This window comes from Hyperolius riggenbachi, chromosome 11, assembly GCF_040937935.1.
Source record: "Hyperolius riggenbachi isolate aHypRig1 chromosome 11, aHypRig1.pri, whole genome shotgun sequence".
Taxonomy (NCBI): Eukaryota; Metazoa; Chordata; class Amphibia; order Anura; family Hyperoliidae; genus Hyperolius; species Hyperolius riggenbachi.
Window position 1 is genome coordinate 204,003,208 of NC_090656.1, and position 144,179 is coordinate 204,147,386.

The 144,179-nt window shown below is 47.0% G+C and overlaps 1 long non-coding RNA gene across 1 annotated transcript; it reads right to left on the reverse strand.

The window, feature by feature from the left end:
- Positions 1–15,343: 15,343 nt before the first annotated feature.
- LOC137538185 (uncharacterized) lies at positions 15,344–87,570 on the reverse strand. The gene is made up of 4 exons (XR_011024705.1): positions 87,515–87,570; positions 62,346–62,425; positions 37,707–37,841; positions 15,344–16,045 (listed from the first exon to the last, which is right to left on the reverse strand). It is a non-coding gene; the product is annotated as an uncharacterized lncRNA (long non-coding RNA).
- Between the last annotated feature and the right edge of the window lie 56,609 nt (positions 87,571–144,179).

Here is a 144,179-nt window from a genome sequence, read left to right on the forward strand (position 1 = left end):
ATCACTGAGGAAGAGCAAGAGGAGATGGATAGTACATCGGCATCCAACTTTGTGCAGATGGCATCTTTCATGCGGTCCAGCCTGTTGAGGGACCCCCGTATAAAAAAACTCAAGGGGAATGACCTGTACTGAGTGGCAACGCTGCTAGATCCTTGGTATAAGCACAAAGTGGCGGAGATGTTTCCAAATCACCAGAAGGCAGAAAGGATGCAGCACTTGCAGAACAAGCTGGCAACTATGCTTTACAGTGCATTTAAGGGTGATGTCACAGCACAACGGAATAAAGGAAAATAAAGGAAAAATAAGTGCGGATGTAGACACTCTGAGCAGCGATGAACCCCTGGACTACTGGGTGCGCAGGCTTGATCTGTGGCCAGAGCTGTCACAATTTGCCATCCAACTTTTGGCTTGCCCTGCCTCAAGCGTCCTGTCAAAAAGGACCTTCAGCGCAGCTGGAGGCATTGTCAGCGAGAAGAGAAGTCGCCTAGGTCAAAAAAGTGTTCAGTACCTCACCTTTATCAAAATCAATGAGGCATGGATCCCGGAGGGCTACTGCCCGCCCGAAGACTAAGTCAGTCCCCACACACAGCATCTCTGCCTGCACGCCGTGCATTGGCCGCTATAATAATTTTTCTGGTGCGTGTACATGCCTGCCTAATTTTTCTGGCTGCACTGCGGCTGCATCAACAAAACAAAAGGCATGTACATGTGTCAATTCCCCTTCGTGATTGTTACCTTGCCGCGGTGAAGGGGCTTGCGTATCACAATGAAGCAATGACCAGCTACAGTGGTGTGAAAAACTATTTGCCCCCTTACTGATTTCTTATTCTTTTGCATGTTTGTCACACTTAAATGTTTCTCCTCATCAAAAACCGTTAAGTATTAGTCACAGATAACATAATTGAAGACTAAATGCAGTTTTAAATGATGGTTTTTATTATTTAGGGAGAAAAATAACTCCAAATCTACATGGCCCTGTGTGAAAAAGTGATTGCCCCCCTTGTTAAAAACATAACTTAACTGTGGTTTATCACACCTGAGTTCAATTTCTGTAGTCACCCCCAGGCCTGATTACTGCCACACCTGTTTCAATCAAGAAATTACTTAAATAGGAGCTATCTGACAAAGAGAAGTAGACCAAAAGCACCTCAAAAGCTAGACATCATGCCAAGATCCAAAGAAATCCAGGAACAAATGAGAACAAAAGTACTGTAATTGAGATCTATCAGTCTGGTAAAGGTTATAAAGCCATTTCTAAAGCTTTGGGACTCCAGCGAAACACAGTGAGAGTCATTATCCACAAATGGCAAAAAACATGGAACAGTGATGAACCTTCCCAGGAGTGGCCGGCCGACCAATATTACCCCAAGAGCCCAGAAAAAACTCATCTGAGAGGCCACAAAAGACCCCAGGACAACATCTAAAGAACTGCAGGCGTCACTTGCCTCAATTAAGGTCAGTGTTCACGACTCCACCATAAGAAAGAGACTGGGCAAAAGCGGCCTGCATGGCAGATATCCAAGGCGCAAACCACTTTTAAGCAAAAAGAACATTAAAGCTCGTCTCAATTTTGCAAAAAAACATCTCAATGATTGCCAAGACTTTTGGGAAAATACCTTATGGACCGACGAGACAAAAGTTGAACTTTTTGGAACGTGCGTGTCCCGCTACATCTGGCGTAGAAGTAACACAGCATTTCAGCAAAAGAACATCATACCAACAGTAAAATAGGACAGTAAAATATGGTGGTGGTAGTGTGTAGTGTTGGGCGAACAGCTAGATGTTCGGGTTCGGGCCGAACAGGCCGAACATGGCCGCGATGTTCGGGTGTTCGAGCCGAACTCCGAACATAATGGAAGTCAATGGGGACCCGAACTTTTGTGCTTTGTAAAGCCTCCTTACATGCTACACACCCCAAATTTACAGGGTATGTGCACCTTGGGAGTGGGTACAAGAGGAAAAAAAAATTAGCAAAAAGAGCTTATAGTTTTTGAGAAAATCGATTTTAAAGTTTCAAAGGGAAAACTGTCTTTTAAATGCGGGAAATGTCTGTTTTCTTTGCACAGGTAACATGCTTTTTGTCGGCATGCAGTCATAAATGTAATACATATAAGAGGTTCCAGGAAAAGGGACCGGTAACGCTAACCCAGCAGCAGCACACGTGATGGAACAGGAGGAGGGTGGCGCAGGAGGAGAAGGCCACGCTTTGAGACACAACAACCCAGGCCTTGCATGAGGACAAGAAGCGTGCGGATAGCAATTTGCGTTTTGTCGCCATGCAGTCATAAATGTAATACAGATGAGAGGTTCAATAAACAGGGACCGGAAACGCTAACCCATCACAGATGTTCATTGTTCATGTTACTTGGTTGGGGTCCGGGAGTGTTGCGTAGTCGTTTCCAACCCAGGATTGATTCATTTTAATTTGAGTCAGACGGTCTGCATTTTCTGTGGAGAGGCGGCAGCACTGAAACAGCGTTCCGACATAACGCTGGCTGCCGGGCAAGCCAGCACCTCTATTGCGTACATTGCCAGTTTGTGCCAGGTGTCTAGCTTCGATACCCAATAGTTGAAGGGTGCAGATGGATTGTTCAACACAGCTATGCCATCTGACATGTAGTCCTTGACCATCTTCTCCAGGCGATCGGTGTTGGAGGTGGATCTGCACGCTTGCTGTTCTGTGTGCTGCTGCATGGGTGTCAGAAAGTTTTCCCACTCCAAGGACACTGCCGATACCATTCCCTTTTGGGCACTAGCTGCGGCTTGTGTTGTTTGCTGCCCTCCTGGTCGTCCTGGGTTTGCGGAAGTCAGTCTGTCGGCGAACAACTGGCTAGAGGAGGGGGAGGATGTCAATCTCCTCTTTAAAGTCTCCACAAGGGCCTGCTGGTATTCTTCCATTTTGACCTGTCGGACTCTTTCTTCAAGCAGTTTTGGAACATTGTGTTTGTACCGTGGATCCAGAAGGGTATAAACCCAGTAATTGGTGTTGTCCAGAATGCGCACAATGCCTGGGTCGCGTTCAATGCAGTCCTAGGCCGAAGAGGTCATAGCCTAGGGGTCACAAAAACCTGTTTATTTGGGCTATTTCAATGGTAGTGATGGTGACGTACATAAATCTCAGCCATGGCCGTTAGCAACGTCTGAATTTCACGAAATGTCTCATGCAGGTAGAAGACATATTGTTAGACTCGGATTCCAAAGATGGGGTCCCTATATCTCTGCAAACCAGAGTTACAGGGGTCCAAAATTGGTAAAATCCCCCATAGACTTTCATTGGGCCTCCTATTTACAGTTCCAAAATCTCACATCTTTTCAAAGGGCAATTGATCAGCAGTGGCAAATTTTCTAGCATTGTAGGGACCCTTAGGGGGAACATGACTGGTGAGTTTCGGGCCCCTAGGCCAAAGAGGTCATAGCCTAGGGTCACAAAAACCTGTTTATTTGGGTTATTTCAATGGTAGTGATGGTGACGTACATAAATCTCAGCCATGGCCGATAGCAACGTCTGAATTTCACGAAATGTCTCATGCAGGTAGAAGACATATTGTTAGACTTGGATTCCAAAGATGGGGTCCCTACATCTCTGCAAACCAGAGTTACAGGGGTCCAAAATTGGTAAAATCCCCCATAGACTTTCATTGCCTCCCTATTTCACTTTCCAAAATCTCACATCTTTTCAAAGGGCAATGGCTCAGCAGTACCAAATTTTCTAGCATTGTAGGGACCCTTAGGGGGAACATGGCTGGTGAGTTTCGGGCCCCTAGGCCAAAGAGGCCATAGCCTAGGGTCACAAAAACCTGTTTATTTGGGCTATTTCAATGGTAGTGATGGTGACGTACATAAATCTCAGCTATGGCCGTTAGCAACGTCTGAATTTCACGAAATGTCTCATGCAGGTAGAAGACATATTGTTAGACTTGGATTCCAAAGATGGGGTCCCTACATCTCTGCAAACCAGAGTTACAGGGGTCCAAAATTGGTAAAAATCCCCCATAGACTTTCATTGCCTCCCTATTTCACTTTCCAAAATCTCACATCTTTTCAAAGGGCAATGGCTCAGCAGTACCAAATTTTCTAGCATTGTAGGGACCCTTAGGGGGAACATGACTGGTGAGTTTCGGGCCCCTAGGCCAAAGAGGTCATAGCCTAGGGTCACAAAAACCTGTTTATTTGGGCTATTTCAATGGTAGTGATGGTGACGTACATAAATCTCAGCTATGGGCGTTAGCAACGTCTGAATTTCACGAAATGTCTCATGCAGGTAGAAGACATATTGTTAGACTTGGATTCCAAAGATGGGGTCCCTACATCTCTGCAAACCAGAGTTACAGGGGTCCAAAATTGGTAAAATCCCCCATAGACTTTCATAGCCTCCCTATTTCACTTTCCAAAATCTCACATCTTTTCAAAGGGCAATGGCTCAGCAGTACCAAATTTTCTAGCATTGTAGGGACCCTTAGGGGGAACATGACTGGTGAGTTTCGGGCCCCTAGGCCAAAGAGGTCATAGCCTAGGGTCACAAAAACCTGTTTATTTGGGCTATTTTAATGGTAGTGATGGGGACGTACATAAATCTCAGCTATGGCCGTTAGCAACGTCTGAATTTCACGAAATGTCTCATGCAGGTAGAAGACCTATTGTTAGACTTGGATTCCAAAGATGGGGTCCCTACATCTCTGCAAACCAGAGTTACAGGGGTCCAAAATTGGTAAAATCCCCCATAGACTTTCATTGCCTCCCTATTTCACTTTCCAAAATCTCACATCTTTTCAAAGGGCAATGGCTCAGCAGTACCAAATTTTCTAGCATTGTAGGGACCCTTAGGGGGATCATGACTGGTGAGTTTTGCCACTGCTGAGCCATTGCCCTTTGAAATGGTGTGAGATTTTGGAACGGTAAATAGTAGTCCCAATGAAAGCCTATGGGGGATTTTACCAATTTTGGACCACTGTAACTCTGGTTTGCAGAGATGTAGGGACCCCATCTTTGGAATCCAAGTCTAACAATATGTCTTCTACCTGCATGAGACATTTCGTGAAATTCAGACGTTGCTAACGGCCATAGCTGAGATTTATGTACGTCACCATCACTACCATTGAAATAGCCCAAATAAACAGGTTTTTGTGACCCTAGGCTATGACCTCTTTGGCCTAGGGGCCCGAAACTCACCAGTCATGTTCCCCCTAAGGGTCCCTACAATGCTAGAAAATTTGGTACTGCTGAGCCATTGCCCTTTGAAAAGATGTGAGATTTTGGAAAGTGAAATAGGGAGGCAATGAAAGTCTATGGGGGATTTTACCAATTTTGGACCCCTGTAACTCTGGTTTGCAGAGATGTAGGAACCCCATCTTTGGAATCCAAGTCTAACAATATGTCTTCTACCTGCATGAGACATTTCGTGAAATTCAGACGTTGCCAACGGCCATGGCTGAGATTTATGTAGGTCACCATCACTACCGTTGAAATAGCCCAAATAAACAGGTTTTTGTGACCCTAGGCTATGACCTCTTCGGCCTAGGACTGCATTGAACGCGACCCAGGCATTGTGCGCATTCTGGACAACACCAATTACTGGGTTTATACCCTTCTGGATCCACGGTACAAACACAATGTTCCAAAACTGCTTGAAGAAAGAGTCCGACAGGTCAAAATGGAAGAATACCAGCAGGCCCTTGTGGAGACTTTAAAGAGGAGATTGACATCCTCCCCCTCCTCTAGCCAGTTGTACGCCGACAGACTGACTTCCGCAAACCCAGGACGACCAGGAGGGCAGCAAACAACACAAGCCGCAGCTAGTGCCCAAAAGGGAATGGTATCGGCAGTGTCCTTGGAGTGGGAAAATTTTCTGACACCCATGCAGCAGCACACAGAACAGCAAGCGTGCAGATCCACCTCCAACACCGATCGCCTGGAGAAGATGGTCAAGGACTACATGTCAGATGGCATAGCTGTGTTAAACAATCCATCTGCACCCTTCAACTATTGGGTATCGAAGCTAGACACCTGGCACAAACTAGCAATGTACGCAATAGAGGTGCTGGATTGCCCGGCAGCCAGCGTTATGTCGGAACGCTGTTTTAGTGCTGCCGAAGGCATCATCACAGATCGGCGTATCCGCCTCTCCACAGAAAATGCAGACCGTCTGACTCAAATTAAAATGAATCAATCCTGGATTGGAAACGACTACGCAACACTCCCGGACCCCAACCAAGTAACATGAACAATGAACATCTGTGATGGGTTAGCGTTTCCGGTCCCTGTTTATTGAACCTCTCATCTGTATTAAATTTATGACTGCATGGCGACAAAACGCAAATTGCTATCCGCACGCTTCTTGTCCTCATGCAAGTCCTGGGTTGTTGTGTCTCAAAGCGTGGCCTTCTCCTCCTGCGCCACCCTCCTCCTGTTCCATCACGTGTGCTGCTGCTGGGTTAGCGTTACCGGTCCCTTTTCCTGGAACCTCTTATATGTATTACATTTATGACTGCATGCCGACAAAAAGCATGTTACCTGTGCAAAGAAAACAGACATTTCCCGCATTTAAAAGACAGTTTTCCCTTTGAAACTTTAAAATCGATTTTCTCAAAAACTATAAGCTCTTTTTGCTAATTTTTTTTCCCTCTTGTACCCACTCCCAAGGTGCACATACCCTGTAAATTTGGGGTGTGTAGCATGTAAGGAGGCTTTACAAAGCACAAAAGTTCGGGTCCCCATTGACTTCCATTATGTTCGGAGTTCGGCTCGAACACCTGAACATCGCGGCCATGTTCGGCCCGAACCCGAACATCTAGATGTTCGCCCAACACTACACGTGACCCGTTCGGCCAATCACAGCGCTAGCCGAACGTTCGGGTAACGTTCGGCCATGCGCTCTTAGTTCGGCCATATGGCCGAACAGTTTGGCCGAACACCATTAGGTGTTCGGCCGAACCCGAACATCACCCGAACAGGGTGATGTTCTGCAGAACCCGAACAGTGGCGAACACTGTTCGCCCAACACTAGTAGTGTGATGGTCTGGGGTTGTTGCTGCTTCAGGACCTGGAAGGCTTGCTGTGATAGATGGAACCATGAATTCTACTATCTACCAAAAAATCCTGAAGGAGAATGTCCGGCCATCTGTTCGTCAACTCAAGCTGAAGCGATCTTGGGTGCTGCAGCAGGACAATGACCCAAAACACACCAGCAAATCCACCTCTGAATGGCTGAAGAAAAACAAAATGAAGACTTTGGAGTGGCCTAGTCAAAGTCCTGACCTGAATCCTATTGAGATGTTGTGGCATGACCTTAAAAAGGCAGTTCATGCTAGAAAACCTTCAAATAAAGCTGAATTACAACAATTCTGCAAAGATGAGTGGGCCAAAATTCCTCCAGAGCGCTGTAAAAGACTCATTGCAAGTTATCGCAAACGCTTGATTGCAGTTATTGCTGCTAAGGGTGGCCCAACCAGTTATTAGGTTCAGGGGGCAATTTCTTTTTCACACTGCTCCATGTAGGTTTTGAGGTTTTTTTCTCACTAAATAATAAAAACCATCATTTAAAACTGCATTTTGTGTTCAATTATGTTATCTTTGACTAATAGTTAATGGTTTTTGATGAGCAGAAACATTTAAGTGTGACAAACATGCAAAAGAATAAGAAATCAGGAGGGGGGCAAATAGTTTTTCACACCACTGTATATGAGTGTGTTTGGGGGGCACACCCAAGAAAATAAGGTTGTTGCTTCACTGTGGACAGACCAAATTCGATCAGCTGGACAGTCACTGTTGTTCTGTCATTGAGCTACCACAGCCCGGCAACCATATGGGCTGGAAAGCCGCCATCACCTGCACTCACGCCAATGTGCGCACCAGCACTTGCCATCTGTTTGTGGTGCGTTACACAGCGCGTTTGGTCTGTCAGTGTGAAGCAATACACTAATTACACCACCTGATAAATGTATACACATGTAAGATGTTTTAACCACCCTGGCGTTCTATTAAGATCGCCAGGGCGGCTGCGGGAGGGTTTTTTTTAAATTTAAAAAAAACTATTTCATGCAGCCAACTGAAAGTTGGCTGCATGAAAGCCCACTAGAGGGCGCTCCGGAGGCGTTCTTCCGATCGCCTCCGGCGCCCAGAATAAACAAGGAAGGCCGCAATGAGCGGCCTTCCTTGTTTTGTTTAGATCGTCGCCATAGCGACGAGCGGAGTGACGTCATGGACGTCAGCCGCCTCCGATCCAGCCCTTAGCGCTGGCCGGAACTTTTTGTTCCGGCTACGCTGGGCTCAGGCGGCTGGGGGGACCCTCTTTCGCCGCTGCTCGCGGCGAATCGCCGCAGAGCGGCGGCGATCGGGCAGCACACGCGGCTGGCAAAGTGCCGGCTGCGTGTGCTGCTCTTTATTTGAACAAAATCGGCCCAGCAGGGCCTGAGCGGCAGCCATCGGCGGTGCTGGACGAGCTGAGCTCGTCCATACCGCTAAGATGGTTAAAGCACTTTATGCCTCCAATTTAACATGCAATGTGATTTCTGCCCTTAAAACCCTGCTCGTAATTTTGCGTTTTTTTGCAGTTTGCAAAGTTTGCGTGAACGTGAAATTTTGCGGAAGTTCGCGTTTGAGGTTCGCGAACCTAAACTCAGAGGTTCCAGCCATCTCTATTTTTAACATAGAGTTACAAACTACCAAGCCATCTCATGGTGAACCAGTACTCATTGGAGTGTGTACGAGGCTACAAAGGACCAAAACAGTCTGTATGCATGTTGAATTCGTGTGGCTCTGTACAATTAAAGAGACTCTGAAGTCTCTTTTTTACCTGTTTTTTTAATTTAGTCCTGTTCAGCATTAAATTTTAAGTGGATTCACCCCATTCTCGTAGGGAGAACGAGTGTTTTATACCGTAGAACTAGACCTGCAAAGTTCCATGACTGCAGGTTGCAGATTCTGCTGCCCAGGGGATGCAGAGCTTTGCGCAGTAGATCTGCCTCCTATCCAGTCAATCTCCACCTCTTCCCGCCCCTCTCAGCAAAAGAAGACTGAGAGGGGCGGGGAGAGGCGGAAATTGACTAGAGTAGAGGCAGTGCTACTGCATACAGCTCTGCCTCTACCCAGAAGGAGGATCTGTAGAGCCCAGGAACTTTGTTGGGCTATTTCTCTGATATAAAGCACTCGTTCTGCCACGGAAATGTGGCGAATCCACTTAGAATTTAAAGAACAAGCGACACCCATGCTAACCTAGAAATAAAAAACACATATATAAGTAGATAAATACTACATCTACTTACATAACAGATGTATTTTACTATCCACGTAATTATTCCTGTGAAGCAGAACTAGGCAGTGGCTATTTTACCAAGCTAATGCTGACATCATATCCTCCCTGACTCTTGTTTTCCCCCCTCCCTTCTCTTGCTCATTGTGTATTCATTAGCTGCCCTCCTCCCAGAGTCTTCAGACACTCCCACTGAGGTGTATACTAGAAACTGCACTGTCTTTTTTTTCTTTTCTCCTCCAATCGCTGAGTCACCTCAGCCTTGCTTGTAAACACAAGTGAGCAGAGGTGTTTCAGATAAGCTAGGCAGGGAAATAAATGGAAGAGCAGGAATATATAATATAGATAAAAAGAACCCCCAGCATTCAACTGTTTGGCACTGACGACTAAAGGGCCAGTGCTCCTAAAGTATGTGATAACTCCAAACCAAACCATAACAGCAGAAAAAGTTTTGCAAGTTTTGAATGCAGGATTAGCATCTTTATCACTTAATGAGACTCTGTAACAAAATGTTCAGCCTTATTTCTTCTATCCTATAAGTTCCTATACCTGTTCTAATGTGGTCTGTCTTACTGCAGCCTTTCCTAGTTGCACAGTGGCTGTATTATCTCTGTTATATAATCTAATCTTCTTTCCTTTGTCAGCTTTGTCGGCTGAGGCAGGAATGTGCTGCTCTGCTTGTGATAGGTAGAAGCTATACCCACACCTTCTCCAAGCCCCCTGCAGGCTCTGTATGAGTCACAGACTGAGCTTCTCTCAGCCTATCACATGCTGGTTAGCAGCCATGTCTTTTGTTTGTAAACACTGCCTAAAACTGGCAATTACAAGCCAGGATTGCAGCAGGGAGTGGATAAAACAGCACAGAAGGGCCCAGGAGAACATAATGAATAGAATGGTATGCTTTTTATTGTAAGAATTTTAGAGTACAGATTCTCTTTAATACACCCAGACCAGTTGCTGTTGAAATTTGATTTTTATGGTGACAATACCGCTTTAATGCTGAACAAGACTAAATTAAAATACAGGTAAAAAAAAGGGACTTCAGAGTCTCTTTAACACGCTGACACATCGTTGCATTCCAGCGGTTCTGGAGGTGTGGCTAGTAATGCATCGTGGGAGACATCATATGCTCACTCCAACCTGAATTATCGCAAATTCCTTCTGTTTTAATTATGCAAACTTTTGTTTTATTTTTTAAAAAAGAATACAACAGTGGCGAGCACTCCACAACACATAACAATTCAGCCACCCCATTCCCCACGCACACACACTTACTCAGTTCCACCACCCTCTGCACCTTAATGCCCCCCCCTTCCCTTCCTCACCCTTACGTGCACCATGTGACCAGCAACCACAACAGAGACCCAATGCTACAGGGTGTCCGTCTACTTCAGCAATCAAGAATACTCCCCTGATGACGCAAGACTGCGAAACCGGTCGGGGAGGTAACAGGCGGCACCACTGTCTATTGATCTACGATTGACCATTACATGCGCGCTAATCTTCTGGGGTTCCCAGTTTATGGGCCCGTATGTGAGTTATTGTTTTACATCTACTGCCTTTTAAAGAAATTTTATCTAAATAAACGGGTTATGCTTAGATATTGACGTTTTTGTTTTCCTATGTAAATTCCTGGAACTTTACCTCCATACGGATGTCCACTGGATCTTCACAATGTCTGATGTTCCCTGGACGTTATCTGTGACCTGAGCTGAGCTTTTACAGCCTTATAATGTGGGTTGTTGGGAGCTGGTAAGCCTTTTCTTGTTTTGATGTTTGGCGCCGCGGATACCTACCTCTGAGCATTTGATATATTGTAATGTCCAGTAGATGTGGCTCTGTGCACAGGAATAGCTATCCGTTATACATACAGAGTGCAAAAGGCCAAAAAGTAGTTGCAACAGTTCATATCAAAAAAAAAAAAAAGGAAAAGAGGCCTTGCACATCAATTAAAACTTCACTTTTAATGGAACCAGTAAAAGGCATACATTACATCTCCTATGAGGTGGAAAGAGAGGTACAGGCAGTGAGGGTAGTCGACAGCCGTTTCGCGCCGGTTATGTACAGTGGCGCATCATCAGGACAACCTACCCCTTTGAAAGTCACCCCTTAAATAAGTGCAACACTCACCCCATACGAGCAGCCGCCATCATCCAGGTTAGAGTGCGCCCTCCGTGCATGGAACGCACGCTGGCAAAAAGCGCCGCCTCTCTGGATGGCTTCCTGGTGGTGGAACGCTAAACCGGAAGGTGACGCCATCCACGCGACGTCTAAAAAGTTACGTCGGGTCAATGCGTCAAATTTGACGCAATGCGTCCACGCATGCGTATCACAGCCGCATATGAGCCAACCACCAGAGAGCGAACGAGAGCCAGAAACCATACACCTTACAAAGTAAAGCCACCCATGCTGGATAAACAGTCGCTCTGCTGCCATCTAGTGTGTAAATCTACTATTACATCCCAAATAGCATCTATAAATATATAGCAGCAGATAGACCAAATTTAACAAAATAAAATACAGATGACTGCTGCTCATATTCTACACCATTATTCAAACTGAGTCACATATCTATGTAACCCACATGTAATTGCTAAATACAGTCCATCCACACTGGGAGGGAGGAGAAAGAAAAAATCAGTTGTTTACATGCACCATTGCATCCAAGTACTACAAGTAATCACCGTTCCAATGGGATGGACTGCGAGGCAAGAACCATGGTGATCCTGTAGGGGCAGAAATTATTAAAATGCAAAAAGAGGCAAAATAGGATACTAATAACAATTAAAACATAAAACAAAGAATCTCAGATGAATACAGCCAAATTGTTTCTTTCATTCAGACCCAAAGGTCCAACCGCATCGAAGTATGAAATCCAGTAACTTTCTCTCTGCAAAAGCCTGCGATGCCAATCACCCCCCCGCTTGTCATGCCTAACTTGTTCTAGCCCTAGAAATCTCAGTTTTGTCACATCACTATTGTGAACCTCCCGCATATGATCTATCACTCTAGGGCAACCCTCTCCGCTATGAACGGACCTGCAATGGGCCTGATATCTATCCTTGAGCATATTCGTGGTTTCACCAACGTAAATACGTCTACAAGGACATACAAGCGCATAGACCAGGCCTCTGGTCCGACAGTTAATAAACTGTCTGATCTTGCAAGTCCGCCCAAAGCGGGTAAAGGTATCACCCACCTCCAAAAAATTGCAGCAGGAGCACCTTTGGCATCTGAAATTTCCTTTAGGGCGGTTGGACCCTAGCCAACAAGAAGTTTGGGGGCTAGTAAACTCACTATGTGAAAGTTTGTCCTTTAAATTAGGAACTCGTTTGTAGGAGACACAGGGAAACAAAGTACTCTTTGATTTTAACATTTTATCCTGTTGAATTATCCACCAGTGTTTTCTGATTGTTTGTTGGATACTCTGGAACATGGGGGAATATGTGAAATGCATGAAAAATCTATCTTGTGAAGCAGATCCTTTAGGCCTTCTGGTTTGCGATAGTAATGAGGTTCTATCTCTGGAGGCGGCTCTAGCAAATGCCTGTTGGATATCCTGTGGATTATACCCCCTTAATTGCAACCTCTCTCCCAAATCTTCTGACTGTTCTATAAAATCTTCCCAACAGCTGGCATTCCTACGCAACCTTAAGAATTGCCCATAAGGGACTCCCCTAAGTGTAGGGTTGGGATGATAGCTGTTTGCATTAAGTAAGGAATTAACAGCCGTTTTCTTCCTAAATGTTTTAGTTACTATCACTCCCTCTTGGATTTTAATATCCAGATCTAAAAAGTCTAAATGTTGATCACCCCAAGTATGGGTGAAAGACATATTCACATCATTGGACCCCAGGTAATCCATGAATAATTTAAATAATTCCTGTGACCCCTCTGTTTGGCGCCGCGGATACCTACCTCTGAGCATTTGATATATTGTGGTGAAGAATTTATCATTCCCTACATACAATGACTTTCTAAACCTGCACTGACCTTTGATGTATGCCTGACTTCTGAACTTTTGGACATTGTTCTTCTCGGCGGCGGTTCCATTGTTCCTTGGCACCGATATACTTGCTATTATACAAGAATACATATTAAATCGTGCCAGGCCCGGTTCTCTCATGAAGCAAGGTGAAACATTTGCATCAGGCGCAGAGATTACAGGGGCAGCATGTTTGTACTGTGCGTTTACCCTAACAGCATGCAGTCAGAATAGGAGGAGAGCTAGGTGAGGAGGTCATCATTGGGGAAAGGCAGCTTGTTGTGCTGTGTGCGGAGTCTGACAGTGAGTGAGAAGGGGGGAGGCACGAGAGCAGCAGTGTTTCATTTGAGTTGCACAGCAGAAGAGAGGAGTTGGCACTGCTGTCCTGTCCTGACTGAGGAGGAATGGAGCAGATGAGGGTGATGGGTGTTGGGTGTTGGGTGCTGAACGATCATTCCAAATCGGGAGGGGGGTGGCGCATTCTCACAAGTTTGCCTCAGAAAAAAGTCTAGAACCGGCTCTGGTCAGATATAGCATTATTGGTAATCAAGTCGCGAAAAGCGGAGTACTCCGATCATTAAGACCATACCTTGTTGAATTTTTGTGGACATTTTCGATTCATGTAAGTCACCTGGTACCATAGCATAGCCTTATTATTTTAACCTGTAGTGCTTTCGATGGAGCTTACTCGGAGAACCATTTGTGGAACAGTTCCTTCCGAACATAAAAATAGTCATAAATATTAGTGTGTAGCAATGATGGTAATGGATGCAGAGAAATTCAGAGGACAGCACAAGCTCCGTGTTTCTGAGAGAGTCTGTGATGGAGAGATGGATGCTGCAACGTGACAAGGATGTACTTGATCCTTGTCCAAGTGGAAGGTAAACATTTTCATCAGCGTCTTTTCCGCTTACGGATGATATTATATTGTCGTTCTTTGTCTGTGTGCTTCACAATCCGGCCCCTCTTCACGTCTTCCAGGAGAATGTGAAATTATAGTCTAGGAAAAGTTTATTCTCTTTTTTTGCTGAATGCCCATGTCTACCTGGCAGGGAAATACTGACTAGACAGAAGAAAACTTTCGTAGACAGTGATTATGGACAACCAGGGGTGAACCACCTTCTCCAACATAGCTAATTCTGTCTGAGAAGGTGGTATGCCCGGCATTGGCATGAATGGCATTAAAGAAGAACTTAAGCGTAAAAAAGAAATCAATACTTTGCAAAATGAGAAGTTAAAAAAATAGAAGAGAGATCAGGAAATGATTGATATTTTCTGTGTAATTTGTTCATATTGTTTGATCCACAATGAGCATGCATGTCATCATCTTTACTACTGGAAGACATGAAAAAAAGTAGACCGCACCAACTGCCATTATCTATAACCACACCCCCAACAATGTGATAGGATAAAAGGTTGTTGTTGTTTTTTTATAGATCTACATGTGCAAAGAGGGAGATACTGGTTGCTTAGCAGTTGGAAACAGATGTTATATCCCAAAATGCAACAAGGCTCCCATACTGTGATGTCAGGACCTAGGTCCTGACATTGCACTGTGGGAGGGGTTTGCCCACAATATTAGCCATACAGACCCCCCTGATGATCTATTTGAAAAAAAAAGGTAACGTTTTCTCATGGGAAAGGGGGTATCAGCTACTGATTGAGATGAAGTTCAATATTTGGGTACAGTTCCTCTTTAACTCAGTCGAAACACCTTTTATGGTGGCCATACATGGTACCATTTTTTCATCCAATCTTACCATTTCCATGTAATATAAGGGAACTGCCTAAATTATCCTTTCAGTATATTCTCTTAATTTACCCTTATACTACATAGAAATGGTAAGATTGTATGAAAAAATTGTACCATGTATGGCCACCATTAAGGGAATACATGTACAGTATAGATATTGATCAGACAATATTAACAGACTTTCACAAAAGGATTTAAAGGAAGCCTGTATTGAAAATAAACATAAGAGACTGGCTGGCACTTTGCCCCTCCCCAATAATCACCTTAAAAAAATGCACAGACTTCCACAGATGGATTATTAAGGCCATACCGGCCCTTTAATTATTGTTAGTATTTAACAGATAACAATGAAAATGGTTCAAAGTAGCAATAAACTTAAGGTTGAGAAAAGGGCTCTGAAGGTCTACAAACAAGAAAAAAAACAGGGCCAAAAAACTGCCCTCCAGATGAAGACACCGACTTGGGGACATCTGTAACACCAACATGGTCCTTCCCCATGTGGACTTCAAACGTAGCCCAAGGAATTCCCACCCATGAGTAGATTGTCATCACAAAAGTGTTGGAAGTATCAGAATTTCCTTGGAAGTATGAACAGAATTATTAGTTAAACTGCAGTATAGTAAAGCAACCACAAGACGTCACTGTCTGTAGAATGATGTGAAGATTTCTGTGGTATTATGATCTCCTGTATTCATTCTGTGTTCATCTCTATTCTAAGTAAGCTGCATTTCCTGATGCTGGTGAATGATTTATCGTTGCATGTTTTCTTCAGTAAAGAGTTCTACCTTGTTATGCTGGATGCCTATCTGCGTGTACAGAACACTCTGCTCCATCAAAAAGAACTGACCATTGTATGTCCTCCACAAACTCTGGCTCCATCTCTGTAATGAGTGTGACGTCTCATGTTTGTGACGCCCGCCACAAACTAAAAGTCAGTTGAATGCCTTCCTGCAGCCCTAATACCTAAAAGTCAATCCCAACAGCGTTTAAATGATCGCCATCCCATCTCAGAGACAGACCAATGTCGGAATCCATGTGCCTGATTGTCACACCACCAATCCTGAAATAAATTTAGTATTCTATTAGTATTTTAGTATAGTATTTTTAGTAAAAAAAAGTATTCCTGGCCACAATATCTGTCCATACTATGACTGTATCTGGAAACTCTGCTTGGAGCTTCAATGCAGGAAGCTTAATACCCTGTATGGTGGACCTAATGGCTAAGTCAATCCCTCCACATAAACAACCAATATCTTCAGTGCCCTATCAAACATAGCATTCTTTTGAATGTCTGGAAACACTCTTAGGCCAGTGTTACCCAACCCTGTCCTCAAGGCCCACCAACAGTGCAGGTTTTGTGGAAATCCGCAGAGGTAGTTAATGAGCTCAGCTGAGACACTGATTACCCCACCTGTGCATGTTTGTGGTTTTCTGCAAAACATGTACTGTTGGTGGGCATTGAGGACAGGATTGGGGATGGGGAACTGTGCCCTAGGCCACAGTATATCTAAGACACCAACATCATGGCTAACATGCCCAATATAATTGTGTGGGGGAGGGGGAGCAAAAATATCACCCTGTCCCCAATCCTAGGCATCGTTCTAAAGTTACTTTCTTAAAGGGGCACTACAGCGAAAGACTGTAAAATTTAAAATATGTGCAAACAGATACAAATAAGAAGTACATTTTTTCCAGAGTAAAATGAGCCATAAATTACTTTTCTTCTATAATGCTGTCACTTACAGTAGGCAGTAGAAATCTGACAGAAGTGACAGGTTTTGGATGAGTCCATCTCTTCATAGGGGATTCTCAGCAAGGCTTTTAGGGTACGTTTCCACTAACGCGAATTCGCATGCGTTCGTCGCATGCAAATTCGCATAACCAATAAAAGTGAAGGAGCCTGTGTCCACTTGTCAGGAAAATGTTGCGTTTTCTTGTGCAGGAAAAATCTGCACAACAGAGTTATTCGAATTCGCACGCCGCACACCCGCACGCGAATCGTCGGTAATGTAACTAAATAGGAAAACCGCAAGCTCTTTAGTCTTGCGGTTTTCCCAGCGTTTCCGCGTGCGATTTCGTCTAAAAACCCATGTCAATGCTTGCCGGCATTGGCATGGTTAAAAATCGCGTCGTTAAAACTGCGGGCGATTCCGCGTGAAAATCCGCATGGACACGTCAACGAATCCGCAACCGTATGCGGATTCGTTGGCGCGGTTTCCGCGAGCAAATCGCGCCGCTCAAGTGGAAACGTACCCTTAGGCAGGGAACACACTTGACTTTCAGTTTTCCGCACGCGTTTTTCTGCATACTTTTTCTGCACACCAAGTGTGTTTCCATGCAGGAAAACGCGCGCGTTTTTTCACAGCAGCTGATGTAAATGATAGAGGAAACTGCCAAAATGTGCAGAGTCATCATGCAGAATGTCAGTTTTTTTTCTGCGTGCGAACAACACAGTAAGTGTGCACTAGCACATTGATTAACATGAGTTCTCAGTTTTTCTGTGCAGAAAACGCGCACGAAAATAGTCAAGTGTGTTCCCTGCCTAATTCTTTAGAAAGATATTCCTGAAAAATGATTTAAACAATGATGCTGGCCAGCTTCCCTGCTCACTACACAGTTTTTTGGCAGTTGGACAGAGCAACTGCCATTCACTAAGTGCTTTTGATATTTTTATATCCCTGTGAATCCTCTATGAAGAGATGGACGACTCCAAAATCTGTCGGTAATGTCAGATTTCTACTACTTACTGTAAGTGACAGCAACATAGGAGAAAAGTAATGTATGGCTCATTTTACTCTGGAAAAAACATACTTCTTATTTGTATATGTTTGCACAGATTTTAAATTTTACAGTTTTTCGCTGTAGTGCCCCACTAAGTATCCTGTTAGATGCTCTGCTGTATTGCTTTGTGTACGAATGCTCAAGAAAGGATCCAAAACAGGCTGGTCCTGTTACATTTTTTTTGCTATAGATCAAAGTCTATGAAACTGTTGTGGACTATGGTTTGGTTGTACCGGAATGAGAAACAGGGCATAGTACTTCATTGTTATATCAAAAACGGATCAATAAAATTGCCCTATTTACTTCATCCACAAGGTGTACCAGATATTCACTGCTGTACCTTCATTACCCAAATCAATCATTTGTGTTCATCTGATTGGTAAAGGTGACAATTTTTGTATTTTTCTGATTAATTGAAACATTAGAAAAATCTGACCAATGCACCACACACATGTTCAGTTTTTCCCCAATTATGAAAAAAATGAAAACTCTGAAAAAATGCTAGGTTCTATACAGTAAGAAATTGACAATCTACCAAACACCATTACATTTTTAATCTATTGCAAAAAAATAAATAAATCAGAAAATGTGATCGATTTTGCTGTACAAACGACTGTTTTTGTCGAATTGCTGTAAAATTGGATCATTTTATTGTATCGTGTGTCGCCACCTTCAAGGGAACCCGAGGTGGTTCTTGGGGGGGCAGGTGGGAAGCAGAGGCATGTTCTCTGCCTAATGACTTGGCTCTGTGTCCCCCAACCGCCGCTCTCTGCCCCCTCCACCACCGCTGCACTATAGTCCCCCGAGATTGGCAACATTATTTGTCGCCATCTTGGAGGTAAACACAGGGGAGAGGGATTCCCTGTTCAAAACGCCCACCAGGAGCATTCCTACAGGGTTTCCAGAGCTACCATTGGGCATCGCTCTCTCCCTGGCCACACCCCCTGCTGCTCCCCTGCATGCTGTGCATGAGAGAGAGTCTCTTATTCCATTGTCATGACCCAGAGGTCACAAAAGTGATAGTGGGCCAGTGTGGCCCACAGGAGCGGTGTTTTTTGCGTTTTTTTATGCTATGAGCCCACCTCAGGCTCTCCAAGTCTAACACCAGTACAGCTGTTGTTTTTTTTAAACACAAGCAAGACACAATCATGCCAGTGTGGATTGTCAGTGTGGCTTGTATTGTTAACATATACATTTCACACCTAAGCATTTGTTCAAAAGTATATAAACCTCTCTTTCTAGACACCAGTATATACAAAGCCTAAGAGTAAATGAACCCAGATAGATACCAGAGCTGAACCATACAGTAAAAACGGGGGGAGCAGGTATGTATATGAAGTAGTCCTCATGCCCACCACTTCCGCTGTTCTCCTCCATCCCCCTTCTTTCTTGCACAAATGCTTCCCGCCCCCGCTACTTCCTCGTTGGCCAGGTTGGACATTAGAACGCCACAACGCTCTGCACATGTCACAACTACATAGTCATGCGCATGCACACAGGGGCTCACGACTGCAGGTGCGCATTCAAGGACATGCACAGCTGGGCCAGTGCCTGCACAATAATGCCAGACCCGGCCGACCAGGAAGTAGCTTGGGGGGGGGGGGGGGGGGCATTTGTGCAAGAAAGAAGGGGGATGGAGGAGAAAGTGGAGAGCATATACATAGGAGTACATATACATGCCTACTCCTTCCATTTTTACTGTATTGTTCAGCTATGGTATCCTTTAACCACTTTACCCCCGCCCGTACGAATTTCTCCATCCCTTTTTCCATCCTTTAACCCCCAGGGACGGAGAAATCCGTACTTTCCGCGCTCCCGCTCGCTCTAGCGTGCATTCCCGCGGGAAAACACGCTGCCGGCCGCTCGCCCGGAGATCAATGAATGGGAAAATCCATTCCCGTTCGTTGATCTAAGCCCCGCAATGATCCGCTGCTTTTCCGCTAAGCAGCGCGATCGTTGTGAAAAAAAAAAACTTACCCAGCCTCCTACTACTTCCTCCAAGCATCCGGAAGGACGCTTGGAGGTCGCATTAAACAAAAAGTTACTGGTGCCATCTTGTGGCCAAATAGTAAAACTACACCCTAAACATTTTTCACATACAAATGAATTAGTTATACACAAAAAATTAACCCATTACCTCCCACACTCCCCATTTTTATTTTTTTTGTAATAAAAAAAAAAATTAAAAAATTTACAATTAAAAAAATACATAAATAGTTACCTTAGGGACTGAACTTTTTAAATATTTATGTCAGGAGGGTACAACACTGTTACTTTATAAACTATGGGCTTGTAATTAGGGATGGATGCAAAGCTGAAAAAAATGCACCTTTATTTCCAAATAAAATATTGGCGCCAAACATTGTGATAGGGACATAATTTAAACAGTTTTATAACCGGGACAAAAGGGCAAATACATTTCATGGGTTTTAATTACAGTAGCATGCATTATTTAAAAACTATAATGGCCGAAAACTGAAAAATTATTTTTTTCCCACATTTTTCCTATTTTCCCATTAAAACACATTTAGAATAAAATAATTAGTGGCATAATGTCCCACCTAAAGAAAGCCTAATTGGTGGTGGAAAAAACAAGATATAGTTCATTTCATTGTGATAAGTAATGATAAAGTTATAGACAAATGAATGGAAGGAGCGCTGAAAGGTGAAAATTGCTCTGGTGGTCAGGGGGTAAAACCGCTCAGTGGTGAAGTGGTTAAGGAGTAATGTTTAATGAAATGATATACTGTGAAGTTAAAGCAAGACTAGCTGTGGTAAACAAGTATTATGCTTCGCAAGGCCAGCTGCAATCAATGGATTGTTGATCAGAAAATGGAAAGCCAAGATAAATGAAGTCATAATAAAAGAAAAGCATTCATTTTGTATAGGGTTAAATGCTGGATTTGAGAGTAAATAAAATGTACTACAAATCTAAGACAGAACTAAGGAGCTATTAAATAAAGTATCACATGGAGAAGAAGGTATAATGCTGAAGTAATCCTCTATAATAATCTCCCTGTGTCCCTGCGTGTGCTGTTTCTGTGTAGCTGGTTTGTGCTTTTTGCCAGGGGCGGCGCCAGGGGGGTGCTTGGGGGTGCTCGAGCACCCCCTAGAATTGTCCAAGCACCCCCAAAGCACCCCCTGGAGTGAACTGACTTCAGGCGTCTAAAAGACGCCAAGTCAGTTCACACAGCGGCAGCACGGAGCAGCAGGCAGGGCTACGGTAAGATGGCCGCCCGGAGCCCTGTTCTGCAGACTTCGAGTCTGCAGTGCATGGCTTCGGGCGGCCATTTTCCCGTAGCCCTGCTCTCTGCATGCAGGCAGGAAGTCTCGTCGTGACGTCGGGAAGGAAGAGGATCGTGGGCGCGCGGGCGCTGCGCGCCACAATGAGGTCGGGACTCGGGACAGGAGGTCGGGAAAGAAGGTCTTCTGGCTGTAGGTGAGTAAATGGGTTTTTCTTTTCTTTTTCAGGTGATGCTGATTGTGCATATTGGGGTCATATCTGCTACGGATTGTGCATATTGGGGTCATATCTGCTAGGGATTGTGCATATTGGGGTCATATCTGCTACGGATTGTGCATATTGGGGTCATTTCTGCTACGGATTGTGCATATTGGGGTCATTTCTGCTACCGATTGTGCATATTGGGGTCATTTCTGCTACCGATTGTGCATATTGGGGTCATTTCTGCTACCGATTGTGCATATTGGGGTCATTTCTGCTACCGATTGTGCATATTGGGGTCATTTCTGCTACCGATTGTGCATATTGGGGTCATATCTGCTACCGATTGTGCATATTGGGGTCATATCTGCTACCGATTGTGCATATTGGGGCCATTTCTGCTCCGGATTGTGCATATTGGGGCCATATCTGCTACCGATTGTGCATATTGGGGCCATATCTGCTACCGATTGTGCATATTGGGGCCATATCTGCTACCGATTGTGCATATTGGGGCCATATCTGCTACCGATTGTGCATATTGGGGCCATATCTGCTACCGATTGTGCATATTGGGGCCATATCTGCTACCGATTGTGCATATTGGGGCCATATCTGCTACCGATTGTGCATATTGGGACCATATCTGCTACCGATTGTGCATATTGGGACCATATCTGCTACCGATTGTGCATATTGGGGCCATATCTGCTACCGATTGTGCATATTGGGGCCATATCTGCTACCGATTGTGCATATTGGGGCCATATCTGCTACCGATTGTGCATATTGGGACCATATCTGCTACCGATTGTGCATATTGGGACCATATCTGCTACCGATTGTGCATATTGGGGCCATATCTGCTACCGATTGTGCATATTGGGACCATATCTGCTACCGATTGTGTATATTGGGGCCATATCTGCTACCGATTGTGCACATTGGGGCCATATCTGCTACCGATTGTGCATATTGGGGCCATATCTGCTACCGATTGTGCACATTGGGGTCATATCTGATAACGATTGTGCATATTGGGGCCATATCTGATAACGATTGTGCATATTGGGGCCATATCTGATAACGATTGTGCATATTGGGGCCATATCTGCTACCGATTGTGCATATTGGGGCCATATCTGCTACAGATTGTGCATATTGGGGCCATATCTGATAACGATTGTGCATATTGGGGCCATATCTGATAACGATTGTGCATATTGGGGCCATATCTGATAACGATTGTGCATATTGGGGCCATATCTGATAACGATTGTGCATATTGGGGTCATATCTGCTACCGATTGTGCATATTGGAGCCATATCTGATAACGATTGTGCATATTGGGGTCATATCTGATAACGATTGTGCATCTTGAGAAAACCTGCACAATTATGTGAATTTTCTGGGAAAAGGGTCACCAAAACTTGGGCCCTCTGTCTTTGCGTTGCACTTTTAAAGGGAACCAGAGGTGAGAATAATATTGAGGCTGCCATATTTATCTCCCTTTAAGCAATACCAGTTGCCTGGCTGCCGTGCTGGTCCTCTGCCTCTTATTCTTTCAACCATAGACCCTGAACAAGCATGCAGCAGGTCAGGGGTTTCTGACAATATTGTCAGAACTGACAAGATTAGCTGCATGGCTTGTTTCTGGTGTAATTCAGTTCACTACTACAGCCAAATAGACCAGCAGGGCTGCCAGGCAACTAGTATTGTTTAAAAGGAAATAAATATGGCAGCCACCATATCACTCTCACCCTGGGTTCACTTTAAATTACAGTTAGCCCCACCCTCATCCGGTCATGACCACGCCCATTTTCCGGTTGTAGCCACACCCATTTTTGCCGTTCGTCAGCTCCCCCGGAAATTGGTCCAGCACCTGCATAGCACCCCCTAAAAAAATTTCCTGGAGCCGCCACTGCTTTTTGCTACTGCGTATGTGCGCAGCACGGACCCAGCCTCACAGAGACAGGAGGACGGGGCCAGGCGGGTGTGTGAACGGGTGGCCGGGTGCGCGTGTGCACGTGTGTGGCGGGTGCCGTAACATGCAGCGGGCAGCAGCGAGAAACAGACCCTAGAGCCTGTTTTTAAACGGGCTTGGGTCTACTAATGGAGCTATATAAGGACAAGGACTAAAGACTAAAGCTGGCAATACATGGGTCAATGTGGCCATCAGATAGATCCATCTCAGATAATTATGAGATCAGAGAGGAATCCATCCACACAATACACACAGATTTTCAATAGATTTTAGCATGCTGTAAATGTATCCTGTAAGGCCAAGCAAAAGGTGATCGATTTAGACCAGGTCACGGTCAGGTTAGTCGATACTGTACCCATTGTAGGCACTTTTACCTGTGCCAAGGCCACCTTCAGAAACCACAAACCACCACCACCAATAAAACAGTGTTTTCCCATAAAAGAAACATGATATTAGTGCTTTATAAATACATAATAATAATAATAATCCTATACAATAAAACCTAACTGTCCCTGCGTCATCATCTTTCCCTGTCTGTCTGCCTGAAGCTTTTTTGTACTGCGCAGTACAGAAAGCCGTTGGGATGGGAGGTGAGGCCAGGGAGCAGGGCGGCCGTGTGTGTATGCCCGACGGGCAGGCGAGTGCGCGCACGGGCGGCCGGGTGCTCGGCGGGCAGGTGGGGGCGCACAGCGGCGCGGTTAAATCACTACCTAAAGCACGTTTTTAAATGGGCTTAGGTAGACTTGTAATGAATAATATGGCAAGACATTAGGCTAGGACTATGATGGGAATTAGATAGTGAGCTCCTCTGAGGACTGTCAGTGACATGACTAGGGGCCTGATTCACAAAGCGGTGCTAACAGTTAGCACGCTGGTGAAAAGCCCTTTATCACGCCTAAACTCAGTTTAGGCATGATAAGTTTAGGTGTGATAAGTTTAGGCATGATAAGTTTAGGTGTGATAAGTTTAGGCATGATAAGTTTAAGCACCAACTGCGTTAACACCGCAGTGCACAGCTGATCAAAAGTTTCGCGCTAGCAAAGTCTGGTGCACTTTGCATAGAATTTAATGGCGCTGCTTTGCGTGCGGGACTTTGCACGCTATCTACATTTATCTAAACTTAGCATGCCTAAACTTATCACACCTAAACTTATCACGCCTAAACTGGCTTTTCACCAGCATGGTGCAATGGTTATCACGCCTAAAGTCTCTAAATGGGTTAGCACCGCTTTGTGAATCGAGCCCTATGTACTCTGTAAAGTGCAGCAGAAGATGTCAGGGTTATGTAAATAAATAAAAATAATATTATAGGACATTAGAGTATTACTATGCTATAGAAATACTTACAATAATTAGGGTGACACACTAATGGAATTCTTTTAGAGAGGGAGATATCAAGAGGAAAGGAAGGAAATATAGGGTGAGAGAGGGAGTGAGGAGTAGAAAATTTAGAGACTGGGGCCATGTGTAATTAACTTCTTCTCCTTATCTTCTCCTGAGTTCATCTTCTTTTTAAACTAACTTTTCAGCATTTTACAATTAAAAAAGAGGCAGATATCCGAGGTAGGGAGCAATGCAGATTAGGTGCAAGCTAGCACGATTGTGGATTCTCTCGTATTAGCTGCTGTTGGAATGCATCTCGGCACATGTGTGTAGAAGGTCTGTAATCTGACCTGTTGCTCAGCTATTATAAAAACAATTAGCACCAATACAAAATCTTCCTTTTATTTACCTAACCTAAACAGCGCTGGATAGCCAGTGAATGAATGAGCTGATAACAGAGGAATTCAGCTCTGTGACTAAAAAAAAAAAAAAAAAAAAAAAAAATTCACGCCTTGAGATGACATTTATTCCACAAGACCTTCCGTTTCTGTATGATACGTCAGTCATTTAGCCTTCACAATTTGACCCTTGTCAAAAGTGCTCACATGCTTCCACTTGTCCATTGTTCCAGCTTCCAATATCACTTGAAGAAATGACTGTTCATTTGCTGCCTTTGCCTAACCCCAAACAACTGACCACTGCCAATTGTAGCAAGATCATCAACATCATTATGTCGCCTGTCAGTGGTTACAACGTTGTGTCTGATTCACATACCTCAGGTTTATGTTACAGGCAGACAGAGTGCCAATGACATTATTGAAACAACTTGACAAAAAGAGGCGTGATGAAGCGCCTGTACACAATCCGCGTTTCATTACCACAAATGGAGGACTTAAGCCTGAGCGCCACAAAAGGTGAAATGGGCGGTGTGGCTTAATGGCAGTCGGTGTGACTGCGCTAAGAGGCAGGTGACATTGAGCACACTTCCAGACAATAAGGTTCTCAGCCTTGTACCGCTCCAGTGCTGTATAGAGCAGGTGTCAAGACTCTATAGAGGGGGGATAATGGCCCTCGCGTAAGTAGAGGCAGGCAAATTGTTCACAACACTTTCTGATGCACTTCAACCTCCGCGACAAGGTACGGAAACAAAGCGCCAGCCGCACAAAGGAAATCGCTCAGTATAATGACCATTTATTTAACTCTCAAACGGCGATAACCTTCTATCGCTGAATATATTCAGAAGATGCTTTTATGCCGCCAATACGTCATCTCCTGCAAGTGGCATAATTGATCTTTTCTCACGTTAAGTGTTTTTCATTGTGTTTTAAGAGAGAATAAAACGGCGATAAGAGACAGCGCCATTCACTGATACCGGAATAATGGGGTAGCGTTAATGTACGGGTGGTGCCGCCGCTCGCGCTGCTGTACGGAGGAAAGGGCATTGATGTTTTCTGTTTCCCAGTTATTTTGTTCTTGAGTATAGCTTAATATTGGCAGCATTTTAATTTTACAGATCTGTCACTCAATACAGAATGGAGGATAAGAATTAAAGCGTAGCTGCACTTCAGTACTAAAATCTGCAACGTGTGATCGCTATTATTTTGTAAGTGAATGACATCAAACAGAATCTTTCCAGTGTATTCTGAAGCTGGTATACTGTAACTTTGTAAAAATAAAAATAAAAAAAACCCCAGGGGTGCTGCTGTTTTTTTTAGCCCCAAGTTTTTTTTGGCACCAGGCGGTACCCGATTTGTGGCCTCACAGTTTGAAGCCCCTTCTCAAACAGGTAGCCAAAGGTCCCCCCACCCAAAAATATGTAGCCCTCTAGTAGCAGTAGGTAGCCAAGGTGTATCTCCAGTATAGGTAGCCATCCCTGTATAGGTAGCCTAGGTGTTCACCAAGTATAGATAGTCACCCCCAGTATAGGTAGCCACCCCCAGTATAGGTGTCCAGGGGAGTAACCGTGTTGCACACCAGTGGCGTGACAATAGGGGCTGCAGCCCCTGCACCCGTGGGGGGCCCAGGAAACCCCTGGGGCCCGCCAAGGGCTGTTTTGTGGGACAGGAGGGGTCGCAGCATGAGGAGAGAGCATTGGCCCCCACATCGGCGGGGAGGGGGGCCACTCCCACCTCCCTCATCTCAGGCTCTCCCCTCAGCACTCCCCCTAGAGAATTTATCAGGAAGTAGCGTGTGGCACTTAGACATTGGACCTTTGCGGTGGAAGCATGGTATGCTTGTGTTCCTGCCCGCCGCTGCTCCTACCGCCAATTAATGCTGGAGAGGAAGCGCTGAGGGGAGAGTCCTACCCCCTCCCCCCCCAAAACGGCCCTGGGCAGGCCCCAGGGGGGGCATCCAAATTTTCACAGGGGGGGGGCAGTGGTTTCTAGTTATGCCCCTGCTGCATACTGTAAATGCAGGAAATGAGCAATCACCTCACTTCCGCATCTGAAGTGTACTCTGTGGTCAGTGTGTTGCTCTCTCCTCTGTTCACTTTGGTGCTGATCTGAGGTCTGTTTGCGTGTGATAGAGAAGTAGTGGTTGCTTATACAAGTCACAGACATGGTGGTCCTGGCAGCATTTGAGAGCCCGGCTGTGGATGAGGTACAAAGCGTCCGCAGACTGACAGAGAAGCTCATGGCCACCTCAGTGCTCAGGGAGGGGAGGTAGGGGTAAATGCCACTAATGAGTGTGTGGGGGCTCTGGGCAAAGGAGGATTAACATGATATGGGGCCCTAGGCAAGCATATTTGTCTCCCCCTGCTGGCCACCTGTCTTCTTTGGTAAGGTAAGATAAGGGATGGGTATCAGAAAAGGTGGCCCCTGGACACCTATCAGTCCCTAGGCACCTGCAGTAGCTTTGTAGATGATCCAGCTCTAGGATGGACCTTTGGTAGAATCTTAGAGACCCCTTTAATAATTAGATGATCTCCACATGTCAGCCCCCCTTATCTTCGTTTCTGTAACTTTCTTTAAGTTTCTGATTGGTTTATTGTACACGGCCCAATATAATTCTGAAGACGGGGACTCCCAGATTCTACCGTAAACCCCCCAGAACCTACTGCTGCATATGGTAGGGATGAGCCCCTTGTACTTGACGTGGAGACAGGGGTTTTGCAATATTTCTGCCCTGTCTTGCAGAGCCCTGTGTCATGGATCATGCAGGCTGGTATTATTCACACAACAGAGCCCCATGCTGGCCAGCTCAGGCATGCTGGCAATACCAGCCTCAAGGGAAGAAAATTGGCTTAAAAAAAGCTTGGAAGAGAGGCTAAGCAGATTTTAAAAAAATTGTATAAAACTAAAAACCAAAAAATTAAAAACATCAATAAAACAAAAATGTTCAGTATTTTGTGTAAAATCACCTGTCAAAAGCCTCCTATACACCTTGGATGGTTCTCGGCCAAGGGTGCCATTTGGGGCTGCCTCTGCTGAGAATCTGGCTTGTGTATGGCAGCCCTCCGCATCCTCCCCCTTCCCCTATGCACTGGCAGGAGATCAAGACTAGTTGGGATATTTGTATTTATTGTTACTTCCGGAAGCCCTTTAGTCTTTTTTTGCTCCCATCAGCAATCTTTATGACAATATGGAGAGTTTGTCATCCATAGACCACAGAAACAAAGAGCGGCCAGCAAATGCTGCGTATCAGAGACATGACGATGCCCAGAGCTCACTAACCGTCACTGAGCAACAGCTGGAAAAGCTACAGGCCCCTGCCGGGTCACAGGAAGAGCAGATTAACAGCTGCCTGTGTCTGCAGAAGATGGAAGGAGAAGGAACAATGATCCATGATAAGAATTTGCTTTGTCACAGCTTTTCCCAGAAACAAAGGAGGGAGCTGGAGTTGTTATTATACATGAAACTAAAACTCCACTTTCACCGAGAATAAAAATAGACCAACAATAATCCCCTCACAGCAACAATTATATTCCATTTAAGGACAACTATTATAAAATTTCAAATACATACATATGCATGGGTAAAATGCACTATAAAGGTTTATTTCCTATGTTGCTGTCACTTACAGTAGGCAGTGAAAATCTGATCTGTCAAGTTTTGGACTAGTCCATCTCCTCATGGGGGATTCTCAGTTATTTCTTTATTTATAAATGCACTTAATGAAGAAGGCCGCGAGGTCCCTCGGCGTCCTCTGGGGTCCCATCCATGGTCCCGCAATCAGCCCCGTAAAACTTCAGGCTGAATTTGCAAGCTACCGAGCCTGCGCGTCCCGTCCGCACACCCCACACTATCACGCGCCCCTTGTCGTAAGCCTCCCTTTGCCATATCGACTTTTGGCACTTTTATTGGCCTGATGAAGCGGGCTTGGACTCGCGAAACGCGTTGCCTGTGCTAAATAAAAATCTTTGGTCATATACAAGGATTTGGTTATTGAGGTAAGCCACCTCATATTATTTCCTCGATTTTAAGCTGTTTTTAGATGCTTTTATTTCAACCAAGGCGCCTCTTTATCTTCAATTGTGACTACAAAGTGGTGTACACGTGAGAAGCGGAACGAAAATCATACCTGATTCCAAAAAATGTTTTTAAAAAAAATAACTGCAAAGTGGGGTGTGTGTAATTATTCAACCTCCTGTGTCAATACTTTGTAGAACCACCTTTTTCTGCAATTACAGCTGCCAGTCTTTTAGGGTATGTCTCTACCAGCTTGGCACATGTAGAGAATGAAATCCTTGCTCATTCTTCTCTGCAAAACAGCTCCAGCTCAGTCAGATTAGATGGACAGCATTTGTGAACAGCAGTTTCCACAGATTCTCGATTGGATTTAGATCTGGACTTTGACCAGGGATGGATCTAGACCAAGTTGCGCCTGGGGCAAGGTCAGGTTTTGGCGCCTAAAGGTCAGTTTTTGGCGCCTAAACTGCCATTCCCCATCCAAATTTTGCCGCCTTTTTAAGAATTCAACAAACTGCGCCTGGGGCAAGAAACTCGCCTGCCCCCTCCTAGATCCATCCCTGACTTTGACTGGGCCATTCAATCTAACACATGGATATGTTTTGTTTTAAACCATTCTATTGTTACCCTGACTTTATGTTTAGGGTCGTTGTCCTGCTGGAACGTGGACCTCTGCCCTAGTCTCAAGTCTTTTGCAGACTCCAAGAGGTTTTCTTCCAAGATTGCCCTGTATTTGGCTCCCTCCATCTTCCCATCAACTCTCCAAGAAGTAAGATAGGTGCAGCAGCGCGTCTGGTATTCCTTCCCAATTTAAGCCAATGAGTTCAAAGACCTAGATCAAAGAAAAACAGGCACATAGCGGGTAATCCTCCAGCGCAAGTACACCCTGTGTCAATCAAGCATACTGTGCAAATAAAATGGCACCGCATGCAGGGTAAGGGTCACACTCCCCCCTTCAATCCCCTGCTCACAGGGCCGGCCCTAGACTTTTTGCCGCCTGAGGCAAAATTAGAAAAAAAATCGCTCCCCCCCCCCCCGTGGGTGGGGGGGGGGGTGGTGCCGCCGAGCTGGAGGGGTAGCTAGCAGAAAGGGGGTATTGGGCCTAGCGGCGGGGAGGGGGGTCGGACCCCCCCCTCCCTCGCCTGGGTCCCCCGATCTGCGCTCCTTCTCCAGCGTAAAGTACCAGCCAACCTGTCCTGCATATGAGAAGAGGCAACGGGCGGGGGAATCACTCACCTTCCGCGTTCCATCGTGCGCTCCACCGACGTCACTTCCTGCAAGGCCGTCCACTTACAATACAGTGGGCGGCGTTGCCGGAAGTGACGTCAGTGGAGCACGCGATGGAACGCGGAAGGTGAGTGATTCCCCCGCCCGTTGCCTCTTCTCATATGCACGCTGGCTGGTACTTTACGCTGGAGGAGGAGCGCAGATCGGGGGACCCAGGCGAGGGAGGGGGGGGTCCGACCCCCCTCCCCGCCGCTAGGCCCAATACCCCCTTTCTGCCCGCTACCCCTCCAGCTCGGCGGGCGGCCCCAGCGTCCATGGACGGGCGGGTGCCGCCCCCCCAGATCTGCCGCCTGAGGCAAATGTTTCACCCCGCCTCATGAGCGGGCCGGCCCTGCCTGCTCACCAAATATATTCTTTAAATCAGGTGCATTAAACACAAGCTGTAGTGAAATATCGTATCCAGATATCAACTCTGACCAGCTTCCCTGTCCCTGCTGAAGAGATGCACCCCCAGAGCATGATGCTGCCACCACCATATTTGACAGTGGGGATGGTGTGTTCAGAGTGATGTGCAGTGTTAGTTTACCGCCACACATAGCGTTTTGCATTTTGGCCAAAAAGTTCAATTTTGGTCTCATCTGACCAGAGCACCTTCTTCCACATGTTTGCTGTGTCCCCCACATAGCTTGTGGCAAACTGCAAACGGAACTTCTTATGCTTTTCTGTTAACAATGGCTTTCTTCTTGCCACTCTTCCATAAAGGCCAACTTTGTACAGTGCACGACTAATAGTTGTCCTATGGACAGATTCCCCCACCTGAGCTGTAGATCTCTGCAGCTCGTTCAGAGTCACCATGGGCTTCTTGACTGCATTTCTGATCAGCGCTCTCCTTGTTACATAGTTACATAGTTATTTTGGTTGAAAAAAGACATACGTCCATCGAGTTCAACCAGTATAAAGTACAACACCAGCCTGCTCCCTCACATATCCCTGTTGATCCAGAGGAAGGCGAAAAAACCCTTACAAGGCATGGTCCAATTAGCCCCTAAAGGGAAAAATTCCTTCCCGACTCCAGATGGCAATCAGATAAAATCCCTGGATCAACATCATTAGGCATTACCTAGTAATTGTAGCCATGGATGTCTTTCAACGCAAGGAAAGCATCTAAGCCCCCTTTAAATGCAGGTATAGAGTTTGCCATAACGACTTCCTGTGGCAATGCATTCCACATCTTAATCACTCTTACTGTAAAGAACCCTTTCCTAAATAAATGGCTAAAACATTTTTCCTCCATGCGCAGATCATGTCCTCTAGTCCTTTGAGAAGGCCTAGGGACAAAAAGCTCATCCGCCAAGGTATTATATTGCCCTCTGATGTATTTATACATGTTAATTAGATCCCCTCTAAGGCGTCTTTTCTCTAGACTAAATAAACCCAGTTTATCTAACCTTTCTCGATAAGTGAGACCTTCCATCCCACGCATCAATTTTGTTGCTCGTCTCTGCACCTGCTCTAAAACTGCAATATCTTTTTTGTAATGTGGTGCCCAGAACTGAATTCCATATTCCAGATGTGGCCTTACTAGAGAGTTAAACAGGGGCAATATTATGCTAGCATCTCGAGTTTTTATTTCCCTTTTAATGCATCCCAAAATTTTGTTAGCTTTAGCTGCAGCTGCTTGGCATTGAGTACGATTATTTAACTTGTTGTCAATGAGTACTCCTAAGTCCTTCTCCAAGTTTGATGTCCCCAACTGTATCCCATTTATTTTGTATGGTGCTAGACCATTAGTACGTCCAAAATGCATGACCTTACATTTGTCAACATTGAATTTCATCTGCCATGTATGTGCCCATATAGCCATCCTATCCAGATCCTGTTGCAATATGACACTATCTTCCTGAGAGTTAATGATTCTGCACAATTTTGTATCATCTGCAAAAATAGCAACATTGCTCACTACTGCATCTACTAGGTCATTAATAAATAAATTGAAGAGCACTGGACCCAGAACAGACCCCTGTGGGACCCCACTGCTAACAGTCTCCCATTTTGAGTATGATCCATTGACCACAACTCTTTGTTTTCTGTCCATTAGCCAGTTCCCTATCCATGAACACAGACTCTTCCCCAGTCCTTGCATCCTCAACTTTTGCACCAGACTTTTGTGGCCTGTGAGTTTAGGTGGATGGTCTTGCCTTGGTAGGTTTACAGTTGTGCCATACTCCTTCCATTTCTGAATGATCGCTTGAACAGTGCTCCGTGGGATGTTCAAGGCTTTGGAAATCTTTTTGTAGCCTAAGCCTGCTTTAAATTTCTTAACTGTATCCCTGAACTGTCTGGTGTGTTCTTTGGACTTCATGGTGTTGTTGCTCCCAATATTCTCTTAGACAACCTCTGAGGCCGTCACAGAGCAGCTGTATTTGTACTGACATTATATTACACACAGATGCACTCTATTTAGTCATTAGCACTCATCAGGCAATGTCTATGGGCAACTGACTGAACGCAGACCAAAGGGGGCTGAATAATTACGCACACCCCACTTTGCAGTTACAGTATTTATTTGTAAAAAATGTTTGGAATCATGTATGATTTTCGTTCTACTTCTCAGGTGTACACCACTTTGTGTTGGTCACATGGAATTCCAATAAAATTGATTCAGGTTTGTGGCAGTAATATGACAAAATGTGGAAATCTTAAAGGGGGCTGAATACTTTTGCAAACCACTGTATATTGCAGCTGATTAGAGGCAGCCCCTCGATTCGTGTCATTGGCTGTCATAGGCTTCAGCCTATGACAGACGATCACTTCCCTGCCTACAGTGGGGACAGCCGTGTGACACGGCTGTCCCCAGTACAGCGATGCCTTAGATCGCAGCGCTGTACAGGGTATTAGACAGCGGTTTCGCTGTGTAACAGTCTCTGAGCGGCGATTAAAGGCTGGGAGATTGAAGGCGGAGCTCCGCCTTCCAACAGCTGATGCGCGCACGATCTCCTGCTAGCCCCATCTAAAGCCATTCACGCCAATCGGTGTGGAGTGGTCCTGGGGCTGCCGCCGCGTTCACGCCAATTGGCGTGGAGCAGTTGGCAGGTAGTTAAAAATTGCATCTGTCACTGAATAGAGGCAGCCACTCACTTCCTGTTACCTCTGCAGGTGGGATTTGCAGCACGTGTCCAGCAAAACTTTCTGCTCACACTTGGGCCAATCATGAAGCCTCTCTTTAAAATGCAGCCAATCATGCTAAGCCACTTGCATCTGTAATGCTAGTGGTTCCAATACCGTTACGGGTAAGACTTAGCACTCTCCTCTCCAATCTCCTTAGTTTTTCAGTGAGATGGACCACTCCAATCTCCACTACAAGTGAATGTAGCCTGTACTGCGCTCCACACGCTACCAGGAGTGTCGTCGCTAACAAGGGAAAAGATACCCGAGAGTGCAAACAGTCATGTGGGAGGACTGTGAGGATACTTTTATCAGTGATTGCTACATGGAAGTGGTAACGCTGCATCCTCTTTTGTTTACATTCACATTATTCTTCATTTTCCCAAGGCTGCTTATTTGTACAGTACTGTACATCCAGTGCTGGTGCCATTCTTCTTGTCTTACAAATGTTATTAGGCATCAACTCACCTGCAACCAGTCTGAAGAGAGCTGCCGACTCAAGTTTATTATAACAAGATTATACTGTAGTTGAAGCCACACTTCCCTACTGAATACTGTATTAGGGGGGTGTGGCTTCAGACTGAATGAGGCCCCCAAAAAAACAACAGCATTTATGTGGAGGTTTTCTAAGGATTTAAAGGACCTCTGTCGCGAAAATCTTAAAATTTAAAACATACATGTAAACACATAGAAATAAGAAGTACATTTATTTAAAAGTAAAATGAGCCATAAATTACTTTTCTCCTATGTTGCTGTCACTTACAGTAAGTAGTAGAAATATGACATTACCGATAGATTTTGGCCTAGCCCATCTTCTCATGGGGAGGGAGGGGGGTCTCAGAGTTTTCTTTATTTTCAAAATGCACTTAGTGAATAGGAGTTGCTCTGTCCAACTGCCAAAAAGTGTGCAGCGAGGCTGGGCTGCAAGCATCTTTGTATAAATCATTTTCAGTGTCTTTATAATAAATAAAGGCCATGCCAAAAATCCCCTATGAAGAGATAGACAAACCCAAAACCCGTCGGTAATTTCAGATTTCTACTACTTACTGTAAATGACAGCAACATAGGAGAAAAGTAATGTAAGGCTCACTTTACTCTGGAAGAAATGTACTTCTTATTTGTATGTGTTTTAAATTTTAAGATTTTCGCGACAGTTCCTCTTTAAGAACTTCCTTGTACAATTGCCTTTTCTATTTTGAAAAGCTGCAATGTATGTTCATAAAACATAATGTGCACAGTTAACTTAACCTTCTTGCCGGTTATCCCAAGCTCAGCTCGGGGTAACCTGCGCAGAAGGATTTCTCTGGCCCCGCTGGGCCGATTTTCAAAAATTTTTTTTACTGCACGCAGCTAGCACTTTGCTAGCTGCGTGCATATTCCGAACGCCGCTGCTTGCCGCCAATTCGCCGCTACCCGCAGCACCGCCCCCCCTCCAGACCCCTTGCGCAGCCTGGCCAATCAGTGCCATGCAGCGCTGAGGGGTGGATCGGGATTCCCTCTGACGTCCATGTCCCATGTTCTGAACGGGATTTCCTGCTTGCAAAAATCGCCGGCGGCGATCGAAGTGGGTAGGGGATGCCGCTTGCCAGCGGCTATCATGTAGCCCTTGGCTCGCTACATGATTTAAAAAAAAAAAATGTAAAAGTGCTGCGCCGCCCCCTTGCCGTCAGAATTGGAGCGGCAAAGGGGTTAATATAATCTCTTATTCAGTGTATATTTTACAGCCAAATCCCTAAGTCTGGCCACTTTGGGAACTGGCTAGCCAATTTGCAAAGTGACCGACTACCACGGCCAATATGCAAACACTGTCACTTTATTGGATTTTGGCTGGTAAAAACCCAAAATGACCACGCTCGGCCGGTCAAGTCCTTAAGAAAGCAAGAGAGCTCAGGGGCATTTGCACATCCACCTTCCCCTTCCACTCACCACCTCTTTTCCCGTCTGCGTTAATTTATGGCGCGGAAAGTAGGAGAGTAGGTGTAGAAGAGTGTAGATGTGCTACAAATGCAATGTCTTCAGGATATTTAAAACTATTTTAAGATACCTGCAAGCCTTATCTTTTAAATGTTCTTAAGAGAGTCTACAGTAACCAGAGGAGAAGATGTGGTCCAGAGAAGACAATGTGCTATTAAATGAAGCTAAACAGAGCTTATACATACTGTAGTCCAAAAATAGTTTTAGTAGCTAAGGACTGATAAAAGATAAGAAGCCCAGAGGGAATATAAATAAAATGATAAAAACCACAGACGTCAAAATAACTTATATATTAAAAAAGCAGGGGTGCTGCTAGGTTTTTGTGGCCCCAAGCGGCATATAATTTGTGATTTCAAAGTCAGATGCCCCTGCTCTCATAATAATAGGTAGCCAAAGGTCCCCCCCCCCCCCCAAAAAAAAATGTAGCCCTCCTCCAGTACAGGTAGCCAAGGTGCATCTCCAGTATAGGTGGCCACACCCAGTATAGGTAGCCAAGGTGTATCTCCAGTATAGGTGGCCACACCCAGTATAGGTAGCCAAGGTGTATCTCCAGTATAGGTGGCCACACCCAGTATAGGTAGCCAAGGTGTATCTCCAGTATAGGTGGCCACACCCAGTATAGGTAGCCAAGGTGTATCTCCAGTATAGGTGGCCACACCCAGTATAGGTAGCCAAGGTGTATCTCCAGTATAGGTGGCCACACCCAGTATAGGTAGCCAAGGTGCAAGACAATTTTGATGCAGACCTGTCCCAAAGATTTAGGCACCGCCATGGGCTGTAATGAGAATTACGGATATATCGGTGCTCATTGACTAATTTAGGTGCAACCGATTGCCAGAACTCACACTACGAAAAAAAAAAAAAAAAAAAAAAAGGTAAATCAGCCGCTGGAATAGCCGGTGCCTGAATGACGTATTCCACCCCGATTTGCGACAACTCGGAGGGGGAAAAGCATTACAGCCACCCGGGAGTTTGCCTGCAGCAGGGTTGGCTTCACCCGGCACCAAAATTTGTCAGTGGCGATTTTGAATGTATGCGCCAAGGTGTCCCCCGAGTATAGATAGCGACCTTCAGTATAGGTATTCATGGGAGTAAACATGCTGCACACTTTAAATACAGGAAATGAGCAATGGACTTACTTCCACATCTGAAGTGTACGCTGCGGTCACTGTGCTGCTGCAAATTTTAAACACAGGAAATGAGCAATGACCTAATTTCCGCACCTGAGGTGTACTCTGTGATCACTATGCCGCTCTCTCCTCTGTTCACTTTTGATGCTGATCTGATACATACCTCCCAACTTTTTGAGATGAGAAAAAGGGACATTTAAGCCACGCCCCTGTCACACCCTTGGCCACGCCCTCACCACGCCTGTAGTCACGCATGCCATAAAGATTTCATAAGAAACATGCTGTTTTATCATTCAAACCACACTGGTCCTTTTTATCCTGGTTCATTTTCCTTCATAGTAACATTTTAAAATTATTAATATATCAATTTAAAGGTTGGGAATAAAGTTTAGAGTCAATCAAACACATTTTTAGTATAGAAATATATATATTTACATAGAAAGAGGGACAAATGAGGAGGAAAGAGGGACAGAGGGACAGGGCTCCCAAAAAGGGACTGTCCCTCCGAAAAAGGGACAGTTGGGAGCTATGCTGATGTCTGTGTGCGAGTGATGGGGAGGTAGTGGTGGCCATACAAGTCATAGACAGGGTGGCCCTGGCAGCATGGGAGGCCCCTGCTGTGGGCGACACCCCAAGCAGCTGCTTGGTTTGCCTGGGCCAAGCTGAACCTCTGTTTAGAAGAAAGAAATTACTGGTATTAACACTGAAACAATGAATTTCTTGCATCTGGCACCATTTGCTCCACATATTGATCCATATCTTGTTAACGTTTCTCTAAGGAAATCATTTTTCATTGTAACAAAAAAATTACTTTTCAGCACTTGGCAACTGAAGACGTACAAATAAGTAGGTAAAAAAAATGTAATCTCAAACTTATTTTGAGTAATTTCTTGTTTAGTGGGAGTGTAGAAAACTCAATCGAAAAGTTACTAGGATATGACCCATAGTGTTAACTATCCCTCAGAGGGGCTCACAATCGAATCGTACTATAGTCATATGTCTATGTATGTATCATGTGGTGTCTAGGACCAATTTAGAGGGAAACCAATCAACTTACCTGTAGGTTTTTGGGATGTGGGCGGAAACCAGAGTTCCCAGAGGACCCCCGTGCAGACACAGGGAGAAAATACAAACTGTCTGAGATTCGAACCAGGGACAAAGAACTGTGAAGCAAGAGTGCTAACCACTACGCCACTGTGCTGCCATCACTGATCAGGTGGAATGCCTGAATGCGCTGCCCGCAAACAAGATCCCCATCCTCCAGCGCTCCTTGTTTACTTACTTCAGTGACACCTTTAAAAAGCCACCGTCAGATCATTCGAAAGAGGAATAAAAGACGCGCTGGCGTTCCAACTTCATCTCATTAACGCCACAAAGCGTCCAACGAAGAGACGGCGTCTCTCTCCGTGTCAATCTGCTGTAATTAAGAACGAGGTTACAAATTTCCGTATGAGACAAAATGCAATCCAATTAAGATGAAAAGGTTATTTGTACGTTTTATTTTACTTTATTTTTTTTTTTTTTTAGGACAAATCGCATCACTTCAGAACACCTTGAAATTAGCAGAATTATTAAAGCGCTGCCGAGTGTTGCCTGACTTTCATGTTAAACTGATTGCTCCCCGGGATGTACATTTTTTATTTTATAAAAAGGATAAAAAAAATGTAAATAAAAATAATAAAGTCAAGGTAAACAAAAAAAAACCGGGAAGAAGAAACGGAATTTGCTGTCGCCCAACAGAAAACTCTTTAATGAACAAAATATTAACGCGGGAGGAGGAGGGGAGGTCACAGCGACAGAATATGATCTAGCTACAAGAAAGAGGGTGATGGAGGCCAGTAAGTCAAGAGCAAAATACTTAATTTGCTATATATTCCTGTTGACAATTACACTTTCCAAAACCAAAAGTCAATAACTACAGCTCTTTATGTGTTAATTATTTTATCACTTCAGGAAACACCGCATTTTTCGGACTATAAGACGCACCTAGGTTTAGAGGACAAAAACAAGGAAAAAATATACTAACCTGGTGCGTCCATTGTCTTATGGAGCTCCTCCTCAAGCAATTCAATCAAATGTACTAGGAGGTCAACAAAATACACTAGGGTAGTCCTGGCAATGTTTTGGCTGATCCAAAAGCTTTAGTATACGTTAGAACAGGGCAAGGCTTGACCTTCCACATCTTGAAGTGGGTATTTGCCCATTTTTCCCCCACCCCTTGCCAAGACCCGAGAAACCATATTGGACCCAACCTAAAACTAAAACCAAGATAAACGACTTGGACTGCTTCAGGTGGATTAAATTGGTTAAAGCAGCCCATTTTATTGAATAATAAAAGGTTAACTATAAACCAAAACAATACCAATAACCATGTAAACATTATACTCATTATAAACCAAAAAAAACATGGGGAGGGGCTAAGGAGGTCAACTGAAACAGCATATGCGACACAGCCCAAGATACAGTCCTACAGCCGTGCTCGTTGGCTCGGGGACAGCTGAGCGCTGCAAAAATCCAAGGTCCTATCTGGCGTCTACCACCAATTACCCAGAGGAAGGCGCCCGAAACATGTTGTGTATCTTGTGACTCCAATACAGCTTGTTGCTACACAGCTCCTGAGTGCAGTGTCCTTCTTTACTATTGTGCACCAATTACCCGGAAGTCGCCATCTGAGAGCGAGTCCCCAAAAATTGAATTGACCGTGTTCTGACCTCCAAAGTCCCCCCCCAGCTGACAAAATAAACAGTGTTAACTTATCAAAACCATCCATATCAGTACTCCAAGTTACCTCAGTTTAATTATAAAGACCCACAACGACTAAAATTTGGGAGGGTAAGAGGGGAAAAAAAACAATACCTTTTCCTGTTCTCCTCGCCAAGTGGTAAACTCCTCCCTATCCTCTCCCTGATCCTGCACAAGGACTTGACCTCATCCTGCCTGTCTCTCATCTCCTATAGAACCCTAGCCTGACTGCGCCTACCCCCACCATCTGTCAATCAAGGCTGCAGCAGCCTTTACCCTTTTTAACCCCACTGCATCATTTAAACTAGAGGGAGAAGGAGGGGGAAGGGTGCCGCAAAACCCCTTAATGGTGGCCTTCTCCCTAGCCCAAGGTCCTGCTCCAGGCCTGACTGAGCATACCACCAGATGTGAGCAGAACTTTCTATTCCATACGGACACACATGAGCACTACAAGGACAAGCCCACAACACGTACAGCTGCCACTCATAACAACCCTCCCCATTGTGATAGATTTAATGGTATTTGTGTGACTGGCGATATCACCGGCACCAGAGACGTCCAGCAAGCCGCTGGCAGCACTGATGTTCACAGTGAGAGCCGCCTGCAATCGGGACTCCTTGACTTTCTGATTTCATGGCGGCAATAGTGAGCAGGTAGAAGAGCTCACATGTGTGCAGAAAGCAATGAGCCCAGCCGTCCCTGCACGCGGCATCCGGCTCTTCCAAAACCATCTAGCGTGCTCAGTTGGCTCTCACCATCAATTGAGCACAGGATGTAATTGGCCAGCTCTCTCCTCTCCGTGCCCCATCCTACTGGCCGCCAACTGAGCACAGACTGTAATTGGCCATGCACATTCTCGTGTTATGTATCCTCTCCGGTGTCTGCTGTCAGCGGCCAATCAGGGTGCATATTGCAGGGGCCAGAAGCGGAATCGTGTTAGGTGTGGCGCGGTAGGGTACACTAATGAGGAAAATATCCACTGCAATCTGTACAGTGTAGTTCAAATAGAGTACATTTAGAGTATAAGACACACTCCCCCCCCCCCTCCCCCACACACACAATTTTTGGAGAAAAAGTGTGTATTACAGTCTGAAAAATACGGTATCTAAGTCCACCAAGATCACCTCAGCCAAACGCAATAGGCTTTTTACAGTGCTAAAGCTGAGACTGCAGCCTCTTGTCACATGATGCTGTGCCTTGTAGCCTGTTAGCTCCAGTTTCAGTTGTTGGGGCAGTAAAAGGTCAGTCATACAAAGGAGGATAACGGAAGCCAGAGGCATTTTACCAGCAGTCAGATTCAAGAGATTAATCCTATAAAGACAATCACAGGTGTCATCTCTGAAGTCAGGTTAAAATTCACATTTTCCTATTTGGTTAAAGTGTTTCTTTAAAACAAAGGATTTATGGGGGCTCAACATTCAGCTGCCAGTGGGGAGGATCCTTGCTACATGTGGCAGTCTGGATGTACAGTACACATGTATGTACTTATAACGTTGGTGATAGCCACACACCAATAAAATACCACAGTTATTTGATATCCATGCTTTTGGAGCTATATAAAGGTACTATGTAGCAATAGCGCAATTTTGGACAAGCTGCCAGGGAAATCAGAGTCAGTCCCAAGACTCGGCAGAAGCAAGGGTGGTTAAATAATAAGAAAAGGCCTGGTGCTGTGGATAGGGCAATTTACCCAACGGCCTTTCCACCTCAGGTCAGGTGGGAGAGTGGAAAGTATATCTGCCTTTCTCTCACAGAAATAATGATTTTCACTGTCCTCCAAAGTTTGCAATCCACCCATCAGTAGTGTGCTGGATTCTGGCCAGGCCCGGCCCTAGACTTTTTGCCGCCTGAGGCAAACTTTGAGGAAATCGCTGCCGCCGCCGCCCCCCAAGCCGTGGGTGTAAGGGGCTGCCGAGCTGGAGGGGATAGCGGGCAGGAAGGGGGTATTGGCCTAGCGGCGGGGAGGGGGGTTCGACCCCCCTCCCTCACATGAGTCCCCCGTCCTCCGTTTTCCTCCAGCTTTAAAGAGTTAAGTTGCCGCTGCTATTGTAAGAGGCACGGGCGGGGATCACTCACCTTTTCCGCGTTCCAACGTGCGCTCCACTGACGTCACTTTCTGTAGCGCCGTCCACTTACAATACAGTGGGCGTCGTAGCAGGAAGTGACGTCAGTGGAGCGCACGCTGGAACGCGGAAAAGGTGAGTGATCCCTGACGTGCCTCTTACAATAGTGGCGGCAATTTAACTCTTTAAAGCTGGAGGGGAGTGGAGGACAGGGGGTCCCAGGTGAGGGAGGGGGGGGTCCGACCCCCCTCCCCGCCGCTAGACCCAATACCCCCTTCCTGCCCGCTATCCCCTCCAGCTCGGGCGGCCCCCCACACCCACGGACGGGCAGGTGCCGCCCCCCCCAGAAGTGCCGCCTGAGGCAAAAGTTTCATCCCGCCTCATGGGCAGGCCGGGCCTGATTCTGGCATTCAAGCACTCAACATGGTCCTCATCTGATTAAGGCGTCCAACCGAAACCCTGGGTCAGGGTTTTGTATACTCACTGCCAGGGGCGTAACTAGAAATCACTGGGCCCCCCTGCAAAACTATGGATGGGGCCCTCCCCCCTTACTACAGAACCAGGGCTGTGTAGTCGGACCAAAATCCACCGACTCCAACTCCTCAGGTTAGGATTCCACCGACTCCGACTCCTCTAACTTGCATATTACAATTGATTGAAAGTATGTAACATGAAATGCATCTCTTAACTCCAATGCTTAGGAATGTTTAAAGACAACTGAAGTAAGAGGGATATGGAGGCTGCCATATTTATTCCCTTTTTGAACAATACTTGTTACCTGGATATCCAGCTGATCTTCTGCCTCTAATACTTTTATTCATAGACTAAAACTAGTTCTAGGCACTAGCGTCGTGAGGGGGGTGCGACCCGCACCAGGTGGGGTGAGATAGTGGCAGGGCAGGGGTGATGTGGGGCTTCCCTGAGGGCTGAGGCTGAGCGCTTAGGGAGGGGGGCGCTGCAATGGAGGGGGGAGTCAGGCGCAGGGAGGGCAGCCCGACCTCTTCCTCCCTTCCTCTCCCCGGGCTGCCCTCCGTGCTCCCCCCTCTGACTGCAGAGTTAGCCAGGGAAGCGCTGTATACTGTCAGCAACTCACCTCCCTGGTTCCAATCGCCGCTGGTCTTCTCCTCTGCATAGACGCTGATACACACGCTGCTTCCTGTTTAACAGAAAGCAGTGTGTGTATCAGCGTGTATCCAGAGGAGAATACCGGTGGCTAGTGAGCGGCGATTGGAACCAGGGAGGTGAGTTGCTGACAGTATACAGCGCTTCCCTGGCTAACTCTGCAGTCAGAGGGGGGAGCACGGAGGGCAGCCCGGGGAGAGGAAGGGAGAAAGAGGTCGGGCTGCCCTCCCCGCGGCTGACCTCCCCCCTCCATTATGGGGGGGGGGGCAGCTACCTTATCTAACCTATACTGGGGGGCAGCTACCTATCTAACCTATACTGGGGGGCAGCTACCTAATCTAACCTATACTGGGGGCAGCTACCTTATCTAACCTATACTGGGGGCAGCTACCTTATCTAACCTATACTGGGTTGCACCTACCTAATCTAACCTATACTGGGGGGGGGGGGGGCAGCTACCTATCTAATCTATACTGGGGGGCACCTACCTAATCTAACCTATACTGGGGGAGGGGCAGCTACCTAATCTAACCTATACTGGGGGGCAGCTACCTAATCTAACCTATACTGGGGGGCAGCTACCTTATCTAACCTATACTGGGGGGGGAGCTACCTATCTAACCTATACTGGGGGCAGCTACCAATCTAACCTATACTGGGGGGCACCTACCTAATCTAACCTATACTGGGGGGCAGCTACCTATCTAACCTATGCTGCAGGGAACCTACCTAATATAACCTATACAGGGGGGCACCTACTTGTCTAACCTGTATTGGGGGCACCTACCTACCTAGCTAGCCTATACTGGTGGAAAGTATACTGGCTACCTATATTGGAGGCACCTACCTAACTAACCTATATTGGGGGCACCTACCTCTCTAACCTGTGCAGGGGCAACTATTCCGGCTACCTATATTAGTCACTGCCTTACTGCTACAGTTGCATTACAGTCAGCCCCGCCCATGTGATGACATGGCCACACCCATTTTTTGCCGCGGCGCGCTTCGGTTTTTTTTTGGGGGGGAGGGGGGGGGGGGGTTCGGTAAATTATCCGCACCGGGTGTCAAATACCCTAGCTACGCCACTGGTCCTAGGTAAGAATAGTTGTAGAAGGTACAGACAGGAACAAAGAACATCTATCAGGCCCTAAGCAAATTAACTGTGTGGGTACATGTAAGAGTGATTTGCAGGTACTCTGCAGGAGAATAAGGGGATTCTTCCTCCATTACACATTCTTCATGTACACTCTGTGTTCAATGTGCACAACATTCTCAGTGGATTCCCTGCAGCTCTGTGGAGAGTGCATATGTAGAGTATAGTACTACTGTGTAACAAAGTAAACCTGAGACAAATGAAAACAAAAGTTTTATACACACCTGGGGCTTCCTCCAGCCCCCTTCAGGCTAACCAGTCCCTCTGTAACGATATGTGTCAGCAAGTAACAGAGATCTGATTAGGTGATCTGCAGTATCACCTATAATACAGATATATACCTGATCATATGATGATCTGCAGAATCACCAATAATACAAGTATACCAGACCAGACAGCTAATGATAGCAAAGTATAGTGCTAGGTTCAACAGTAGTACTGATAGATTTAGCTATACCTCACCAGAGGAGCTGGTGGGCACTAACAGTACAGCGCCTCTCACCAGAGACAAGGGCCCTCTGGTGAGAGTAGAGTGGTCAGACTAATCGGGTTGGCAACAGACAGACAGATACAGTACAAAATCAGAAGGCAAGGCAAGAAGGTTTAAGCAGGCAGAGTCGGCAGCAGAACCAGATGGGCAGAAGTACAGAATCACTGAGCGGAAGAGTAGTCAGAACTAGCAAGAGTCATACACAGATAATATACAGTAATTCAATTATAATTATAGCTATCAACAATTCCTATCTCTGTGTGAAATCCCCGGTTTCTTCCCGGATCAAAGCACAGCGGATCTATCTAAGGTCTGAGCGTTAACACGCAGTATTCACAACAGCAGACAAGTTGTGAGTGATTCAGCTTGGCTTATGAAGCAGAGGAGACCCCTCCATCACGCCCACTCCTCTCAGCCAATGAGGAGCGGCGACCGGCCGGTCAGCTGACGTGCCTCCTCCACGCATAAAAGGTCCTGTCTGGGCAAGCGCGCACGCGATAAGGCAACCTTATGTGCAACTGACAAACCCGTCCTTGGTGTGCTAGACGCCCGAGGCACGGATAGATTGCTAGGCAGAGAGCTGGAGGCAGCCGCGGTGGTATCGTTGTTCACCGCAACTGCCTCTCCAACGTTTGTTACAGTACCCCCCTCGAGGCGTTGACTCCGAACACGTCCCACATGGCTTTTCAGGATGCAACTCATGAAACTTTTTCCTAAGTTCCTCAGCATGCAAGCGATAAGTCGGCACCCAAGACCTCTCCGCAGGCCCATACCCCTTCCAATGCACAAGATACTGTACTGAGTTACGCACCGGACGGGAATCCAACATTTGCTCAATCTCATACTCAGGTTCACATGGAATGACCTGACACCTCTCATACTGGATGGCAGTGAAATGACATGAGTGACCTCATTGATCTTTTTAGAAACAGGGTATGGACCTATAAATCTGGGACCCAATTTTGCTGATGGCTGCTTCAGGGCCAGGTGCCGGGTTGAAACCCACACCATGTCCCCTGGTACAAATTCCCATTCCACTGACCGCTTTTTATCTGCCTGCTTTTTCTGGGTCTGAAAGGCCTTTTCCAAATTCCTTTTAACCATAATCCAAAACTCCTTTAATGCACCCTGCCAATCCTCCAGAGCAGGAAAAGGAGAAGAAACCACTGACAACGGAAAAAATTTGGGAGATCTCCCCGTTACCACCTGAAAGGGTGAAAAGCCTGAGGAAGAACTTTTCAAGTTGTTATGCGCGAATTCTGCGAATGGCGCCCATTCCAATTGCGCATCAGCCACATAGCATCTGAGGAACTGCTCTAATGGACTGGTTAACCCTTTCAGTTTGCCCATTGGTTTGTGGGTGGTAGCCAGAGGAAAATGACAGGTCCACCCCCAGATGATGACAAAAGGCTCTCCAGAATCTGGACACGAACTGAACTCCCCTATCTGACACTACATTCTCCGGGATGCCATGCAACCGGAAAATGTGCTGAATGAAGAGATCCGCCAATTCTTGGGCAGAGGGGAATCTGTCCAGAGGAATGAAATGAGCCATCTTGCGGAACCTGTCGACTACCACCCAGATGACCGTTTTACCCTCAGACCTGGGGAGCTCCCCCACAAAGTCCATGGACAAATGGGTCCATGGTTCCTTAGGCACTGGCAATGATTGCAGAGTGCCCACAGGAGCCTGACGGGATGGCTTGTTTCTGGCACAAATGGAACAATCCTTCACAAATTCCTTACAATCTAGAGCCAAGGATTGCCACCAGACACATCTGGAAAGTAGCTCCTGTGTCCGAGCAGCCCCGGGGTGCCCTGCATTCTTATGTGCATGAAATAACTGCAAGATCTGCAGGCGAAAGGGAAGTGGTACAAATAGAACTCCCTCAGGTTTCCCCTCGGGAACATCTTGTTGATAGGGGCCTAGAGTGGTGGACCAATCTTCCCAAGTCTCAGTGGCAGCCAAGACCACCTTCTCTGGAAGATTGCTCTCAGGGGTTGGTGACTGAACTGTCTCAGGCTCAAAACATCTAGACAGAGCATCTGCTTTAACATTTTTACTACCTGGCTTGTAGGTAATGACGAACCTGAATCTCGAGAAAAACAGGGACCAGCGAGCCTATTGGGGAGTAAGTCTCTTACCCCCCTCGATGTATTCCAAATTATTATGGTCCGTATAGACCGTGATCACATGTTCTGCCCCCTCGAGCCAATGACGCCATTCCTCAAATGCGAGTTTGATGGCCAAAAGCTCCCTGTTTCCGATATCATAATTTCTCTTAGCGGGGGAGAACTTACGTGAGAAAAATGCAAAGGAGTGCAACCTGCCTTGATAACCAGAATGTTGTGACAGTAAAGCCCCAACCTCAATCTCTGATTGTAACGATCGGGGTCAGCACGCAGAGAGAATCTGATTATTAGTGATCTTCAGTATCACCAAGAATACAGATATATACCTGATTATTGATGATCTGCAGAATCACCGATAAGACAGATATATTGCTAACCTCTGGACACCTGAAGTGTGTGAGTGTTTGGTGTAACAGTAGAAATTGGACCACAGGGGTAGCAAGTGGTCCAATATGTAGAGACAGACTCTACTGCAGTCAAGGACTCCAGGAGAAGGAGACCCTGACTGGTTTAGCAGCAGTGCCCCCTCTGAGAAGCAGAGGGCCCCTGCAGGGAGGCTGAGCACCCAAGGGGTGGGTGACAGCCAGAAAGGTCGGGCAGGCCGGGTCGGCAACACACTGACAGATAAAGTACACAAACGGTAAGCTAATTCGGGCAGGGTTTGGCAACGAAATATCAGAAGTGCAAGGTACCGAATCAGAGATCAGAGGAGTGGTCAGAAAAGCAATACGTCATAACAGATAACAAACAATGCCTAGTCTGGGTGTGAGGTCTGTGGTCTCTACACCCTGGAACTAGTCTGATGTATAACAGGATGATAACACAAGTTCCCTAGTCTGGGGTGTGAGGTCCGTGGTCTCTACACCCTGGAACTGGTCTAATGAATAACACAGATGATACACAGTATTCCCAGTCTGGGGTGTGAGGTCCGTGGTCTCTACACCCTGGAACTGGTCTAAGGAATAACACAGATGATACACAGTATTCCTAGTCTGGGGTGTGAGGTCCGTTGTCTCTACACCCTGGAACTGGTCGAAGGAATAACACAGATGATACACAGTAAACTGGCTAAGTGTGGATTCCCAGGACCTCCTGGTTCCACCACACTGAAAGATCTGACTAGGTCTGAGCGCTAACACATAGGTATTCGCAACGCCAGACAACCAGCAACTGAACAGCAAGAGATATATATAGTGGAGCGCTCTCCAGGGCCACCCAGCTCCTATCAACCAATCAACCACTGAGCTGGGATCAGTTGACCGCCTCGATCAGCTGATCCTTCTCCTATTGGTATAAACAGCCTGTCTTGCGGCGCGCGCGCGTAGCTCTCCATCTGTGTGCGCTACTGGGTCCAGCCAAACCAGACGCATGTTGCTGCGGGGAAACCGCCGTTTCTCCGCAATCCGTCACACTGATGCATCCACTTCCACAATAAAGGGATGAGTGACATACACATGCCGCAAGATAGGAGCGGAACAAAACAGCTTCTTTAATGATGAAAAAGCAGAGTGTGCTTCTGCTGACCATTTATAAGTATCCGCCCCTTTCTTGGTGAGCTTAGTGAGGGGTGCTACTACTACAGAAGAGAATCCCTTAATAAATCTTCTATAATAGTTGGCGAAGCCTAGGAATCTCTGGAGTGCCTTCAACCCCACAGGTTGTGGCCACTCCAGAACGGCAGAGACTTTCCCCGGGTCCATGGAAAGCCCGGAGATAGAAATGAGGTGAGAAGATCAGTATATCATCCAAATATACCAGGACGAACTTCCCCAGGACCTCTCTGAAGACCTCATTGATAAACTCCTGGAAGACAGCAGGAGCGTTACACAACCCGAAGGGCATGACAAGGTACTCGTAGTGCCCGTCGGGTGTGTTAAATGCCATCTTCAATTCATCACCCTCCCTTATGCGTACCAGGTTGTATGCCCCTCTTAGATCAAGTTTAGAGAAGATACTTGCATTAGTCACCTGAGAGAATAAATCCTCAATTAGAGGGAGTGGGTAACGATTTTTTACGGTAATCTTGTTCAATCCCCGGTAATCAATACAAGGGCAAAGCCCACCATCCTTTTTCTGGACAAAAAAGAACCCTGCTCCGGCCGGAGACTTAGAAGGACGAATAAACCCTTTGGCCAGGTTTTCCTTAATGTAATCCTGCATTGCAAGTTTTTCAGGACTAGAAAGGTTATACAAATGATCTCTAGGGGGCATACAACCTGGCCTTAACTCAATGGGGCAGTCAAAACTTCGGTGTGGAGGAAGTTTGTCTGCCGCCTTGGGACAGAACACATCCGCAAATTCAGCATACTGCCTTGGCACCCCCTCCACCTGAACCTTGGTGGCGCAAACAGCAACTTTCTCCATGCAATGATGATGACAAAAGGATGACCAGCTTAACAACTGGCCGGAACTCCAGTCAATCTGAGGAAAATGCTTTTACAACCACGGCATCCCAAGGATCACAGTGGAGGTTGCCATTTGAAGCACAAAAAACTAACTTTTCTTTATGCAATACCCCTATATGACACAACAGTTCGGGGGTCTGAGAAAGAGGCTGTTTACACTGCAGGGGGGGAATCATCCACTGCTGTCACCAAAATCTGTCTGTCTAATGGGATTAGGGGAATCCCTAATTTCCACGAGTCCACAAATGCCTGAGTGGACGAAATTTGACCTTCCCAGTTGATAGAACAGGGGAGGAGCAAGCGATTATCTGTTAGAGGTAATGCTGGCTCGCCTAGGGTAGTACATCTAACTACACCTAGGCGGCAGCGTTTCCCGACTTCTTAGGGCAGTTCTGTACTAAATGACCTTTCTGACCGTCTTCGGGTCTTCTCTACCTCTGATAATTTGGAATGTCCGATTTGCATCGGTTCATTCATAGGAGAAGAAGAAGACGGAGAAACGTTAGGAACAGACCTCACAGAATATCTCCCACGAGTCTGCCTGTGATAACGAATGCGGCGATCAATCTTTACCACCAATGCAATCGCTTCTTCGACAGTCTTAGGCTCTGGATGAGCTAGCATCACATCAGAGACCGGGTCAGATAATCCTGTTAAAAAAACAATCTAGTAAGGCAAACTGTCCCCATGTAGCCGACACAGCCAACCTTCTAAATTCTGCGGCATAAGTTTCCACCGTGTTTCGTCCCTGTCTGAGGGTCTTTAGCTTCCTTTCAGCAGTGACTGCGATATCAGGATCATCGTATATGATAGCCATGGTCTTAAAAAACGCCTGAACTGAAGATAATGCCTCATGATCACTAGGAAGACTGTATGCCCATGTCTGTGAATCCCCTGATAACAGGGTTTTAATGAGGGTCACCCTCTGACTCTCTGTCCCTGATGAAATAGGTCTCATCTCAAAGTAAGAAAGACAGCGATTTCTGAAATTCTGAAAATCAGATTTGTGCCCTGAAATCTTTTCAGGTAGAGGCATTCTAAGCTCTATAACTGGAGGGGACTGCACTGGTGCGGTTGCAGGCTGGAGGGTCCGCACAACTCCAGACAGCTGGGTGATCTGAGTCTGTTGGGTATTGACCAGCACGGTTAAATTGTTCACCGCTGTGGTCAAGGCCCCAACTTGGCTACACAGTGCGTCCATAGACATTTTGATCTGCTGTTCTGTAACGATATGTGTCAGCAGGTAACAGAGATCTGATTATTAGGTGATCTGCAGTATCACCTATAATACAGATATATACCTGATCATATGATGATCTGCAGAATCACCAATAATACAAGTATACCAGACAGCTAATGATAGCAAAGTATAGTGCTAGGTTCAACAGTAGTACTGATAGATTTAGCTGTACCTCACCAGAGGAGCTGGTGGGCACTAACAGTACAATGTGATAGCAGAATATAGTGCTTGGTGCAACAGTAGTACTGATAGATTTAGCTATACCTCACCAGAGGAGCTGGTGTGCACTAACAGTACAGCGCCTCTCACCAGAGACAAGGGCCCTCTGGTGAGAGTAGAGTGGTCAGACTAATCGGGTTGGCAACAGACAGACAGATAAAGTACAAAATCAGAATGCAAGGCAAGAAGGTTTAAACAGGCAGAGTCGGCAGCAGAATCAGGTGGGCAGAAGTACAGAATCACTGAGCGGAAGAGTAGTCAGAACGAGCAAGAGTCATACACAGATAATTTACAGTAATTCAATTATAATTATAGTTATCAACAATTCTTATCTCTGTGTGAAATCCCCGGTTTCCTCCCGGATCAAAGCACACCGGATCTATCTAAGGTCTGAGCGCTAACACGAAGTATTCGCAACAGCAGACAAGTTGCGAGTGATTCAGCTTGGCTTATGAAGCAGAGGAGACCCCTCCGTCACGCCCACTCCTCTCAGCCAATGAGGAGCGGCGAGTGTCTCCTCTGACGTCAGCCGACCGGCCGGTCAGCTGACGCACCTCCTCCCCGCATGAAGGTCCTGTCTGTGCGCGCGTGCACGCGATAAGGCGACCTTGGCCTCGATTCATAAAAGTGCTGTCGGGAAGGTAACGTCGAGCGGGGAAACACCGCTGTCGGTATTTCCGCCTTCAGGGTGGTAATTCATAAAAATTTTGCTAGTTGTGACAGGCGTGCGGAGATATTCCGCTGTAGGCAGGCGTTAGGCTGTCGGGAGACATGCGGAAACAGGAGAAGCAGGCGGAATCCCTCCGTGCGGTGTTCTCTCTGCAGCTGCTTGGGAGGTCTGTCCCATTCACTGCAATGTATTCCGCACGCTTCTCGCCACATCAGAGGTAGCGGTAATACCCGTCCGCATACCGCTATCTCTAATCTTTATGAATTGACAACTTGTTACTTTTGCTATGATAATCACCGCGCAAGGTGGTGATTGATCACTCTGCTCGCGAATGTCGGCTTTTCATGCGGAAAAAGCCTTTATGAATACAGATTTTGCTGTGTGGTCGGTAAAGTGAGCAGTTTTCAGCATTTCCAAATGCGGGAATGCTTTATGAATCGAGGCCCTTATGTGCAACTGACAAACCCATCCTCGGCGTGCTAGACGCCCGAGGCACGGATAGATTGCTAGGCAGAGAGCTGGAGGCAGCTGCGGTGGTATCGCTGTTCACCGCAACTGCCTCTCCAACGTTTGTTACACCCTCGCTGTCCTCCTCCGCCACTTGGATCTTCTGCTATGGGTCCAGGTAATTGAGCCAGTCTGGCGTAGTGCGCATGCACACACTCTGCCACTGGGAGCGTACTACAACTGCACAGCACTATTGTTTAGGTGCAGAATGCTCCTGGCTGTTGGAGCGGCACGTGGCCGTACTGTGCTGACTGGCTGAATTACCAGGACTTATAGCAGAAGATCCAGGCGGTGGAGGTGGACAGCCTGTAACGAGCACACTCTTGGCATTCTCTTGATGAGCTTCAAGAGGTAGTCACCTGAAAAGGTTTTCACTTCACAGGTGTGCCCTGTCAGGTTTAGTAAGTGGCATTTTTTGGCTTATAAATGGGTATGGGACCATCGGTTGCATTGTGGAGAAGTCAGGTGGATACACAGCTGACAGTCCTACTGAATAGACTGTTAGAATTTGTATTATGGCAAGAAAAAAGCAGCTAAGTAAAGAAAAACGAGTGGCCATCATTACTTTAAGAAATGAAGGTCAGTCAGTCCGAAAAATTGGGAAACTTTGAAAGTGTCCCCAAGTGCAGTCTAAAAAACCATCAAATGCTACAAAGAAACTGGCTCACATGCGGAAAGGAAGACCAAGAGTCACCTCTGCTGCGGAGGATAAGTTCATCCGAGTCACCAGCCTCAGAAATCGCAGGTTAACAGTAGCTCAGATTAGAGACCAGGTCAATGTCACACAGAGTTCTAGCAGAAGACACATCTCTAGAACAACTGTTAAGAGTAGACTGTGTGAATCAAACCTTTATGGTAGAATATCTGCTAGGAAACCACTGCTAATGACAGGCAACAAGCAGAAGAGACTTGTTTGGGCTAAAGAACACAAGGAATGGACATTAGACCAGTGGAAATCTGTGCTTTGGTCTGAGTAGTCCAAATTTGAGATTTTTGGTTCCAACCATCATGTCTTTGTGTGACTTAGAAAAGGTGAACAGATGGTCTCTACATGCCTGGTTCCCACCGTGAAGCATGGAGGAGGAAGTGTGATGGTGTGGGGGTGCTTTGCTGGTTACACTGTTGGGGATTTATTCAAAATTAAAGGCATACTGAACCAGCATGGCCACCACAGCATTTAGCAGTGGCATGCTATTCCATCCGGTTTGCGTTTAGTTGGACCATCATTTATTTTTCAACAGGACAATGACCCCAAACACACATCCAGGCTGTGTAAGGGCTATTTGAGCAGGGTGCTGCGCCAGATGACCTGGCCTCCACAGTCACCAGACCTGAACCCAATTGAGATGGTTTGGGGTGAGCAGAGTGAAGGCAAAAGGGCCAACAAGTTTCTAAGCATCTCTGGGAACTCCTTCAAGACTGTTGGAAGACCATTTCAGGTGAGTACCTTTTGAAGCTCATCAAGAGAATGCCAAGAGTGTGCAAAGCAGTAATCAAAGCAAACGGTGACTACTTTGAAGAACCTAGAATATGACATATTTTCAGTTGTTTCACACTTTTTGGTTATGTACTATACTTCCACACGTGCTAATTCATAGTTTGGATGCCTTCAGTGTGAATATACAATGTTCATAGTCAAGAAAATAAAGAAAACTCTTTGAATGAGAAGGTGTGTCCAAACTTTTGGTCTGTACTGTATATGGACAAGTTACTTGTTATAGTTAGTTTTTCATCTCGGATCCGCTTTAAGGCCAGGTAGTCGGCTACCTGCTGATCCAGGCATTGCCGGAAGCGCTAAGGCGAGGCGTTGGACTAAAGAACGTCCGCATGTCCGACATCACCATGAGATTGCTGGAGCGTCCTGTGGTACTGGCAGTGGTACCTTTATTGCGTTGTGCTGTGACATCACCCTTAAACGCATTGTAAAGCATAGTTGCCAGCTTGTTCTGCAAGTGCTGCATCCTTTCTGCCTTCAGGTGAGTTGGTAACATGTCCGCCACATTGTGACTATACTGAGTGTAGTGTAGCGTGGCCACCCAGTATAGCCCCCTTGAGTTTTTTATGCCGGGGTCCCGCAACAGGCTGGACAGCATGAAAGACGCCATCTGCACAAAGTTGGATCCAGACGTACTATCCATCTCCTCTTGCTCTTCCTCAGTGACGTCAGGTAAGTCCTCCTCCTCCCCCCAGCCACGAACAATACCACGGGAACGTTGAGCAGCACAAGCCCCCTGCGACATCTGCTGCAGTTGATCTTCTGCCACCGCCTCCTCCTCCTCCAAAGAAACACCTTCCTCATTATCTGAGACTGACTCCTCTTCCCCACACGACTCTTCCTCCTCCCCCCCTCAGTGCTGCCGCAGGTGTTGAAGAAACATCTGGTTCTGATAAGAATTTATCCCACAAACGCTTCCTCCCGTAACTGTTCCTCTTCATGCTCATCCACAGCTTGATCCACCACTCTACGCTTGGCACGCTCCAGGAAGTAAGATACGGGATCAAGTCGCTGATGGTGCCTTCACTGCTACTCAGCAGGTTGGTCACCTCCTCAAACGGCCACATGAGCCTGAATGCATTTCGCATCAGTGTCTAGTTGTTGGGCCAGAACATCCCCATCTCCCCAGATTGTGTCCTTCTACTGAAATTGTAGAGGTACTGGGTGACGGATTTCTCCTGCTCTAGCAGGCGAGAGAACATGAGCAGGGTCGAATTCCAGCAAGTTGGGCTATCGCAAATCAGGCGTCTCACTGGCCACTTGTTTCTCCGCTGAATCTCGGCAAAGTGTGCCATAGCCGTGTAAGACCGCCTGAAATGCCCACACAACTTCCTGGTCTGCTTCAGGATGTCCTCTAAGCCTGGGTACTTTGACATAAATCTTTGAATGACTAGATTCAGCACATGTGCCATGCAGGGTACATGTGTCAGCTTTCCCAAATTCAACGCGGAAATGAGATTGCTGCCATTGTTACACACCACGTTGCCGATCTCTAGCTGGTGTGGGGTCAGCCACTGATCCACCTGTTTGTTAAGAGCAGCCAAGAGAGCTGCTCCAGTGTGACTCTACGCTTCGAGGCAAGACATGTCTAAGATGGCGTGACACCGTCGTACCTGGCATGCAGCATAGGCCCTGTGGAGCTGGGGCTGTGTAGCTGGAGAGGAGGTCGCAGCACCAGTAGAGTTGAACTGCCACTCAGCCAAGGAGGAGGAGGATGGCAACAGCGAAGAGGATGTAGCAGGAGGAGAGGAGGTGGCAGGAGGCCTGCCTGCAAGCCGTGGAGGTGTCACAAGTTGGTCCACTGGTTGACCCAATGGGCTGTGTAAGTAATGTACCTGCCCTGACCGTGCTTGGAAGACCAGGCATCCGTGGTCAGGTGGACCCTTGACCCAACGCTGTGTGCCAGAGATGACACCACTTGCCTCTCTACTTTACAGTACAGTTTGGGTATCGTCCTTTTAGAGAAATAATTGCGGCCTGGCATCTTCCACTGCAGTGTCCCAATGGCCGCAAAGTTACGGAAGGCCTCGGAGTCCACCAGCTGGTGCGCTAATAGTTCCGCCAAGCCAGCTGTCAGACACCGGGCACGGGGGTGACTGGCAGAAATTGGCTTCTTCCGCTCAAAGATTTCCTTCACAGACACCTGGCTGCTGTGGGCAGAGGAGCATGAACCGCTCAAGGTCAGAGGCGGAGTGGAAGAGGGTGGCTGTGAAGGTGCAAGGGAGAAAGCAGCTGAAGATGATGCACCTGAAGGAGGAAGAGTAGAAGGAGGGTGGCTTTTCTTTTGTGTGCTGCTTTTGCTCAGGTGCTCTTCCCATTGTAGTTTGTGCCTTTTCTCCATGTGTCTTCGTAAGGCACTTGTCCCGATGTGGGTGTTGCCCTTTCCATGGCTCAATTTTTGTAGGCAGAGAGAACAGATGACATTGCTCTGATCTGAGGCAGACACACTAAAAAATTTCCAAACCGCTGAGCCCCCCCTGGGGTGATGGCACTATGGTGGCATCAGCAGCTGGCGTTGAAGTGCATGTTGGCTGGCTGTCCATAGGTGGCGTCGGACACTGCCATCAGCTGTTTCTGACGACGAGCTCCCCCTGCTTCTTTCAGGAACTTGTCTCCTCCTACTCCTCTCTGACTGCCCTTCTGAACTGTCCCCCTGTTCATCTCCTCTATTGGGAACATACGTGGGATCTGTATCATCGTCATCATCATAATCATCCTGCCCAGCTTCGTTTGCCTCAGACACCTCCAAAAATGCACCAACAGCAGGTACTTCATCATCCCCCTCCGCACACGTAATGTCCATAGTGTCGCCGCCTAACTCAGACATATGAGGTGGTGTAACTTGCTTAGCGCCGTTATCTGGTTGTAACAGTAATGGCTGTGCATCAGTGATTTCCCCACCAAATAACTCCTGCGAACTGTCACATGTAGCGGATGTGGTACTTGGAGTAGCACTGGTGGCTGTGGAAGATGGGTGTTCTGTGTTAAATAGTCAACCACGTCCTGACAATCTTGGGAGTTGATGGGACGTGCCTTCTTCTGAGCACTGTACTCTGGTCCAGGGCCGCACGAAATCACCACGACCTCACACAGACCCAGGGCCGGGCCGAGGCATAGGCTGGAGAGGCTCCAGCCTCAGGGCGCAGAGTAGGAGGGGGCGCACAATTCATTCAGCTGTCATTCCTAATTGTGTTTGAAGCAGAAATAAATAAGAAAAGGGGATACATAGCAGTGACTGCAAGCCAGATAACTAGATATTAAGGTGTTGGGGAGGTTGTGGGCCCTGTGGCCCTCTTAGTCTAATAGCAATCAGTGTGTGACAGCTGGAGTGGGCGGGATGGAGGGGCGCACTTTGGTGTCTCAGCCTTGGGTGCTGGAGGACCTTGTCCCAGCTCTGCACAGACCTGCCGGGTGGCCTTCCTCTGGGTCTGCCTCTACCTCTGCCTCTACCTGTTTTGTATGCACGGAGTGGTATATTACACTGCGTGTGCTCACGTACATGGGTCGGTGCACTAAAGTGAACAACAGGTAGTAGTAGGTATATGCAGTGATGGGTATTACAATGTGCACCTGTCACACACAGACAGGTACCGGACAGACACAGTGACACTGCGTGCGCTCACATAGATGGGTGGGTGTACTGAAGTGAACAACAGGTAGTAGTAGGTATATGCAGTGATAGGTATTACAATGTGCACCTGTCACACACAGACAGGTACCGGACAGGCACAGTGACACTGCGTGCGCTCACGTAGGTAGGTGGGTGCACAGTGAACAACAGGTAGGTATATGCAGTGGGTATTACAATATGCACCTGTCACACACAGACAGGTACCGGACAGACACAGTGACACTGCGTGCGCTCACATAGGTGGGTGGCTGCACTGAAGTGAACAACAGGTAGTAGTAGGTATATGCAGTGATAGGTATTACAATGTGCACCTGTCACACACAGACAGGTACCAGACAGGCACAGTGACACTGCGTGCGCTCACGTAGGTGGGTGGGTGCACTGTGAACAACAGGTAGTAGGTATATGCAGTGAGTATTACAATGTGCACCTGTCACACACACAGGTAGTAGTCACTGAATGTGCAGGGCCTGGCAGTGGCACACACAGTAGGAATTACCAAGGCTGTCTATGCAACACAAGTGTCAGTGGGACACACACACACAAAAAAAATAGGTCACAAGAACAAGATTAGCTCTCAAAAGAGCTGTTGTGGGGTGCTATTTTAGCAATAAGAATCAGCAAGGAGCAACTAAGCTTTCCCTATGAGAGTCTGCAGCAGCTGTCCCTTCACTAATTACTGCAGGCATACGCGTGAGTGAAAAGCCTGACGCTGCCTGCCTTTTATAAGGGGGGGGTGGAGCTCCAGGAGGAAGTGTAGCCTAATTGGCTACAATGTGCCTGCTGACTATACTATAGGGGCGAACCGAATGTCCGGAAAAGCTTTGCGGTTCTCTGCTATCGCGAACCCCGGAAGTTCGCGTGCCATCTCTAGTCATGACACACTTTGTGAGCTGCTGACCCAGAATCAGTATGCTAAACTAAAATTCTGACTCCAACAATTGCATGCTACGGAAACCTATAGATCAACGTGGTCAACTGGCGTTTTTAAAGCGGACCTGAACTCAGAACTTCCTCTCTGCTCTAAAAGACAAGCAACAGCATAATTATCTTTAAAGAAAAACATTTCTTTGTTACAGCTGATACAAATTATCCTGCAATAAATCTGCAGTGTCTACTTCTTGCTTTCATGGAAGCAAACATAGTGGTAACATCCTGTGTTTATGTAATGATCGGTGTAACACAGAGAGGGTCTGATTACCGGTGATCTGCAGTATCACCGAGAATGCAGAATATACCCGATTATTGATGATCTGCAGTATCACCGATAATCAGATATATCTACTAACCTCTGGACACCTGAGAGAGAAGTGAGTGTTTGGGTGTAACAGTAACACTAGTGGACTGTACCTAAGGAGTAGGTACAGAGGCAGTAAAGAATACTGCACAGAAGTATGCTCCTTCCGTAAGCCTAGACTCTCCCGGGGGAGGAGCTAAGCAGAATGTGGGAAGGACAGAGCGTGAGTGACACCAATGAGCGGGCGTCACTAACAGATCTGGGAACTGCCTCTAACAGTAAGGCTAGTTCTCGAGGTCGGCCAAGCCAGGTCGTCAACACACAGACAGATAAAGTACAGAATCAGAAGGCAGATACAGAATCCAATAACAGGCAGGGTCAGGCAACGGAGAATCAGAATAACGAGGTACAGAATCAGGAGGCAGGTACAGAGTCCAGGAACGAGCAGAGATTGGCAACAGGATATCAGAAATAGCAAGGTACAGGATAAGAGTTCAGATGAAGAGTCAGGCAGGCAGAAGGTCATAACAAATAATACAATTCAATATTCCTAATGCTAAGGTGTGAGCTCCTTGATGTCAACACCTTTGGAAACTATGCTAGAACACAGAAACAGACAAGGCCTGAGTGCTACCATGTAGTGATCGCAACGCCAGACGCCAGAGAAATGACCAGCACCCAGTATATATACTATAGCGCTCTCCAGCGCCACCCTTAAGTGCTGGACCAATGAAAAGTGGTGGAAATGTCAGCTGACCAGCTTGGTCAGCTGACCTTCTTCTGGCTGTCATATAAACTCTGCCTCTCAGCGCGCGCGCGTCATTCTGAACCTGTGTGGACTATCAGTCCCAGCCACACCAGTCACGCTTTGCAATGTCTCTGCTGGCCTGCACGCGGGGTGAGACGCACCGCTATCTGCACATGCGGTGGCCTCCCCGCGCCTGGTCAGACTGTCAGTAGCAGGCCTGTGCGCGCAAACCGCCGCGTCGGACGCGGCGGTTTCTCCGCGTTCCGCTATGCCAGCCGCGGAAACAGCCGCCTCATCCTGCGTCCATGCGGCGGCTTTTCCGCGTTTCTTCACAGTTTACTAATTAGCTGCTCTGTTGTTAAAGTCAGCTGACACAGCTGAAGGTTCAAATTACAGTTGTGATTAGTCACAGATGAGGGGGAAGTACACATTTCCCTATGTTTTCCTTCTGTCCTTTGCAAGAGTTCAGGTTTACTTTAAAAGGGAAAAGATTGATAGCCTCTCAGCAAGTTTCCTTCACAAGCTGGAAGCGAATCATCCTTGGGAGACGAGAGATAATTTTCACAAACAGACACGACTAACACAATAACATAAATTCCTGAATAAATCCATAGAAAAAGGTATAGCATTCTATAGAACAGATTCTCTTCATCTCCGCTTCAGTTCACTGGATAATCGGCCGTATAGAAAAACCCACATAATTAAGTCAGTTTATCGAAGATGAATTGAAGAAGTTCATTTCGGAAATATGTTGAAGCATTAAGACAGGAAAATAAAGTGCGGTTGAGATATGATACGTGAATAATTATCATAATAATTGGCTGCTAATAATGGCGATAATCTCCAAGGTGGCGCTAATTGTAGGAAGCCTGTTTGTGGAGAAGGCGCATTGTAAATAATTGTATAGACATCTTGTCGGGGGTGTCCTATGTTATCACGTAATCAGTGGCCATTTTCTCCGGCGGGATAAAGCATCTTCCCTGTTTGTCTTGCCGGACGGAAATAGATGGGGATATATTACAGCAATGTAAAGGCACAAAGGAGCTGTCATCGTATTGTTCCCGATATCATCAAACAGATAATTTTCCCTATTCATGAAGCACTGCGTTTCCTCCAGAGCTGACAGGAAGGCTGCCTCCGCCACTGGCGCATAATGAAAATGAAACCTGCAATAAAGTTTACATTATATACCTGAATTATGTTGGCGGATGTGGGACTTTGTCTGCCTTCTGAGTTCCAATTTTCATCAGTCAGGCAGCCAATTTCATCGACCGCCACAGTGACTGGTGGTAATGGGCAGCAGCTGAAGACATGGGCCGCGGCATCAATCCTCCAAAGATCAGCTGCTGAGGTCTGCTACCGACTTGTTGGTAAATTCCTGCCTAAAACCATGGGTGTTGCTAAGGTTTTTGCACCCCCAAGCTGCACATAATGTGTGCTCCTTCCCCCCCACCGAAAGGAGCGTCGCGTGAAGCAAAAAATGGGTGTGACCTCCCCAACGAAGGGAGCAGCATGGCCATGACATGAGGGCGGAGCCAACTGCATTATGCTATCATATGGAACAAAAATCTCTGAAGAATGCCATGAAGAATTAAGGCAGTTCAAGTGGCAAAAAATGTACTTACTACATAACTAGCAAGAGACATAACTAATAAAGTGACTAGCGAAATACAGGTAGTGCTTAGTTTGTTAACAAACGAGATAGGGGCTGTAGGTCCTTTCCTAACCTGAATCTGTTCTTCAGTCAGAACACTGTCACCTCTGTGCCTTTTGTCCCCCTCTGTTCCCCTTGTGCCTCTTCTATCCCCCTCTGTGTCACCTCATGTCCCCCTGAGCCTTTGTTGTCCCCCTGTGCCAAATCTGTTGCCCCTGTGCCTCTTTTGTCCCCCTCTGTTCCCCCTGAGCCTCTTTTGTCAGCCTCTGTGTCACCTCATATACCGGTGCCACCCCCATGTCACCTCTTATCCCTCTTTTGTGTCACCTCTTGTCCCACATCTGTTTCACCTGGTCCCCCTCCCTGAGTCCCTGTGCTGTGCCGGCCCCCCCTGCTGTAAATCACATGTCCCCCATTCAGCATCTAATCTCACCGCTCTCCTGCTGGACACTTAACTCCAGTCATCATGGTGACAGAACGCTAAGCGTTGGCAGGAGGGCGGTGAGATTCAGCACTGGATTGGGGCCATGTTAGTTACGGCAGAAGGGGTTGGGGGCTGGGAAGTCTACCAGGGACCCCACGGAAGCTAAGCCCCAAGCAGATGCTTGCCTTGCTTGTATCCTGGCGGTGCCCCTGCCTAAACCGGTCCTCTTTGCTAGCCAGCATAGCAAAGATCTATGAAATCGGTATTATAAAGACAGTTGAAGTTTTTGTGATGGCACTCATACATATTATCCATATCACTCCAGCCAGATGAGGGAATTTTTCTGGATTTGATGTTTCATAGATTTAGATGATACTTGTTTTTCTTGGTGGTTTCAAGATTACCATCCTTGAAAAGTAGCTGGTGGGAGAAGGCACCCAAGAATGGGAAATGTTTTACGCATTTCTCAGGTTGGTCCTGCTTCTTCAGGTCAGTGGGAAATGCCCCGGGTGGCTTCTGTGAATCAGAGTCGAGCGCCTCTATCTATTGTGTCTAATTCACAGAAGCCACCCGGTACATTTCTCACTGACCTGAAGAAGCAGGACCAACCTACGGAACGTGTAGTCAAAACCTTGTGCAATAAAGAGCTTTTTCATTTAGTTCAGGAGAGGTAGGCCAACCTTTTCTCTCCTTTTTAGTGTTTTTAAAGCATTATATATTCTTGGGTGCCTTCTCCCACCAGTTATCTACTTACACCTTAATTGGAAGGTTGTAAGATTGGTTTCTTTCCCCCTGTCTGAGAGTTTGTTTTTGTGCTAATTCCATGCATCAAGAAGCCTAATTTCCTGAAGAGCAACCACCAGTCGTGGATACCCCAAATGGAGTGGGAGTGAGAATCTTCCACAAGCTTTGATAGTGGCTGCATTTCCTAGTAACCAGGAAAATGTGAGTATAAATACATTCATTCGGAACAGTGTTATTTATAGTTTGCACTATTGGCTCCTGGTCTTTTTTCTTTTTTCAGCTTCCTGGGAGCTCTGGGAAAACTCACCAAGCCTCACCCTTGAAAAGTAGTTCCATTGGGTTCACAGAGTACCTATTGCATTTTGAAGGTAGATCCATTGTTTTCTGAGACTAAATGCATCATCCAGAGTATGATCATAGCGTTTGAAGAGTAAAACCATTGCACTCGGAGAGTAGATCCATTGCATTTGAAGAGTAGATTAATTGCACTTGAAGAGTAGTGTAGTGGAGGATAGAAATGTGCAACCAGGTGTGTATCTGGGGATAAGTTCAGAGATGTAGGTGGGGCAGGGCAGAGCTTTTAAACACATAGTAAGACCTGGTATTCCAGGAAAGTCCTCTTTAGGATTAGGACTATAGCCACAATTGTTTATCTCAACAGTTTATTTTCACTTCAGGTTTGCTTTAAGATATGTTTTGCAAGACAGATTGTAAATTCTGCAGAACCAAAGGAAATGAGTTCTGAGTTACTATTAAAGGGCATCTGAAGTGAGAGGGCCATATTTATTTCCTTTGAAACCATATCATGTCCCTGGCATTCTGCTGATCAGTCTGGCTGCAGTAGTGTCACACACCTGAAACAAGCATACTGAAATAAATATGGCAGCCTCCATATCCCTCTCATTTCAGTTATCTTTTAAAGGAGAGCAATATGGAGGCTGCCATACTTATTTACTTTTAAACAATACCAGTTGCCTGGCTATTCTGCTGACCATCTGCCTCTAATACTTTTAGCTATAGACCCTGACCAAGCATGCAGCAGATCAGCTGTTTCTGACATTATTGTCAGATCTTTCAAGATTAACTGCATGCTTGTTTTTGGTGTAATTCAGGCACTAAGGCAGCCAAATAGACCAGCAGGGCTGCCAGGCAAATGGTATTGTTGAAAAGGAAGTAAATATGGCAGCCTCCATATCCCTCTTCCTACAGTTGTCCTTTAAGTACATCAGGAAGTCACAGTCTACCTTTTTTCTTCAGATCTAAAAACTTTTCCCACTGTTTTCTCCAATTCTCGCTCCAGATGTCCCGTTGATTTCCTCGCACTCTGTGAAAAAAAAGCGGGAAGGGGGGGGGGGGGGGGGGAGTCAGCACTTTCAATCAGTTGTGACTCAGTTGTGACAGGTAGCAATTACAATATATAGCATCACATGTCCGAGTTTATGAAAACACTGTGCATAAATATTATATTTTAAAGTGATGGATGAGATGTTTGATAAGGGAACCATCCTGCTCATGGCGTTACCGGCGTCATCCACTGACAACATGAAAATGAGCATGGAGTCATCCCTCTGACTGATTAGCAGCTTGTCTTCACAGCTCTACCTCCATATTCTTAAAGTAATATTGACAGGTGTATGTCTGTAAAACCCGATTCCCAAGTTACACATTCTCTTCTTGTTTTGAACACAGACAATAAACCATAGCTCCCAGCCATGCCCCCCCCCCCCCCCCCCCACACACACACACACACACACCCCCCCCTCCCCTCAATAAATGAGAACTAATGATTAAAGAGAGAGGACCAGTGTGGTCTGAATTTTAAAGCGTTATCTTTTGCTCCTGAATTATTTCTGTTATCAGTGACTAGGCGTGTGCTGGGGCTGGGTCTTAAAGTGTCCCTCTTTCTAAAAAAGTTGGGAGGTATGAGTAAACTCTTCCCTTAATCCATCTTTCTATCCCAGCTTCCCTTCTTTACTGTTCATAAAGCAAACAGATACAAGGCTCACAAACCCTACCTTATGAAGTATCTCACCTTACGAGCTCAGATTTACAGTAACTCTCCTTGGGTCTGATGAAGGAAAGGCCGGTAAGGAGAGTACATATTATTTCGGCGCTGCTCAGTTCGGCGCAGGGAAAGCCGAATGACGGCTCTTACCGCTGCCGCTAAACTCACAGGCAGCGTTAAATACTATTACCCCTCCGAGTTGTCACAACTCGGAGGGAGAAGTAATTCGGGGTCAGGCAGCCACAAGAGCCCCAAATTACTGCTACGCAGTGCGCGCATCATAGCATTGCTGCTATGATGGCACCCAGCTTCGGCTCTCAGAGCCGGGCGCCGAAATGAACTGATTCGCGGTAAGGCACGCAGGTAGCACATGGCAATTTTACCGGACCTAACACCAGGGAAGCACTGCTCATTGCTGTATCTACTGGGATAACCAGCACCATGCTAAGGTAATGTACGCCGCAGTATGTGATGCTTTGCGCACTTGTTACCTTGGCGTTAGGTCTGGTAAAATTGTACTGCAATTGTACTGCTTTTTCATGCGTCAGGCTCCTTATCTGACTAAACTCATAATTTATCTCTCTTGCGCCTGATACACTAACTTTTGGCAACGTTTGAGGAGAGGGACACCTCTTGAATTAAAGCTACCATGGCCAGCATCTGAATGGCTAACGCCTACACTGGCATACAAATGGTTTTGGCTCATGTCCACCCATGAGTTTTAAGTTGGTTTTACACCATTGCAAGCCACTTGTTTGTGAGGTGGATGTGCCTGCCAGATTACAGCTCCAAGCACTGGATGGTCAGCAGTAGCACTGGATGGTCAGTAGTGGCAATGGATGGTCAGCAGTGGCACTGGATGGTCAGCAGTGGCACTGGATAGCCAGAAGTGCCACTGGATGGTCAGTAGTGGCACTGGATAGCCAGAAGTGCCACTGGATGGTCAGCAGTGGCACTGGATGCTCAGCAGTGGCACTGGATGCTCAGCAGTGTCAGCAGTGGCACTGGATGGTCAGCAGTGGCACTGGATGGTCAGCAGTGGCACTGGATGCTCAGCAGTGGCACTGGATGCTCAGCAGTGGCACTTGATGGTCAGTAGTGGCTCTGGATGGGCAGTAGTGACACTGGGGTCAAGTAAGGTCACACAGCTGCCCTTACTGACCCAGACTCTAAGGGGCTCTCATTGAAGAGAGTTCTCCACAAAACAGTGTGGTGGAGGGTCTTCACTTCTACAGTAGATTAGATAATATTCATTACTCTGAGGAGCACTGCGAACTGGCTCTTGAGTGACGGTCTTTTGGCTTAAGGCATGTACTTTGTGCCTTGATATTGGCAGAACAACTGCTATTTATATATACTTACAGTAGCACTGCACCAAATTATATCACACCTGACTGAACTTTTCATTTAAAAAGAACGGTTCCATGGGGGGCAGATGGGACACGGAGGCATGTTCTCTACCTCATGACATGCCTGTCTGGCCAAACCGCCGCTCTCTGCCCTCCCCACCACCACCGCGCTGTGGCACCCCGAACCCCCCCGAGATTAGCAATATTTGTTGCTATCTTGAAGGTAAGCATAGTGGAGAGGGATTCCCTGTTTAAAACGCCCACCAGGGGCATTCCTGCAGGGTTTCCAGAGCTGCCATTGGACAGCTCTCTCTTCCTGGCCGCACCCCCTGCCGCTCCCCCACCTCCCTGCACACTGTGAATGAGAGTCCGTCTCTCTTTCCAGCATCGTGACTCAGAGGTCACGAAAGTGAAAGAGGGCCATAGCGGCCCACAGGAGCTGCATTTTTGGCGGCTACCTGATCTGCTCAGCCCCCGTATTAGGTAGTCTACTTTTGTTTTATTTTATGAGCCCACCTTGGGCTTTCTTTAAGACTAGCACAGGTTCCTTTATTGTATTTGATATTGTTTTTATCTATGCAAATAGTGGAAGCCATGTAAAGTGCTCCAGAGGCTTTGTCCGCCCTCCTCCGCCAAGACGTTCCAGCATGAGGCCTCTGAGGCTTGCGGGAGCACGGCCTGTGCAGTAGCACAAACCCAACCCAATCAGGCTTTGGCGGAAACATCTAAAGCCAATCAAGTCTGTGCTACAGATACTAGATACAGATGGCTCCTGTAGTAACAAGGACCACTCAGGCTTTGTCGTAAAACGCTGAGCCTGATCCGGTCTGTGCTAGAGCACATACATAAGCCGTCACCTTTGTCAACGGTCTTTCAGGGCTGCTGGAATGATGCCCAGTGGAAGAGGATGGGAGAAGCCCCTGGTTTATTCAGAGGCTTCCCTCTATTCAGGGGCACTTATTTTCCCTACAGGTAGCCCATAAGGATATAAAGGAGTGATTCACATGTTGCACCCACTGTTCTCTAGTAATGGAGTATAGATGTTGCCTTCTGCTCATGTGACACTTCCAAGTTCCATCTGTATTAATCAGGCAAAACCTTCTGCGTTTAGAGGAAAATGATATTCCCAGTTCCTGAAAAGCAGGTTTGCTCAGCAGGAATTCTCCTGCAAGGTTTGTTACCCCTCCCTATTCCCGAATTCCATGTTTAGCCCCTCCCACCATCCCCGCGCCAGCGTGGTGCCGAGCAAGTGGCGTTTCAGGCACAAATAACGTGACATTATAAACATGGAGAGAGGATGAGTCTGCTTTGATCTTCCACATATTCTAAATATTTACCATCTCTTATCACGGCGTCCTTCGCACAATCCGCGAGAGCCCCACGGGGAGTGAACAGCCAGACGCAAGAGGACAAAAACACTGAAATATATATTCTACATTATAACCATCCCCATCTTCCGTAACTTCAAAGATGGTGTAAAAGCAAGTCCTAAACGGCCCAGCTTTGTAGTGGAAGTATTGCAAGCTTCGTAAATAATTCACTCACACCGCGCCTGAAAATGGAGTGTAATATAATTAATCATTAGGCCCTGTTGCTGGGCAGGGTTGCTGTTCTGTGCTGGGCACTGTTTTTTTATCATTTAGATTAGATGCTTCATTTAAATATATTAAAATCAAATTCTTGGTCTGCTGCATAATGGCAAAATAAAAGTTCTCCTGGAGGGAAACTCAGGCCATGCTGGAAGCCGGAAAGCGAGACATAATGTTATCTATAGAAAAGCAGATTGCTGTTGTCATACTTGATATGCTGTGGAGGGAGGTGCCAGATGGGGGCGCTGCATTTACAAAATATTAGAGAATCTTCTACTGTCTGTCTATCTGCTTGTTTATCTCTAAGATTTAAAATGGACCTGAACACATAACTTCCTCTCTGCTTTAAAAGATAACGCAACATATCTTTGTTACAGCTAACAGAACTCTTGCAGTAAATCTGCAGTGTCTCTACTTCCTGCTTTCATGGAAGCAGACAAAGGGTTAAAGAGAAACTCCAGTGAAAATAATGTAATAAAAAAAGTGCTTAGTTGTCCCAATAATTATGTATAAATGATTTAGTCACTGTTTGCGCATTGTAAAATCTTTTCTCTCCCTGATTCACATTCAGACATTTAGCACATGGTGACATTTTTACTGCTGGCAGGTGATGTCACTGGAAGTAGCTGCTGCTTGATTTTTTGGCAGTTGGAAACAGCTGTTATTTCCCACAATGCAACAAGGCTCCCACAGTGTGATGTCAGGACTTCAGAGCTGTGAGGTGCTGACATCACACTGTGGGAGGGTTTTCAATACATCTCTCATGGGAAAGGGGGTATCAGCTACTGACTGAGGTGATGAAGTTCAATTCTTGGTTACGGTTTCGCTTTTACATCCTGTGTTTACATATTAGTTGTGTCTGCTGAGGACTGACAAAGTTATGTGCTGACACAGCTGAGGGATCAAATTACACTTGTGATTACTTACAGATGAGGGGGAATTAGACATGTTCTTCTCTCTAAATACACTTAAGTTTACTGAATACACCCCCCTCACAGGCACATGGCCCCTGCAGAGGTTGGGGCCCCAGGGCAATTGCCCCCTTTGCCACTATGGCAGCGCCGGCCCTGCACCCCATAATCACCACCGACACACTAAATACATGTACAATTCCTTTACAATAGGATTGTCCCTCTTGTACCAGACCACTGTTGATAATCAGTAGCCAGCGGTGGGATTTGCAGATCAGCCAGATCCTCTTCCGGCAGCAGATCGGCGCCCGGCACCGTGAATCGGCATTAGCGGCTGTTTGAATGATAGTTGCTCTGTTGGGATGTGAGAAGTCTGCTGTTTAATTATTTCTCCAGCATGTGAAAAACCGTAAACAAAGTTCCTTGTAATAAATTTTTAAATCAAGCTTCCATGTTTTATTCAAAGTCCTCCTCCATTTTCCGCTCTCATTCTGTGAACTTTGTATTAATAAGCGACATTACTGCGGTTTTTTATTCTGCCGCACAAAAAAAGAAACATCAATAGTTTGTTTTTTTATATAGTTTTTTTTCTCCCTTCTCCCTCCGACCCCCCCATATTCGGCGCGCTTCCAGCGACGCGCACTGTATGAAAATGAGATCCATCTCACCGATGACAAGAGAAGAAAGGAACGGTGATTAGCGCCGTGCGTTGCCGATCCCTCCGAGATTCTGTCACTTATTCAAATGATATCCTCTCAGAAGTCGACAATGCTGAACAACACAGCCGGCGTTGTAAACGCAAACTTATTGTGATCGTTCCCCATAGTAGATAAAACACAAAGCGAGGCGATTGTACTCTGACATGTAGTTATTAAAACATGCATTATCTCAGCGCATTTCCCTAACAGCGCGCCTTTGCTTTATTTGTTTACAGGATGCGCTTCTATTACAGCGAAACGTTTTTTGCCGCTTTCTTTTATTCCTTTAAAATCCAATTCCGGGACCAAAAATTCTTTGAGTTTTGGATAGTATGGTAAAGTGTGAGAAGGTCTAATTTTATTGCTGTCCGTGTCCCCATGTGATTGAATTTTCATGGTTTCCTTACGTTTTCTCATTAAAGGATACCCAAGGTGACATGTGACATGATGAGATAGACATGTGTATGTGCAGTGCCTAGCACACAAATAACTATGATGTGTTCCTTTTTTTCTTTCTCTGCCTGAAAGAGTTAAAGAGACACTGTAACATCAAAAAGTTCCCCTGGGGGGGTACTCACCTCGGGAGGGGGAAGCCTCAGGGTCCCAATGAGGCTTCCCACGCTGTCCTCTGTCCCACGGGGGTCTCGCTGCAGCCCTCCGAACAGCGGCCCGACAGATCCGACAGCTTGTTCAATATTTACCTTTCCAGGCTCCAGCGGGGGCGCTGTGGCAGCTCTTGGCTCCAAGTATAGGAGGAAATACCCGATCTCGGTCGGGTCCGCTCTACTGCGCAGGCGCCGGAGACTTGCGCCTGTGTAGTAGAGCAGACCCGACGGCGATCGGGTATTTCCGCCTATACTTGGAGCCAAGAGCTGCCACAGCGCCTGCGCAGGAGCCAGGAAGGTAAATATTTACATCGCCACTGTTCGGAGGGCTGCAGCGAGACCCCCGAGGAACAGAGGACAGCGTGGGAAGCCTCATTTGGACCCTGAGGCTTCCCCCTCCTGAGGTGAGTACCCCCCAGGGGAACTTTTTGATGTTACAGGTTTTCTTTAAATACCAGGTATGTAAGTGGCTGACTCAGACAGGAAGTGACTACAGTGTGATCCTCATTGATAAGAAATTCCCCTTTTTATCTCTTTCTTGCTCTCAGAAACCATTTTCTGCTAGAAAAGTGTTTTATAGTTAGAATTTCTTATCAGTTAGGGTCACAGTGTTGTCACTTCCTGTCTGAGTCAGGACTGAGTCAGCCACTTACATACCTGATATTTAACTCTTTCAGACAGAGGAAGAAAAAAAAGGAACACAGCATAGTTATTTGTGTGCTAGGCATTGTACATACACATGTCTATCTCATCATGTCACATGTCACTTCGGGTATCCTTTAAAGAGTAACTGTCAGGCTGCAGAAGCTAATTTAGGGCTGGTTCAGACGGACGTTTGCAGAGCGTTTACAGCCAGCGTTCAGGGCTTGGGGAGCGTTTGTACTAAGCTTTCAAGCGCGTTTACACAAACGCGGCGTTTGGGTCCCGATTTTCCCTGGCGTTCAAGGAGCCCCTGGAAGCTACATGTAGCTTTCAGGGGAGGTTAACCGCGACGGCTAATGTCCCCCTAGGGGAACAAAAAACGCGACCGCATCCAAACGCACACGAACGCTGCTAAACGCGACGCCAACGAACGCAACGCCTCCAAACGTCCATCTGAACCAGCCCTAAAACCTCTATTCTCCTGTGTTAAACAGTTTAGAAGGAAGCCAAAAAGGCATTACCGAAGATAAAAATCTCTCTTACCTTTGATGTGTGCTTATCAGCAAAGCTGTTAGACCCAAGCAGGACGCAAGCTGCATACCATACTGCAAAGCATTCTGGGGCCCTCCCCTCGGCTGCTAATGAGACTACAGGATCGAGTTTCAGCAGCTTGTAATCAGTCCAGCACTCCAGCGCATAGCACTGATAAATCTCCGGGCAGAGTACACTGCAGGAGTCCGCTATTGTTCCTAGCCACATGGCTAATTAATATTCACTGCACACTGTGTTATTCAGTAAGAGCTTTTCTGTGATCAGGAAGCAGGCAGGACATGACAACACATTTGGCTTCATAGGAGACAGACAATCATGGAACCTGCCATGAGCTGTCAGGAGCATCATTCTCTGCATATACTATATAAAAATTCTGTGAAATCCAAACGTGGACAGTGAAATGCATATGTAATGTAAGTACAGCCAATCTTTAGCTACTGATATATGTGTTTATTTTCTCTGAGACCTTATACCTAACAGCTCCTCTTTAAGTTTTCTCCTTGGAGATACTGTTTCATCTTCCGATTAAAATAACTTTTCAACACTCTGCAATTGAAAAAGTACCAAAAAGTAAGTGAAAAAGTAGTCAAAAATCATTCTGAGTATTTATTTTTGCTAGGTGGTGGCTTAAAAAGGCATGTTACATTAGGTGTAACTAGAAATCACTGGACCCCCCTGTGAAAATGTGGATGCCCCCCCCCCCCCCCCCCCGGTTTGGGGGTAGGAGGGGGTCGCAGCATGAGAGGAGAGCATTACCCCCACAACGGCGGGGAGGGGGGGGGGCAACTCCCCCCCTCACCTTGGGCTCTCCCCTCAGCGCGCTCCCCTCCTAATAGGTGGCAGCAGCAGCAGTAGGAAAACAGGCATACCCCTGTGTTTCACCACAGAGGTCCAATCTCTAAGTGCCACACGCTACTTCCTGTTGCAGCACTGTTGTTATGCCACTGGGTGTGACAATATCACCTAGGAGAAAACTTAGGAGAAAAGGTGAATTGAATAAGAGCCACGGTTTTTCTCTACTGCTAGACCTACAAATTTTACGGGTTTGGGATGTGGTAGGAACCCTGTGGAAACCCTACACCAATATGGGGAGAACACGCAATCTCCATGTAGATAATGTCATGACTAGGAGTTGAACCTGGAACCAGTGTCAAGGCCAAATTTTTGGAAAGGATACAAATGCCTGGGCCGAAGGTAGCTGCTCCCCAAAGGAATGACTGGAGATGGAAAAAATATACATTTTCCACCCATAGGCAAAATTTCTTGTGGCTTCCACGGGCAGTCCGCTCTCCCGTGTGTATAGAGCTCCAATTTCCTCCATGTCTTGATTCACCTTTGCAGCCTTCCATATGTAACCACCCCATCGGGTTGTGGCCAGTTGCATGACTAAGGGGATATGAGTTTTACATCCTTCCTCCTCAAGCTCTATACGCCACTATTGATATGGAGCAACCAAACCTGCAAAGGACAGCCGCAAGGTCAGAGAGGTTTAAGCCGTTGGAGAAGGTGATAATCGAGGGTGGCCTGAAAGTGCTGCAGAGTAAGTGAACACCGAGCATCATGTGGGGATAAGGTTTATAAGTGAAGCGTTAGATGGCAGTACTCCTGGAGAAGATACAGGAAGTTAGCAATGCGTGTGGATTGTGGGGGAACAGTGAAGGCACATACATTTTTTTGACTGACAAAATTTCCATTGAACGATCGCGTTAAGAAGCGTTCACAGTCGATTGAGAACATTAATAGTTTATTTACGGCAATCCGTTCAACTAGCTGGTCGCTCAACCAATATTTTGCTAAAAATTGGACCCTTACTGGCCACCTTAAAGTGAACCCGAGGTGAAAATAAACTGATGAGAAACAATTGCATTTATCCTCCTACTCCTAAAAAATGACCCTTTTTTAGATATCCCATGGTTTTATTTTATACTTAAACATTTACAAAGCAGATTGAATGTTTTATTGTTTTTGCTCCATGGCAGTCTATTAAATGTCCCAGAGTTAAAATACAAGAATTATTGAATCTTTCTTTTCGTCTACCCATGCCCTCAGAAGTTGTATACTGCCAGGAAACCTTTTATGTCTGTAAATTGCTTATCTGTGATCTTAACTATATTCCTAACAAAACAGAAGCTGTCACTTGCATGCCTGACAATTAATTATTTCAGGTAGCACAATAAAATAAGAAAAACAGCCTAGTTATTGATATGTTTTGCTCTGTACCTACACGTTTATCTCCACAGGTCACATGTCGCCTCAGATACACTTTAAGATAAATATGTCTGGGGACTCTCTCCCCTGTCTATATACCTGCAGTGCCAGATCCTGTCAGCCAATGGACATTTAGAATCAGCTCATTACCATCCGATGATAAAACGTACTCATCTCATAACGAGACTTTGGTGTTTGTTCACACCGCCAATTAATCCCTCTCATTCTAGGCCGCGGTTCAGCTGTTGGCTAAACATGACATTCAGGAGGCCTCGTTTGCTTTTTTTCTGACTGAAATTAATTTCCCCCCTTCGATCCTCCGTTTTGTAACCTATTCTGACGCCTCAGAATCTCGCGCAGAGACCTAAATGGGGCTCGGCGGTGCAGAATGGTGCCAGCGAAGGCGCTTCAAACAAGCCAGTCATTTTTCAAACGGCACAATGAAGGCCCTTGCCGTGCCACCCTGTAGAATTCTCAGTGGGACGCACTCCGATTTGTCCCTAATTAGGGCTTCTCATATAAATGTCACCGGGAGACAGGGCTTCCTTGAAGCATTAGAGAAAATTAACAATTTGTTTAACTGTGGTATTTTTCAGCCGCGGCCTGTTTTGATGTGTGCGGCTCTAAGTGAATAAACCCATAACACGACTAAATGAATCGCCTGGATGCAGCTCTTAAATTGAATCATATTGGCATAAGTCAACACGCTCTACTCTGATGTAGCCTCAACTTAAGAAGCAGCAACGACCCATTTACATAATATTTCACTGAAAGAAAAAAAAAAACTTTATAAATATTTACACCGGTTCCCTCCTGACAATCGCTGCTTCCTGAGCCAAACAAGTCAAGAGCCGTCAATGACAAGCTGTGAAGCTAAAACAATGGTATAAAGGGTCAACTCTGGGAAAACCAGTGGCAATCGCTACCGGAAGCACTGTGAAATATGCAGATTCCTTTCTGTATATTTATTTATAGTACAGGGACAGCATATAGTGATTTTTTTTTATTTAGTACTAAAAATAAATTATATTTAAAAGTTAACTTTTTTTGTTGGAGCACCAGCTTCTCATTTGACCAGATGACTCCACGTTTTTTTCTAGATGCTCTTATTTACATTTTCCTTTGCATGTTCCACACGCGATTTTGCTGCAAAATACACTAGAACCACAATCGTGCACAATATGCAGAACAAAGCAGAAGGTTGTTCCATTTTTTTTCCGCGCAACCCCCCCCCCCCCCCCCCACGAAATTTAATGTGGACGGACACAAAAAAAAGGCGCTAGTCTACTTTAGGGTACCTAGCAGGAAACCTCATAGGGATCAGTTCTCCAATCAGTACCCTCTTACAGTACAAAGCGTTGTGATTGGGAAAATGGTTTACTACAACCTATTGGAAACCTAGCGGTTCAAGAAGGTGCCGTTCACCCGATCACATTAGTGGAATTTCCCTATGAGGTATCCTGCTGAGTGTCCTAAAGTAGACCAGCACCCCAAAATAACCTCCTGAGTGGCCCATTGGTGTGTATCATGAGTGTGGCGGTGCACTTTTTTCATACGTTGAAAAAAGTATGTGATTCTAACAAGTGTGCTGCCTTCCTCATAAGTACAGAAAAAAACAACAAAAAACCCTTGTTTTAGGGCTGGTGCACACCAAAAGCTGCTTGCAGATCCGCAAACGCTAGCGGTTTTTGAAGAGGTTTTTCAGAGCGATCGTTGGCATGTTTAGAGTGATTTTTTAAACATGCCTAGCATTGTTTGGAGTGTTTTTGTGTAACAGATTTTATATTTTGTTACAGTACAGCTGTTACCAGGGCCGGATTTGTACTTTTTACCGCCCAAGGCCATCTATACCATCTGTATGGTTGTTATCTCTGTGTGCCCCAATGAGAATTCTCCTTACTTTCCATCATTGGATGTCACAGACAATAACTATTTTATTAATACGCGTATAGATTATAAATTATGTTTTCCTTAAGAACCGTTATGTTTACCATCTCGTTAATGATGGACCCATTGTGTCACCATGAGAGTTAGGCTGATAGTACCTGCAGAATAGAGCTTACAGGTCTTGCAGGGACGACACAAGTAAAGGACAGAGAGTTCAAAGGTTATAGCTGTCTTTGTAGATAGGGATGGCTGCATAGAACAGCTTTACTGCCCCTCACTGAGCCGCCCCTAAAATTCTGGTGCCCTAGGCCATGGCCTATGTGGCCTTGCCAGAAATCCGGCCCTGGCTGTTACTGAGCAACTTCTGTAACAAAAACGCTTGGAAAATGGCTCTGATGTAGCGTTTTTCAGAGCGGTTTTCCATTTTCCTATACTTAACATTGAGGCAGAAACGTCTCAGAAAACCCGCAAAAATGCTGCAGGACCCGAGGTTGCGTTTGTGGGTAAACAAACCACTCTGGTGTGCACCATCCCATTGAAATGCATTAGCCAAGCGCTTCCCCCCCCCCCCCCCCCCAGCAAGAGTTTTAAAAACCGCCCAGAACCGCTCTTAGTGTGCACAAGCCCTAAGGGCCCATTCACACTAGAAGCACTTTTCTGAGCGTTTTGCGATTGATTAGCATTTTTTAAAATCGCTCCCATTCACTTTCATTGAAATCGTGGTAATAATTGTAGAAAAAGCGCCACGATTTTCGCGTACGCGATTGCAAAATCGTGGCAATTTTAAGAAACGCTAATCAATAACAAAAATGCTCAGAAAAGCGCTTCTAGTATGAATGGGCCCTTCCTGCTATTTTGTAAAGATGGGATACATGCATAATAAAGGCCAGGCTTAAAGACTGAAATCACACTTGTAACACTGCGCTCATATAGGGGACTACTCAATCCTCAAGGAATTTATGCTATAAATCAATTTAAAATTTCATGCAAAAGTCCATGTACAAGCACCAAATAACCAATAGTGTGCTGCTGTATTCAATATACACCAGTGTTCTCCCCAGGCTCTTTTAGCCGGGTGCTCCACCCGGCTAGATTTGTTGAGCACCCGGCTGTCGTCCGCTCACCTCCTTCACTGCTGTAAGCAGGCTAGTGCAGAGAAGCATCGCCCCTGCATTCTCTCATCTCGTCCCACCCAGCTACTTTTTCATGCCACCCGGCTGGAAAAAAAATTCTGGGGAGAACACTGTACACAATATAGAATAAAATCACACTTGGAAAACTGCACTCGTATAGAGGACTCCTCAATCCTCAAGGAAATTGTACTGCGAGTCAGTTAACATTTTGTGCAAAAGTCCATGTACAAGCTCCACATACACACTACAGATTCCTATATCATGTAACAGACTCATAGACATAAATATAAGATAATAAAGCCATAAGTAGACTTTTACGCGATGAGGAGTCTCCATTTTTATTATATACAGCTGGTGATGAACTTGAGTCCCTGAAGGACCGGACGGGAGGTGCCAAAGAGGCTGTGGGGTGGCCAATACCCCAAACGCGACATCGGGCCCTGAAGGCCGCACCATCCGATGAGTCCCCACCTGACGGGAGGTGGTTTTTTTTACCCGTTGATTGTTTTATACTGGAAGAAACACAAGCACAAACAGAAGCGCAGCTATTCTCTTCTATTTAAGGCTTAAAGTGAACCTTAAGTAAAAACAAAATGACTTTTACTCACCTGGGCCTTCCCTCAGCCCCCTGCAGCTGTACGGTGCCCTCGCAGCCACACACTAATCCTCTGGTCCCCCGCTGCCAGCTAGTTTCGTTTTTGCCATCAGGCCCGTCAGGACTGGCCACGCGTAGCTTTCTCTGCAATCCCGACTGTAATTAGTGCTATTGCGGCCGCAATGCATACAAAGATACGCGTTGCCGCATATCTACGCGTAGGTAATGCGTATCTTTGTACGCCTTGCGGCCCGCAATAGCGCTACTTACCGTCGGGAATGCGGAGAAAGCTACGCGTGGCCAGTCCTGACGGCAAAAAAGAACCTAGTTGACAGCGGGGGACCAGAGGATTAGTGTGTGGCTGCGAGGGCACCGGACAGCTGCAGGGGGCTGAGGGAAGCCCCAGGTGAGTAAAAGTCTTTTTTTTTTTTTTTTGACTTAAGGTTCACTTTAAAGACTGCTTCCAGTGTGAGCTTGAGAGTCTGCATTGTAATTTTCTGTTAAGGGGCCCATACACTGGTCGATTTCAGCCATCGATCGATGTTTCGATTCCATAGAATCAATCAGAAATCGATTCTATCGATGGCCCATAGAGTTGCATTGGTTCTAATGGTCCAAAAATGCATTTAAGGGGCCCATACACTTACCGATTGTGATCGGTTTCATGATGAAATCGATTCACAATCTGTTTGCAGTAAAGGCAGCCATACGATCCCTCTCTGATTAGATTCGATCAGAGAGGGATCTGTTGGTCGATCTGATGGCAAATAGACCAGTGTATGGCCACCTTAATGCTAGGAATACACGGTACATGTCTAATCGGGATTCAATTCGATTTGCCATTTGCCATTGAAAACAATGGCCAATCGAATTGAATCGAATCCCGATCAGACAAGTCATATTTAATCGGATCGTAAATAGAATCGTAATCGAATCGCACAAAGAATCGTATCGTGTAGATTGGGCTTAACAGAAAAATCTAACAGAAAATTGTATGGTGTGTACTAGGAATAAGGTTCTCAGGGTGAATAACTTACCTGATCGTCTGTAATTCATTAGACAGGTGAAGCTCCGCCTCTCCTCGGTAAGTGGCCACAGCCGTGCTCAGACGCTCCTTTGCCGCCGAGTACCACCACCGTGTGTCAGCACTTGACATGCGTGTTGTTGCAATTAGGGATGGTCAGTGATGAGTTGCAACAAATTTCGAGTTGATGCAAGATTATGCAAAGTTTGTATGCAAATATATTCAGCTTGAAAATGGACCAATCTAATTTCACCTCAGTAGGATTTGATTTGGTTTATTTTCAAGCTGCATAAATGTGCATGTAAAAGTTACATAATGCTGCATCAACGCAAAATGATTTGCTTCTCATAGGCCCAGTGCACACCGAGCGGTTTTTGATGCGACCTGCTGGCCGCATCCGCCTGTCAAACCGCTCGGTTAATGTATCTCAATAAGATGGTGCACACCGGTGGTTTGAGGATTGTAGCAAACCGCAAATGTGCCTCCTGCTGCACGTTTGCGGTTTGCAGAAGCGTTTCTGCCTCAATGTAAAGGATAGGAAAACCGCAAGCCGCTCTGAAAAACGCTACATCAGAGCGGTTTGCCAGGCGTTTTTGTTACAGAAGCTGTTCAGTAACAGCTTTTACTGTAACAATTTGTGTAATCTGCTACACAAAAACGCAGCCAAAACCGCTAGGCATGTTTAGAAATTTGCTCTAAACATGCCTAGAATCGCTCTGAAATCTGCTCCCTAAACCACTAGCGTTTTGTAGATTTGCTAGCGGTTTTGGTGTGCACTGGGCCATAGACCATTCCTAGTTGTAACCGATGCAGTTCGACTGCATTTAAATTGCACCCGAATTGCACTGGTAGGCGGCAGACGGGACGCTGAGCTGCACAGCAAACGTGCAGTTCAGTCATCCATCTGAAAGATTCCTAAAAAAAGACATACACAATTCAATCTTTAAAAAAAAATAAAAAAAATAATAATGTTATAAGATTTTGATCTATTACATTATTTTATCAAACCTACCATACACCATTCAATTTTCAAAGCAATCAACGCGATTTTTCCAATACATCCAATCTGATTTTTAGCAAAAAAAAAATAAAATGAAATAATCGATCTTTTATAGATCAAAAAAGAACGATTATTTTCATTTTATTCTCCATTCGATCGTTTTGGTCAAATAAATGGAAAAATCAAACTATTTGATTGTACAGTATAATCTTGTTAAAGTAAACTCTGATATAGTAAACAGTGAGTATCGTAAATAGAGGTGTACCGAACGGTTCGCCGGCGAACGGTTCCAGGCGAACATTGGGGGTTCACGTTCGCCTGCGCCAGGCGAACTTTTCCGGAAGTTCGATTCGCCCCATAATGCACTATGAGGGTCAACTTTGACCCTCTGCATCACAGTCAGCAGGCACATTGTAGCCATTCAGGCTACAGTAAGCCCTGGAGCCCCACCCCCCCTTATATAAGGCAGCCTCCGGCGGCCATTACAGTCACTCGTGTGCCTGCTAGAGAGAGGAAAGGGACAGCTGCTGCAGACTTTTTCTCTTAGGGACAGATTAGTTAGGTTCTAGGCTGCTTTGCTTGTTCCTGACTGATTATTATTGCTTTTAAAGCACCCAGCAACAGCTCTTTTCAGAGCTCAACCTGTACATTTTTTTTTCTGACACTTTTGTTGCATGCACAGCCATGCTAATTGATAGTGTGTGTGCCACTGCCAGCAGCCCAGCACATTCAGTGACTGACTGCCTGTGTGTGTGACAGGGAGCTGCACATTGTACTACCCAGTACTGCATATACCCCAGTACCTGTTGTGTTTACTTAACCCACCTCATCACTGCATATACCTAGCTTTGTGTTGAGTGAACCCAGCTCACTGCATCTAACTACCCAGTACCTGTTGTGTTTACTTAACCCACCTCATCACTGCATATACCTAGCGTTGTGTTGAGTGAACCCAGCTCACTGCATCTAAGTCTAACTACCTGTTGTGTTGAGTGAGAACCCATCTCACTGCATCTTAAGTACCTTTACTGTATACTGTTCAGTGAACCCAGCTCACTGCATCTAACTACCCAGTACCTGTTGTGTTTACTTAACCCACATCATCACTGCATATACCTAGCGTGGTGTTGAGTGAACCCAGCTCACTGCATCTAACTACCTGTTGTGTTGAGTGTGAACCCACCTGGCCACCTCACTGCATCTAACTACCTGTTGTGTTGAGTGAGAACCCACCTCACTGCATCTTAAAGAGAATCTGTATTGTTAAAATCGCACAAAAGTAAACATACCAGTGTGTTAGGGGACATCTCCTATTCCCATCTGTCACAATTTCGCCGCTCCCCGCCGCATTAAAAGTGGTTAAAAACAGCTTTAAAAAGTTTGTTTATAAACAAACAAAATGGCCACCAAAACAGGAAGTAGGTTGATGTACAGTATGTCCACACATAGAAAATACATCCATACACAAGCAGGCTGTATACAGCCTTCCTTTTGAATCTCAAGAAATCATTTGTGTGTTTCTTTCCCCCCTGAGGGGGGAGTGCATAGCAGAACCACAACACTGAAGAACTTGGCAGCCTTCCAGACACAGGCTGACAAGTCTGACAAGGGAAAGATACATTGATTTATTACAGAGACTGTGATAGTACAAAGTGCTGCAGTAAGCCAGAACACATTAGAATAGCTTTTGGAACTTGTAGGATGATAAAAAACAGGATGCAATTTTTGTTACGGAGTCTCTTTAAGTACCTTTACTGTTGAGTGAACCCAGCTCACTGCATCTAACTACCTGTTGTGTTGAGTGTGAACCCACCTGGCCACCTCACTGCATCTAACTACCTGTTGTGTTGAGTGAGAACCCACCTCACTGCATCTTAAGTACCTTTACTGTTGAGTGAACCCAGCTCACTGCATCTAACTACCCAGTACCTGTTGTGTTTACTTAAAGAGAACCCGAGGTGTGTTTAAAGAATGTTATCTGCATACAGAGGCTGGATCTGCCTATACAGCCCAGCCTCTGTTGCTATCCCAAACCCCACTAAGGTCCCCCTGCACTCTGCAATCCCTCATAAATCACAGCCATGCTGTGAGGCTCTGTTTACATCTGTAATGTCAGTCTCAGCTGCTCCCCCGCCTCCTGCATAGCTCCGGTCCCTGCCCCCGTCCCTTCCCTCCAATCAGCAGGGAGGGAAGGGATGCAGGTGGGGACTGGAGTTCTGCAGGAGGCGGGGAGAGCAGCAGACTGACACTATAGAGATAAACACAGCCAGCTCTGACAAGCTGTTTGTCAGCAGCGTGGCTGTGATTTATGAGGGATTGCAGAGTGCAGGGGGACCTTAGGGGGGTTTGGGATAGCAACAGAGGCTGGGCTGTATAGGCAGATCCAGCCTCTGTATGCAGATAACATTCTTTAAACCCACCTCGGGTTCTCTTTAACCCACCTCATCACTGCATATACCTAGCCTTGTGTTGAGTGAACCCACCTCACTGCATCTAATTACCTGTTGTGTTGAGTGTGAACCCACCTGGCCACCTCACTGCATCTAACTACCTGTTGTGTTGAGTGAGAACCCACCTCACTGCATCTTAAGTACCTTTACTGTTGAGTGAACCCAGCTCACTGCATCTAACTACCTGTTGTGTTGAGTGTGAACCCACCTGGCCACCTCACTGCATCTAACTACCTGTTGTGTTGAGTGAGAACCCACCTCACTGCATCTTAAGTACCTTTACTGTTGAGTGAACCCAGCTCACTGCATCTAACTACCCAGTACCTGTTGTGTTTACTTAACCCACCTCATCACTGCATATACCTAGCCTTGTGTTGAGTGAACCCAGCTCACTGCATCTAATTACCTGTTGTGTTGAGTGTGAACCCACCTGGCCACCTCACTGCATCTAACTACCTGTTGTGTTGAGTGAGAACCCACCTCACTGCATCTTAAGTACCTTTACTGTTGAGTGAACCCAGCTCACTGCATCTAACTACCTGTTGTGTTGAGTGAGAACCCACCTCACTGCATATAGCTAGCATACCCCCGAGATGGACAAAATGGACAAACCAGGTAGAGGAAGAGGTAGAGGCAGACCCAGAGGAAGGCCACCAGGCACCGGCAGGTCTGTGGCTGTGCGAGGTGGTGTTGCTGTAATTTCATGCGGACCTGCCCCAAAATACAGTGCTCAGAAGAAGGCACGTGCCATCACTTCCCAAAATCGTGAGGAGGTGATTGAGTATTTAACACAGAACACCTCATCTCCCGCAGCCACCAGCGCTACAACAAGCACCACATCCGCTGCATTTGACACTTCGCAGGAGTTATTTGGTGGTGGTGGTGAAATCACTGATTCCCAGCCACTACTGCAACAACAACAAGAAGGCGCAGGTACACCACCTCATACGTCTGAGTTAGGTGGCGATAGTATGGACGTAACGTGTGTGGATGGGGATGATGGTGGACCACCTGAAGTTGGTGCACTTGAGGAGGTGTCTGAGGAAAGCGCAGCTGGCCAGGAGGATTATTATGACGATTATACGGATACCACATATGTTCCCGGTAGAGGAGATGACCAGGGGGACAGTTCAGAGGAGGAGTCAGAGAGGAGTAGGAGGAGACGACTCCATGATAGAAGCAGAGGGAGCTCGTCCTCAGAATCAGCTTGGGGCAGTGTCCGGTGCCATGTATCGCCAGCTATGGCCAGACAGCCAACATGCCCTTCAACGTCAGCTGCTGATGCCACCGTAGCGCCATCAGCCCAGGGGGGCTCAGCGGTTTGGAAATTTTTTCACGTGTGTGTCTCAGATCGGAGCAAAGCCATCTGCATACCCCCCAACCGTCCCGTCTTCGTCGGGATTCTCCCGATTTGGGGGGGCCCTCCCGCTGTCCCGGGCCCCCCCTCTTGAATCCCGACGCTGGGCTGGCATTTGGAGGCGGAAAAACTGATCGAGGCTCCAGCCGCGGTAATGGAGGGATGCGGGAGCTGCACTACTTCCTCCCTCTCTCTGAATACCCCCCTATTGTATGTCTGTGTCCCCCCCCCTGTAGGCAGAGTGAGCGCAGCGGAGCAGGCAGTCGGGTCCTCTTACCGCTCTGATGCACGCCGTACACTGTCTCTGGCATCCGATCTCCATGTGCTTCCTGTTTACTATGATGTCACAGGAAGCACATGGAGATCGGATGCCAGAGACAGTGTACGGCGTGCATCAGCGGTAAGAGGACCCGACTGCCCGCTCCGCTGCGCTCACTCTGCCTACAGGGGGGGGGACACAGACATACAATAGGGGGGTATTCAGAGCGAGGGAGGAAGCAGTGCAGCTCCCGCATCCCTCCATTACCGCGGCTGGAGCCTCGATCAGTTTTTCCGCCTCCATTATCTGCCCAGGCCCCCCCCCCCCCCATCCCACACACACACACCTAATAGTGGCACCCTCCTCCCCACCCCCTCCACTGACAGCCCCCCTACCCACCAAGAGTCAGTGCACCCTGCCCCTCACCAGGCACCTTGCCCCTCACCAGGCACCCTGTACCTCACCAGGCACCCTGCCCCTCACCAGGCACCCTGCCCCTCACCAGGCACCCTGGCCCCAGGCACCCTGTACCTCACCAGGCACCCTGCCCCAGGCACCCTGCCCCTCACCAGGCACCCTGCCCCAGGCACCCTGCCCCTCACCAGGCACCCTGGCTCCAGGCACCCTGTACCTCACCAGGCACCCTGCCCCTCACCAGGCACCCTGCCCCAGGCACCCTGCCCCTCACCAGGCACCCTGGCCCCAGGCACCCTGTACCTCACCAGGCACCCTGCCCCAGGCACCCTGCCCCTCACCAGGAACCCTGCCCCTCACCAGGCACCCTGGCCCCAGGCACCCTGTACCTCACCAGGCACCCTGCCCCTCACCAGGCACCCTGCCCCTCACCAGGCACCCTGGCCCCAGGCACCCTGTACCTCACCAGGCACCCTGCCCCAGGCACCCTGCCCCTCACCAGGCACCCTGCACCCTTCCCCAGGCACCCTGCCCCTCACCAGGCACCCTGCACCCTTCCCCAGGCACCCTGGCCCCTGCACCCTTCCCCAGGCACCCTGGCCCCTGCACCCTCCTTCCCCAGGCACCCTGCACCCTCCTTCCCCAGGCACCCTTCCCCAGTGTCAGTGTACCCTGCCCCAGGCACCCTGCCCCTGCACCCCCCCTTTCCCAGACACCCTGCTCTTGGCCCCTGTCCCAGGCACCCTGCTCTTGGCCCCTGTCCCAGGCACCCTGCTCTTGGCCCCTGTCCCAGGCACCCTGCTCTTGGCCCCTGTCCCAGGCACCCTGCTCTTGGCCCCTGTCCCAGGCACCCTGCTCTTGGCCCCTGTCCCAGGCACCCTGCTCTTGGCCCCTGCCCCAGGCACCCAATGCCTGGCCCCTGCTCCAGGCACCCAGTCCCTGCACCCTGCTCCAGGCACCCAGTCCCTGCCCCAGGCACCCAGTCCCTGCCCCAGGCACCCTGTCCCTGCACCCAGTCCCTGCACCAGGCAACCTGTCCCTGCACCAGGCACCCAGTCTCTGCACCCTGCTCCAGGCACCCAGTCCCTGCTTCAGGCACCCAGTCCCTGCACCCTGCTCCAGGCACCCTGTCCCTGCTCCAGGCACCCTGTCCCTGCTCCAGGCACCCAGTCCCTGCACCCTGCCCCTGCCCCAAGCACCCTGCTCCAGGCACCCTGTCCCTGCTCCAGGCACCCAGTCCCTGCACCCTGTCCCTGCCCCAAGCATCCTACTCCAGGCACCCTGTCCCTGCCCCAAGCACCCTGCTCCAGGCACCCTGTCCCTGCTCCAGGCACCCAGTCCCTGCACCCTGGCCCCTGCACCCTGTCCCTGCCCCAGGCACCCTGTCGATACCCTCCTCCTACCCACTGGCACCTTCCTCCCCCACCCACTAGCACCCTCATTTCCACCCAGTGTCACCCTCTCCCACCCACTGGCACCCTCCCCGCAAACTCACTTCCATTGTCGCCCTCTTGCAAAAGCAGGGGTGTGGCTTAAGGCCGCACAGGGGGCGTGGCTTAAGTGTCCCTCTTTCACATCTTTCAAAAGTTGGGAGGTATGCATCTGTTGTCTCTGCCAGCAAAAATTGAGCCGTGGAAAGGCCAACTGTCACGTAGGGACAAGTGCTTTACGAAGGCACCTGGAGAGAAGGCACAAACAGCTATGGCAAGAACACCTGAGGAAAAGAAGCACCCCTCAAAAGACAAGCAGCGGAGAACAACCGTGGCAGCCGTCACAGGGGGCTTCTGCTGCTCCACGTTCCCATGGTATTGTTCGTGGCTGGGGGGGGAGGAAGAATGGATACACTTTTAAACAATTTAAAAATACAACCATCTAAACTTTCAAACAATTTAAAAATACAACCATCTAAACTTTCAAACAATTTAAAAATTCAACCATCTATCATTTTCAAAAAAAAAAAAAAAAGGGCAAAAAAACTTGCCCTCCGTAAAACATTCTTGGCAAATGCTTTCGACTTGGTTTGTCTTCCGCTGGCTCAAGGGTCCATCTGACCACAGATGCCTGGTCTGCAAAGCACGGTCAGGGCAGCTACAGCATGGGTCTCAGCAGGCTCCCACTTCGGGCCGCAATCCAACCTTCATTCCCCGCGGTGACAATGGCAGACTTGCCCTCCATAACGGATTCCCGTTAAAGGATTTAAAGTTAATTCATTTCAAATACACAGCAGGGCCTCGAAAGTCCGCCTCCTGTATTGTTATTTTTGATCACTACCTCGGGGCGGGCGTGCATGCCTACCTGCTGCCCTCCTTGGATGTGTAGTGGTAGCCGTTTCTCAGGCTCCACACCGGATTCCATCCCTCATTTCCCGGCCATTACCCGGGGTCACAAATGACAGACTTGCCCGCCTCCATATGATTCTCGTGAAAGGAATGTGGTGTCATCTTTGCCCGCCATAACTGGTTCTCGTTAAAGGATTTAAAGTACATTCATTTCAAATACACAGCAGGGCCTCGAAAGTCCGCCTCCTGTATTGTTATTTTTGGTCACTACCTCGGGGCGGGCGTGCATGCCTACCTGCTGCCCTCCTTGGATGTGTGGTGGTAGCCGTTTCTCAGGCTCCACACCGGATTCCATTCCTCATTCCCCGGCCATTACCCGGGGTCACAAATGACAGACTTGCCCGCCTCCATATGATTCTCGTGAAAGGAATGTGGTGTCATCTTTGCCCGCCATAACTGGTTCTCGTTAAAGGATTTAAAGTACATTCATTTCAAATACACAGCAGGGCCTCGAAAGTCCTCCTCCTGTATTGTTATTTTTGGTCACTACCTCGGGGCGGGCGGGCGTGCATGCCTGCCCGCTGCCCTCCTTGGATGTGTAGTGGTAGCCGTTGCTCAGGCTCCACACCGGATTCAAACCTCTCATTCCCCGGCCATTACCCGGGGTCACAATGGCAGACTTGCCCGCCTCCACAGGATTCTCATTGTAGCGGTACTGAACAAGTACACAGCAAGTAGAAAATGTAAATTAAAAACAAAACGTAAGCTTTTTAACAATGCCATGGAAAGTTGAGAAGGAAGTCACACATTACCTGACATCACTGAGTGAGGAAGAGCAATCACGCCATGTTGCGCAGTAGTCCAGCATGGCCGTCACTACACAAACAGTTGTTTGCGGTGCGTTACACAGTGAGTTTGGTGTGTCAGTGTGAAGCAGTACTCTAATTGCACTCCCTGATTGATGTATACACATGCAAGATGTTTGAAAGCACGTTAGGCCTGCAATTTAGCATTCAATGTGATTTCTGCCCTTAAAACGCTGCTTTGCGTCACATCCAGATTTTTCCCCGGGACTTTGGGCATGTATCCCACTCCGCCATGCCCCCCTCCAGGTGTTAGACCCCTTGAAACATCTTTTCCATCACTTTTGTGGCCAGCATAATTTTTTCTATTTTTCAAAGTTCGCCTCCCCATTGAAGTCTATTGCGGTTCGCAAATTTTTCCGCGAACCGAACCTTCTGCGGAAGTTCGCGAACCCGGTTCGCGAACCGAAAATCGGAGGTTCGCGACATCTCTAATCGTAAACTACCTCTCCAGGTCCCAACCAATCTCCATTATAAGTGTATGGGAGTTACGCCTGGTAGAGTAACCTCTGATATTATAAAACTTCTGTTTTAGTAAACGTTTTTTTGGTAGCAGGAAAAAAGGGCGCCGGCAGCTAGTGGATGAAAAGGGCGCTGCTATAGACTCTAATGCAATTATCGTTAATACAACGAAAAATGCAGAAAAAGGGCGCCCAATAAAGATCGTTCACAACGTTAGAACATTACAGTTTTTGAAGTATGTTATCGTTTTAGAAGCTTGCAATGTTATAGTTTTTGTCCTATTATTTTGTTTGTACATAGAGATTTTACGTTATCAAAGATATTATAGTTTCTATGTGTATGAGGTATGAGGGTGTTTCTGCAGATGGAGTGGTTAGGCACAACCAGGGGCAGTGGTTAGGGTTAGACATCACTCCAGGCGGTGAATCATTTTAGGCACCAACGGGGGGGGGGGGGGGGGGGTTTAAGGTGGGTTGGCTAGGGTGAGGAACCACTAGGGAGGTGGTTAGGCATCACCAGGCGTTAGGGTTAGGCACCACCGGGGGGGGGGGGGGGGGGTGTTTAGGGTTAGGCACCACTAGGGGAGTGGTTAGTTTTAGGCAGCACCAGGGGAGGGTCCTGTGTGAGAGTAGGGTTATGTTAAGCTGTATTGTTGAATTATGTAACAATTTTGAACATTAATATCTTTTTGTTATCTCCCTTCTTTAAAAAAAAAAAAAACGATATGTATCGTTAACCAAGTTTGACAACAATGTTTATCTTTATTAATATTTTGTTATCCACCAGCGCTATTTCGTTATCCAGCCGGGCCTTTTCTTCCTGGTGCCCTTTTTGCTTGCACGCTGTTTTTTGGCCCCTACGTGATGCTGACTCTGGATATAGTAAACAGTGGGCGGTGCATGCATCATATGACAGTGCAAAACTCATGGTCAGCTGCTATTTACAGGCTGGTTGCAAGTGAGTTGATGCCTGATAACATTTGTAAGACAAGAAGAATTGCACCAGTGCTGTACATATAAGCAGCTTGGGGAAAATGAAAAATAATAACAAACACAAACAAAAGAGGATGCAGCATTACCACTTACATTTTCCAATCACAGATAAAAGTATTGTCACTGTCCTGCCACTGGATTGTACGAATCTCCTCCCTTGTTAGCAATGCCGCTCCTGGTAGTGTGCGGAACGCAGTACAGGCTACTTTCACTTGTAGCGCAGATCAGCGAGCCTACTCACTGCAAAAGTGAGAGTGGAGAGAGCTAAGTCCCGCCCACAGAGGTATCCAAGCCACTCGCATTACAGATACAGATACAGGTGGCTTATTATTGTCTGCCAGGGGCGTAGCAATAGGGGGTGCAGAGGTAGCGACCGCATCGGGGCCATCCCTCAACTACATTATTAGCTCTCTATTGGTCCTGTGCTCATAATAATCACTTCTATAGATACTTTGAATAGTGGTAATCACTAACAAACTGTTCCCCATCCCCTTCTTGCACCTCTGACACTGTAGTTGCCATTGGCAGGTTTTGGTGCGCCGTATCAATTGTTATGTATAGAGTGCTTAGGGGGGCCCATTGTAAAACTTGCATCGGGGCCCAAAGCTCCTTAGTTACGCCACTGTTGTCTGCATTTTAAAGAGAGACTTCGTGATTGGCTCAAGTGTGAGCAGAAAGTTTTGCAGGACACCTGCTGAAAGTCCCATCCACAGAGGTATCGGAGCCATTTACAGGAAGTGAATGGCTGCCTTAATTCAGTGACAGATGCAATTTTTAAGGAGCCCTGCATACTGTACTAGTGATTTGTCCAGCCTGGTTATGCAGCCCTAAGGTATACTTAGCCTTGTAGTCCACCAAATGTGCAAGTGCTTGTACTGTACCTCCAATGGGAGGACAGAGTTGCTTCTTTTAGCAGAGACTGTACCAGGGCATGCTGGGCTATTTCTAGGACAATTTCTGATACAAAGCAAGCAGTACTAGTGTTGTGACTAGGATATGAGCAGAGAACAATAAATATTTCCTAAACAATTTTCAGTCAGGGATAACTTTAACTAATCAGTGATTGCAAGGGCCAAATTCCCTATAGAGGATTCATTCTCTCTCTCTACAACTACAGGACAGTTCCTCACAAACATTACCTCTCCTGAAAGATCTTCTAACCAGAGAAGTCACTTCCTCTCCTGCAAGATCTTGTGACCAGTGATGTCACTTCCTGCAAGGCACTGACTGACTCCAATCCAACTAGAGAAGTTACAGGTGACTGTCTTTGTTATCTCAAAAAGTTAAGAGGTATGCTGTTTTTTTACTATTATGTGTGATAATGCTGCACACTGTATTTGCACAGCTATTATATCTAAAGGCCCCTCATACACACGGCAGATGAAACTCGGACAAGGTGGTGGATGACAACCGCCTCTGCTGAGAATCCAGTATGTGCTGATCGGCCAGCTGTCTGTCCTGGTGGATCACTTTGGCTGAGCAACTGGAAATAACATTGTTCTCCCCCACTTTTTTGGAACCTTTTTGTGTAGCAGATTTTATATTTTGTTACAGTAAAGCTGTAACTGAACAGCTTCTGTAACAAAAACGCTTGGAAAATCGCTCTGATCTAGCGCTCTGGTGTGCACCATCCCATTCACACTCATTAGCCAAGCGGGTTTTAAACAACGCTCAGAACCGCTCTTGGTGTGCACCAGCCCTTAAAGGGGCACTACAGTGAAAAAGTGTAAAATGTAAAATATGTGCAAACATAGACAAGAAGTACATTTTTACAGAGTAAAATGAGCCATAAATTACGTTTATCCTATGTTGCTGTCACTTGCAGTAGGTTGTAGAAATCTGACAGAAGTGACAGATTTTGGACTAGTCCATCTCTTCATAGGGGATTTTCAGCAAGGCTTTTATTCCTTATAAAAATACTAGCGGACCCGCGGCGTAGCATATGCCGCATAAGAGGGTAGCGGGCAGGAAGGGGGTAGTGGACACAGCGGCGGTCACCTGGGTCCCCGCTGGGACGCTGAAGCGGTGAGTCATCGACGCTTACTGCCTCTTACTAATAGCAGCGGCTGCTGCTGAACTTAAGCCAGAGAGGGAGCGCAAATGGGGGACTCAGGTGAGGGATATATATATATATTCTATATCCCTGAGAATCCCCTATAAAGAGATGGTCTAGTCCAAAACCTGTCACTTCTGTCAGATTTCTACTACCTACTGTAAGTGACAGCAACATAGGTGAGAAGTAATTTATGGCTCATTTTACTCAGGAAAAAACGTACTTCTTATTTGTATATGTTTGCACATATTTTAAATTTTACACTTTTTCGCTGTAGTGTCCCTTTAATGTCAAAACATTTCTTCATAAATCAGTGGCTGTTACTGCTGCTGGCATAGTGGCAGCTGCTAATCCGTGGCTTTTACTGCTGCTGGCACAGTGGCCACTGCTAATCAGTGGCAGTTACTGCTGCTGGCCCAGTAGTATCTGCTAATCAGTGACTGTTACTGCGGCTGACATAGTGGCGGCTGCTATTCTGTGACTGTTACTGCTGCTTGCATAGTGGCAGCTGCTAATCAGTGTCTGTTACTGCTGCTGGCACAGTGGCAGCTGCTAATCAGTGGCTGTTACTGTGGCTGGCACAAGGGCAGCTGATAATGAGTGGCTGTTACTGTGGCTGGCACAGGGGCAGCTGATAATCAGTGGCTGTTACTGCTGCTGGCATAGTGGCAGCTGCTAATCAGTGGATGTTACTGCTGCTGGCACAGTGGCCGCTGCTAATTAGTGGCAGCTACTGCTGCTGGCCCAGTGGTATCTGCTAATCAGTGGCTGTTACTACTGCTGGCACAGTGGCAACTGATAATCAGTGGCTGTTACTGCTGCTGGCATAGTGGCAGCTGCTAATCCGTGGCTGTTAATGCTGCTGGCACAGTGGTCGCTGCTAATCAGTGGCAGTTACTGCTGCTGGCCCAGTGGTATCTGCTAATCAGTGACTGTCACTGCGGCTGACATAGTGGTGGCTGCTATTCTGTGACTGTTACTGCTGCTTGCATAGTGGCAGCTGCTAATCAGTGGCTGTTACTGCGGCTGGCACAGGGGCAGCTGATAATCAGTGGCTGTTACTGCTGCTGGCATAGTGGCAGCTGCTAATCAGTGGCTGTTACTGTTGCTGACACAGTGGCCGCTGCTAATTAGTGGCAGCTACTGCTGCTGGCCCAGTGGTATGTGCTAATCAGTGGCTGTTACTACTGCTGGCACAGTGGCAACTGATAATCAGTGGCTGTTACTGCTGCTGGTATAGTGGCAGCTGCTAATCAGTGGCTGTTACTGCTGCTGGCACAGTGGCCGCTGCTAATTAGTGGCAGCTACTGCTGCTGGCCCAGTGGTATCTGCTAATCAGTGGCTGTTACTGCTGCTGGCACAGTGGCAGCTGATAATCAGTGGCTGTTACTGCTGCTGGCACAGTGGCAGCTGCTAATCACTGGCTGTTACTGCGGCTGGCACAGTGGCAGCTTATAATCAGTGGATGTTACTGCTGCTGGTATAGAGGCAGCTGCTAACCAGTGGCTGTTAGTCCTTGTTCACATTGCGTTCCGCTCGTGTTAGTGTTCGCGTTGGGCTTTTTTTGACACTTTTTTTTTTATTCCCGGCACTTTGGTGGGCATTTGTTTTTGTTTGTTTTTGTGAATAGTGCTTTTCTAAGTGCTTTTCCAGAGCGTTTTTTTTAATTCACTCCCTGACGCAAATCAGAAAGTGAACTCTTTGACCTGGAAAATAATAAATACAATGTATTTATTCTTAAAAACGCTCACACAATCGCTGCACAAAGCAGTTTTGTGAGCGTTTTGCGGTTTTCCTATACCTTCCATTAAGTGAAATCGCCTCAAAAATGGTACATGCAGCGCTTTTCTGAGCGGATCGGAAACGAAACGCTCAGATGTGAACTCTCTCATAGCAAATCATTGCACAAGCGCTTTAAAATCGCCAGCGCTTAAAAAAAAATCACAAAGCGCCTCTAGTGTGAATGAGCCCTTACTGCTGCGGGCATAATGGCAGCTGCTAATCAGTGGCTGTTACTGCTGCGGGCATAATGGCAGCTGGTAATCAGTGGCTGTTACTGCTGTGGCATAGTGGCAGCTGCTAATTAGTTGGCTGTTACTGCTGCTGGCATAGTGGCATCTGCTAATCAGTGGCTGCTATTACTACAGTGGTTGCTGGTAACCTACAGGTGAGCAAAGGGGTAGGCGGAGTGACATTAACAACTGTAAAGAGTTTTGGGGGCCACCAGAAAAGGCTCGGCAGACCGCATTTGTCCCCCGGGATAGACTTTGGACATGCCTGATTTATAGTGCGTATGGGCCTTAACCTCCTTGTCGGTAACCCCGTGTGTGACACGGGGTAAGCTGCCGGAGGGTGCCGCTCAGGCCCTGCTGGGCCGATTTACATAATTTTTTTTTCAAACACGCAGCTAGCACTTTGCTAGCTGCGCGTTTGGTCTGATCGCCGCCGCCGATGCGCCGCTACCCGCCGCGGAAACAGGCCCCCTCCCCCACATACCCCATGCGCAGCCTGGCCAATCGCCGCCAGGCTGCGCTATGGGGTGGATCGGGACTCCCTGTGACGTCACGACGTCCATGACGTCACTCCGTTCGTCGCCATGGCGATGGGGGAAGCCCTCAAGGAAATCCCGTTCAGAACGGGATTTCCTTATGGGCAAGCGGCGCCGGCGGCGATCAGAGGGGACGGGCGGACGCCACGGGGAGGGGGGGAAGCATGTAGCTAGCGCTAGGCTAGCTACATGCTAAAAAAAAAAAAAAGGTGAAAAAAACCCTCCCGCGGCTGCGCAGCCACGGGAATTATACCGCCAGGGGGGTTAAGTGATGTAATGTTGTTTTATATAAAATGTTATTAGTAGCACTGTCCCCACTTCATTGCAGACTGTTGACCCTAAATAAGCACCTGGCTTTCACCTACACCTGCTGCAATGTAAAGTTTATTGATGACATGGTAAGGCTTGTGTAGGTAGGGAAAAAGGCGACCCAGCTATTTAACCACCTTAGCGGTATGGACGAGCTCAGCTCGTCCATTACCGCCAGAGGGTGCCGCTCAGGCCCTGCTGGGCCGATTTTGATAAAATAAAAAGCAGCACACGCAGCCGGCACTTTTCCAGCCGCGTGTGCTACCTGATCGCTGCCACTTTGAGGCGATCCGCCGCGTGCAGCGGCGAAAGAGGGTCCCCCCAGCCGCCCGAGCCCTGCGCAGCCGGAACAAATACTTCCGGCCAACGCTAAGGGCTGGATCGGAGGCGGCTGACGTCCATGACGTCACTCCGCTCGTCGCCATGCCGATGAGGAAAGCCAAACAAGGAAGGCTGTTCATTGCAGCCTTCCTTGTTACTTCTGATTGCCGGAGGCGATCAGAAGAACGGATTCGAAGCGCCCTCTAGTGGGCTTTCATGCAGCCAACTTTCAGTTGGCTGCATGAAATAGTTTTTTTTTTTATTTAAAAAAAAACCCTCCCGCAGCCGCCCTGACGATCTCAATAGAACGCCAGGGTGGTTAAAGAAAACCTGAAGTAGAAGTATATGGAGTCAGGCATATTTGATTTCCTTTTAAACAATGCACATTGCCGGGCTGTCCTGCTGATCCACTGCCTCTAAAGCCTAGTACACACTAGCAATTTTAATAGGCCAATCATTGGTCAATTTTACCACCTACATGTAGTATGACCATTTACCTATATAATCTGCATAGAATAGAAAATCTGTTTGGCCCTCATACTACATGGAGGTGGTAAAATTGACCAATCATTGGCCAATCAAAATTGCTAGTGTGTACTAGCCTTAATGCTTTTAGCCATAGACCCTGAACAACCATGCATGTTTAACTGAAGTTTGACTTAATTTGCTGCATGCTTTTTTCATATGTGTGATTCAGATGCTACTGCTACATGAAAGATCAGCAGGATAGCCAGGCAATTGGTATTGTTTAACCTTTTGGGGACCGCCTCGGTTAGATCCTATGCCGCATTTGTGGCTGTTTTACCCTGATGCGGCGTAGGATTGACGCCGCACGCCTTTTCCACTCCCGATTGTGCGTACCCGACAGGGGAGATTAAGCTGTCATATGACAGCTGACATCTCCCCTCAGTGATCAGAAACCATCGCGTATGGCTTCTGATCACGTGATCACTACGATCGCCGGCGGATTGTAGTGACCACTGCAAGAGCTGTGGAGGTACGGGGGAAAGAAGAGGATCCACTCCCCTTCCTGGCGGTCCCCCGGTGATCGGCGCCCCCCTCCGCTCTGGCCGGCATCTCCGCTCGCTCTGACGTCAGTGCTGGGTCCCGGCTTGATGACGTCATCAAGCTGCAACCCGGAACTGAGCGGCAGTACAAGCGAGGATGCCGAGAGAGCAGATGGGGCTACTGCGGCTCATCGCTGGAGCCTGGGAGGTGAGTAAAGGCTTCTTGTGAAAGGGGGACATCTGGGTAAATGGGGGACATCTGGCCCAGCACGCCACACTGGGGATCCAGCTGCTCAACCCCGCCCCCAAACGTGCATCCCCCCCCCCAGGTGCAAACAAATTTGCCTGGTCCTTAAGGGGGGTTAGGCAGCCGGTCTCCAATAGTTTAAAAGGAAATAAATAAGGCAGCCTCCATATATCTCTCACTCCAGGTGTCCTTTAAAGGATACCAGAGTTGTAAGTTATTAAAAACGGAGGGCGGATTGCAGGCATGTATTGGATGTAGCCCTCATGTCCATGTTCTCATCCGTCCCCCTCTTTTCTCACCTAAATCACCGCCGCAGCTTAGTCCTGGTCGCCCAGGTTGGGCGGTAGTGCGCACACGCTCATGAGCAGGAGCACTTTGTGTGTACACACGATGGCTCGATGATGTCATTGTGCTGTCATGCGCGCGGGCGCCTGCACACTACTGTCCGACCCGCGTGACCAGGACTGAGCTCCCCCGGCGATTTAGGTGAGAAAAGAAGAGGATGAATGAGAACGGGGGAAACTATGGGCAGGAGGACTGCATCCAATACATTCCTGCTGCCCCTATTTTTAATAACTCTTTCAGCTCTGGGATCCTTTAACCACCTTAGCGGTATGGACAAGCTCAGCTCGTCCATTACCGCCAGAGGGTGCCGCTCAGGCCCTGCTGGGCCGATTTTAATGAAATAAAGTGCAGCACACGCAGCCGGCACTTTGCCAGCCGCGTGTGCTGCCTGATCGCCGCCGCTCTGCGGCGATCCGCCGCGAGCAGCGGCAAAAGAGGGTCCCCCCAGCCGCCTGAGCCCTGCGCAGCCGGAACAAATAGTTCCGGCCAGCGCTAAGGGCTGGATCGGAGGCGACTGACGTCAGGACGTCGGCTGACGTCCATGACGTCACTCCGCTCGTCGCCATGGCGACGAAGTAAGCAATACACGGAAGGCCGCTCATTGCGGCCTTCCGTGTTACTTTTGGCCGCCGGAGGCGATCAGAAGAACGCCTCCTGAGCGCCCTCTAGTGGGCTTTCATGCAGCCAACTTTCAGTTTATTTAATTTATATTTATATTTATTTAAAAAAAACCCTCCCGCAGCCACCCTGGCGATCTTAATAGAACGCCAGGGTGGTTAACCTGCTGGGCGGTCTGGACGAGCTCAGCTCGTCCAGTACCGCCGGAGCCTGCCGCTCAGGCCCTGCTGGGCCGATTTGGCTCAAATAAAAAGCAGCACACGCAGCCGGCACTTTGCCAGCCGCGTGTGCTGCCTGATCGCCGCCGCTCTGCGGCGATCCGCCGCGAGCAGCGGCGAAAGACGGTCCCCCCAGCCGCCTGAGCCCAGCGTAGCCGGAACAAAAAGTTCCGGCCAGCGCTAAGGGCTGGATCGGAGGCGGCTGACGTCAGGACGTCGGCTGACGTCGATGACGTCACTCCGCTCGTCGCTATGGCGACGATGTAAGCAAAACAAGGAAGGCCGCTCATTGCGGCCTTCCTTGTTTATTCTGGGCGCCGGAGGCGATCGGAAGATCGCCTCCGGAGCGCCCTCTGGTGGGCTTTCATGCAGCCAACTTTCAGTTGGCTGCATGAAATAGTTTTTTTTTTATTTAAAAAAAAACCCTCCCGCAGCCTGCCTGGCGATCTTAATAGAACGCCAGGCAGGTTAAACAATGCAAATTTCCCTGTAGTCCTGCTGATCCTCTTCCTTTAATATAGCCCTTGAACATGCATGCACATCAGGTGTTTCTGACTGAAGTATGACTGGATTAGCTGCATGTGTGAGAATAGGGTAACGTTTAGCATTAGTAAAATATTGGTATCATCATTTACTGATAATTTACTATAGAAAATAGAGCCTTCTCCATATCTCCCAACTTGTCCTTCTTTTGGAGGGACAGTCCCTCTTTGGGGACTTTGTCCCTCTTCCTTCCTCATGTGTCCTTCTGTCAAAATTAATTTACAGATCTGTGTAAATATGTGTATTTTTCTACAGAAAAATGTGTTTGACTCTAAACTGTATTCCCATCCTGTAAATGTATATATTTCTTATTTTCAAATGTTAATGTGAAGGAAAATGAACAAGGATAGAAAGGACCAGTGTGGTTTGAATTCTAAAACAACATATTTTTCTTATGAAATCTTTATGGTATGCGTGACTAGGGGTGTGGCATGGGTGTGACTAGGTGTGTGGTGGAGGTGTGGCTTAAGTGTCACTCTTTCTTTTATCAAAAAGTTGGGAGATGTGTTTTCCCTGTTCCCTCTCGTTCCCGGTTCCAGTGCTGTCACCTTCATTGCAGGTATTTAACCAATTGGTCGAATACTCATTTGGGGGTTCTCAGAAGATTTCTGTCGCACTCGTGTCCTCAAGTACTTCCAAAGATTGGGCACTCGCGCATGTGCCGTACAGAGCCGCCTGCCTTTTGGAAGCACCCGGGGCAGCAAATTTGAATCGGGGACAGTGCTGAAATGTGGGGACTGTGAGAGGACAGGGAAGGCTTTGAGATCCAGAATCTTCCCCCTGTATATGGTATGGTAGGGGTGTCTTGACCCCCTGGAGAAAAGACACAGGAATCACAAAAAGGACTGGAGCCCAATAGCGTAATACGTTTTAGTATAAGGTCTATAAGTGGTATAATAAAAACTACTCATGAAGTCGGGTTGCAGAGGGGCAACCAACCACAAGAAGCAGGTGGAGACCATAAACCCGACTTCACTCGGGGTGGTCCAGCCGGTCCTTATGGAGGTCGCTCTCTTAGTAAAATCGACAGTTGTCCCCTGTGGTGTGAACCACATGCAGTCCGTCTGAAGCCCTCCAACAGGAAATGTCGGGGGTTATATAAGCACAAAATGGGTAAAAGAGGCGCCCTGGTGTGTATAAAATTCTTTAAAAATAAAAAACGAAAGAAATGGAGGTAGCTTTGGCACTGTTATTGGCCTAAGGAAGCGGGCTTAGACCCGTGAAGCTCATTGCCTGTGCTTAATAATAAAAATCTTTTGGCGTTACAAAGATTTTGTTATTTGAGGTAAGCTACCTCCCTTTCTTTCGTTTTTATTTGTTTTTAAAGAAACACCCATATTGTGTTCCCTCTGTATAGGCAAGTATCTTTATTATTATTATTATTATTATGCTACAGATTTGCTTTAAAATGAAAGGTATTTGCATCTGACCATTTCCTCATGTCCAAAAGGAAACTCGAATAATGCAGTGTCCTGGAGCAATTTATGAATAGAGATGGCCCGAACGGTTCACCGGCGAATGGTTCCCGGCAAACTTCCAGGGGTTCGCGATCGCGGAGAACCGCAAACTTTTCCGGAAGTTCGGTTCGCCCCCATAGTGCATCATGAGGGTCAACTTTGATCCTCTACATCAGTCAGCAGGCACATCGTAGCCAATCAGGCTACACTCCCTTCTGGAGCCACTCCCCCCACACCTTATAAAAGGCAGGCAGCGTCAGGCTTTTCACTCACTTGTGTGCCTGCATTAATTAGAGAAGGGAGAGCTGTTGTGCAGAGACCTATAGGGAAAGCTTAGTTAGGCTCTTGTAGGCTTGTTAGCTTACTCCTTGCTGATTCTCATTGCTAAAAAAGCACCCCTCAACAGCTCTTTTGAGAGCTAATCTTTTTCTTGTGATCTATTTTTTTTTTCATGTGTGTGTGTGTGGCCCACTTGCATTATATACAGCCTCGTCAGTCAGTCGCAGCTGGCCTTTAGCCCCTTGGTGGTATAATTACTACTGTGCCAGGTACACATTATAATACCCATCACTGCATATACCTACCTGTTGTTCACTTCAGTGCACCCACCTACCTACGTGAGCGCACGCAGTGTCACTGTGCCTGTCCGGTACCTGTCTGTGTGTGACAGGTGCACATTGTAATACCCATCACTGCATATACCTACCTGTTGTGTTCAGTGCACCTACCTACGTGAGCGCACGCAGTGTCACTGTACCTGCTCGGTACCTGTGTGTGTGTGAGACAGGTGCACATTGTAATACCCATCACTGCATATACCTACCTGTTGTTCACAGTGCACCCACCTACCTACGTGAGCGCATGCAGTGTTACTGTGCCTGTCAGTTACCTGTCTGTGTGTGACAGGTGCACAGTGTAATACCCATCCATCACTGCATATACCTACCTGTTGTTCACTTCACTGCACCCACCTACCTATGTGAGTGCACGCAGTGTGATATTTAATACCACCAGTCACTGTACCTGTTCACGGTACGTGTGTGTGAGACAGGTGCACATTTGTAATACCCATCACTGCATATACCTGCCTGTTGTATTCAGTGCACCCACCTACCTACGTGAGTGCACACAGTGTGATATACCACTCCGTGCATACCTGTTAACTGCACCTGTGTGACTGCACATTGTATTAGTCAGTACATACCTTTCACTTCATCCCCCCGATATGGACACAACGGACAAAACAGGTAGAGGCTGAGGTAGAGGCAGACCCAGAGAAAGACCACCCGTCAGGTATGTGCGAGGTCGTGCTGATGTGATTTCATGCGCCCTGGACCAAAGTACAGTGCTTAGAAGAAGGCACGTCCCATCAACTCCCAATATTGTTAGAACGTGGTTGACTATTTAACACAGAACACCTCATCTTCCGCAGCCACCAGCGCTACTTCAAGTACCACATCCACTACATTTGACAGGTCGCAGGAGTTATTTGGTGGGGAAATCACTGATGTACAGCCATTATTGTTACAACCAGATGAATGCGCTAAGCAAGTTATACCACCTCATATGTCTGAGTTAGGCGACACTATGGACATAACGTGTGAGGTGGAGGATGATGAAGTACCTGCCGTTGGTGCAGTTTTTGGAGGTGTCTGAGGCAAGCGAAGCTGGGCAGGATGATTATGATGATGATACGGATGCCACGTATGTTCCCAATAGAGGAGATGAACAGGAGGACAGTTCAGAGGTGGAGTCAGAGAGGAGTAGGAGGAGACAAGTTCCTGAAAGAAGCAGGGGGAGCTTGTTTTCAGAAACAGCTGGTGGCAGTGTCCGGCGCCATGTATCGCCACCTATGGACAGCCAGCCAACATGCCCTTCAACGTCAGCTGCTGATGCCACCATAGTGCCATCGCCCCAGGGGCTCAGCGGTTTGGAAATTTTTTAGTGTGTCTGCCGTAGATCAGAGCAATGCCATCTGTTCTCTCTGTCTCCAAAAATTGAGTCGTGGAAAGGCCAACAGTCACATAAGGACAACTGCCTTACGAAGGCACATGGAGAAAAGGTACAAACTGCAATGGGAAGAGCACCAGAGGAAAAGAAGCACACAAAAGAAAAGCCACTCTCCTTCTCCTCTTCCTCCTTCATGTGCATCATCTTCTTCAGCCGCTTTCTCCCTTGCACCTTCACAGCCACCCTCCTCCACTCTGCCTCTGACCTTGAGCGGTTCTTGCTCCTCTGCCCACAGCAGCCAGGTGTCTGTGAAGGAAATCTTTGAGGTGGAAGAAGCCAATTTCTGCCAGTCACCCCCTTGCCCGGCGTCTGACAGCTGGCTTGGTGGAACTGTTAGCTCGCCAGCTGTTACCATACCAGCTGGTGGACTCTGAGGCCTTCCGTAAATTTGTGGCCATTGGGACATCGCAGTGGAAGATGCCAGGCTGCAATTATTTCTCTAAAAAGGCGATGCCCAAACTGTACCGTGAAGTTGAAAGGCAAGTGGTGCCATCTCTGGCACGCAGCGTTGGGTCAAGGGTCCACCTAACCATGGATGCCTGGTCTGCCAAGCACGGTCAGGGCAGGTACATTACTTACACAGCCCATTGGGTCAACCTTGTGACCGATGGCAAGCAGGGAGTACGTGGCTGTGCAGCGGACCAACTTGTGACATCTCCACAACTTGCTCCCCAGGGCCTATGCTGCATGCCAGGTACGACGGTGTCACGCCATCTTAGACATGTCTTGCCTCAAAGCGGAGCGTCACACTGGAGCAGCTCTCCTGGCTGCTCTTAACTAACAGGTGGATCAGTGGCTGGCAACGAGGTGTGTGCCAGCACCAGCTGGCAACGAGGTGTGTGACAATGGCAGCACTCTCATTTCCACCTTGAATTTGGGAAAGCTGACACATGTACCCTGCATGGCACATGTGCTGAATCTAGTCATTCAAAGATTTTTGTCAAAATACCAAGGCTTAGAGGACGTCCTGAAGCAGGCCAGGAAGTTGTGTGGGCATTTCTGGCAGTCTTACATGGCCATGGCACGCTTTGCGGACATTCAGCGGAGAAACAAGTTGCCAGTGAGACGCCTGATTTGCGATAGCCCAACTCGCTGGAATTCGACTCTCCTTATGTTCTCTCGCCTGCTAGAACAGGAGAAAGCCGTCACCCAGTACCTCTACAACTACAGTAGAAGGACACAGTCTGGGGAGATGGGGATGTTCTGGCCCAACAACTGGACACTCATGCAAAATGCATGCAGGCTCATGCGGCCATTTGAGGAGGTGACCAACCTGGTGAGTCACAGTGAAGGCACAATCAGCTACTTGATCCCGTACGCTTACTTCCTGGAGCGTGCCGTGCGTAGAGTGGTGGATCGAGCTGTGGAGGAGCGTGAACAGGAACCGTTACGGGATGAAGCGTTGTTGGATAAATTCTAATCAGAACAAGATGTTTCCTCAACACCTGCGGCAGCACAGAGGGGGGAGGTGGAAGAGGAGGAAGAGTTGTGTGGGGAAGAGGAGTCAGACTCGGATGATGAGGAAGGTGTTTCTTTGGAGGAGGAGGCGGTGGCAGAAGAACAACCGCAGCAGGCGTCGCAGGGGGCTTGTGCTGCACAACGTTCCCGTGGTATTGTTCGTAGCTGGGGGAGGAGGAGGACTTACCTGACGTCACTGAGGAAAAGCAAGAGGAGATGGATATTACGTCTGGATCCAACTTTGTGCAGATGGCGTCTTTCATGCTGTCCAGCCTGTTGAAGGACCCCCGTATAAAAAAAACTCAAGGGGAATGAGCTGTACTGGGTGGCCACGCTACTAGACCCTCGGTATAAGCACAAAGTGGCGGACATGTTAGCAACTCCCCTGAAGGCGGAAAGGATGCAGCACTTGCAGAACAAGCTGGCAACTATGCTTTACAATGCGTTTAAGGATGATTTCACAGCACAACGCAATAAAGGTACCACTGCCAGTAATCCTTTTCCCATGTCCACGCAGCCAAGGACAGGACACTCCAGCGATCTCATGGTGATGTCGGACATGCGGACATTCTTTAGTCAAACGCCTTGCCTTAGCCCTTCCGGATCCACCCTCCACCAACGCCTGGACTGGCAGGTAGCCGACTACCTGGCCTTAAGTGTGGATGTAGACACTGTGAGCAGTGATGAACCCTTGGACTACTGGGTGCGCAGGCATGACCTGTGGCCAGAGCTGTCAAAATTTGCCATCCAACTTGCCCTGCCTCAAGTGTCCTGTCAGAAAGGACCCTCAGCGCAGCTGGAGGCATTGTCACTGAGAAGAGAAGTCGCCTAAGGCACAAAAGTGTTCAGTACCTCACCTTTATCAAAATGAATGAGGCATGGATCCCAGAGGGCTACTGCCCACCCCAAGACTAAGTCAGTCCCCACACACAGCATCTCTGCCTGCACGCCGTGTGACTGCCTGCCCCAAGACTAAGTCGCTCCCCACACAGCACATCTGCCCGCAGGCCGCTTGACTGCCTTATCTGCCACCACCAACAGGGTCCAGTACTCCAGGCAGATTCCTGAATTTTTAAGGCCGCTGCTAGCAGCGGCCGCTATAATAATTTTTCTGGTGCGTGTACATGCCTGCCTAATTTTTCTAGCTGCACTGCAGCTGCAACAACAAAACAAAAGGCATGTACATGTGCCAATTCCCCTTCGTGATCATTACCTTGCCGCGGTGAAGGGGCTTGCGTATCACAATGAAGCAATGACCGCCAGCTATATGAGTGCCTCGGGGGGAGGGGGCACACCCAAGATAATAAGGTTGTTGCTTCATTGTGGACAGACCAAATTTGATCAGCTGGACAGTCACTGTTCTGTCATTCAGCTACCTCAGCCAGGTGACCATATGGGCTGGAAAGCCACCATCACCTGCACTCTCGCCATGGTGCGCACCAGTCCAGCACGGCCGTCACTACACAAACAGCTGTTTGCAGTCACCGCATACCTTTCACTGCATCTTTGACTGCACATTGTATTATACCTGGCAGTCAGTGCATACCTTTCACTTGAATGGATGGCAGACTTGCTCTCCATAACAGATTCTCATTAAAGGATTTAAAGTTGATTCATCTCATATGCAGCAGGGCCTCGAAAGTCCTCCTGTATTGTTATTTTTGGTCACTTCCTTCGGGACGTGCATGCCATGCCTGCTGCCTACCTTGGATGTGTGGTGGTAGCCGTTCCTGCTCCTTTGCGCACAGCGTGTCTGCTGCCTTTCATGGATGTGTTGTGGTGGTAGGCGTTTCTTAGGCTCCCACTCTGGACCGGAATCGAACCAGGATTCCCCGGCCATCCGTGATCACCATGCTACTGATAAAGTACCATAGAAAGTTTCACACAGTTGAATGAATGGCAGACTTGCCCTCCATAACACATTCTCGTTAAAGGCAAATGGTGTCATCTCTGGCACACAGCGCTGGGTCAAGGGTCCATCTGACCACAGATGCCTGGTCTGCAAAGCACAGTCAGGGCAGGTACATTACTTATACAGCAAATGGATCCTTACTTGGATGTGTGGTGGTGGTAGCCGGTTCTCAGGTTCCCACTCCGGACCGGAATCGAACGCTGATTCCCTGGCCATTACCCGTGGTCACTCACAATGGCAGACTTGCCCTCCATTACAGATTCTCATTACAGGTACTGAACAGCCAGCAGAAAATGTAATTTAAAAAAAAATAGATGTACGCTTTAACAATGGTAGAGAAGGAACCATCGAAAGTTGATAAGGCAGTCAGACATTACCTGATATCACTGAGGAAAAGCAATCTCGCCATGGTGTGCACCAGTCCAGCATGGCCGTCACAACACAAACAGCTGTTTGCGGTGTGTTACACAGTGAGTTTGGTGTGTCAGTGTGAAGCAGTACTCTAATTACACTCCCAGATTGATGTATATGTTACGGCCAGAACCCGAAGTTTGGCCACTTCTAGTTCTGGCCGGCCACTTCGGGTTCTGGCCGGCCAATGTGCGAAGTGGCCGCTGCGCTGCGGCCAATGTGAGGAATGGAATGATTCATGTAACATGAATGTATCTTCTGGCCGCAGCGCAGCGGCCAAATGTATCGCAACCTAGTTCATTTAATGACATGTCCCCACCGGCTGCCCATAGTAAGAGAAGGAGAGAGAGGCAGAGCAAAAGCCGGCAGCTTCATCTGTTTCATTGCCGCCGGCTTAATGTCATTAAATGAACTAGGTTGCGATACATTTGGCCGCTGCGCTGCAGCCAGAAGATGCATTCATGTTACATGAATCATTCCATTCCTCACATTGGCCGCAGCGCAGCGGCCACTTCGCATATTGGCCGGCCAGAACCCGAAGTGGCCGGCCAGAACTAGAAGTGGCCAAACTTCGGGTTCTGGCCGTAACATATACACATGCATATGTTTTAAAGCACTTTAGGCCTGCAATTTAGTATTCAACGTGATTTCTGCCCTTTAAACGCTGCTTTGAGTCAAATCCAGATTTTTAACCGGGACTTTTGGCGTCTATCCCACTCATCCATGCCCCCACCAGGTGTTAGACCCCTTGAAACATCTTTTCCATCACTTTTGTGGCCATCATAAGTGTTTCTAGTTTTCAAAGTTCGCCTCCCCATTGAAGACTATTGCAGTTCGCGAAAGTTTGCGCGAACCGAACTTTAGCGGAAGTTCGTGTTCGCGGTTCGTGAACCAAAATCAGGGGTTCGGGCCATCTCTATTTATGAACAATGTTCCATTTCAGCAGAGGAATCCTACAGTATGTTGTTGCCCAACTGCTTCTGTTTTGAGGAGCCAGCAGAGCCAATCAAGAGTCCCCAAGCGCAGTCATGATTCTGCAGGAGTTGAAATAATATTGTTGTAGAGCATGTAGCTGTACATTGTGCTAAACCACATCAGCCATGTTTTTCAAATTTAAACCAGAAACAAAACTTTATTTAAATCCACCCAATTCTCCAAAGTCCTAATGCTGCGGAGTGATGATGTCATTTTAATGCTTCTGTGGCCAAACCACATCCACCACTGAGCTGCAATATCCTGGACTCATGTACATAAAGATTATTTACAGTCCAGGGTTGTCAGCCATCCACCCCACAATGTTCTAGACTAGACCGACTTAAGGCTGTGAATGTGAACACAGCTCACAACTGTCTCTAATCCCTTTGTCCCTATTTCCTCCATTAATGTCTCTCAGTTTAGCTTGATGTACAGATCTGTATAAAAAACGTTGTAAAAAGAGCTGTGCTGAAAATGCGACTGGAGGTGTGGTGGAGGCATAACTGGAGGTGTACTGGGAGTGTGTCTGGTGGTGTGGTTGGAGATGTAGTGGATTCTGGACTGAAGGTGTGATGAGAGGAATGGAGGTGTGCTGAAGGTGTGATTGGAGGTGGGATAGGGGATGACCTGAGGTGTATTGTGGGTAACTGAGGGTGTGTTAGGGGAGTGACTCGAAGTGTGGTGGAGGCATGACTGTGGTGTAGGTGTGATGAAGGAAGACTCCAGGTGTGGTGGGTATGTGACTGAAGAAGTGGTGGTTGAATTTGAGATTTGGTGGGTGTGACTAAATGTGGCCACACACCATATAGTTTTTAAAATGTATTTTCAATTCAAGAATCAGGGCAACACAGTGGCGTAGTGGTTAGCTTAAAGAGAAACCGTAACCAAGAATTGAACTTCATCCCAGTCAGTAGCTGATACCTCCTTTCCCAGATGAAATCTTTTCCTTTTCACAAACGGATCATCAGGGGGCTCTGTATGGCCAATATTGTGGTAAAAACCCTCCCACAGTGTCATAGCAGGACCATGGTTCTGACATCACACTGTGGGAGCCTTGTTGCATTGTGGGAAATAACAGCTGTTTACAGTTGTTTCCAACTGCAAAAAAGGAAGCAGCATCTCCTTCCAGAGACATCACCTGCTGTCGGGGCGCCCCGAACTGAATACTTTGCCATTTAAGGCACTGTACTCGACCTGAGGAAGTGGCTTATGTCATGAAGTGCGTTGTCTTTTTAAAGTGCCCAATAAATTTCCTTTTATTGTACTACGGCCTACTGAATTCTTTAAGGTAGGACTAAGTTATATTATTTTATACTATAGAGTTAATATTATTGTCAATACATTCTTCATCTATCCGGGCGCCTCCTACCACTCAGCTATTTACCTACCCCATGCCAGGCGTGCCAACCACGGTAGGTGGTGCTTTAAAGGAGCTGCGACCTTCACCCAACATACTCAAAGGATACCCGAGGTGACATGTGACATGATGAGATAGCCATGTGAATGTACAGTGCCTAGCAAACAAATAACTATGCTGTGTTCCTTTTTTTCTTTCTCTGCCTGAAAGAGTTAAATATCAGGTATGTAAGTGGCTGACTCATTCCTGACTCAGACAAGAAGTGATTAAAGTGTGACCCTCACTGATAAGAAATTCCAACTTTAAAACACTTTGCTAACAGAAAATGGCTTGTGGGAGCAGGAAAGAGAGAGAAAATTGTCAATAGTTCATAGATTTTAGGTCTGGCATACTTCAATGAATGTGTCATTGAGCAAAAAAACAATAAAACAGTTAAAACTTAGATGCTTAAAAGTAGATTTAAGCATAAAATAAAACTGTGGATAGGACTGTACATACAGCTCTCTATGCTCTCTTGGTACGCTGGTCACTGCTGAGGGACCACAGAGAGCTAAATGGGTGGGCTAGATAGGACTGTGCATCCAGCTCTCTATGTGGGCTGGTCACTGCTGAGGGAGCATAGAGAGCTGGATGGATGGGCTGGATAGGACTGTACATCCAGCTCTCTGTGCTCTCTTGGTGGGCTGGTCACTGCTGAGGGAGCATAGAGAGCTGGATGGATGGGCTGGATAGGAATGTACATCCAGCTCTCTATGCTCTCTTGGTGGGCTGGTCACTGCTGAGGGAGCATAGAGAGCTGGATGGATGAGCTGGATAGGAATGTACATACAGCTCTCTATGCTCTCTTGGTGGACTGGTCACTGCTGAGGGTGCATAGAGAGCTGGATGGATGGGCTGGATTGGAATGTACATACAGCTCTCTATGCTCTCTTGGTGGGCTGGTCACTGCTGAGGGACCACAGAGAGCTAAATGGGTGGGTTGGATAGGACTGTACATCCAGCTCTCTATGCTCTCTTGGTGGGCTGGTCACTGCTGAGGGAGCATAGAGAGCTGGATGGATGGACTGGATAGGACTGCACATCCAGCTCTCTTGGTGGGCTGGTCACTGCCGAGGGAGCATAGAGAGCTGGATGGATGGGCTGGATAGGACTGTACATCCAGCTCTCTATGCTCTCTTGGTGGGCTGGTCACTGCTGAGGGAGCATAGAGAGCTGGATGGATGGGCTGGATAGGACTGCACATCCAGCTCTCTTGGTGGGCTGGTCACTGCCGAGGGAGCATAGAGAGCTGGATGGATGGGCTGGATAGGACTGTACATCCAGCTCTCTATGCTCTCTTGGTGGGCTGGTCACTGCTGATGGAGCATAGAGAGCTGGGCATAAGGATGGATGGGACTGTACATCCAGCTCTCTATGCACTCTTGGTGGACTGGTCACCGCTGAGGGAGCATTGAGTACTGGCTGGATGGCGGACTAGATGGGCAGTCTACATCAGGATTTGTAGTGTCACGTTTTCGGCAGAGAGCGGAGTTTAGGGTGCCAAAATGTGTGCTTAAAGTGGACCCAAATTAAAAATACAAGATTTCAGAAATAAAATCTATTTTCTAAAGTATAATAATAAATAGCAGCCTTTTTTCAGCTGCATGATGACAAATATAAAATATTTTACATTTATTGGAGCAACCCTTCCCTTCCTTTCAAATTGCCGGGCCAAACTCGGTGAAGTAGGTGGTGTCCGGCAATGGAGGAATTGCTAATGGCTGCCCCCAGTATAATCCTAGTTATGAAAAGAGAAGGGTGAAAAGTATGCACTGAAATGCTCATAGGCTTGAAGGAGTGTTTATTTATCTTTGTATGTGTCAGAGTAGTGCAACTAAATATTTTTAATTAAAAAAAATGTTTGGTTTGGGTCCGCTTTAAAGGAAACCTCAAGCCCCATGCGCATGGATCGCTCCCACGCTGCCATCCTCAGTCTTCTCCCTCTTCGGTACCAGGTCCCGTTACTTTAGCCAGTCGTGGCCAGTCTGCACAAGAAAAGTGTGCCCTCTATGTACCTCTCCGGTGGCTGCTGCTGAAGAGATACACACTTCTCTTATGTCAGACTGGCCGCAACTGACAGAATTGACGGGACCCTTAAAAAGTCATTTTTAGGAGACGGAAGATAGATACAATTATTTATTTCATTCGTTTATTTGCGCTTCGGGTGTCCTTTAAGGCCGAATGGAGACGGTACTTCTCCACATGCTGTCAGAGTAGTTGCCTCCTTGCGCAACCCAGTTTTGTGAGTAAACTTTGTTATATAACACCATACTCAATTACAAACGATATTACACCAGATTGGGCTCCCGGTCTCCTTTTTGTCTTTTTGTGTTTCTGCAAGTTCGTCTGTACAGCTTTGTGGAACATGTCAGAGGTATACATATATACAGTAACATACGCATTCACCATAGTTTCTCTGTTTTCTGGTTTAAGCCACAAATATAATATGCTGGAAATATGAGATTTCTAATAAGGAATCAGATATTATTCCTAGAAGGACAATTTGGCGCTCATCCAGCCGCAGATCTGGAAGGTGCGAATGGGATTCGACAGATTATCTTTGTGGGTGAGTGTGACGACTATCGCCAGCTGTCAATCAGGCGCATCTCATCTTCCCGATCATGTGTGACAGCAGATTTTTCAGGTTTATTTATAGCCGGCGTCACTCCAAGGAGGTAAATAGCAGCGGTGGCGAGAGGCAACAACACAGCTCGTAGTCTTCAATAATAACTGGCGCGGCGAACTTCACCAAATACGAATAGGGGAAAAATAAATATAAATCTGGAATTGCAAATGCATGTAGCATAATCTGTGACAACAGGGAAAATTGTCTTCTTTAATTCTTCATTAGAGATATCCAGAGCAGGATATATATCTTTGGAGCTTAAAGTGAACGTGAGCTGGATTAAGTTAAACGTTTTATACATACCTGGGGCTTCCTCCAGCTCCATGCACATGGATTGCTCCCACGCCACCATCCTCAGTCTTCTCCCTCTTCGGTGCCGGGTCCCATCAATTATGTCAGTTGCGGCCAGTCTGACGTAAGAGAAGTGCGTATCTCTTCAGCAGCAGCCACCGGAGAGGTACATAGAGGGCACACTTCTCTTGTGCAGACTGGCCGCGACTGGCTAAAGTGACGGGACCTGGTACCGAAGAGGGAGAAGACTGAGGATGACAGCGTGGGAGCGATCCATGCGCATGGGGTTAGAGGTTTCCTTTAAGCACACATTTTGGCACCCTAAACTCCGCTCTCTGTCGAAAACGTGACCCTACAAATCCTGATGTAGACTGCCCATCTAGTCCGCCATCCAGCCCGTCCATCCAGTACTCTATGCTCCCTCAGCGGTGACCAGTCCACCAAGAAGGCATAGAGAGCTGGATGTACAGTCCCATCCATCCTTACACCCAGCTCTCTATGCTCCATCAGCAGTGACCAGCCCACCAAGAGAGCATAGAGAGCTGGATGTACAGTCCTATCCAGCCCATCCATCCAGCTCTCTATGCTCCCTCAGCAGTGACCAGCCCACCAAGAGAGCTGGATGTGCAGTCCTATCCAGCCCATCCATCCAGCTCTCTATGCTCCCTTAGCAGTGACCAGCCCACCAAGAGAGCATAGAGAGCTGGATGTACAGTCCTATCCAGCCCACCCATTTAGCTCTCTGTGGTCCCTCAGCAGTGACCAGCCCACGAAGAGAGCATAGAGAGCTGTATGTACATTACTATCCAGCCCATCCATCCAGCTCTCTATGCACCCTCAGCAGTGACCAGCCCACCAAGAGAGCATAGAGAGCTGGATGTACAGTCCTATCCAGCCCACCCATTTAGCTCTCTGTGGTCCCTCAGCAGTGACCAGCCCACGAAGAGAGCATAGAGAGCTGTATGTACATTCCTATCCAGCCCATCCATCCAGCTCTCTATGCTCCCTCAACAGTGACCAGCCCACCAAGAGAGCATAGAGAGCTGGATGTACAGTGCTATCCAGCCCATCCATCCAGCTCTCTATGCTCCCTCAGCAGTGACCAGCCCACGAAGAGAGCATAGAGAGCTGGATGTACATTCCTATCCAGCCCATCCATCCAGCTCTCTATGCTCCCTCAGCAGTGACCAGCCCACCAAGAGAGCATAGAGAGCTGGATATACATTCCTATCCAGCCCATCCATCCAGCTCTCTATGCTCCCTCAACAGTGACCAGCCCACCAAGAGAGCATAGAGAGCTGGATGTACAGTGCTATCCAGCCCATCCATCCAGCTCTCTATGCTCCCTCAACAGTGACCAGCCCACCAAGAGAGCATAGAGAGCTGGATGTACAGTGCTATCCAGCCCATCCATCCAGCTCTCTATGCTCCCTCAGCAGTGACCAGCCCACATAGAGAGCTGGATGTACAGTCCTATCCAGCCCACCCATTTAGCTCTCTGTGGTTCTTCAGCAGTGACCAGCCCACCAAGAGAACATAGAGAGCTGGATGTGCAGTCCCATCCAGCCCATCCATCCAGCTCTCTATGCTCCCTCAGCAGTGACCAGCCCACCAAGAGAGCATAGAGAGCTGGATGTGCAGTCCTATCCAGCCCGCCCATTTAGCTCTCTATGCACATGCATTTTAAATAGCTGCAGTCAAATTTCAGTGCAGGGAGAATCTGAAAGGTGGCTCACCCTGCTGAGGCAAACTCTTAAGTGAGGTTAATGCTATTCCCCTTCCGCAGTGGTGTAGCAATAAGGGATGAAGAGGTTGCATCCGCACCGCACTTGTACCAGAAGGGCCCACTTGTTTTTTGTTGCGCCATCCTTTTATGTATAGAATGCTTGGGGGGACCCAATGTAAAACTTGCACTGTGGCCCAAAGCTCCTTAGCTATGCCACTGCCCCTCTGAGTTGTCACAACTCAGGGAGAATACATAATTTGGACACCGGCTATTGCCGACGACTAAATTGCCTCTTTTTTTTTTTCTAATTTGAGCTCCGGTACCAAAATTAATTATAATAGTTGTAATTCTTATTAGGTCTGTGCCGAAACTAGCTGATTCGCTCTATGCTCCCTCAGCTGTGACCAGTCCATCAATAGAGCACAGAGAGCTGAAGGTTAGTCTCATCCAGCCCGCCCATCGCGTTCTCTATATGCTCAGAGGGGGGAGGAGCAGGGACATCATCGGGGCTCAAGGATCGAAGTGTGGGTAAGCAAACCCATGAAAGCTGGGTCCAATCCCACTGGTATCTGTTGGCAATGCCTAGTGTGATTAGTTCTAAGTCCGACCCTGCCAATATCTGTCTTCTAGGTAAGATAATTGTTCCAGAGAAATGCTTGCAGCCAGCAAAAGCTACCATAAATCTATAAATACGAGCAGGGGTCAGTGGCGTAGCTAGGGAGCTATGAGCCCCAGTGTAAGTTTTACCTAGGGCCCCCCAAGCACCCTATACATAACAATTGATGCGGCGCACCAAAACCTGCCAAGGACAACCACAGTGTCAGAGGTGCAAGAAGAGAATGGGGAACAGCTTGTTAATGATTACAACACAAAATAGGAGAGAAAATAGAGCTACGGGTGATCCCAATAAATACCATGGAGAAAACTAGTATCATTCAAAAATATCACAATAGAGTTATTAAGTTACTGGTAACTAACAGCATAAAATTAAATTAAAAACAACATGAGATGGCCATCCCACCACACATGCAATCACTGAACACTCTCGCCAGCTTATCCCAATAAAGCATATAATGCAAGTTCGTATCAGGCTAGCATAGCTCCCCAAAGCAGCAAGTCACCAAAGGCTGATCCAGCAAAAACAATTGCATGCAAGCCAGTATGCAAAAGGAGGCTGTCAAATGACGGTCGGTCACATAGACTGATAAACAGCAGGCTGTTTGTAGAGTTCTCCCTTCCGTGGTATCTCCACGTCATCCAGGCATTCAGATAGAGTTCTTACCACACAGGCCAATAATGCTGATCTCCAAAGTGTCACAGCGGGAGTTTAAAGATAAGCAGCGATGTTGATTCGGGGCATATGATTCAGCCAGGGAAAGCCGCCGCGTGCAACCATCAGTGCGGTATAGGATCAGGAACACCCACTAGTGAATGTCGTCACCAGTCTGCGTGATGGAAGTACAGCCAGGTATCGGGAAGCAGATCTGGGTGCATAAGCCAGTGAAGACGCGTGGCGGGACGGCGTCTCATGCAAGCACACAGCCTTTACATGTTTCGCCGGACTTCCGGCTTCCTCAGAAGATTGTTAATGATTACTACTATTTAAAGCATTTATAGAAGTGATTATTACCAGCATAGGACCAAATGAGAGCTAATACTGCAGTTGAAGGAGTGCCCTTCGGGGCAGCTCTAGCCCAAGTGCCCCCGATGGAGTTGAAAACTTGACAGAGGCGCTCAGTGTTGTTTTGATGCTGTTAAGCTGTATGCTCCTTTTTCATTGGCCTGATGAAGCGGGATTGAGCCCGTGAAACGCGTTGCCTATTTTTACTGTGGAGTATAAATAAATTGTTGTTTGACTGTTGATGCCACAGTCCTTCCTTTGTTTGCTTTGTCTGCATGGATGGGATAGGCCCACCACTGCCCCATCGGTTTTAAGCTAGTTTAAGTGACTTTTATTCTATTGGCGCCTTTGGAAAGCTTCTACATATTGCTAAGTCCACCCTTGGTGGAGGGTTGTACCCATCTTCTTCCCATCTACAGAGAGCGACTTTTAATCCTGAGTGGGGTCAGGTTAATCTCCCCACCTGCCTTTACAGTGGTTGCCTAATGGTAACCCTGGTTTGTGAGTATTAAATTGTTATATTACTCATTATTAATTATCATCTATACAATATCACACTATTGGGCTCTTGGTGTTCCCCCTCCCTTTACTTTGCAACCCCTATTGTTACACCACTGGCAGGGGCATATTGGGAGTGGAATCTCAAACATGAACAAACAACTGAGGCAAGCCTGGTGTCGCAATTCAATAAGTTCAGTTCAGTTTCATATGCAAATGAAAAGCGGTACTCCGAGACACAGGTCACCTGATAGGCAACCAGCCACAAGGCAGGTGGGGAAAGTGCCCCCGACCCAACAGTCCCACCAAAGCAAGGTACAAGATATTTAACCCCTGACGGCACAACAACCATAATGATGAAAGAAAAAACTGTTAAAAGGAAATAAAGAGGTGGACTTACCTCAATAATAATCAAACAACCATAACAGGTAAAACTTTATTAGCTCAACTGACAATGTGTTCTGTGGGCAACATACCTACTTCCTAACATCAAAACGATTGAGGCTACGTTTCCACTGTAGCGTGACATTTTAGCCTGCAAAAAATCGTATAAGATTTTTCTGATTTCGTGAAAATTCGCATGTACATTTTTATGCGTTTTATGCAAATTTTCCAACATTAGTTAAATATAACATAATCTGCCTAGTAACAGCTTAGTCATGACTGCTGACAACTTCCTGTAACCATGGATGTAGTGCGAATTTTCGGGGGGAAATAACACGAAAATTTGCATTGCCTATACAAAGCATTGTACAATTCTTTGTATAGGCAATACAAAGCATTGTACTTCAGATTTTTTTCACGTGTACGAACGCGTACGAAAATTCGCATTGAATGGAAACAGTCCCATTTCCTACCATTAGTTGCAAAATCAATGTGAATTTTCTGAGAGAAAAATCTGACACAAAACGCACAAGTGGAAACCAGGCCTGAGAGAGGCAGTGACAAAGTACTAAGGCTAAACTGTGACCTGAGGAAGGAGGACTCTGTAGCTGAAACACGTTGATTTAGCTAATAAACTGTTTTTTTAATCGATCTTATAAATGGATCACATTCCGCTTTCCTTACATACATCCAGCAGAACAGTTAGTTCCTCCTGCAGGCCTTAGGCCCCATTCACACTTAAAAGCGCAAAACGCTAGCGATTACTGTCGGCGTTTTGCGGGAGTTATTTTTCCGTGATTAACGCAGAAAAATCACTGGACACTGCAGTGATTTTTCCGCGATTAGCGCTTCTATAGCACTGAACGCAAACGCCGGGAAATTGCCTGAAAATGGTGCAGGCTACACACTTGCGGTTGGCAATTTGCGTTAATCGCCAGCGATTAACTCAAATCGCCAAAGTAAGAATGGGCCCATAGGGTATTTTGCTGAAATCGCCGGCAAAACGCTCTAGTGTGAATGGATAGTAACAGGGGAAAAAAATTAATCAATACATTGCAAAAAAGTTAAAAATAGAAGGTAGATCAAGAAATGATTGATACTCACAGTGTAATTGGTTCATATTGTTTGAGCTTGCAGGTCAGCATCTTTAGAAAACAAACAAACCGTACCAACTGGCCTTACCTATCTAACAAAAGGTGGTGTATATCTGTACACACGCACGCACGCTGCTTGCTTGGCAGTTGGAAACAGGTGTTATCTCCCACAATGCAAAGAGGTTCCAGGACCATGGTCATGTCATCATCCTGTAGGAGGAGTTTCACCACAACATCAGCCATACAGACACTGATGATCTATTCGAGAAAAAGTAAAGATTTCTCATGGGAAAGAGGGTATTAGCTACTGATTATAATGATCAGTTTTGCATTAAATTATGGTTTAAATTGACCTGTAAAGTCTAATTTCTTCATTCCTTGTATCACTCCCCTTTGGGAGGTTGAGTTGATGTCCAGGCCCCGCCCCTCACTCCGCCCAGCAGCGCACCTCAGCACAAGTCCCATGATTAAACAGCGCTTCATCCCTTCTCTGTTGCACAATATTTTTGTCCTCGTAAATCAGTAGAAAACAAGCGTATCAACATGTAAATGAGCCACGGGGCCCGGCTGGCGTTCTGCGAAGCCGCACTATAATTACATTGTAACAAGCTGCCCCCCCCTCCCCAATCCCTTTACAACAGGGCCCAGCGGAGGATTTGAAAATGTGATTCTGCCTGGCAGAGGCCCAAGTCTTCTGCATGTGCTCCAACCTGACATTAATAAGCTAGGGGAGATTAGACGATTTGCAGAGAGGCGCGCTCAGTGTCGGAAAAAATCAAATAATAGAGCTGGAGGCTGTAATTAGGAGAATTGGGACTGAACAATGAACTAATAATAATGCAATTTGGCTGCGAGTGAAGCAGCCGCGCTGTCACATTAGGAGGTGCGATCTCATCTTTCATCGAGCACTGCCTTTAAAGACCTATCGCTGCTCCGTTTAGTCTGCCGCACAGGAACCTGCTGGCACGGGAGCCGAGTCTGCCAGGCACTCATTCTCCGAGAACAGCGTGGCGCGCTGCCACCCGCACCTCGCCTTTTCCGCCTCCGTTTTGGGGCTATTAAGTTAAAACAATAACATGGCTCCTGCGCTAATTAGCAGCCGTCCAACCCAACTTGAAAAGCTGATCTTGCTGGGTTCAGCGTGTAATTATTAATTAAGCCGCCCCAGCCGGCAGGTGTGAGAGGCGCAGCCTTCAATGGGAAGGCGAGGAAGCTGGAGGAGCTGTTGTTGAAGCTGCTGCTGCCTGTTTTTTTGCTCCGCCGGGATCAGAAATTTCACCTGACATTATGGAATTAATTAACTCTCTGTTCGCAATCTGTTTCGTTTCCATGTTTCCATTTCTCTGGCCTAATAAACATAAATCATCGGATGAAGACAGAGCAGTGCCTTCGCCGCTGTTAGCTGAGGGGGGTTATTAATAGAGAAGCTCATTCTGATTGCGCAAAAATGAAACCTTCGCATTTCCAATCAGAATTTTCATTTCGGAAATCTTTTTTTTGCGGAAATACTGCATTACCCCAACTCAGTAATTTTAGCCCAATCATAGAAGTCAGAAGTATTGGACCAATCCGAGAATGTTGAATTCTTCTGCGAAAATCAGATTAACGTGGTAATTTTAGCCCAATCCCAAAACTCGGAAGTATTTGTCCAATCAGAAAATGCAAAAAATGACCCAAGAAAGACGAAACGGAAATTGGATTTCTACAGAAATACTGCATTGCCACAACTCAGTCATTTTAGCCCAATCACAGACTTCGGAAGCATTGAACCAATGGGAGAAAGCAAAGTCAACTGGTAAGTATTTTGCCAATCTGAGGATGCAAAAAATGACCCCTAAAAAATGACTGCAGAATCGGTAATCGGCAATGGTGGAAATCAGAATTCCTGTGAAATCAGTGCTGACTTGAATGAAGACTTCAGTCTCAGATGCTACCTATGAATTTTTGAGTTGCTCTCTAGCCCTGAAAGGGTTAATGTATCTTCTAAGCATGTGCCCGCCCCCCAATTAATTGGGTGTGGTGTGTAAGTCTGATTTTATATATTCATTTGGTTTTGCCAGATTCACTTGAGCACTTGAGAAAGGGCCTCTGCCCGAAACGTTGTGCTTTTCTGTGTGCTGTATCACCGCTATGGATCAATAAATACTTTTTTGCATATTACACGTCGGAGGGTCGAGTCCTATGTGGAAAGTGGAAACTGGAACTTTTGGATGTGTGGGGGGCCCCAAAATTTCTGATGGCGGCCCTGCCTGTACTTACCACTTTGGAGCCAAGCTCACCAACCCCGGAGCATAGAGAGCTGAATGGGTGGCCTAGATGGATTGGAAAAGTTTGGCCAGGAAATTTGGGTGCAGGGTGAAGCCGAAAAATGACTCGCTCTGCTTCTGCAACAGTCCCAGCGGCTTTAATTGCTATTCCCCTCCAGTCCGCCATGGACTGTGGTGTAAGACATAATAGAGCTGCCAGTTATAGCTGGTGTCTGAAATTCATTGTTTTTATCAAAATTTGGACTCATTTTCTTGGGAGTGCCCAAATTACTGCCTGAGCACCGATATAGCCATAATTCCTATTTTGGCCTGTGGCAGTGCCTGGTTCCAGTGCTGGTTTTGCTGGACTCGGGTTGTCCCAGCCCTCTCGTACAGCTCTCTACGCTACATGCACGGAACCATGCTTGCCACCCCCAAAGTAGGAAAGAGAGCTAAATGGGCAGTCCCATCCAGTCCTCCTATGCAGCTTTCTATACTCCAGGGACGAGGAACTTCAGCACCGCTCCAGGATGGAAAGCACAGGCACACTGGGTGGTTGAAGAGGGGGCGTCTGTGGGTTCACCAGAGAACAAAGGCAGCCAGCACATTTTAGATGTGGTTCGGCAGGGGAACCTGCATTTGTGTTGGGATTTGTGGAAATGGTGGGGGATGAAGGTTAGGCCAGAGTGCCAGAACCTCTGTGCCTTTACGCTCCTGAGATGTAAATCTGCCCTTGCTGCCTGGTAATGATGAATGCAGCAAGTGAGCAAATCTGGGAGCTCATGGAGCAACCCAGAGTACCCAAGACTTAGTTAGGGTGACCCAAGTCTGGCCTTGGACACTGTGCATGGAGGTCATACCCTCTGCTGCTTTTACTCAGAGGAATTCAAATTACAATAAGGAGAATAGCAGGACCTTTTCCTTGTCTATCAGCAGCAGTGATGAGAAGATCTGCAGCAGTGAAGGCCTTTCACTTTTTCATCTCTGCTGTGTTGTGTCCAGAAGCCAGCCATACTTACTGTAGCTTTTTGAGAGGAAAAAAAAGAAACTGGTTGGGGTGTAAGTTCCAGAGAATAGTGATATTAGGCATGGATTAGACTGTAAGCTCCTGAGATCAGTGATATGAGGCAGGTATTAGACTTTAAACGCCCGAGATCAGTGAAAAGAGACAATGATTTGACTGTAAGCTCCTGAGGGCAGTTAGTGGCATCAGGCAGGGAGCACCCAATATCCCTGTCAGTTTAGTGGTCCCTGTTGTGTCCCCGTGCTGGGCTCCCCTCCCTCCCTCTGATGGACACACAAAGCCCCAGGTGGGCTCCTCACTCTTCCTACCTCCGATGAACACGATGAACACATATGGCCCTAGGCTCTGCTCCTTCCTTCATCCAATGCAGGCAGATGTATGGTTCTGCAGGCACAGTCTCTCACATAGAAATAAGAAGTACGTTTTGTCAAGATTGAAATGATCCATAAATTAGTTTTCCCCAATATTGCTGTCAGCTACAGTAGGAAGTAGAAATCTGACAAAACCAAAAGATTTTGTGCCAGTCCAACTCTTCATGGGGGATTCTCAGCATGACCTTTATTCCCTATAAAGATACTCACTGAAAAGGATTTATAGAAAGATGCCAGGCAGCCTCCCTGTTCGCATCACACTTTTTTGGCAGTTGAACAGAGCAACTACCATTCACTGAGGCCTTGTTCACATTGCGTTCCGTTCACGTGTCCATTTTTGAGGCATCCTTTTTTTTTCCGATCCCCGGCGCTTAGGTGGGCAATTCGTTTTTTTGTGCTTAGCGGTTTTCTAACCATTTTTTCCGAGTGGTTTTGTAATTCACTCCCTGATGCAAGTGACCCGGAAAAGAATAAACACAATGTATTTATTTTTAAAAACGTGAACGCAATCGCTACACAAAGCGATTTTGTGAACGTTTTGCATTTCTCCTATACTTTCCATTAAGACTGAATCGCCTCAGAAATGGTGCACGCACCGCTTTACTGAACGGACAGCGCAGGGCCCGTGCCGATTTGAACCTTCTCATAGACATTCAATGCACAAGCGTTTGGACGATTTTAAAAATCGCCCGTGTGTAAAACAAAAAAAAACCCTGAAAACACCTGCAGTGTGAACAAGCCCTGAGTACTTTTGAAAATAAAGAAAACTCTGAGAACCCTCCATGAGGAGATGGGTTACTCTAAAACCTGTTGATTCTGCCAGATTTCTGCTACCTGCTGTAAGTGACAGCAGCCTAGGAGAAAAGTAATTTATGGCTCATTTTACTCTGAAAGAAACATACTTCTTATTTGAATGTGTTTTACATTACATTTTTAAATTTTACACACTTTGTGATAGTGGTCCTTTAAAGCAAACTTGAAGCAAGGTGTAACGATCGGTGTCAGCACACAGAGAGAATCTGATTATTGGTGATCTGCAGTATCACCAAGAATACAGATCTATACCCGATTATGGATGATCTGCAGAATCACCAATAATACAGATCTAGTGCTAACCTCTGGACACCTCTAGATATATATGGTGAGTGTTTGGTGTAACAGTTTGACTTTGAGCAACCCATCTGATGAACAGGGTGACCTTAAGCAGTACAGAAGACACTGCTATGGAGAGTACAGAAACCTTCCAGCAGCCTGAGACTCTCCAAAGGGGTGGAGTCAGGCTAAAGTTAGGAAGGGCCAGTGAGTGAGTGACACCAGAAGGTGGATGTCACTAACTGGTCTGGAGACTATCTCCTAAAGGAGAGAGATAGCTCTCGAGGTCGGGCAAGCCAGGTCGGCAACACACGGACAGACAAAGTACAAAGACAGAAGACTGATTCGGCATCCAAGTCAGGCAGGGCCTGGCAATGTGATATCAGATATGCGTGGTAACGAATCAGAAAGCAGAGGGATAGTCAGGAAAGCAACAGGTCATAACAAATATCAAACAATGCCTAGTCTTGGGTGTGAGGTCCGTGGTCTCTACACCCTGGAACTAGTCTGATGTATAACAGAATGATAACACAAGTTCCCTAGTCTTGGGTGTGAGGTCCGTGGTCTCTACACCCTGGAACTAGTCTGATGTATAACAGAATGATAACACAAGTTCCCTAGTCTTGGGTGTGAGGTCCATGGTCTCTACACCCTGGAACTAGTCTGATGTATAACAGAATGATAACACAAGTTCCCTAGTCTTGGGTGTGAGGTCCGTGGTCTCTGCACCCTGGAACTAGTCTGAAGCATAACAGAATAATAACACAAGTAATCTGGCTCAGTGTGAATTCCCAGGTCCTCCTGGTTCAAACACACTGTTGGCTCTGACTAAGGTCTGAGTGCTTTGTGATCGCAACGGCAGACAATTTGAGAGTGGCCAGCAGTAACCATATATAGAGCAGTGCTCTCTGGCGCCACCCTAAAGTGATCAACCAATGGTTACCAGCTCTGAGGTCAGCTGACTGGCCTGGTCAGCTGATCCCCCCCTTGGCCATCATAAAAGTTCTGCCTTTCAGCGCGCGCGCACGTATTCCTAAACCTGTGTGAACTAACAGGCTCAGCCGCACCAGCTGCACGCTGCTGCGTGCAAACCGCCGCGCTGGACGCGGAACCAGCCGCCTTGCTGTCAGAACATGCGGCGGCTTTTCCACGTTCTGTCATGTCACTAGATCGCCGCGTTGGACGCGGAATCAGCCGCCTTGCTGTCAGTACGGGTAACGGCTTTTCCGCGTTCTCTCACACAAGGTAGATACTTACCTGTAGAGAGGGAAAGCTCTGCATCCCGTATCTCTGTATCCTCTCTTTGTCCTCTTGGCGCTGTCCCTAGGTCAAAATTCATGGAGCTGCTCAACTTTGGAAGTACTTGTGGACTTGAGTACTTTTGAAGCCTGTCCAAGGATGGCCAAATGATGTATTCAACCTACAGGTCGAATATCTGTACGGGGGGGGGGGATGGCGGATAGCGCTGACACAAGGATATGGATAGAGGACCAGTAAAACAGTGGCATAATTACCGGAGAGCAGCACCTTTGACTGATGGCAACTAGTAACCTTCCCACCCACTGATACTCCAGAGCAGGTGTTTTCATGTCACTTTCATGTCATTTCATTTCATTTCACACGTTATGAGTTGAAAGATCCTGTTGCCCACACTTGTTTTATGACCCCTATAAGATGGGCCCCCAGGCTGTGAGGGTCACTAAGGTTTGTGGGGGCGGGGGGCCGTGATTTGTAGTTAAGCCTCTGACTGGGAAGACTCGGGACTACGGGATCCATAGCTATGTCCAGATATGGTCATCATCTGGTCTTGAATAGGTTTCTAATCTCTGCTTTCCAGAGCAAACTTATTTAGCCAAATAACATGATTGTGATTCTGATGGTCTTTTTGCCTCGTCAACACACAGTGACAGATCAAACACTGTTGTACAAAGCTGTTCTAGAACCTGGGGTGTAACTAGAGGGGAACAGCCTCTACGACTGCAGGAGGGCCCAGAAAGGGGTGTGGGGGGGGGACTACTAACTTTCTCTTTCTCTGAAATGCCAGATCGGGTGTTTTTGTGGCTCCACGTTATGGGTGTGAAGATCCTGATGGCCACACTTGTTTCATGAGCTTTGTAAGATGGCCCCCAGGCTGTGAGGGTTACCAAGAAGAGGAAAGGGCATGGTTTTGAACATTGAGGCACCCCATCTAAGTTTTGCTGGGGGACCCCATGATTTGTTGTTACACCCCTGCTTGTATCCCCAAATTTGGTCAATAGACTAGATCTCATGGAGTCCGATATCCTTGATCATACCAAGGTTGATGATGACGTTTGTCCCTTTAGCAAAATATAGCTGGTGTTGTGCTGCCCTGCTCTTGTTCCTGTGGCATGATATCTTACAACGTCTTTGTGTCACTTCTGCATTTTTCATGGCAACGACGGAATCTCAGCAATGATGAATCCCGCTGCTCACTTTGTTCCCTGGAAACTTTGTCTCCCCAGCGAGCGACCGTGACTTTATTCGGCAGAAGGTAATGGGGTGAGATTACTCAGAATTACTTCCGCTGGATGCTCACCCTCATCCCTTCTGTTGGGAAATTAGACGTAAACAACTAAACACCTCCAACGCAGGCGGGAATCGCCGCATCACTTCCATCCAACTATTTTGTCTTTACTTACACTCAATTAAGTTGTACAATAATCCAAGCGGTCACACATGACGGGATTCATGACATTAACTTTACATTCTTGGAACTGTTTCTCATCCCGATGTTTGGGCCTCTGTGTGCTCAGCAAGATGAGAGTGTAGGGAGAAGAGGGGGTGTGCGGGGAGAGAGGAGGAGGTGTGCGGGGAGAGAAGAGGGGAATTGCAGGAGAAGAGGGGGTGTGCAGGAGAAGAGAGGGTGTCTTGAGAAAAGAAGGGGTGTGCAGGAGAAGAGAAGGTGTCTTGAGAGAAGAGGGGATTTGCAGGCGAAGAAAGGGGGTCTTGAGAGAAGAGCGGGTTTGTAGGAGAAAGGAGGGGGGGTCTTGAGAGAAGAGGGGGTGTGCAGGAGAAAAAAAGGGAGTCTTTAGAGAAGAGGGTGTGTGCAGGAGAAGAGGTGTTGTGCAGAAGAAGAGGGGGTGTGCAAGAGAAGAGAGGATGTGTGGGAGAAGAGAGGGTGTCTTGATAGAAGAGGGGTGTGCAGAAGAAGAGAGGGTGTCTTGAGAGAAGAGGGGTGTGCTGGAGAAAAGGGAGTGTGCACTAGATGAGCGAGTGTCTTGAGAGAAGAGGGGATTTGTAGGAGAAGAGAGGGTGTCTTGAGAGAAGAGAGGGTGTGCAGGCAAAGAGAGGGTTTCTTTTTAGAGAAGGGGTGTGCAGGAGAAGAGATGGTGTCTTGAGAGAAGATGGTGTGTGTAGGCGAAGAGACGTGGTGTGCAGGAGAAGGGAGGGTGCCTTGAGAGAAGAGGGGGTGTGCTAAGAGAAAATCAGGATGTTCTGGGAGAAGAGAGAGTATGCCAAGAGAAGAGAGGGTGTGCTCAAAGAGTAAAGTGTCCCTCTTCTCATCTCAAAAAAAGTGTTAAGTGTACCTGAGATGGAGAAAATATACATACCTGGGGCTTCCTCCAGCCCCCTCCAGGCTTATCGCCCTCACCATCCTCCTCCGTCTCCTCATTCGTCTGCAACTGGCCTCAGAAAATCCTCCAGTCGGGGCTAGTCGGCACAGGCGCAGTCCAGCCGTGCATACTCCCCCGTCTTGCTCACGTTGCGGGGAGGGCTCTGCGTCTGTGCAGTAGTAACCGCGCATGCACAGTTGGCCCTGGACCTGAGGACTTTCCAGTGCCAATTGCAGAAGAACAAGGGGGCGGTTGAGGATGGCGTGGGATTGATAAGACTGGAGGGGGCTGGAGGAAGCCCCAGGTATGTATATTTATTTCTTAAGTCTCTGTGACGTCAAACTCCAATTCCTGTTCCCTTTGCCGCAGTTTACCATTTAGCCTCAGACTCTGAGGGAATCCTGAAGGCATGCAGCACTGCAGGCAAAGTAACCTTTTGGATTGGTTGGTGAGTCACACACAAAAAATTTTTGATTGTGCATACAATCAATGCAATCTGCAATCTCATGTAGAGATCAGGTTGCTGCCACCAATTCGCATTTTAGCATGCGAATACACAAATCTAACTCTAGCTAATCCTATAGGGAAAAGGGTTAATTCCACATCCTTTCTAGAGATAACAAAATATAACAATATCAATACAACAGTTATGGTAACGTTCTCTTGGGAAACGTGGGACTTTTTGCAGAGATTTCAGAACAAGCACTTAGACAAATGATTTTTATTTATTTATTCTATAGGAAAATAATGCATAATATGAATACAGAAAATGAACAGATTGATGAAGTAAAAATAAATGAAATAAGAGTGAAAAGTACTGGGTGTAATGTCTGAGGCAGTCTGTAGAATGACCTTCTCCTTTGAAATTGAAAAGTCCAAACAGAAGTTAGAAAGTCCTGTGGGTAATAGTCCAACGGTAAATACCCAAATCCTTAATGGTATAATGATTGGCAAAGGAAGGACACTCTGACAGCCTGTGCCCAGCAATTTAACCCTCTCTCTGCTGGAGGGCGGAGATGGTAACCAGAGATGATTCCCCCGCCCCTAGCCATCTGACCTCAGGTTAAGTCCGGCCCCTTGCCTTAGGAAGAGATTTTGACATTTTCTCCAATTATGCCTTTAGACTACTTTCCCACCAAGACGTTGCGTTTAAGGGGACGTTAAGGTCGCATAACGTGCCCCTAACGCAATGCATGGTGATGTTGAAGTTGGACGTCAAATTGAGCTGCAGCTCTCAAAGCAGCCGCTCCAGGTTAGTGATAGGAAGTCCGGATCTTTTTAAGGATTCGGATCATTTGAATCGGATCATTGAAAAGATCCGGATCTTTGAACTGAATCATTTGAATCATTTTACTAGGGAAGCAGACTGGGTTAAATGACTAGCAGGACAGGACTTTCCCTGCACTGTACATTCTGTATGTTCCTGTTTCCAGACAGACATCCACTGTGAACCAAATCTTTCATTGTGATGATCCGGATGATTCGACTCACAAAAAAGATCTGCATTTGTTCATGATCCGGACAACACTACAGTCCCACCACGACTCACCACAGTGCAGTGAATATTAATTAGCCATGTGGCTGGCCGAGGAGGAGGAGGGGAGACCTCCTTTCCTCCAACATTACTGAGCATGTGCAAACGGTCTAACGTGGCTTAGCCCAGTATAACGTACAGCATGCAGCACTTTGTTTAAACGTGCTGCGTTACTATGTAACACAACGTGGGCACTGTGAACAGCACATTGATTATACAGTGCTGTGAGTTAGGCTGCGTTACTGGCTGCTGTAACGTGGGACTTTAACGTCCTACTGTGAAACCAGCCTTACTCTGTGGATGTCTGACATATGATTTAAAAACCAACATTGTAGACTGTCATCATGCGTTGAACCTAAAGATTAATCACGCTTCTTTTACCACCTTGCCTGTCTAGGGAATTGATATCTCAGGGTGTGAACCAGCTATCCAAACCATTAACGTCTCAAAAGGTGTGTTGACCTTGTCACATTACACACTGTGAATCATGAACAACTGGAACCAAGCGGTTCCGAAAGCTTCTTCAAATGATGGCATCGTGTGGGATTATATATATCAAAGTTGAATTAGGGAATACTGGTTCTGGGCTTCCGAAGGAAGGGTCTACTTTTAGTCTGATTTCGTGCAGGTGATGCAGGCAAATCCACGATTTTTACACCCTCGTCCTGGGTGCAATTTAGCCTAGAAATCGCCCTGATTCACAGAAATGACCAAAGCTATGAAATACCCTCTTATATGAGGTGATAATACTCGTGTTACTTTAAAATTACTCAGGGATAATAAGAGACTATGCTAAATTCATTTTATTGCCTTTCTGCGCTCAAGAAGGACCCACTTCCTCATGCCGAAAAGTTAAATGGAACCTGAAGCGAGAGGTATATGGAAGTTGCCATATTTATTTCCTTTTCAAATATACCGGTTGCGTGGCTATCCTGCTGATCTCTTTGGCATCAGTAATATCTGGATCGCACACCTGAAACAAGCATGCAGCATTTTATCACAAACATCTGATCTGCATGCTTGTTCAGGGTCTATGGCTAAGAGTATTAGAGGCAGCGGATCAGCAGGACAGCCAACTGTTAATATATAAAAGAACATACATATGGCAGCCTCCATATTTCTCTCACTTCAAATAAACTTTAATGTTTTAGATAAATTGAGAAGGGTTACAATCTATCTTGGGTTATTATGAACCCCCATCCCTACCCCTGATTTTGTTTGGGTGGCAGGGAGTATCCTCAGGGTGTGTTGAGAAGTCTCCCTGGCGGGGGCAGACAGAAATAAAAACTCACATCAGTTTTAACACTTCCTCATTCAGGCCAAAGCTAAGAAAGAAGTTTGGTTAGAGTTGCACTTTAGCTGCATAACTATAGTGCTTTTGGTTTGCTGTATGTGGGGCTTTATTTGTTTTGAGCACTCCTATCACATGTGGTTGTTTCTGTCTCATCTCTTCATTTATTTCCTGGAGCCGCGACATCCTATCCTTCAATATTCCGTCTCCTCACATCAATCTCACTCTACATTACAACAAATCAATCCAATCTCCTTCCCAGGCATAAAATCCTCCTCTTCAATCCTCTCGCTCTCTCCGGCTCGCCATCCCCACATTTAGAAATAACTAATTTACGCCAAACGTACGGATTTACTCTAAATACCCCTCGTGGCGTCCAGCGACGCTGCAGGAGAGAGGGGAGAGGAAGTAATAATAGAATCGCATTATACCAAATAAAGTCATTCGGAGATGATGGAAACGCCCGGAGCCTCGCGCTCTGCTTATCGTCTTCCTACCTTTGCATCACAATTACCTAGAGTGGCACATTTGTTGCTTTTTCTTCTTCTCTGCCATTTATGGAATCTGTAGCGCGAGCTTCTCTGAGAAATTATCACACGGGGCTCCGACATCTGCACGCTGTCATGGATAATTCCACTCATTTCTAGTTAATTTAATCCTAGTATCGTTCTTTGCTAGAAGACAGATGTTCAGCTAGGCCTTCCTCTGCGTTGTGCCTTCAAGAAACTTTCTAGCCTAAAGATTGGCTTGATGGAAAAAAAATCCTATCTTAAAGAGGAACCCCAGGAGCCCAGACAGTCTCCCATACACATTTCTGGCCTTCCTCTGATTAGAGGAACCTTAGAGATAGTGGCATTGTTTGGCCAAAAGGTTTGAGGCTAGTGCCCTGTACATTTGCCACTGTGCCCCGATTGTCATCTTCCGCCTCCTCCATAGTGTCAGGAAGAACATGTCTCGACACAGGGCTTTTAGTCATTCGATTGCACTGAGATCTGCAAGTTGGGGTTGGTGTTGGGGGGGACAGCGGTACCAGTTGCAGAGTATAAAACATCGATGTACAGGAGGAGCCCAGGTAGTATGTAATATAATAAGAGGTAATATGCGAGTTATAAGGCTTCAAAAACAACACACATTGGTCCTTTTTCAGTTCCCTTTTTTTCCCTAAATTTTCTCCTAGGAGATAATTGTTTTTATCTTCTGTTAACTGTTTAGCAATCTGCAATTGATAAAGTACTAAAAAGTAGGTGAAAGAGTACTGTTAAAATGTATTCTAAATATTTCCTTACTTCCTGGATCCTTAACCCCCCTGCCGTTACAATAAAATCGCCAGGGGGGCAGCGCAGCACTTCAAAAAAAATATATATTTTTTAAAATCATGCAGCTAGCCTAGCGCTAGCTACATGATAGCCTCTGTGCAGCGGCATCCCCCCTCCGGCGATCAGAGCAAACAGGAAATCCCGTTTAGAACGGGATTTCCTGTTTGGCTTCCCCCATCGCCATGGCAACGATCTACTCCTTAGCGCTGCCTGGCGGACATTGGCCAGGCTGCGCAAGGGGTCTGGGGGGGCGGCGCGGCGGGTAGCGGTGAATCTGCGCGGAGCGGCAGCGATCGGTTTGTACACACAGCTAGCAAAGTGCGAGCTGCGTGAAACAAAAAAAAATTATGCAAATCGGCCCACCAGGGCTTGAGAAAACCTCCGCGGCGGCTTAGCCCTTTCTCAGCTCGGGCTTACCGCCAAGGAGGTTAAAAGACATTTCATTGATAAGGTGTGAAAATATCATGTATGAGAAGGCTTAGGAGAAAAAGATAAATTGCATACGGGCCATTATGTGCTGGCTGTTTGACCTGATCTTCTCTTATGCAAATCACTAAAATGGCTGAATGGCTAGTTGCTTCACATGTAAAACACATAGCACTGCTCAGTTTAACCAAAGTAAACCTCTGCGTCACATACATTCAACATATTCATAAATTGATCATATACTGCAGCGTATAGTAGTGTTGGGCGAACATCTAGATGTTCGGGTTCGTGCCGAACAGGCCGAACATGGCCGCGATGTTCGGGTGTTCGAGCCGAACTCCGAACATAATGGAAGTCAATGGGGACCCGAACTTTCGTGTTTTTTAAAGCCTCCTTACATGCTACATAACCCAAATTTACAGGGTATGTGCACCTTGGGAGTGGGTACAAGAGGAAAAAAAATTTAGCAAAAAGAGCTTATAGTTTTTGAGAAAATCGATTTTAAACTTTCAAAGGGAAAACTGTCTTTTAAATGCGGGAAATGTCTGTTTTCTTTGCACAGGTAACATGCTTTTTGTCGGCATGCAGTCATAAATGTAATACAGATGAGAGGTTCCAGGAAAAGGGACCGGTAACGCTAACCCAACGCTAACGCTAACACACGTGATGGAACAGGAGGAGGGCGGCGCAGGAGGAGAAGGCCACGCTTTGAGACACAACAACCAATGCTATACAGTGGCGGGTGAGCGGTGTACTACTGTTCCCAGCAGAGACACAGAGTGGCAGTAAACACAATGCTATATAGTGTGGGGGAGCGGTGTACTACTGTTCCCAGCAGCGACACAGAGCACAATGCTATACAGTGGTGGGTGAGCGGTGTACTACTATTCCCAGCAGCGACACAGAGCACAATGCTATACAGTGGTGGGTGAGCGGTGTACTACTGTTCCCAGCAGAGACACAGAGTGGCATTAAACACAATGCTATATAGTGTGGGTGAGCGGTGTACTACTGTTCCCAGCAGCGACACAGAGCACAATGCTATACAGTGGTGGGTGAGCGGTGTACTACTATTCCCAGCAGCGACACAGAGCACAATGCTATACAGTGGTGGGTGAGCGGTGTACTACTGTTCCCAGCAGAGACACAGAGTGGCAGTAAACACAATGCTATATCGTGTGGGTGAGCGGTGTACTACTGTTCCCAGCAGCGACACAGAGCACAATGCTATACAGTGGTGGGTGGGTGAACGGTGTACTACTGTTCCCAGCAGCGACACAGAGCACAATGCTATACAGTGTTGGGTGAGCGGTGTACTACTATTCCCAGCAGCGACACAGAACACAATGCTATACAGTGGTGGGTGAGCGGTGTACTACTGTTCCCAGCAGAGACACAGAGTGGCAGTAAACACAATGCTATATAGTGTGGGTGAGCGGTGTACTACTGTTCCCAGCAGCGACACAGAGCACAATGCTATACAGTGGTGGGTGGTCGAGCGGTGTACTACTTTTCCCAGCAGCGACACAGAGCACAATGCTATACAGTGGTGGGTGAGCGGTGTACTACTGTTCCCAGCAGAGACACAGAGTGGCAGTAAACACAATGCTATACAGTGGTGGGTGAGCGGTGTACTACTATTCCCATCAGCGACACAGAGCACAATGCTATACAGGGTGAGCGGTGTACTACTGTTCCCAGCAGAGACACAGAGTGGCAGTAAACACAATGCTATATAGTGTGGGTGAGCGGTGTACTACTGTTCCCAGCAACGACACAATGACTGGGGGGACCCTGGCTAGCCTGGCTGGAGAGAGAACTACCCTGCCTGCCTACCCAAAGCTAAACCCACAGACAAATGGCGGAGAAATGACGTGGATCGGGTATTTATTTACCCGAACCACGTGACCCGTTCGGCCAATCAGAGCGCGTTCGGGTCCGAACCACGTGACCCGTTCAGCCAATCACAGCGCTAGCCGAACGTTCGGGGAACGTTCGGCCATGCGCTCTTAGTTCGGCCATATGGCCGAACAGTTTGGCCGAACACCATCAGGTGTTCGGTCGAACTCGAACATCACCCGAACAGGGTGATGTTCTGCAGAACCCGAACAGTGGCGAACACTGTTCGCCCAACACTAGTGTATAGTAGGCTGTCTAGCAGTCACCTCCCTGGCGGTGTGGTTATTTCCAGATTTTAGTGTCTGGAAGCGTTGCAGTTTTTTCACACTCTTTTAGACCCTAAAAATGATAGATAGATCTGTGACAGCCCTGCACATTACACACCTCCCATGGATCCAGCTAGAGGTTACCGCTGTGAGCTGCGGATTTCCAGCCCGAGCCTGCCTCGGGATTACCGCTAAGGAGGTTCATTCAATTTGAGCTTGAAACATGGATAATATACCTGAAAAAGGGGAATTGCAAATAAGGACTGTCATAATGCATCCTCTGCCTCATGTCTATTGAGATGGAAGAAGTCATGCCAAGAGTCCCCCCCCCCCCCCCCCCCATTGTTGCTTTCTTCAGGTAAAACTAGTGGCTTAAGTTGTTTAAAGGGAACCAGAGAGGATGAAGACAAGCTTTTATACATACCTGGGGCTTCCTCCAGCCCCATACGCCTGGATCGCTCCCACGCCGTCGTCCTCCGCTGCCTGGATCCGCCGGTACTGTGTCCCGTCATTGCCGCCAGTCGGCCGGCGGACGCGTCCAATTCTCCGCATCACAGGGGGCTCCCTCCATACAGGTACGCATGTGGCTGCTTACTGCGCAGCCGCATGTGTACGGGTATGGATGGGGCTCCTGTAATGCGGACAATTGGCCGCGTCCGCCGGAAGTGACGGGCCCGGTACCGGCGGATTCGGGAAGCGGAGGATGGCGGCGTGGGAGCGATCCAGGCTTATGGGGCTGGAAGAAGCCCCAGGTATGTATAAAATCTTTTTTCTATTTTACAGAAGCATTCCTCTCTGGTTCCCTTTAAGATTAATCAACCAGTAGATTAACTCAACCAGTATATAGCAACCAACCTGCATAGATCTTTCAAAGAATCCCATTTATCTTCCAATTGCTAGTTGGGAGATTACTGTTTTACAGATTTTTTTTCTACACAAAAATCAGTCTATTACACTCTCCCCTGCAAAATTGGATGGTGTCCCAAAATCTACGCATATTTCAGCCTGAATATTTCTCAGTCTCAGGCATCCTGGTAACTTCTCTACACCATACAGTGATTAACCTAATTATTTATAACAATAGCATGTAAATACTCCTCATACATATTTTTAGAAATCTTCTTTAGGAACTGAAGTAGAGGCCTGCATTGGGTCGGGTACCCACGGTTTACCCGACATGTGGGTCTGGTTCGGGTACCCATTTTTTTCTGTGTGGGTCGAGTAGCGGGCTGCACGTCAGGTTGCAGGTAGGTAGGGGACTACTATAATTACCTGTCCGGATTGCTTTCTTCTCTCCCTCTTCCCGGGGCAGCAAAACACTTCGGACATGTCTTCTGGCTTGCGATCACATGATAAATAGTGATGAACGTAATCAGCCAATTTCGATTATGTAAAATTTTGCATACATTTTCGCAATGACACCTACAGTGGCTTGCAAAAGTATTCGGCCCCCTTGAAGTTTTAAACATTTTGTCACATTACTGCCACAAACATGAATACATTTTATTGGAATTCCACATAAAAGACCAATACAAAGTGGTGTACACATGAGAAGTGGAACGAAAATCATACATTATTCCAAAAATTTTTTACAAATCAATAACTGCAAAGTGGGGTGTGCGTAATTATTAAGCCCCCTTTGGTCTGAGTACAGTCAGTTGCCCGTATACATTGCCTGATGAGTGGTAATGACTAAATAGAGTGCACCTGTGTGTAATCTGTCAGTACAAATACAGCTGCTCTGTGACGGCCTCAGAGGTTGTCTAAGAGAATATTGGGAGCAACAACACCATGAAGTCCAAAGAACACACAAGACAGGTCAGGGATAAAGTTACTGAGAAATTTAAAGCAAGCTTAGGCTACAAAAAGATTTCCAAAGCCTTGAACATCCCATGGAGCACTGTTCAATCGATCATTCAGAAATGGAAGGCGTATGGCACAATTGTAAACCTACCAAGACAAGGCCGTCCACCTAAACTCACAGGCCGAACAAGGAGAGCAGTCAAGAGGCCCATGGTGACTCTGGACGAGCTGCAGAGATCTACAGCTCAGGTGGGGGAATCTGTCCATAGGACAACTATTAGTCGTGCACTGCACAAAGTTGGCCTTTATGGAAGAGTGGCAAGAAGAAAGGCATTGTTAACAGAAAGCATAAGAAGTCCCATTTGCAGTTTGCCATAAGCCATGTGGGGGACACAGCAAACATGTGGAAGAAGGTGCTCTGGTCAGATGAGACCAAAATGGAACTTTTTGGCCAAAATGCAAAACGCTATGTGTGGAGGAAAACTAACACTGCACATCACTCTGAACACACCATCCGCACTGTCAAATATGGTGGTGGCAGCATCATGCTCTGGGGGTGCTTCTCTTCAGCAGGGACAGGGAAGCTGGTCAGAGTTGATGGGAAGATGGATGGAGTCAAATACAGGGCAATCTTGGAAGAAAACCTCTTGGTTTCTGCAAGAGACTTGAGACTGGGGCGGAGGTTCACCTTCTAGCAGGACAACGACCCTAAACATAAAGCCAGAGCAATAATGGAATGGTTTAAAACAAAACATATCCATGTGTTAGAATTGCCCAGTCAAAGTCCAGATCTAAATCCAATCGAGAATCTGTGGCAAGATCTAAAAACTGGTGTTCACAAACCTGTCCATCTAATCTGACTGAGCTGGAGCTGTTTTGCAAAGAAGAATAAGAAGAATGGGCAAGGATTCCAGTCTCTAGATGTGCAAAGCTGGTAGAGACATAGCCTAAAAGACTGGCAGCTGTAATTGCAGCAAAAGGTGGTTCTATAAAATGTTTGGAATCATGTACGATTTTCATTCCACTTTTCACATGTACACCACTTTGTGTTGGTCTTTCACGTGGAATTCCAATAAAATTGATGCATGTTTGTGGCAGTAATATGACAAAATGTGTTAAACTTCAAGGGGGCCGAATACTTTTGCAAGCCACTGTATATGAAATTAAGATTTGTAAATTCAATTGCTTTCATAAGCATTCCTAATATTGCGCACATTTTTGCGTAGTTTTCGCCTAATTTTAGTGCCGACATTAGTAGTGAATAACAAAGCCCTCATACATGCTATTAACCACCCTGGCGTTCTATTAAGATCGCCAGGGCGGCTGCATGAGGGTTTTTTTTAAATAAAAAAAAAACTATTTCATGCAGCCAACTGAAAGTTGGCTGCATGAAAGCCCACTAGATGGCGCTCCGGAGGCATTCTTCTGATCGCCTCCGGCGGCCAAAAGTAACACGGAAGGCCGCAATGAGCAGCCTTCCGTGTTTGGCTTCTTCTGTTGCCATGGCGACAAGCGGAGTGACGTCATGGACGTCAGCCGACGTCCTGACGTCAGCCGCCTCCGATCCAGCCCTTAGCGCTGGCCGGAACTATTTGTTCCGGCTGCGCAGGGCTCAGGCGGCTGGGGGGACCCTCTTTCGCCGCTGCTCGCGGCGGATCGCCGCAGAGCGGTGGCGATCGGGCAGCACACGCGGCTGGCAAAGTGCCGGCTGCGTGTGCTGCTCTTTATTTCATCAAAATCGGCCCAGCAGGGCCTGAGCGGCACCCTCTGGCGGTAATGGACGAGCTGAGCTCGTCCATACCGCTAAGGTGGTTAACACCAAAATAGCTACATATGTTAAAGGAATACTATCGATTCACATATTTTTTTCAATTGACACAGGAATTGTTTGGGAAGTGCTGCTAAGTACTGGTGTATACATTTTAGTAGCAACTTCTTTGTTTACTGTTATCAATATACATTCAAACTTTACTGACGGCTGACTGAGCCATGAGGAGAGGGGAAATTCCCCTCACACTTGATCAGTTAACTCTGTGTAACTCTGTGTGTGACAGAGAAGAGAACTCCCAACAGCTACAGCTCCGGTGTACTGTGTTTCTGACTGAAGTGTCTGAAGAGAGCAGAGGAAATGTAACTAATTGTCACAGCTTTTCATACTGTTTTTGCTTTCAGAGTTTGATATGTTTGATATTTGCTTTCTGTAGTCTGATATGCAACCCTGGCTGTGCATTGAAGCAGACACCCCCTTCTGCAATTGATTTGTCCCAATATAGCTAAATCCTACCCTCAATAACTTACAGCTTTTGCCTCTGATATTTAACATGAAAAGTAGGAAAATGTGTACACAGCTACTTAGACATTATTTGTACATTGTCATTTTAGAACACTTGGGTATCGATAGTATTCCTTTAAAGAGAATAGTGGGTATAAACCAAAACATTATTTATTTATTTTTTTCAAAAAGACCTTATAGTTTAACTAAAAAAAATTACAGTTTGAAAACCATTTTTTCTTAGCATATTTAACCATTAATGACAACTGGACAGATATATTTGTCCAGTGTAGTTGTGGAGAGTGCACCACCACCAGTTTGTTACTAAATGAGGCACATGTGATATCATTTTAACCGTGACAAGTTGTAGAATACATTTCGTTGTGTCTTAAAGCTGTGACCCACATCACATTAAAAATAGGTAGGGACAAACTCAATCAAACCTAAAAAAAAGTCATTTTCAAAAATATGATCAAACTTAGGAAAGTTTTAGCAAAACTATAAGAGACAAATGTGGTATCATTTTAACTGTAATAAGTAGTAGAATACAGTTTAGAGAGTTTTAGGGTTGAGGCCCATGTTTTGTGCATATATTTTTTTAGTCACACACTGAATCAAAAGAAATTAGATTTTCACATATTCTGTAGCAAAATAAAAGATTTGTAAAATGAAAACAAAGTGACAGACTATAAAAGAAAAAACATATATTGTTACCTTATGAACCTGGCTTTTTAAATATCTATGCCATGAGGATATATTACTATTATTTTTGCAAATAAGGTCTTGTAATCATCAATAGTATACAAAGAAAATAACAGAAAAAGTCACCTTTATTTCCAAATACAATATTGTCACCATACATTGTACTGGAAAAATAATCTAAATGTTGTAGTAACCAAGATGGATAAGCAAATACAATTTGTGGGTTTAACTTATAGTTAGCACTGTTTATTGTAAAGCTATAATGGATGTACATGGAGAAGCGGTGTTTTTTTTTCAATTTTTTCACTTATTTTCCCTTTAAAATGCATAGGAAATAAGGTAATTACTAAACAAAATTATCACACACTAAAAGCCTAATTTGACTTGAAAAAAACAATACATACTGTAGATCATTTAGGTGTGATAAGTAGTAATAAGGTTATTGGCAATGAATGGGAGCAGCACTGATATATAAAAATTGCTCTCGTCTTTAACCACTTTGCATCAAGACCTTGTTTTCCCCTTATTGACCAGAGCAGTTTTGACGCTTTAGCGGTGTCCCATTTTAATCAGCAATAACTTCATCTGTACTGCCACTTAAATGATCTATATATCGTTTTTTTTAAGACAAACTAAGCTTTCATTGGGGGGCATTTGGTACGAAGTAAAATGTTCCTTTCTATGCATTTTAATGGGACAAAGTGGGAACATTTTAAAAAAATTCATTATTTGTAAATTTTGACCAATTTCTATTTGGAAATAAAAAGTGTAATTGACATAAAAACTGTGCCGCCAGTTAAAGTTGCCCCGGTACAGATATCCAGATGTGTCCCCAGTATCACTGCCTCCCCCAGTATAGCCAGATGTGGCCCCAATATCAGCCCCCCCTAGCATAGCCACGTATGTCCCCTGCTTTACCAGCCCCAGAATAGATTGACAGACGCACCCCCAGGAATAGTGCCTCTTTATAGCCATATGTGTCCCCGGATCAGGATTACCCCCATTATGGCCAGATGTACCCCCAGGATTAGTACTGCCCCCCATTATAGCCAAATGTGCCCCCAGTATATGATTATTGCCCCCCCCCCAGGTGCTCAGATGCACCAAATTAGTAAATCACCCCTCCCCTTAGTCAATTAGATGCCCCCCCAGCAAACATGAACCCCCCCTTTTACATATCCTGCCCCCACCCCCCAGGATCGATAGCCAGATGCCCCCCCCCACCCATAAGGGCAGCCCCCTCCATGCAGAAATCGTAAAAGAAAAACCACCAGCAAGCAGCCTCACTCACCTTACCTTGTTCCTGCGACTATCCTGAAGCCCGATCCTCTGTTCTCCGCTCGGCAGTCAGCCGCATATTGCCGGTAACCCTAGTCCCTCAGGACGATCAGCTGATTCCAGCGCAACTACCGATTGGCTGAGTGGCTGGGGGCGGCGCTGAGGAGCGCTGCAGTATATATAGATCTTGCTGGTCAGTTGCTGGTTGTCTGCCGTTGCGAATACTTACGTGTGAGCACTCAGACCTCAGTCAGATCCCACAGTGTGTTAGAACCAGGTGGACCTGGGAATTCACACTTAGCCAGATTACGCTCTTTTTAATACTGTGTTATACTTTAGACCAGTTCCGGGGTGTTGAGACCAAGGACCTCACACCCAAGTTTAGGATTACTGTGTCATTGCTGTGTTATACTTTAGACCAGTTCCGGGGTGTTGAGACCAAGGACCTCACACCCAAGCTTAGGATTACTGTGTCATTGCTGTGTTATACTTTAGACCAGTTCCGGGGTGTTGAGACCAAGGACCTCACACCCAAGCTTAGGATTACTGTGTCATTGCTGTGTTATTCTTTAGACTAGTTCCTGGGTGTTGAGACCAAGGACCTCACATCCCAGACTAGGATTGTGCTTTATATCTGTTATGACCATTTGCTCTGTCAACCTCTCTCTTGCTTTCTGATTCGGTACCTCTGCCTATCTGCCTACCTGTTGCCAAACCTTGCCGGTTACCGAATCAGCCGGTTACCGAATCAGCCTTCTGTCTTTGTACCTTATCTGCTCGTGTGTTGCCGACCTGGCCTGCCCGACCCTCCTTGCTGTCACTTATCCTCTGAGTGTTTAGTCTGTCTGTACCACCCGTGACACCATTCCACCAAGTGTCAGTTAGTTGCAAGGACTCCTGCTCCTCAGAGAGTCCTGCCTGCAGTGCAACCAGTGGAATCTACTCCCTAGGAGTACCCCTGGCTGCAGTACAGTCTGATTACCAGTTTACCGGGGAATCACTGGCTGCCAGATTATCTCTATCTCCTCTCTTAGGAGATAGTCCCTGCACAGCCGAGGGCCACCTGCCCCTTAGGTGGTCTCTGGCCGAGTTATCTGTGTCTCCCGCCTCACGGGAGATAGCCTACAGTTGCACCAAACACTTACACTTCATTAGGTGTCCAGAGGTTAGTCATACTTGTATTATTGGTGATTCTGCAGATCATCCATAATCAGGTATACATCTGTATTGTTGATGATTCTGCAGATCATCAATAATCAGATTCTCTCTGTGTGCTGACACAAATCTCAGACTCGCTTATATTGGTCTAAGGTTCTTCTTTTTCATCCATTAGAAGGTAATTGTCAAGTACAGATGTCTCTTGCTCACTGTCCTCTTGTGCATTAGGGGGCTCACTAATACCATCATCTTTGAATACTTGAGGCTGCACTAGTAGATTGTAATAGTACACATATACGTCTTCATTTTCATTTTCTTTTCTGAACATTTCAGACCCTAAAATCAAGAAACAATCATTCTGCCAGGAAGCCAGCAGCAGCCCCTGCACTTACTCACCTCCCTGTACTCCAGTGCTGCAATTTTACCTCCATCCTCCAGGTGGTGATGTAACTCTTTGGTGAGATTGATGACGGCAATCTCACCAGAGTGACTCAGAGCTTCCGAGGACAGGAAATAGAAGGGCTACCAACGTCGGGATAGCCCGGGAGGTGAGTAAAAGCTCCCGCTGCCTTCCATTCACTTCCATTAAGCCTCCAGCGGCTAGCCGGAGCTCAGCTCAGAATTACCACCAGGGAGGTTAAACTTACCTAAAGAGGATTAGCTACTTAAAGAGGAACTCCAGTGAAAATAATGTAGTAAAAAAAGTGCTTCATTTTTTACCATAATTATGTATAAATGATTTAGTCAGTGTTTGCTCATTGTAAAATCTTTCCTCTCCCCGATTTACATTCTGACATTTATTACATGGTGACATTTTTACTGTGGGCAGGTTAAGTAGCTGGTGCTAGCTGTTTTGGCTGTTAGAGACAGCTGTAAACAGCTAATTCCTGTCTGTGAACCTTGTTACATTGTAACAAACTGCCAAAAGTACCGCGGTACTCAGAGCTTCTTGTGGGAGGGGTTTCAGCACAAAATCAGTCATACAGTGCCCCCTGATGGTCTGTTTGTGAAAAGCATTATATTTCTCATGTAAAAGGGGGTATCAGCTACTGATTGGAATAAAGTTCAATTCTAGGTTGGAGTTTCTCTTTAAAGAGGATTAGATACTTACCTAAAGAGGATTAGCGACTTTGCATAGTCGCTAATCACATCGGGGCCATGCAGCTCCTCTTCCTGGTTCAAGTGCAGCCAATAGTCGACTGAGCTCACCGGCGCTTTAACAGTAGCCTAGAGACAATCGCTACTGTGCATGTGTGGAGGGGCTAGCGCGGCCATTGCAAGCGCAAAAACAGAAAGAGGAGCTGTGTGGCCTTGATGTGGGGGGGCACTCAGCAACGGGGGGCTTGTTAGAACTGAGGGAAGCCTCATAAGGATCCTGAGGCTTCCCTCTCTAAATGGTAAGTCACAGATTGTGAACCCGAGCTTCGGCTGGGGTTTGCTTTAAAGGGGAACTGAAGTAAGAGGTATACGGAGGCTGCCATATTTATTTCCTTTTAATCAATACCAGTTGCCTGACAGCCCTGCTGGTCTATTTCTCTGCAGTAGTATCTGAATAACACCAGAAACAAGCATGCAGCTAGTCTTGTCAGATCTGACTTTAAAGTCTGAAACGCCTGATCTGCTGCATGCTTGTTCAGGGGCTATGGCTAATAGTATTAGAGGCAGAGGATCAGCAGGGCTGCCAGGCAACTGGTATTGCTTAAAAGGAAATAAATATGGCAGCCTCCATATCCCTCTCTCTTCAGTTGTCCTTTAAAACAAAAGGTATTTGCAATAATTTAGCTTAAGTTAGCAACTGTGGTTGCCCACAATACATCACTACTGAATATGCAAATTATCTCTTTAACCCCTGAAGCCAGTCTTACACCCAGAACCACTGGTGCGTATACCAGCAGGGAGAGAGGCAGCACTTGGTAGTTAGCACAGCAGGGGAGCAGAGCTGGGAACATAGACATGCAGAGACCTCACTTCCAGAGGCCTCGAAATCCGAAATTCTTTATTGGTTTAATGCTGCAGCCTCCACCAAACTCTAAAATGTCGTCTCTGGGTGGTGTCGCCCTTTAAATATAGACAAAAATATGTAGATCTGTGTTACAGGTAGTAAGGGTTCTTTGGGTCACTAATGGCAGCGGTGCTCAGTGACCCGTAGCTTGCAGGAGTCCCCAGCGCTGTGACAACATCTTTACAAAGCGTCTCCCCCCGAGGAAGACTTTGCAGTAAGCGTTATGCATCGTCCTTGGCCGCTCGTCAGGCCTCTGTTCCACGACAACAGATAAGCCTCAGGCTGTCCAGCTGTTGGAGCCGCTCCGGATCCCATCAATTCCCAGAAACAAGAGGAGAGGCCAATTCATCATGAGTGGTAACAGATGAAACAGAATGACAATCCCGAGGAGGCGGCCGGCCCCACAGCGAGACGAAAGTGGAGGATAGTCATCTCATAGCAAACAAACGTTCTGCCGCTACATCACTCCACCTCGAGAAACAAGATCCCCAATCTGCCCCCAATTACTCTGCTAACCGGCTAAAGCATTTTCTTCTAATCTGCATTTATGGATGGGACATAAAACAGCCAAATAAATCACTTTGTTGGATGTACCGAGCGCCAGCCGCCCATTGTATGAACTTTCTGCAATGTCCAATTCCTAGATGACTCTTTTAAAGGGATTCTCTTAACTGTAAAAAAAAAAAAAAAAACTGCCACTTACCTGGGGCTTCTATCTGCCCCCTGCAGCTGGAATGTCCCGCGCCGTCTTCTTCCGATGCACCGTTCCCCGCGTCCGTGCTCTCTCCCGCGTGCGGGAGCTTTCTGCGCAGGCGCAGTACAAAGTTTTTCACACCGGTGCTGGCGGCAGGGAACAGCGCATCGGAAGAGGACGGCATGGGATATTCCAGCTGCAGGGGGCTGGTAAGTGGCAGTTTTTGTCTTTAAAAAGGTCAAGAGGACCCCTTTAAAGTGGACCTGAACTCTTCCACAGGACAGAAGGAAAACAAGAAATCCACCCTTTATGTATTTAGAGAGTTTACCCTGTCTAATTCCCCCTCTTTTGTGACTAATCACAAGTGTAATTTGATCTTTCAGCTGTGTCTGCTGGCTGCCTAAGTAGAACAGCTAATTTGTAAACACAGAATTAACCCTATGTTTGCGCCCACAAAAAAAGGAAGTAGACGCACTGCAGATTTTTTGCAGGATTTGCATCAGCTGTAACAAGGACATGCTTTTTCTGTAAATGTTATGTCGTTGCTTATCTTTTAGAGCAGAGAGGAAGTTCTGAGTTCAGGTCCGCTTTGAAAAGGATCTCTGGGCAAACCTAAAGGTGCCCATTACCGATACAATCTCCCCAACAAACTCTATTGTGTACCATTTAGAATGATTCTTTTAACCTGATCGGATTGTTTATTATTTTCCCCCTGTTGGTAGACTTGAATGATCATTTCTGATTTATCGCTAAACCTAACCCTATTCTCATACGTGATCTCCCTCTACCAATGACTCACCCTAACAAAATATTAAAACATTGTGAATATTTTACTATGACCTAACCACCCCTACTGTCACTCAAAGCTAGTGGGCACAACTGGTAGTACCTACCCTTAACCCCTCTCGCCTTCACAGTGGGTACCTAACCCCCAAGGGGCACCTAAACTCAAACCCCCCTCCCACCCCGTCGACGTCTAACCTTAATCCCTGGCCTTCTGTTGAAAAGGGTGCCCGCTATTATAACGTGCGCAGGGACCGCCTGCTATGCGAACTGAGACTACATATAGCAGGTGCATAGCGGACGACCCCGGCAGGGTGCTTCTTGCACCCTTTTCAACTGCTCCAGTTTTCTTAGGCTGGTGCTAACATCGGTCACGTTTCGTAGCCACTGCAGCCATTTCACGTACAAGGTGGCACGCCGAACCTAATAGCGGTGCAGGCGACGGCTGTAAACGTACTCCGATATTCCGCGTAATACTTTGTTGTGGAGATGAGTTGGCTGCTCCTCTCCCTCCCGGAGGAAGCCGCTGATAGTACGGTGTAAACGTCAGTAATAATTAAGAAATATGGTATCGCCTTTCCAAATGGGGAGACAAATATAATATCTCCCAGAGGATAATCTGAGAATTGAAAAGAGACGGCCTCGGCTGCTGAGGGCCAATCCTGAATTGATTGTAGTCTGTTTAGAGAGTTTTTATGTGTGTGTGGCTGGAGGTGCTCGTTCTGCCGCTGATTCATTTAGGAAAGTGGCTCTTTAATGGCGGCTTGTTGTATGTCATTGCAAAGTGAGACTTTGAATTGTTCACCTAAAACAAATTGCATCGACGGCGCTCAGGCAATACCGTCTGCCCTACTTCTGTGGTGCCTTCACAAACACGTCCCCCTCTTCCAGATGTACATGATGAGGATATCACTGTGACCACGTTAGGCCCAGACTTGCTGAAAGGTCACCTAAAGTGGGGCCAGCCAAAGTACAGAGAGGTGGAAACAACAGATGACAGCCGGCCATGAACTCCTTTGATAAGCCAAGATCACCAGTGATCCTATGTACAGTGGGTTGCAAAAGTATTCGGCCCCCTTGAAGTTTTCCACATTTTGTCATATTACTGCCACAGACATGAATCAATTTTATTGGAATTCCACATGAAAGACCAACACAAAGTGGTGTACACATGAGAAGTGAAACGAAAATCATACATTATTCCAAACATTTTTTACAAATAAATAACTGCAAAGTGGTGTGTGCATAATTATTTGGCCCCCTTTGATCTGAGTGCAGTCAGTTGCCTATAGACATTGCCTGATGAGTGCTAATGACTAAATAGAGTGCACCTGTGTGTAATCTAATGTCAGTACAAATACAGCTGCTCTGTGAGGGCCTCAGAGGTTGTCTAAGAGAATATTGGGAGCAACAACACTGTGAAGTCCAAAGAACACACAAGACAGGTCAGGGATCAAGTTATTGAGAAATTCAAAGCAGGCTTAGGCTATAAAAAGATTTCCAAAGCCTCGAACATCCCACAGAGCACCGCTCAAGCGATCATTAAGAAATGGAAGGAGTATGGCACAACTGTAAACCTACCAGGACAAGGCCATCCACCTAAACTCACAGGCCGAACAAGGAAAACGCTGATCAGAAATGCAGTCAAGAGGCCCATGGTGACTCTGGATGTGCTGCAGAGATCTACAGCTCAGGTGGGAGACTCTGTCCATAGGACAACTATTAGTCATGCACTGTACAAAGTTGGCCTTTATGGAAGAGTGGCAAGAAGAAAGGCATTGTTAACAGCAGGGCCGGCCCTAGACTTTTTGACGCCTGAGGCAAATTTTTTAAAAATTGTCACCGCCGCCCCTCCCCCCCCCCCTCGGGGGGGGGGGGGGGGCGCTCTGGGGGGCCGCCGAGCTGGAGGGGTAGCTGGCAGGACGGGGGTATTGGGCCAGCGGCGGGGAGGGGGGTCGGACCCCCCCCCTCCCTCGCCTGGGTCCCCCGTCCTCCGCTCCCCTCCAGCCTAAATAGAAGCAGCCGTATGTGTAAGAGGCACGGGCGGGGAGGACACTCACCTCTTCCCAGCGTGCGTTCCACTGACGTCACTTCCTGCAGCGTCCTGCAGGAAGTGATGTCAGTGGAGCGCGCGCTGGAGCGAGGAGGAGGTGAGTGTCTCCCCGCCTGTGCCTCTTACACATACGGCTGCTTCTATTTAGGCTGGAGGGGAGCGGAGGACGGGGGACCCAGGCGAGGGAGGGGGGTCCGACCCCCCTCCCCGCCGCTGGCCCAATACCCCCGTCCTGCCAGCTACCCCTCCAGCTCGGCGGGCCGGCTCCCCGCACCCACGGACGGGCGGGTGCCACCCCTGGAAATTTGACGCCTGAGGCAAAAGTTTCACCCCGCCTCATGAGCGGGCCGGCCCTGGTTAACAGAAAGCATAAGAAGTCCCGTTTGCAGTTTGCCACAATCCATGTGGGGGACACAGCAACCATGTGGAAGAAGGTGCTCTGGTCAGATGAGACCAAAATGGAACTTTTTGGCCAAAATGCAAAATGCTATGTGTGGCGGAAAACTAACACTGCACATCACCACTCTGAACACACCATCCCCACTGTCAAATATAGTGGTGGCAGCATCATGCTCGGGGGGTGCATCTCTTCAGCAGGGACATGGAAGCTGGTCAGAGTTGATGGGAAGATGGATGGAGCCAAATACTGGGCAAACTTGGAAGAAAACCTCTTGGAGACTGCAAAATACTTGAGACTGGGGCGGAGGTTCACCTTCCAACAGGACAATGACCCTAATCATAAAGCCAGGGCAACAATGGAATGGTTTAAAAAAAAACATATCTATGTGTTAGAATGGCCCAGTCAAAGTCCAGATCTAAATCCAATCGAGAATCTGTGGCAAGATCTGAAAACTGCTGTTCACAACCGCTGTCCATCTAATCTGACTGAGCTGGAGCTGTTTTGCAAGAATGGGCATAGATTTCAGTCTCTAGATGTGCAAAGCTGGTAGAGACATAGCCTAAAAGACTGGCAGCTGTAATTGCAGCAAAAGTTGGTTCTACAAAGTATTGGGCCGAATAATTACGCACACCCCACTTTGCAGTTATTTATTTGTAAAAAATGTTTGGAATTATGTATGATTTTTCGACCCGCTTCTCACGTGTACACCACTTTGTGTTGGTCTTTCACGTGGAATTCCAATACAATTGATGCATGTTTGTGGCAGTAATATGACAAAATGTGGAAAACTTCAAGGGGGCCGAATACATTTGCAACCCACTGTATATAGACGCTAGGACGTTGGGTGCAGGATATTACTGATAATTAGAATTTCTGTAATACCGGTGCCTCTACAGACGTCCTTCTCCTTTCCCTTCACTAACCTCTGCCCTCTTAACACCGTGACCTAACATTAACTTCCATCTCCACTCTTATACTAATCCTCCCTTCCTCCATGACTAACACTAATCTTCCATACCACACCTAACACTAACTTCCCTTCCCTTCTGCCTAACCCTAACCGTTCATCTTCACTCTCAACTCTTATACTAACTCCCCCACCCTTCCTCCATGACTAACACTAACTTTCCTCTCCACACCCAACACTAACCTCCCTTCTCTTCTGCCTAACACTAACCGTCCCTATCTACTCCATACACTAACCTCCCTCTTCACTCTTAAAGAACACCTGAATTAAGAGGAATATGGAGGCTGCCATATTTGTTTCCATTAAAAAATAACCGTTACCTAGCTGTCCTACTGATCATTTGCCTCTAATACTTTTAGCCATAGACCCTGAACAAGCACACAGATCAGATGTTTCTGACTGATGTCTGACTAGATTGACCACATTCTTGTTTCAGGTGTGTGGTCAGCAGGACTGCCAGGCAACTGGTATTGTTTAAAAGGAAAAAATATGGCAGCCTCAATATCCCTCTCAGTTCAGGTGTCCTTTAACGCCAATCACCCCCCTCCCTGCCTAACACTAACCTCCCTCTCCATTCTTAACACTTAACACTAACCCTCTCCACTCCTAACACTAACAACCTTCTACACTCCTAATACTAACCTCCCTCTCCACTTCTAACACTAATCTCTCTCTCTACTCCAAACACTGATGTTCCTCTCCACTCATAGTTACATAGTTATTTTGGTTGAAAAAAGACATACGTCCATCGAGTTCAACCAGTACAAAGTACAACTCCAGCCTGCTCCCTCACATATCCCTGTTGATCCAGAGGAAGGCGAAAAAACCCTTACAAGGCATGGTCCAATTAGCCCCAAAAGGGGAAAAATTCCTTCCCGACTCCAGATGGCAATCAGATAAAATCCCTGGATCAACATCATTAGGCATAACCTAGTAATTGTAGCCATGGATGTCTTTCAACGCAAGGAAAGAATCTAAGCCCCCTTTAACCTTCCTGGAAGTAACCCCGGGGTAAGCCGCGCAGGAGGTTTTCTCCGGCCCTGCTCGGCCGATTTGCTTACTTTTTTTTTGCTGGACGCAGCTAGCACTTTGCTAGCTGCGCCAGCACACTGATCGCCGCCGCCCCGCGCCCGATCGCCGCTATCCGTCGCGGTGCGCGCCCCCCCCCCCCAGACCCCGTGCGCTGCCTGGCCAATCAGTGCCAGGCAGCGCCGAGGGGTGGATCGGGACTCCCAATGACGCCCCGACGTCGGTGACGTCATCCCGCCCCGTCGCCATGGCGACGGGGGAAGCCCTCCAGGAAATCCCGTTCTTTGAACGGGATTTCCTGATCAGAGATCGCCGAAGGCTCGCCCTGGGCTCGCTACATGATTTAAAAAAAAAAAAAAACTGCTGCGCTGCCTCCTGGCGGAATTTTTCATACCGCCAGGAGGGTTAAATGCAGGTATAGAGTTTGCCATAACGACTTCCTGTGGCAATGCATTCCACATCTTAATCACTCTTACTGTAAAGAACCCTTTCCTAAATAAATGGCTAAAACGTTTTTCCTCCATGCGCAGATCATGTCCTCTAGTCCTTTGAGAAGGCCTAGGGACAAAAAGCTCATCCGCCAAGCTATTATATTGCCCTCTGATGTATTTATACATGTTAATTAGATCTCCTCTAAGGCGTCTTTTCTCTAGACTAAATAAACCCAGTTTATCTAACCTTTCTTGGTAAGCGAGACCTTCTATCCCACGTATCAATTTTGTTGCTCGTCTCTGCACCTGCTCTAAAACTGCAATATCTTTTTTGTAATGTGGTGCCCAGAACTGAATTCCATATTCCAGATGTGGCCTTACTAGAGAGTTAAACAGGGGCAATATTATGCTAGCATCTCAAGTTTTTATTTCCCTTTTAATGCATCCCAAAATTTTGTTAGCTTTAGCTGCAGCGGCTTGGCATTGAGTACGATTATTTAACTTGTTGTCGATTAGTACTCCTAAGTCCTTCTCCAAGTTTGATGTCCCCAACTGTATCCCATTTATTTTGTATGGTGCTAGACCATTGGTACGACCAAAATGCATGACTTTACATTTGTCAACATTAAATTTCATCTGCCATGTATGTGCCCATCAGGGGTGGCGCCAGGGGGGTGCAAGGGGGTGCTCGAGCACCCCCTAGAATTGTCCAAGCACCCCCAAAGCACCCCCTGGAGTGAACTGACTTCAGGCGTCTAAAAGACGCCAAGTCAGTTCACAGAGCGGCAGCACGGAGCAGCAGGCAGGGCTACGGTAAGATGGCCGCCCGGAGCCCTGTTCTGCAGACTTAGAGTCTGCAGTGCATGGCTTCGGGCGGCCATTTTCCCGTAGCCCTGCTCTCTGCATGCAGGCAGGAAGTCTCGTCGTGACGTCGGGAAGGAAGAGGATCGTGGGCGCGCGGGCGCTGCGCGCCACAATGAGGTCGGGACTCGGGACAGGAGGTCGGGAAAGAAGGTCTTCTGGCTGTAGGTGAGTAAATGGGTTTTTCTTTTCTTTTTCAGGTGATGCTGATTGTGCATATTGGGGTCATATCTGCTACGGATTGTGCATATTGGGGTCATATC